Source organism: Aedes albopictus, chromosome 2, assembly GCF_035046485.1.
Source record: "Aedes albopictus strain Foshan chromosome 2, AalbF5, whole genome shotgun sequence".
In the NCBI taxonomy this organism is placed as follows: domain Eukaryota; kingdom Metazoa; phylum Arthropoda; class Insecta; order Diptera; family Culicidae; genus Aedes; species Aedes albopictus.
In genome coordinates, this window is record NC_085137.1 from 258,206,286 (window position 1) to 258,350,464 (window position 144,179).

Here is a 144,179-nt window from a genome sequence, read left to right on the forward strand (position 1 = left end):
TCCATAGTACATTGAAATCTTTAACTTATATCATGGCACAATTGTAGTAAATAGTTCAGATTAAAAATATTTTTCGCTAAATAAATGAGATTGTTACAAACAAATATTTCATCATATTTCAAACTCAAAGAAGTTTTAAAAATATAATACATACATTTTAAATTGGATTTGTAGGCTTCCCGAGTAGGTGGAAAAATCTGATGAATAGCATATTCAGTTATGATTGATTGAATTACTGAAGAGCAAAAACTGATATTGGTTTGATTGATATAAGAGGTAAAAGAACAGAAATAATAGCAAAATCTAATATAGTGAACTATTCAATAATAGCTCGTTAAGATATTACAAGATCAAAATAATAGCAGACAAGATTTGTCACTTTTTTCTAGAAAAAAAATGGCAGCATCCAGCATCGAACCTACGACCTTAGGATTCACAGACGGCTATGCTTACCACTCAACTGTGGCTCGCTGTTGTAACTGAGATGGGAATAAGAGCATGCGGTTCTTCGTATCCACAGCTCAGAAAGGGGCACATGGCATTTCACTAACAATGAGCCATCTCTATGGGTGTATGTGTTTTATTTCGTGCAGAAGAGCTAAACTTGTTCTTATGTAGACATTTTCAGCTATTTCAACTAGAACAACAACTGATACCATATCACTTTGAGCTATTCGTGAGATATTCACTAGATTTTTGAATAACTCATCAAAATCACATCGAGCTATGACAGCAAAAAGTGTTCGATTTGAGATATGATTTAGATATTCTCGTCTACCCGGGTTGCAGTTGACTTTATAAAAATGATACGTTTAAAAAAGTTTTTAAAGACATGTTCATTCTACCCGCACTGTTCTCTTGACTCTGTTTTCTTATTTTTTTTGTCATCGAAAATAATAAAAGAAAGCTGTAATTTTAAGCAATATTCATTCCAGCAGTCTTAGAATATTTTACCATCCAACATATAACGTGGTAAAAAGAATGATTTTGATATATTTCTGCGGGAAACGCTTAGAATGTTCAGTAGGCTGTCACTTATTTTGCAAAAATTGGAAATGTTATAGGTTCGTTGTTGGAAAATGGTCGTTTTAGCTGATAAATGATCCTGTCAAAATTTGAAGTCATTATCTCAAGGTTAAGTGGTCCCTCAAGGGGCCTAAAATTGTCAAAAATTGTATGGGACCAAAAAACATGTTTTTTTTTTCGACAAAATAAATACGCTTTTCTACTAAAACCGATTATTTTAGGACCCTAAAGGGCCGAAAATGTGCTTAGAAGATATCTCTACTCGTGTCTGAGTTATTGACAAAAACCAACGTAACGTAACGTAATAAACGTAACGATTCATTGATATTTGATAGTTGGCCAACTGTCCAACCGTGGTGCTCGCATCGTTTTTGCTCCAGTTTGACGTTAGCCCACTACCGCCATCTAGTTGATGGTTGGCCAAATTCATTTCTCCGTGACTATGGTTTGAATCGAAAAATGTTCGAAATGTTCTGCATGTTTGCCTGTGCATTACCCTACCCATTACGATAAACATCGTTTGCGAAGCAGTCGAAACAAGTGCAGACAATGTAGTACTAGAGCTCTCTAGATCGTTTGCTGCACTTTACACACACAATTACACAGAATAACGCCAGCAATTATGTTGTTGTCAATTGTTATTTTTTTGAAAAATTGAATACAAAAAAAATGAAAAAAAAAAATGTTGATGATATGGAAACTGGTCGGCAGTAGAAAGTAGATATCAAGCAACCTTATTTCCGCTCAATTCTTTCAATCTTTATCGAGGGGGTTAGAAGCAATGGGGTGTAAGTGAAAACCCCACTATCGAGTAAATGAGTTTTAAAGTTTTTCATCAATTTTTCATCCCATACAAAATGTATGGAGTTTCAAAATCGACCCAAATTTCTCCGATTTAATGTATTCCAATACACCAAAACCTCCATTCAGGTAACGAGTTGGGACTGCCTAAATAGAATTTTTACCTAAACGGATTCAGTTCATTACCTAAATGGATTTGAAGATCTCAAAGAAGTTTAAGAAGGGCGAGTGCCCTGGAGATTTAAAGGGGGCCATGCGGTGTTTCAGAGGGATTTCATGGGAGTTTCAGGAGGGGTGTTCAGAGTTGTTGCACCGTGGAGGGGGGCTTCAGGGGTATTTTCGAGAAGTTTTGAAAGGTCTCAGTTGCATTACATGGGATCCTATAGTGTTTTAAGGGGATTTTGAATGCATTTCAGAAACCTTCAGAGGGGTTTTTGACGAGTTTCTGAGGCGTTACTCATGCGTTACGTAGTCGTTTTGGGGGGTTTCTGAGCGTCTCACGTACATTACATGTTGTCCGAGGGGGTTTTAGGGGGATTTCGAAGGCATTTCAGACAGCTTTAGATGATTTTTGGCGAGTTTCAGAGGCGTTACTCAGACGTTACGTTGGCGTTATGGGGGGTTTTAGAGGGTATCATGTGCTATCGCCTGAATCTTAGAGATTCTTCAACAAACATTGAACTACCACTTGCACAATGCGTCATGCACAAAGTTGCATGAGGCTGTGTAAGCATGGCTTTTATTCAAGTGAGGTTTTGCATGTAGTTTAGATGACTTTGCGCTCAAGAAAGTTCTTAGAAAACCGTAAACAGTCCCAAACCAACCCCATCCTCCCTCATTGCTCCCCCCTGAGCATCCCTGAACTCCCCTTAACTCACCTTGCAACTTGTTTCCCTTTAACCAACCTTATCGCTAATCTGAAACATTCCAACTGCTCTGAACGCAATCGACTATTTAGGTAGTGTTACCTTAATGGAGGGACCTAAATAGATTTTGCCTAAATGGATTCGACCTAAATGGAGGTTTGAGTGTATGTTAGCTTGAAATTTGGGGGTTTATTTTACTCAACTCAAAATCGTGTGTTTACTTACATCCCTTTGCATCTAGGCTGTTTGGTTTTTATTTTTACCTGGTTTGTTTGTAGTTCCACACATCCACAAATTCGACGTTTTTATTATTTCTATATTTATAAAATATCTATCCTATTGGCAAATAATCGCTGCATTCTTAAAACAAACAGAAGTTGGAATTGCATTTGAGTATACTTACCTAGAAGTGCATCCAATTTGGGTGACACAATTCCGCACGGAACACCAAACAGTCCATTTCTGCAAAGTGGATTTTCAAACGCGAACGTTGTACAAACAGAGACGAACAGTTTCAATTTCTCCCAGGTTGCATTCGGATTCGAACAAAAAGCAAGACGCGTCCAGCATTGTTTTATTACAAAATTTAATTACCTTTATTGTATAACATTAAATCTTCAGTTATGCTTCTCTATTTGTGTTTTGTTCAGATCTATGCCTTCTGTTTCCTGTAGCAGAACGAAAATCGTTTATGCATGCTTTCCAGATTATCAGCAAGTAAATAGTTCAACTAACTTAATTCATTTGTTCAGCTTACAAGTTGTGTTGGCTTCTACCGATTCCCCCACTCAAACCCATCACCTCAGGTGGAACATCATAAGCAACGCGAGGAGTAAATTCAAGTCCTTGAAGTTGAGATGCGAAGTGGAGCGTGCATTCGAGTTTGTATCATTGTCAACGAATGCTTCTTTCTCCCGCTGATCTTCCAGCGTGGCGGAGTTTTCCCTGTAGCGTTCTGGGAAGAGGAAATTGGAAACAGGCAGTTAAATCAATCAAAATCTAAATACGATGGCATTTTGAAGGTGGAGAGATAACTCATCAATGTCTATTTAAAGACAAGGAAAATGACGTAGTCTCACCTTTATCTTTCGATAAATCTATGCTCCATGTGTCACCGTGTTCACTTTGCAGAATCTTACTTGATGGCGAGTATTCGTCCATTGGCCGATAGATTTTGTTTTTGTCTGGAAATAAAAAAATGCATCTGTGACATTCATGTTTCGGTATACACTCAGAGAATATTAAAAAAAAAACCTTAGACATGCTTGAGCCTGATTTCTTTTTCTAAAAATGTGTGATTTTTTTAATAAAATAAATCGAATCGGGAGCGGTCGCATCATGTACGGAGTACACGCACCACGAAAAATGCACGCTTGTTGTACAAAGCATGCGTGTGGGGTCACTGAAGGTGGTCGAAGACGCGACTGCTCGAGTGTTTAATTCTTAGGACAGTAGGGTGGCCCACAATTATTTGAAAAACATAAAATTTAAAAGATGCAAAGTCTTACCTCCTGAATAAGTTGTTTAGTATTTTGACCGTAGCTTCTGGGGGTCTAAAACTACTAAAACTACTATGCATTTTTCAAATTTTATGTTAATCGTACAAGTTTGCGCCGCCCAGTGTGGACAGATTGTGGAAAGCAGCTTAATTCACTAGTCTCAGGAAGTCGTCATTACGGAGCGGTGAATCACATTTTCAATGATTGGTCAAGAAAACCCTTTTCTACTGACCTTAATGTTACGTTTAAGGCGCTCTTCGTAACTAGGTTCTGCCGGGACATTCACTAAACGCGTCTTTCGTGTAATCGATTTGTACTTGATGTCGGTGTTGGCGACAGGATCCACCGTCCTGGATTCACGTATACTAGATCTAGACCACTACACCTCCTGAGTAATAGGTACGCTCACGTCAACTGGCTGCAGTTAATGAGCCAAAACATTAACTCATCTGGTTTCACTTCAGTCCTAAGGACTGAAGGCTTCCTAAGGCTTCCTAACATTCCATCTAACGAGTATCCAATATTAGCGTTTATTTTTTGCCGGGTCGGTTACCGGAAGTATCGTCCGTTTCTGTCCCTAATTTTTCATAGCAATTGAGAAGTTTAGCATGCTACCATCCCATCACAGCAAAAATTTCTGAAAATTACACCCGACGTAAACATATTTGACATATAAATTTCAATTCAACTTCACTGATTTTTACATCAAACAATTTCTTGTATGAAATGTTGAACGCAAGCTTCATATTGAGAGCTAGCTGTAAATTTATAAACTGATGGAAAAATGTATGAGATATGACGGAGTCCTTTTGTTACAGGTGATATGATGTAACATTTTTTAAATGTGCAGGGTTACGCTACTTACATAGCGCTGGCCGCACAGAAAAAAAAAATCAGCGAAAAATCATGCACATAAAGGGAATGTTAGAGTTAGTGCATATTCACATGAGATGTCATGTAAAATTACGTTGCGTTCGTGTTAATTTCTGCTAATAGTCGCGTAACCGGTTGGTGTCCATGATGGTTTACACGATGGTTGGCGGAAATCTACACGATGGTAATGTAATTTTACATTATATCTCATGTAAAAGTGCACTAATTCTAGCATTCCCTTTATGTGCATGATTTCTCGCTGAATTTTAATTACATATTTTTTTCTGTGCGGGGCTGTCCTAAGTGGGCAACTGACGTGATACAGAATGCCAAACTCAGCCGTTGGGTGCCATAACAGATGCTGTTTGAGCCTACCGACGCTGTTTGGTGATACGTTGCTCGGAACGTACCTTCACAATCGAGCTCACGGGTTCCCAACCGGTGGTCCGCGGCCCCCTGGGGGGCCGTGAAGCCAGTCCAGGGGGGCCGCGATGTTACCAAAAAAATGTAAAATTTTTATTCTATTTCGTGCAAGTTATACCAATTTTTAATTTTGTATACCACAATCCCCAAAAGCCAAAATTTTAGGAACAAATTTCCAGTATAAAACGCCTTCAGAAGAAAATTTTTTTCGGCTGCGCCGCTATTTTTCAGCTACGACTTAAATGTAATGTTCATGACATCAGCAATTGCGAAATGTAAGTGTCGAATAAAAAAAAACGCATCAGTAATCTTCAAAAATCCCTCCTATAGTACATTTCCGGCTACGTCACTGTACCAAAAAAAAATCGGTTTCGGTCATTTAATTCATATTTTTTTTCTAAATTTTTTTATTGGGCCCCGGATGTTTTGACAATTATTAAAGGGGGTCGCCACCTGAACAAGGTTGGGAACCCATGATCTAGCTGAAGACCCAAGCTGCACTACTAGCTTAGCACATAACTCTTGGCTGGAAGTATTTGTCATCGACTGAGCCGTGGAAACTGGAAACTAGAACTTGATACTTGGTTAAAGCGTGGTGGGAACCACTGACCTATGGCAGAGTCAATGGAACAGGGGTTGTCTACACACTTTTCACAGGGTCGTTTGCAATGCGGTTCTCCCGGACAATCTTCCCGTTAAGGCGAAGCTGGAAGCATTTCCTCACTTTTTGGTTTTTGATTTTTTATTAAATAACGAAGCAATATTTTCAAAATCGGTTTTCGTGCACATGTAGAGTATGGATCAAGGTATCTTCCGAATTTTTGTTGTAGTGGAACATGTTTTTCGTTTTTGCAGAAATCATTTTTGAACAAAATTTCACAAAAAAATGGTTTCTGCGAAAACGGAAAACATTTTCCACCTCAAAAAAATTCAGAAGATACCTTGATCTAGAATGGGTGACAAAACGTCGAATGCCAAAACGTCGAATGCCAGAACGTCGAATGCCAAAACGTCGAAAGGACAAAACGTCGAAGGGACAAAACGTCGAAAGGACAAAACGTCGAAAAGTGTGTTCAGCGTGGATATTTTTTTAATTTTGTGTGAATTTAAATCGATCCTGTTGGTAGCCTGAGAGGGGTGGTGATACGGTAGATCCACCAAGATGGCAGGATGACGAACTGATTAACGGGTACACACGAACATTGTCTCGTTATCTGGGGTCACTGCCCGAACGCTGAAGGTCAGTGGCTCATTTTGCACTCTATAATGATTCAGATGAAACCACTAGCTAAGTAAAAATTATTGCGAGGATACTTAGCATTGTTGTACTAGTACCATATTCTGTGAATACCGGATGAATTGCGGAGAAGGACAGCTAGTCAAAACCCCACTATTTCAAGTAGATCTCCGGTTCTGAATGAGGAAGACGTTCCCTCCCACCCCTTACGTTGGGATGGAAAGTACCGTCAAGTCGTGCCGTAAACCAAACCAGACGCCCGTGAAGGAACAATGCATCCGATGATCGCTATCGCCACCCTAAAGGTGCCAGAGATCCGGCAGACGATAGCTAGAGACTACCATCGAAGCTACCCTGAAGGAAGCTGTGACGTAATGCTGAAAATTTGTGGAAGGAAATTTGTGACAGTGTGCCACTCGCAGTGTTGCATTTGAACGTGATCAATTTGCGTTGAAGTTCAAAAACGGCACGCTGCGGTCAAACATATTTGAAAATTGTTCAGTTCAAAATTTGATCAAGAACTGCACCCGCAAAAACATGGCACCCTGGTACCTGGTAAACTTAAATGGTCATGTGTCTGCCATTATTTCACAAATTCTAACAAACCTGGGTTGATTAGATTCAGAAAGTCACCCTCAATTGAGAAGGAGAACCAGTTTGGTCACCGTGGATTACCGGAAAATCCGGATTATGGTGCAGAATCTTAATGCCCGATGCCAAAATGTCCCATTTCATTGTGGCGCATATCGCCCCCTTAATGCTAGAACTAGGTAACTCGTTTTGGAAAGTTCGAGTAAAAATGGCTGGTAAAACTTATCCTGCTATAAAACAAACACTTTGTTGGTCTTAAAAGAAGAATCATTATGTGTTTTTGTAGTTTCAATCGACAAACTTTTGTTTATTGTGGTGAACGTTCAGATGTAAACAAATTGCTTGCGATTTCGCAAAACCAGTTACCTAGTTCTAGCATTAAGGGGACGATATATTCGCGCAACAACGCACGCATGCATGCAAATGCGTCACAAAGTCCTAGGGCAGCGCCTTGGTCAGGACGCACATAAGATCTGATGGCACATCCAAGCTCAGTTCCTTTTTGGCTCGCATTTAGTTCAAATGCAACTTTGGGTGCCATTTTAAACTTAACGTGACGTGATGTGAGTTTTTTATATACGACAGTGCGAATATTCCCTACCCACGAAGAACTGGTCAAGGAACATGCCGACCCTGAGGTGTTGTTTCAGGGAGCCTCAGGAAGGCTTCCCTCTGAGCTAGTTGGCAGATACAAGTTAAAGAATGAGTATCCTTTAAAAGAATAAAGAACTCACTATTTGCTTAGATTACTCGTTTTCGACGTTTTCGACGTTTTGTCCTTTCGACGTTTTGTCCCTTTCGACGTTTTGGCATTCGACCTTTTGGCATTCGACGTTTTGGCATTCGACGTTTTGTCTTTCGACGTTTTGTCCCTAAGCCCTTGATCTATACTCTACATGTGCACGAAAACCGATTTTGAAAATATTGCTTCGTTATTTAATAAAAAATCAAAAACCGAAAAAATGAGAAAATGCTTCCAGTGTCGCCTTAATATTCGGTGGCAAGGCGTATTGTATTGTAATCACAAAATGGCGGAAACAAGATTTTCTTCACATAAAATAATCTAATAACACTCAGTTAAGGTTTAGCAGGCCACACAAAGTAATTTATTTAAAACTAAGAAAAAAGTTCAATAGCTTTAATGCACTCATTGTTAGGGATTTGTTTTGGCAATTCACAAATATGGGAGCTCACCGTTGCGGCCGTTCGATGTGATGGTCGACATGCTGGAACCTCGAGACCTCCTAATCCTCACGATTGTCTGATTCAATCTTCTTCTTTCACTTCCGCTTCAAATTTCTTCTCTCTTCTTCCTTCTGTTCCCACACTTGACAAGGGAATCAAAAAAAAGACGGTTTGGCCAGTGTAGCGTGGGCCACAGTTCCGAGTCCGGGGAGTGGTACCGATCGCGCGCGCACTTTCTTAGGTGGTCTTCATCAAACGAGCTTGCACCAAATCGTGAGCGGGACAGCATCAGTCCTTACGGAATACCATTGAAATCATGTTCTGTCCGCTCGACCACTTTTGTTCACTGCAGTTTCTGTTTCAATTACCTTTTTCACCACTTGCTCGTTTGATATCTTTTTCGTACGTTGGCGACCAATGTGACATTTATCGCGGATAAGATTAACTTTTAGTCGGGGCCCGTGGCGCAGTGGTCCACACGTTCGCTTCATAAGCGGATGGTCATGGGTTCGAACCCAGCCCCGGCACTTGCAATTTTTCGTCAGTTGCTCTTCCCCCGAGAGCAGCTGGCACCTGACCCTCTTCGGAGCATATAGCTCCAACGGACCCGGAATTTGGATATCGGCGAACCGCAACTTATAATGGATGACCCCCAATTGGACTGGAAAAGGAACAGCAGCCAACCACCAGCACCAACGTGCTCATCATTCTACCGTGGACAGGGTAGAAAAGTTGAAGCAGTACAAGGCACCAGTTCAATATAGTTGAATTAGAATAGAATACATGTAGGCGCTGCACAAAAGTATAAGTGCAGCGTCCAATTGGAATCGCTCACGTAGTGCCCAAGTGGACAAAAGAGCTGTAAATTAGGTTAAGTGATTAAGAATAAAAAAAAAAAAGATTAACTTTTGGTGGTGCACATTCTCAACCGTCCGTGGTGATTGTCACAATTGGTCCGTACTAATTTAATATTTTAGGTGTTTAAATTTTCGTGGTATTTTAGCTGATTTTTAATACACCATTTAGTTCGTAAGTTTTATAATAATTTTAGGATTTAGATTTAAGTTTTATCCCGTAACACTTACGCGGAACTACAACGGCTAGTTTTGGAGTGTACTAAACAGCGAACCGTCACTGTCTTCACTCCTCCGGACGTTGTACAAAAATTAGAGACCGACCCTATTTTGCCCATTCCATTTATAGGCACCATGAGTTGGCACAAAATTTTTTGGTCAGGGTCATGAGAGTCGATGAGAGAGGGAGAGGCCATGGAGATAACGACGAACGACGGTACGACGATGCACGAACGAAAACTTACACACTAACAGGGATTGGTTGATGACCTATATGTACTATTTTACAAGCTTACTCCGACAAAACTGACTGCATGCATAGCCTTTACAATTTGAATCTCCTACACTTGTATCCGCAATTTTTGCATAAATAAATTTAAATAAATTTGAAAATATGAAAATAAATATTTAAAGTAACTCTACGATAGATATGAAAAACTATTTGTAATAAATAAAAAAAAGTAAATAAATCATCTATATAAATAAAGCATCTGGACAAAAAAAAAATAAACAAATTAATAAATATGAATAAATAAATAAATAAATAAGTAAATAAATAAATAAATAAATAAATAAATAAATGATCTAAACTACAGTCGGAGTGAGCAAAACAAACAAAATAAATAATTCACATTAGGACATCAACCAGGGGCTATTAAATGCAAAATAAACGTCACTCAAACACTAATAAAAGTGGAGACAGACATTGATTTTACATTTAGACATTTACTTTCAATAAAACAATAAAAAACAAAAATGACAATAATTTTGGGCTAATCCTAACTGGCCTTCCCACCGAATATTCTTATTGTGACCCGAAGTGAACGGTCACAAACTGTGCTGGACGCTCCTTTCAAGTAGTCGATTCACCATTTTGCAGCAATAGAACCATCAGCAATAGAACACGAGATCTAACGATGCAGGCGACTTACTTCGCCGAGGCTTCACTACTCAATGGGACAGCACCAATCAATGGCGGGAACCATTCGCATATGTACATCGTCAAACGGCCGTCCATACTCATTGTTGGCAATCTCAGGATTCCCCGCCTTCTGTTGATAAATTTCAAAACTCTTTCCTTGTAACCCAAGTAACACACTTGTCACCGAAGAGTCACGGCGGCGCAGGTTTTTGTTGCGCAGAAGTCACTGTAACTTACTTCTAACAAATAAACACTTATTTGCTAGAAGTAAGTCACAGTGACTTCTGCGCAACAAAAACCTGCGCCGCCGTGACTCTTCGGTGACAAGTGTGTTACTTGGGAATTGGATGCGAGATGTAGAGCATTTATCGTGTAACTAATATAAAAAATAAGAACGATGCTATGTCAACGATTGTTTCAACAGACAGGCATCAGAACCATTTTGCGGAATACCGTTTAGTATTGATTTTTTATTATTATTATTATTTTTTTGAAATAAGCGGTTCTAAGTCCATCAACCACTACATGCTAAACGGCGTAATGCCAAGTGAAGTATTTCAGAACACACTTTATAATATAGAATGGATTAAAATTGACTGTGATGCAATACTTACAATTTTTACGATACGGAAAATCAGTTGTAGTTGGCAACGTTATTGTTGTTGGAGGACTAGTTGGAGTGGTTGTAGTCGACGGAATATCTGCAATAAAAGAGCCGTAAACAGATAATTTCATGAGTATTTGCATTCTATGTGATGGCATTTCCATTACAGGTCGGACTTGATTATCCGGAGTCGCGTTCGGATGCTTCTCAAACATATATCTGGGGAACGGAATGACCTATAAAGCTGAAATTGTGACATTTTGTCAAGACAACTATGATTAGTGATCATTCAAAATTAAAACTTCTTACAACAATCCGTTTGCTAAATACTATTTTGGGAAGCGTCAGAACCCGACACCGGCTAATCGAGTCCGACCTGTAGTTGAATTTGCCAGACAGTCATATTCTTGAACGATTTGATTTGATTTTTCACCTAATTTATATGAAAATGCAGAAAACATGCTTTGTTTGGAAAGCGCATACACTTACAGTAACTGAAGTTCTTGGATAGTTGTTATTCTCCACAATTAACAAAAAGCCGGATGTAATCATCAGATAAAAAAAAATCTGAAAATGACAACGTTCACTTTATTGCTTTGCTTGCTATATTGCACTGGCTAAATAACTCACACTTATAGGAGTTCATTTTGTCGTGTTAACCACTTAAAATTCATAAAGCCGTCTAAGCCATAGTATAAAGCTTGTCGACACTTCGAATAAGTCGAGAATAGCATATTCAGGTTCTGTTTACAGAACACGATCACTATTATGCTTTTACAAATCAAGTTTCATCCCAGGGAGGTATAAATATGAATGAAACAAGCGCAAATATAAATGTGCAAGAAAATAGTGTCATATGAATGGAAGCTTCTGCCACCAGATTGCCACTATAGTACATATATAGTTTGGGCACAGAGAAACGTTTCCTTCCTGGCTCGTTTTGTATACTTTTGCACAAACAGCGGCATCTACAGATGCGATGCAAACAGCTCTATGATATTTTCTCCTTGTATTCCCTGTTTATAGCATCTCACGCATAACCAAGGTTCAGAGTACATTACGAATACAATGTGATGCAAGTACAGTGCTATAGCACCCAAGCAGCACCGCAAACCTAGGAATGGTACATAATATTCTGTGTTACGAGGGGTCCTCCAACTGCATGTTCCTCAACAACCCTTCGGTATGTTGGCGGCTCCCTCGATTTCGATCACCAACTGAGAATAAATTACTCGAGCTGTGTTTATGATTTTATTTGATATTAAACAATTTCGAAAGCAAGCAGACCTTCCATACAACAGCAAAAGTCATGTCCCGGAGTGGTGATTCGTACCGAGCGAGAGATTTGTATGATTACTCCTGGATGCAATAGTACAATGGTGTTGTTAAAATTGTAGCTTATTTTGAAAGGCGAAATTGAAATTCTACCACAATGCCATTGCAACTGCAACCGGTAGTGTACGAATAGAAACATGAAAATGACAAAGCAAATGCAACTTCTCTGTACTTACGATATACTTTGATTGATCCGTCTGTTTCCCCGAGGGAGTTCTTGACCACACATTTGTATGTGCCAAAGTCGCCGATGTCGACTTCCTTTATCGTCAGCTTCATCACTACCTTGTAATTGCTGGCTTCGTGCGTTGTTGGCTCGAACCGTTTGCCTGGAATGGGAAACCCAACAGGGAGAGTGTTACTGAAAGGCAGTGTGCAGATGTTGTTTGTTTGCTGTTTGTCAAGCAATCGTTTCGGTTCATTTCGCAGAGGTGACATGGCTATTTCAGTACCGGTTTGAATCAACGTCTCACCACAGTGACAAGCTGTTAATACTACAGGTGGTGCAGGGCCCACGAAACGCGTACTGATTCTGTGATTGGAAGATTGAACTAATTTTCCCCTATTCTAAATCTGACTTTACATGAAACAGAGGTATGTGTTATGTTCATTATTTTGATGTAAATTTTTTTAAGCGAAAAAAGTATTCAATTTTTATTTAGTTCATTTATTTCGCTCTTGTGTTTGACAATGACTGAATAAAACATTGTACACATTAAAAAATTCTATTCTATGTTTTTTTTTTAATATTTTTTGACGGACAGGAAAAATCGCATTTTTATGAATCAATGATCTAACTCCAAGAATTTACGACATGTTTGGTCAATATACATAGATTGCCGGGCAGTACGCAAGGTATTCGTTGCAGTGCAACGCCTAAATATTCCCACGCCTTCCGATATTCTAAGTCAATTCAACTGTGAAAGAAAAAGATGCATTTCCCCCCCCACACACTCCCGTTGGAGTAGCTGCTTGGGTATGTTTTTATTTCAATTTTTCACCAATTGCTACGCTCTAGGTAGGTTCTACCCACCTCACGCGCTGGAAATTGGAAGCAACGGGAAACATACCATTCGTTACTGACTTTGTTTTTATGACCCATCATCGCACCCGGTGATGGCCGGGTGCGATCGTGTTCAAACACGGGAGTCGAGCCGGTAAATCCACAATATGCTTGGTGGGTCAATGGTCGCTGGGTTTGATTGGCGGCGACCGTTTCAAGGCTCAATTGTAAACCTGTAAAGGTTTTGTTTTTGATCTAAAATGTCGTACTGGACGTTGACCAAAACAACATCCGTACGGTGTCCTGGTTTCGCGGGGCAGCGACCGCGCAGCGATGCGTTTGTTTTGTTTTTCACGATCATACATGTTGGGTCCGGTTGGTTTGGTGCAGCTCTGATTACGCTCGGTGGGCCGTCGATAGGAATGCCATGGAACGGATACCCTATCGATCGCGCTAGAATGTTGCGAAAATCAAGGCGCCGTATTGGCCGCATATGGCTTTAGGTAGCCAAAATTGTTTTTGTTTTGAAATCAAGGCGCGGTTTCAGGTAGCCCATATTGTTTTTGTTTTGAAATCAAGGCGCAGTTTCAGGTAGCCTAGATTGTTTTGGTTTTGAAATCGAGGCACTGTATCTGCCGAGAATGGTTTCAGGTAGCCGTGATTGTTTTCACTTGGTTCGATTTTTGAACCCAGGTGAACCATAAAAGGAATGTTGAAAATCGAAATCGTACTGGCGGCATAGGGGCGCCGGAATTGTTTTGTACTCGATTTTGTTTTGACTTCGGGTAAAAGAATGTGGGGTATAATTTCAACGAACATCCGCGGCCGAGCCCGGCTAGGGGTCATTGTGCACAAGCAAGGGTACATTTGAATAACAAGGCGGTTGCTTTGTTTTGAAGAATTGGGTGCCAAGTCCGAAAGATGATGGCGCTAAGAATGATGATGATAATGATGATGATGATGACGGTGATGACGATGAGGATGATGGTGAAGATGACGATATGACACGCCCAAGCATTGAAGATGCCCAAGTGAGGCGGGGCTAGACGATGTAGGCCTTCGGGTAAAGATTTTTAGAAGGGGTTTTTGCGAACACGCCCAAGTCAGGCGTGGTTAGGAAATTAGGTTTTTTTATCAGAACTAGGATTTTTGGTAGGGCTTGGGATACGCCCAAGAGAAAAGAGATTTTTCAAGAAGAGAAAGATGTAAAACACGATGTGGACAAGTAGGAAAGGTAGAAGGTTTTGGGACGTTTTAGTATTTACATTTTTTTAGGTTTTTGGACACGCCCAAGATGGGTTGGGCAACGTTAGGAATTTTCGTGACTTCTTCGGGTATTGCTAGGAAATTTAGGCTATAAATACTGAGGCTTTGGCTTCAATCGGGGAGTTGTTGAAGAACAGAGTAATCGAGGAGAGTTCGACGTTAGAGTTGTTGAAGAACGGAGTTGTTGAGTTCAAAGACAGTCAGTGAGACAGTGGGTCAGTTTCAACGCTAGAGTGTTCAATCTTGGTTCAGAAAAGACAGTAGTTGTAAAAGTTCAGTTTTTCAACGTAAGAGTAAAAGTCCAGTTCGGTTCAGTTTTTTCAACTTCGGTGAAGAAATACAGAAAGGTGATATAAGAAAACAATTGAATCATTGTAATATAAGTTAAGTGATGGTTTGTGATATTTCAATATAGATTATTAAAAAGATATCGTCGGACTGTTATGAATTAAAAGATATCACATTCCGTGTAGTGTTTAGTTGAGCCCCTGGACGGTACAGGGCGCTTCAGCAGTGTGTGGGTAAGGACTTTGGAATTACTCTCTTCTTGCTGGCTCAGAGCTTTTGATCCATAATGACTTCGATACCTATTGTGTAACCTGAAAGATAAAAGTGTCACTGGAAGAAAAGTCAGGAATATATTAAATATCTTGCGATGGTTGCTCGGCAATCTATATTGGCCAAGCACGCCGCAAGACTAGGGCGCGTCTGAGAGAACATAAATCAGCAGTTGAAACAAACAAATTGAAAGAATCAGGAGTTGCGGCGCATGTGGGGACACCCAATTTTAATATATAAATTGGAAAAATTCGAAGCTGATTCAACCGGTTGGATAGGTTTCGCATTTAATCGCCTGAGAATCACCTGAGCACACTGAGGAACCGTTGATGAACGAAGACGATTCTCTCATCACATCGTGTCTCTTGAATCTGGTTGACACCACCATCATAGATCGATTATCTTCTCCGGACGCGATACTGATACGGCCGCTCCGAAACACCTGGAATAGGCTACGCGGGGGTCTCTCAAACACAATAATACACGAAATAATTACTTTTAGCCATTTAGCAAAACAAGCAGCCTCCCCCTACCCACTGACCCCAGTACAATCCGGAATATCTCCAGAATGATTCCGGATATTACATGGCCACTTGAGTGTAATAAACTTGGACCAATTTATGATCGAATGAGGGCGGTTTCAAAAAAAATTGGAATAAAATTGACGGGATGCCAGCATTTTGAAAATGAGGTACGTGAAGGTTAATACAGGTCAGACTCGATTGTCCAGAATTCGCTTATCTAGAATTTCAGACTCCATTGTACGTTTTTTTATAACGATATAGTTTTATATTTAAACGCAGAAATTTGAATTAATTCAGTACTATAATTAAGTGGTGTCCCGATTTTGTCTTCTCTCGATTTTGTCAGCTTTGAAAAATAGCTCTAGAAACACTCCAGAGATGTTTTTAGCGATAAATTCCTCTTCCTTGGTAATTCTCCAAGACTACACCGTCTTCAACCAAAGGTTGTACAGACTGAACAAGCACCAACATTAGACAACGGACAACACACATAACACCTAGTGACCCAGTGAAGAATTTTCCGTTTGACGAAAAATTTTCCCCGACTGGAGTGGGAATCGAGCCCACACTCCGAAGCTTACGAAACACCTAGATGACAGACGCCTCTAGCCGCACGGCCACGAAGCCCACATCCTCCTAAGATTCGTTCAGAAATACTTGCTGTGATTCTTATAATAACAATCCCTGTTTGAATTCCTCTAATTATCTCTCGAGGATTTTTTTACCGAAATTGCTCCAGGAATTCTTGTTGTGGTTCAATCACGAATTTCTACTAGTCTTCAGAGAATCTCCAAGGTTTTATCTATAAATTATTCTTGGAATTCTTGAATCAAATTCTCCAGGAATTTGACTATGCTTTGCTCCAGATTCCAGAATTTCTCATTGATGTTCCACCAGAAGCCTTTCGTGGAGTTCCTCCCGAGTTTTCTTCGCATAACTACCTAGTTGCTGTATGCATGCGCTCAAAACTTTCGACAGTGATTACCACGTGTCGAAACCGACTGAGCTGCTCAACACTGAGCAGCTGCGAAACGTACAGGGGATGGCCAAAATGTTTGGGATAGGCAACTTTTTTTCTCCCACAAAAAAATTGAACATGCTGTAACTTTTCATAGAGTGCATCAAAAAATCTCAAATTTTGACTGTTTGTCAACCTATTATATGTGCATCATTGGTACAAATTTGGGCTCAATTGATTAATTTTTCGCGAAGTTAGAACCGTTCGGGTAAAACACTATTTTTTAGTCAACTCATTTTTGAGCTGTCATATCTCGGAAACTAGTGAACCGAATTGAATGATTTTTTTAACGTTTATCAACAATATAATGATACTAAATACGACGTTATAAAATGTAATATTTTCTCGCGACGAACTAAGTTATACCGAGTTGAAATTTTTACCCATATAGAGGAAAATAAGTCATATTTACAATACCACACAAAAATTATTGAATGTGTTCTTCCATCAATCTAAATAGGCTCTAATATATCTGATTAGAAATAATTTGAGAACAGAAGTGGAAAATCTTTGGATATCATCACGAAAATTTATTGACATTGATGTAAAAAAATTACATTTTTTCGAGAAAAATCCAAAAAGTGTCAATCCATGATAACTTTTTTCATCGTTTAAAAAGTAACTAAGTTTTAATATTTCGTGAAGCATTTACATATTGATAGTTTACGTTCAAATTTTCATTCAATTTGGTTCACTGGTTTCAGAGACATGACAGCTCAAAAATGAGTTGTCTGAAAAATAGTGTTTTTCCCAAACGGTTCTAACTTTGCGAAATATTAATCAATCGAGCCCAAATTTGTACCAATGATGCACATATAGTAGGTTGACAAACAGTCATAATTTGAGATTTTTTGATGCGCTCTATAAAAAGTTATAGCATGTTGAACTTTTTTGTAAGAGAAAAAAAAGTTGCCTATCCCAAACATTTTGGCCATCCCCTGTATGTACAGTTGGCGCAAGACTTCTCGCAGCAGCTAGCAGTGGCCCTACCAACGGAAGAGCAGCTTGGCGTAGCTACACTTGAAGATGGTTGGAGGGGCATCCGATCCGCCATAGACAGTACCTCGGCTACAGCACTAGGCTTCACGACTCCAAATCACAGAAACGATTGGTACGACGGCGAATGTGAACAGTTGGAAAACGAGAAGAATGCAACATAGGCGAGAATGCTGCAACACCGTACTAGAACGAATGGGGCACATTATAGACAGGCGCAGAATAGGCAAAACTCACTCTTGCGGAGGATGAAGCGCCAGCAGAAATTCAGAAACGCATTGTGGCAAGAAATCGAGCTTAATTTAGACTCTACGATCGAACAGAGTTCGCCGTCACCCGAATCAAACTATCTACAAAACGATGATTATATCGGTAGTCCTCTATGGGCACGAAACATGGACTCTATGGGCAGAGGATCAACGCGCCCTTGGAGTTTTCGAACGGAATGTGCTGTGTACCATTTACGGCGAAGTGTATTGGAATTGATGAAGACCTTGAACCGCGAATTACATCAGTTGCTAAGAGAACCAATCATCGTCTACACCGCAAAAATTGGAAGGCTACAGTCAGTGGGCGGGTCAAAAATGGTTTTCGAGAGTCATCCGACCGGTACAAGAAGTCGTGGTGCGCAGTGAGCTAGGTGGGTCGACCAAGTGGAGGACGATCTGCGGACCTTTCGCAGAGTGCCAAACTGGAGATACGTAGCCATGGACCTAGCAGAATGGAGACTACTTTTATGTACAGCAGAGGTCACTCAGACCCAGTTCAGCTAAACTCATCATCTACTATCTGTTCAACGGGGAACAACAATTAGAAACTGCGAGAAGGCTGTTTGTAACCCGCCAGCCTTGCGAGTTTCCCGGTGACAAGTAAAAATGGCTTAAGCGCCACTCCCGAGGGAGACCACTTACCGAGATTGATGGTTGCCCGACCTTATTGAGACCCTTCAGGGTAGGGTTCAAGTTTTTCCCAAATGAATGGGCGGGAAACGAGCTGGCTGATCAGGGAAACGAAATGCCTCACGATTGCAGTCGTGCAAATAAAGAAATTGGTGTACGTGAAATTGATTTCCGCCGGCGACAAAGAAAAACTCGCGACGGTTATCATCACGGGAAAACAAGACCCAAACACCTCGAACGAATCTTCGTTCGATTGAAGAAATGTCCCTCGGTTGGATTCAGGGCCAACCTCCCCAGAAAATTATCTCAAAACCTAAAAAACGACCGGAAACGTGAAAGTGCTTCTACATCTACCTCTTCAGATTTCTCCCACTAAAAGAACGACTCAACGCCACTTATGCTCAAACTACCCATTTATTCTATCGCATCGAGAAAAAACAATTCCACATCTATTTCAATTCATTTCCATCTATATTTACACCATCTCACTTCTACTTCATCGACATAATCTTATACACTAGGCCTAGCTAATTCATTCCCTCAGACTATTCTCTCTAACCTCTCTCTTCTCTCTTTGTGCGGTTAAATGATTTACTGGGCGGTGCGACTTTCGGTGTTCATTGGGAAAAACGTGCAATTTTTATGGCAGCCAACTACTTCGCATAAGAGGGCGAACGGTAGGGCGCGGGAAAAAGGATCGGTGGGGCCACGCTAGCGGTTTGACCAGACTAGGGGCGAAAATCACCATGCGCATGGGAAAAAATGATCAGAGTACTCACGGTTCGATCTTACTTGTGTGGAGGCATCGGCGGTTGATTGTGGCTACTGCTGGCGAGTCACGTGATCGACACGCGGTGATTCCTGCTCCGGGTGTTCTCCTACCGGATCATGTGGTGGCCGTGCTCAACGGCGCCTCACACGAGGTTCGTGGTCTTCCGACGGGATACAGCCGTCGACTCGCTGGTCGTCACCAGTGCTGAAAAATTCATTTCGTCATATCTAAATTCAACCACCTACAGCTCATTTTAGAAGCTGAATCTGAGAATATGGTATATGAAAAACTTGTGCGGCTAGACCAGTTCTGCAGGAAAGTCACGGAAAAAGCGCCATTTTTCGAATATTTAAGGTAAATGTCACGGACTACGTTCGAAAAAATGCCAATGATATTCACGGTGAATATCATTTGGCATTTTTCAAAGGTAGTCCGTGACATTTACCTTAAGTTTTCGAAAAATGGCGGGTTTTCCGTGACTTTCTTGCAGAACTGGTCTAGCCGCACAAGTTTTTCATATACCATATTCTCAGATTCAGCTTCTAAAATGAGCTGTAGGTGGTTGAATTTAGATATGACGAAATGAATTTTTCAGCACTGGTCGTCACCAGCGGTGGCGTCGAGGTAGCGAGCGTGCTCCTCACGCGGGGGACTCCGGTTCGAAACCGGTTGGTGTTCACTCCAAAACTTTTTCTTCACGGAAAACTCACTCCTTCACGCTACTCACGGTTGGTTATGCCGATACGAACCCGGACTTCGATGTTGCCGCCCTGCCAAGGGCGCGGTATTGACGGACGCTGCCCTCTCCGGCCCACGTGTATCGCCGAGCCAAACTTCGAGGCTGGAAAGCGGGGTCGAAAACGGTCGCTGACTTTTGGGTGTGGTGTGACGGGCAACTTGCCACGAACCTGTTCAAAAAATGCCGTTGCACGACAATCACGACATGTGATTTATTTGCACTATTTACACATATTAATACACCTTCAATACCTGTCGCATCCAAAGTTCAACACTCGCACTCAAAAACCGCCTAATCGCGAAACGCACTAATACGGCACTTGACATTGCTTAACTTGCTATTTGAGGGAATTTGAGAGAAAATCTAAATTAGAAAATTTCAAAGTAATTTCACGTTTCACTAAGTTCACCTTGAACTTCACACCACGGCGCGGAACTTTACTGGGACCGATCTCGCCTCTTCCGCAGTCTAGAACGAAGTGGACGAGTCAAGTTCTGGGATTCTCAGAATAGGCGCGAGATATGAAAATCTTCGTCGCCGGAAATTACGCGAAATCCACGAAGTGGAATTTCGCGAAGGTCAAAAATCGCCTTCACACACACCACTTTCTCTACCCGTCCGGAGAAAGCATTCCATTTCCCTCTGAAGACCCGATCAATCAACTCGTTGCTCTCCCGAACATCAATAAAAGAATTGAGGGGTCAACGATACTTGAACCCCGGTCGATGCCCGAAGCACAGACTCAATTTTAGATTTGGTTGTCGCTTTACGCTCGGCACCAGAATTACACATGGCACTCATTTTGTCTTTGGTATGCGGAGTGGAGCAAATGAACACATGAATTCTAATTCGATTTCACTCAACTTGAGTGATCTATATACAGGGGGCAATTCAATGGACTAGTTCAAATTCTGTACAACTTTATTTATCAATTCATTTTCTATTTGAAATAATCGTGGTACCGCCACAAAGTAGGGATGAAAGTGTTCCGTTATAAACAGTAAAAGTATATTATACAACAGTTCAAAGATTCTTGAAAAGTTCACGGTTGGAAAGGAATCAAACCCGCTGACTCCGAATTGGCGACCAAACGCATTATCCATTGGACTGGAGAACCCAAAAAAGGAGCCATTCATAAACCTCGTAGACTTTTAGAGAGAAGGACGGTGGGTCTGCCTAAGGTCTACGCAAACTTACACATAATTATCCGAAGGAGGGTATGAGATGACCAAAATTTGGTCTACGTAACAACAAAAATGCGAAAATAGCTGATTTCATAGTACTTGTCTGAATTTATGACGCATTCTTTGTCATGTTTGTACCATATAAAAAGTAGTACATAATTTCTCTTCAATTATAAGAGCTTTTCGGAAGAGCAAGAAATCGATTTTGCCTTGACCTTGTGAACAAAGAGTATGTTTCAATTCCACGTTTTACTCAATCTTGACAACACAACCTATCTCAACACGATAAATTTTGCTTGTATTCCGTCCATGCATTTCAGCTATTTCTTTTCAGTTGAATAACCCCAAGATAATGTCAATCTGAGGTAATAATGGCCCAGCCGATGGAGAGCGAAGATAGTGTCCCATTGTCCTGTCCAAAATCACCGTAATATGTCAACCAGTGCTCATGATTCTCCATTTTGTGTGTCAACAAGCCACTTCTTTGTTCTGCTGGAAGAAAGCATAATAATGAATCTGTCGTAATTTGGCCTCGTTATAACCCTGTCACCGCCGAAACGGAGAAAGATTGAATAAAGGGACGAAAATGTTTCACCAAACCGCCCCGAAACACGACATGGAAAAATGTTGTGCAAAATACCTCTTGTTCTGTTTCCCCGAACAAGTCCATCGGGAGCTGGCTTTCTTCACTTTGATTGAATAACAAGATGATGATTTTGTCACAATTTCTCTTGTTATCAGATTTTTTGCCATGCTTATTATTTTCATCCGTTTGACTTTGTTTCGTTACGCTTAGTCGCCAATTTGCTATTTGGCCCTTCCCCTTCCCTATCAGCTAGCCAGTCGGTGATGTGTATTATGTTGGCACCGGCCGAAAGTAATTCTAGCGTTTCATGCTCCCACAGACGCCAATGGCGGGAAGTGAAGCCAATCTCGAGTGGGCAGCGAGCGGGAAAATATTAATGATGGATGTTGTTCATGCCGAGAGTTCAGGAGGGTGAAACAACGGACCGAAATAGTCATGCTTCGAAATCTTTGGCGCCGTCCACAAATTACGTAACACTCTAGGGGGAGGGAGGGAGTACGGCCAAGCGTTAAGGCCCATACAAAAAGTTTATGATTTTCATACAAAATAGCTTTACGGAGGGGGGAGGGAGGGTCAAAAAATCTCGATTTTAGCGTTACGTAATAAATGGATGCTGCCTTTGCAGCTCTCCCTACAGTTCTGGAGCAGGGCTGGATCAATTTTGTGGTAAAAATTGAGGTTTGAAGAGCATACATTGACTGCGATGTAAGGTCGTCGTGGGCTTCGTGGCCGTGCGGTTAGCGGCGGCAGTCGTCTAGGCGTATCGTAAGCCAGGGAGTGTGGGTTCGATTCCCGACAGGAGCTGTCGGTGGAAACTTTTCGTCAAACGAAAAATTCACCACTGGGCCACTGGGTGTTCTGTGTTGTCCGTTGTCTAGTGTAAGTAATGTGTTCAGTCTGTGCAGCCTCTGGCTGAAGACGGTGTGAATTGTCTTTTTACAGCAAACTCCACCAAAAGCCATCACACTTTATTTCACCGAGAAGTAGAAAGCTTCCAGCTCTCGTTAATTGAAGAGAGTGATTTCTCGTGATGCAGCCCAGCAATTGTTGTAACAACAAACAGTCGCTGAGTGCACACCTCAACATAAATTCATACAAAAATAACCAAAAAGTGATTGGACTTAGAAGCGATTGCTGATAAATCATAATTGACCAGACCGCATGGAATACCGAAAAAATTTCACTTCGAATGGAACACAAAAGTTAAGGCAATCCAATGTTTGCAAAGCAAAGATCGTAGTTGTTACTCCGTGATTGACCAGAACAATCGACGATGCACAGAGAACCATTGAATGGTGCTACACACTCTCAATGTGCACAATTCGAGAGTTCAATATTTAAAAGTCAATAACGGCGCCGGCCACGTCCTTACGGTCTTTGGGAGAGGGAAGGAATGTAGTTCGACAACCGTTGTTACTAGGAACCGTGGAATCCACAGCATCCCCACAGCTGTCTCGGGAAGGAGTATTTGTTAGTAGGGTAAGGTAGGGTGTGAATTTGGGATACACCTGTGGTAGGTTATGATTCACACCACTGGAAATACGCGTCGCGATAATCGTGGAACAAGCGCGATTGTGGCAAAATAAACTTTCAAAACTAACCCTGCATACCTGTTTTTTTTTTTTCACGTAGATCACCTAACTTGGCCGCCGCCGTAACGTTTTTTGGGGCTTCGGAAACAGTAGGTTGTTGGCCTAAAGTCTCCTATCCATCTAAGGCTGTCACCTTAGGTATAGCTTTTGGTGGGAGAGCATTTCATACTCAGCCGCTGGATGCCAGAACAGGCTGGTGTGAGGCAAGGATGTATACTATCACCGCTACTGTTCCTCATTGTAATCGACGAGATCCTGGTAGGTGCGATTGACCGTGAACCAAATCGTGCATTGCTGTGGCAGCTCATTACCATGGAGCACCTAAATGACTTGGAATTGGCAGATGACGTTGCTCTCCTAGCACAACGGCGCTCTGATATGCAGAGCAAGCTCGATAATCTTGCCAATCGCTCCTCAGGGGCAGATCTTACCATCAACGTCAACATTGCTGTGGCAGCTCATTACCATGGAGCACCTAAATGACTTGGAATTGGCAGATGACGTTGCTCTCCTAGCACAACGGCGCTCTGATATGCAGAGCAAGCTCGATAATCTTGCCAATCGCTCCTCAGGGGCAGATCTTACCATCAACGTCAACAAGACCAAATCGTTGGATATAAACACGATCAACTCTTCCAGGTGCACGGATCAAGAAGGCGAGGGCTACTTTTGCGAGTTTAAGAAATGTATGGAAAAACAACCAGGTCAGTCAACGCACTAAAATCCGAATTTTTAACTCGAACGTGAAATCTATACTGCTATACGCCAGTGAAACCTGGTGTGTATCAACGGAGAACACTCAACGGCTATGGGTCTTCATCAATAGATGGCCTCACAATTGGATTGGAATGGTGGTCGGCCACACTCTACGCAGGGGCGGAAACGAAATCTGCCAACAAGCGTCAGACTGGAACCCAGCAGAGGCAGACCCATAGGCAGCCTCAACAACGAAATAAAGCAAGTCTACAGAAAGTTGACCTGGCCACAGGTCAAGGCAATGTCTGGCAATCGCCTAGAATGGAAACCTTTCAATTCGGCCCTCTGCACCACCGTAGTGGGTGCCCAGGACTAAAAGTAAGTAGTAAGTACCGAATGCAGTGTACCGAAAGTGTTCCAAAAAAACTACATTTCTCATTATTTTTTTTTTTTAATTTTTGGATCGTCATAACTTTTGAACCACTTGACTGATTTGCAATCAAGTTAGTAAACTTTAATATGCTAAAATTGTCAAAATATTAGTTTTTTTTTACGATTTTTACAATGGTGACCACAACGACTATATTTTTTTTGACGAAAGTTCAACTTATATTTTCATTACATATTAACAAAATAAGAAATGTTCTTTTAGTCGTTTTTGAGCTGCTTTTTTTTTGGAAAAAAAAAACAAGTTTTGTGCTCATATACATATGGAATGACCATTGACCATGCGTCTCCATCATATTAAAATTGCCGTTTACAGCGCAACACAAAATTACTATTGGTCTGTCTCAAGAGCAAACTTATGTGTCTCTGACAGATTTTGGGCTGCTGAATCCGAATCCGGGCATGGATTTGTTCCAGCATGTCACAATTTTGAGCTCTACCTCAATTTAGAGGGCAAAATATTCGATTTTGGGCTTTTTCGATTGCAAGCCATTGAGCATGGAAATATTTGTTTCAAGCAATCAAAGGATAAATTGGCCAACTAACACCTGAATTAACGACTTATGCGAAATATTTCGTTTAACCGAATCAAGTTTGGTAGATTTAAGCGATTTATGTTAGGTACGATGTTTCCCATACATACAAGTCTGAAGTCACCCTCCAAAACTTGCATGAAAGTTTACTTACTTACATAACATGCTTAAATCTATCAAATTTGATTTTGTAAAACGAAACATTTTGCATGAATCGTTAATTTAGATGTTAATTGACCAAATTACCCTTTGATTAGTTAAAAACAATATTTCAATGCTTAGTGGCTTGCAATCGAAAAAGCCCAAAATCGCATATTTTGCCTTATAATTTGAGGTATAGCTCAAAATTATGACGTGCTGGAGCAAATCTAAGCCCGGATTCGGATTCAACGGCCCAAAATCTGTCAGAGACACATAAGTTTGCTCTTGAGACAAAAAATGTTGCAGCTGTGTTATTTTATTTTTTTTTTTTGTACATATATTTGTATACAGCCATGAGCTACTGGGTGAACTTCAGTTAGTGATGAAATTACTCCAGCAATTTCTTCCAGTGTTCCTGCGGGAATTATTTCTGGGAATCAAACAGAAGTTTCCTCTTGTATTCGTCAATAATATCCTTAGGATTTCCTTTTTTGAGAATTTCTCCAGCATTTCCTTCTCTTGATTCTTCAAAAGCTTCTTTTGTGATTTTTCAAGGAGTTCTTTCTTAGATTCCTCAAGGAGTTTCTTAGAGTCTTTCATGGATTAGACCAGCAACTTCTTCTTCTTCTTCTTCTTCTTCTGTATGGCTCTACGTTCCCACTGGAACTTGGCCTGCCTCTCTCCAACTTAGTGTTCTTTGAGCACTTCCACAGATATAAATTGGAGGGTTTTTTTGCCAGCCATTGCATTAATTAGTACATTGTAAGGCAAGCACAATGATATACTATGCCCAGGGATTCAAAAAAGTTTTCCCAACCGGAACGAGAATCAAGCCCGCCGTTTCCGGATAGGCGGTCAAAAGCCTTAACCACTAGGCTAATTGGAGACCCTCCTCCAGTAACTGCTTCAAGTATTTACTCAGGAGTTCCTTTGCGAGTACCTCCTGTATATATATATCGTCGAAGGAGCGAACTGCATAACTGAATACTTTGTAAAAATTGTTACGGAGCTCAGTTGATTTTTCATTTCATTACTGAGTGTTCGGTATATTTGATTACGGAGTTCAAGAAACGTACCGAGCATTAAGTAAAAACAAAGCTGTTCGGTAATCCGTATAACTGACATCTGTATTTTATTTTTATATTACAGTACGATTAGTAAAAGGAAAAGCGGAAGTCGGTTAAGCTGAAAATATTTAATTGATATCTCGGTGAAAAATTACTATTACAGAGCAAACTCGGTAAAATACATTGCCAAGCTGAAATTGTAGATTTTAGTGTTTTAATGTGTCGTCTCTGCTATTGAATTTTCACGTTTCCTGAATCCCGCCCTGATATGAAGGGACCGAACTGCACGCTTCATTGAAATAGCACTGAAGCCTGCGTGACATTCATTGGTGCGGCAGTGTATACATGACTACATATATGATGTGGATTGCTGTTTGTCATAGATGTGTTTGATGGTGTCCGTTGACTTACCTTGAGTTATGATTGTGTCGTTCTTCATCCAATAATTGATTGACCTGGGGAAGGCTTCCGAGTTACACTCGAGAGTTAGGCGCTGACCCAGTGCAGCTCCCACTAGCTGGTCCTGAATCCAAATCATGGGAGCGACTGTGAGAACAGGGAATAGGATACAAAACTTGTGATTAGTACGATGTTGTAGACATTAGCGTGGGACACAAAAAGACATTTTACTCCTGTACACTTTTTGAGTTCCATTTTGGTCCCATATCAACTGTGCAAAATTTCAGATCGATCGGAGAAACTATATTTTAGCGCCAGCAATTTTAAATTTGCATACGATTTAGTATGGGGAAAATCACTTTTTCAAAGAAAAATCGCCACAGGTTGCCCCTTAACCCCTAAAAATAAATCGATGAATGATTTCTGTTGAAAATTTTACGATGAATCAACCCTCCGAAGACCGCAAAGCGATCTGAGGGATGAGGAAAAAGTTGTTGACTGAAAACCGAATGGCATGCAAACGCTGTTTAACATGTAAGGAATAACAATAAATAATAAAATCTCGTTATTTTATCGATCGGGTGAGGCCTAATAACTTTTTCCACGAACGTCGCATCGGAGGTCTGATTCCTAGTAAGGCATGGTACACAAATTACGTAACGCTAAAATCAGCGATTTCAGACTCCCCCCCTCCCCCATGTAACACTTTTTGTATGAAAACCAAAAATATTTTGTATGGCTCGTAACGCTAAGCTAGACTCCCCCCTCCCCCTATAGCGTTACGTAATTTGTGTACGATGCCTAAAGTATCCTAAAGAAATCATTCGTCCACTTATTTTTAGGGATCTAGGGGTGACTCCTAGCGATTTTTCTATGCAGGAGTAAAATTTCCCCATAGTAAATCGTATGAAAAACTAAGAATGGCGGGCGCTAAAATATAGTTTTTCCGATCGATCTGAAATTTTGCACAGTTGATATGGGACCAAAGTGGCACCCAAAAAGTATACAGGAACTTGAGTTTTTTTCATTTTTTGTATTTTCCCATATAAACCGTGTACCAGGCTAATAGACATAGGGTGTGGGATCATTTCGAAGGAAGGGTCCTATTTTTGAGCACTGTTTGCTGTATTCCAGTCAATTTCATTAAAAGTTATCTTGAAATTTTATACACCACTACAGTCTGTATCTCACAATGCCCGTCGTTTTAAATTTCCGTAAGACCGAGAAAGCCAGTTAAAACAGTAAATCAATTTCCAGTCGAAATTCACATCACGATCTATAACTATAATCAACAAGGTTATGCAAATTTATTTATGTTTACACCCATCCCGAATGCACAAAACAGGCAAACCAAATGCTGATCTTAATAAGTCCACCTACAGTTGACGGATAATAAAATTGTAAGAGTAGTTGGATTCCAGAATGGGTCACGTCATTTCATTTTCGCAATTAAAATTTCAATTTGCCCATTGAACATGTATTCTGCTGTGTTGTGACGTTCATCGTCAGTTTTCAAAACATTTAATATCCACTAATATCAGTGTAGCGTGCATTTTTTTATGATAACTGCTCCCGTTTATTTTAATTATCTTAAAAGCGCTTGTTGAGTTGTTTTGCTCTCGAAAAACAAGTTCAAATAGTGGAAGTGGTTTCATATACTCACAATGTACTATCAACATCACACGTTTGCTCACTGACGGTGGTATCCCGTTGGAAGCGATACACAAATATGCCCCCATGTCCAGCCGATTGACCCGTGGAATGGAGAACGTTGATGTGTTATGACTGGAAGCTGTTGCAACGAAAAATGATGCGGAAAGGCACTGACTGAATAATGGCTCAACCATGATGGATGTGATTTTTTTTTTTTGTTTTGTTTCAAATTACCGTCTGAACTAATTGGCTCGTTACCCTCCCTGCGCCAGATGATGATGGGCTGAGGGGAGCCTGACGCAGCACATTTCAGCGTCACGTTGCTGCCTTCTCGAACCACCATGTCCGTGCTGGTGGGATAGTCCAGGATGTTTGGTGGCACTGTAAGCAAACACCCCCGTGAATGACCATGTTGTTTTTCAGTTTGGAGAGTAATATGGTACATTATTTTTGTTGCAGAATGAAACATGTGAAACAAAATGTACTTTCCCAAAAAAATGTTGTAAATAGTCAATACGATGAAATTTTCAATAGTGCACTCACCAACTACGTTCAGGAAGCCAATTTGATTCCGCATCGGGTCGGTGTTCACCTGGCACATGTACCATCCCTTGTCGGACTCTTTGACGTCCTTTATCCGGAGCACCCATTTGCGACCTTCTACGTGCGTAATCGTCATTCGGTGATTCTTGGTGATTACGTGCGTTTGTATCGTTAAAATCGTTTGGGTGTCCACCCGAAGCCAGGCGACCTGTGTGACAATCAATCGTGTTAAACAATCATCGAGCATTGATTTTCTGCTTTTAGTTCTGGTGGAAGTAGTTCTTACCTTATACGTCTGCAGATTATCAATCACGCAAATCAGCACCGCCTCTCTGCCGAGGGCTACCGTAAGGTTTTGGATTGGCTCACCGAATTTTGGCAAATCTAGGAAAGAAAGAGGAACAAAGGAAATGTTTCGATTACGTGGGGCATTGCATTTTTCAATGATAATAAGAGTTGACAGCCCATTTAACAACTGCCTAAAAGCCTAAAAGAGCCACAACGAAGAATGTTTTGAATAATGTTTTGAGCTTCACAGTTTAGAACACAAGAGGTAAATATGTTTAAAACTATGAACTGCCTATGATCGCATATCAGTCCTATATTTGCTGGGTTTCCTATTTATATGGGACTGTTACCCGAGCAGAAGAGAATAACAACAGCATAACAAAATGCGTTATTTTGGCAAAATAACTGCATAATGGAATTAGTAATTTTCATGTTATTAACATAACATGTTGAGTTATAAACTTGTCTGTCATAAGCGGCAAAATAACAAGTCACATAACAAAAACTTGTTCCTGAAAAATCAATTTAATAACATGTTTTGTTAGTGGCAATAACAACTTAATAACAGTGAATTTGGGAAATATTTCAATAACAAATTTTGATATTGAAGAGTTATTGATAACATTCCGAAAGCAAAATTAGGGTAAAAACTAACTTTTTTTACTCATTTTTGGGTAATTATTTTAAGTGTGTTATTCTATTTTTAGAAAATAATAGGTCACATAAAAAAAATTTGAATTCATTATAAAACTTACAAACATGGACGGGATTTGAACCTCCAAATCCTGCTATCGTAAATTTTCTGTCGCCTTTACCAATGAGGCTATCACAGCACTTGCAGAGAGGGACGATAGAAGCTTTACTGGTTCTACGTATTGCCAGTTTCCCTATTCCCCCATTTCATGTTTGCCAGTCGCAGGACAAAAATAAACAGAGATTTAAATGCAAGATCAAACAATGAACCTCTCTCTCTTACCAACAGCGCTATCGCGGTGCGCAGACATGTGCACTTTAACACTAATAACAGTGGTGGCGTTCGCATGGCCCGTCGTCGGCTGTTTCGGAACAAAGAGAACGACGAAAAAGTTGCTAGTCGACTATTTATGATTGAGCTTCGTCATGGGTGCATTTTGGCGGCGACAAAGATTCTTTCCAGACGGAGATGATTTTTTATTTTATTTTTTGTTTTGTTCGCGTTGTGAGAACGGCGATTATACACGTACCTACGTGAGCGAAGGTAAAAGGTAATTATATCACATGCCGATATGATTGCTTCTGCAGATGCTGTTTAGTTTTATTCTGTTTTAGATTATTTTTAGTAATGAAAAAAAATATGTATGACATAATATCAAACAATATATGATCGAATAATAATAGATCGAAAGAAAAAAGTTATAATAGACAAATGCAATCATCAATTGAGCAGAATTGTCTGTATAGTTGACATTTTTATTGATTAGAATTATTTAGTAGGTACCATATTTGCTATCTCCACTCTCACTAACATTCATTATTTCGTAATACATAGTCTGTTCGGTACTTTTTGACGTCATAATTAGAGGTTAGAATAGCAGTACTGTTAAAATGACATATAAATTCAACTAAGTTTGCAGTAATTTGCAGATGTATCACTTTTTGAAGCTAAAATTTTACTTAACCTATAAGAATTGGGAATCGTAGAAAAGTGATAGGAATGTGGCACCGTAACGGGACTGGGATATTGAAAGAAGGAAATTAATACAAAGATAAACATATCAATAGCAAAATATGATGCTATATTTATCCAAAACTCAAATTATAGCAATGAATAAAATAAAAAATACGGAAGAGTCTGATGAAATTTCTAGAAGTTGCAATGCCTTTATTTTTTACTTCATAATATGAAACAGCAGACAATAAAATAAAGAAGGTAAACTATGTAATGGTTATATCTGCGATAAATTTTCTCCGATTTTGACAATATTGATCTCATTTGATCCAGATTTATTTTTTCCATCAAAAACAAATCCGACTGAACCGATCTGGTCATCGTGAGTTAAGAAAAAACTCGAATTGCCATACACGTGAAATTTTCCATCGACCAGCTGCAAATCTTTTTGTATTATCTTTTTGTAATTGAATTTAGGTATCAAAATAAAGTTTTAAAAATCTGAAAAAAATCATACTGGCTTAAAAAAGGTGCTCTTTCGAATAAAATCAAAAAATCAATATATTATTCTTAATTTAAAAAACCCAATTGGTGATTGGTACAAATTAAGTACCTTACCAAGAAAAAAAATGTTAAATTTAAATTTATACGTTTAATATGTAGTCCGTCCAAAGGCTTACACCGTACATCAAACCGTTTTTAATTAGATTTTGTTTTAGATTTTTTAGAGGCATTTTAAAATCTTCTCCTGTGTGGTAGGGATAGGATTTTTCAAAACACCATCGTTCTTCTTCTTCTTCTTCATGCACCATCAAATCACCAATAGCATATCTGCCCAGCCTAGGCCCAAAGTATTGACTTCAAAGTAATCATTACGAAGCATAAATGTCAATTTCTTGATTTTGCTTTGGCTGACCAAGCCAAGGTTGATTTTCATAATTCAAATCTCAATTTATTCATCGAGCACATGTTCTGTTGTGCTGCACGTGGATGTCAAAGCGTTTTCAACAGTGTAATTACGAAGCATGTTTCACGAGAGACCATATCTATTCAATACGCCAACTCCAACAACGCCGATATTAGAATAGAGGAGCTTAGAAGCAAAGGGGTGTAAGTTACAAAAACCCACTTTCGAGTAAATGAGCTTTGAAGTTTTTCACCAGTTTTTCATCCCATTCAAAATGTATGGAGTTCCAATATCAGCCCAATTTTCTCTGATTGACTGTAATTTTTCTAATCATCATAAAAATAATCTTTAAAAAGTTCCTGCGAGCTTGAAATCTGAAGATTTTTTGTAATGTTCAGCTCAAACTCGACAAAACGGTCACTTACACCTCTTTGCATCTGGGCCCCTCAATAGCATAAGGATATGTTCCAGAAAATGTGGACTTTTGGGAATACCGCGTAACCCAATCGTTCTATTCGCATAACCAATCAATAAAAAAAAGATTTCTTATTAAAACGAGTCGAAGTTCACTTAAATCGGTTCAAAGTTGAAAAAATATGAGTACTTTTCAGTTTTGAGGGTAGCCGGATACGCTTCCGGCATTCTACGCAATGAAAAACAAGCAAAACTGCAGCCCCTCAACAGCAATTGATTTTTTTTTAATTTTTCAATTACATAGAATAAAGCTGTTTCCTTATAAGCATTTTCTGATCTTTTACCTGCTATCCATCGACCTTTTGCTCTACAAGCAATGAAAAAAACGAATACTTAATCAAATTTCTCATTTTTTGTAATAGAGCTAAAAATTAAAATTATTTCATATTCTGATATAATTATGTTATTTTTGCAACTGATTATTTTGTTCAGTTGCAAAAATAACAAAGTTATAACAGAGTTTGTTCTGACTTATTTGTAGCAAAACTAGTTACAAAAGATTATAATATATTTTGTTATAATTTAGTTTGAAAAAATTTGAAACAGTCCATGTCATAACAAAATTATAACATAATTTGTTAGTTATATCACATTAAGATATAATTATGATATATTCTTGTTATGTTCATCTAGTCGGGTATGGCCTCCACTTTAGCATCCTATTCTACATCATATATGACTTCGTGATGGCTGAGAATTCTATATATTTAGACCAACATGTGAGGATGCGAACTTCAGTTTCTCTCTTCCCTAATAGGTGTATTTTCAACTATTCATGTACCTATCTTTCAAATAGGTAGATCCGACTTCATCCTCTGGAACGACAGGGAAAACATGTGAAATACAAAATATTTCTGAAAAATCCCATTCAAAACCATCTACAATTTTGGATTCAGCTGTCTGTATTAGCTTCGTTCAAACAAGTTTACTCCATAAGTTTGACATTTTTATCATTGAAATTCACATGTCAAAGGCGGAATCTGGAACGCCCCTTTGAAAACCTTAAAAACCTTCAATATCGTCTGCTATGTTTTCGTTTAGATGTATGCAGGGTGCAGCGCCACTTGGGCAGTGGCTGGTATTTTGGGTACTTTTCAGCTACAACTCAGTCAATTTCAGAAATTTAGCAAAACCTCGCGCCGCACACATTACAGCACCTCCATGTCACGTAATATACCACACCTCTTATCAAATGTGATACCGTAAGCGTACCATACTTTGCGCACCTAGGGCCTAACTTTGCGCACTTTTCAAAAAATCGTTAAACAGTTTTTCTGGTGCATTATGCAAACTTTTTCTTACGGAATACTAGCTAGTGATATGGGGCATGCACTTTGTCTCAGTTTGGATGTAATGATAAATGGAAGAGGAAGACAAATTGATGAGTGAATATGCAGTTGCTTTCCCTCAAATGCTGTAAATAACGTTGTAGAATGACGTAGGTTTTGTTTCAAAATTTGTTTTAGTTTAGATAGCAATACCATAAAGTATTTGTGCACTCTCAATAATACAATAATAACCAAACTTGTTCCACAACAGAATGTAATATTGAAATGTTATTTAAGGGCTGCATACCAATTGCTTGGTCATAACAAAATAAGATTGTCCAACAAAACATGTTATGGAAACGTAATGCCTTGATAATTCAATAATAACAAAACAAGATATAAAAAAAAGGTTTTGTGATTTCGTAGTTATTAATTTGATATTTCCCTCTGCTCGGGTACACGAGCAGAGGAAAAAAGCTAAATAATAGTATATTTCGATACGGAGATCGAAAAGTGATATTTGATTGTTTGAGATAAGATATATAAGTACAGAAAATAATATGTTAAATTTACCCCTGGAACATCGTCTTCATAGCACATTCAGGTCTTGGTAAAAACTAACTAATAACAGTAAGTCATTTGATTGATCTTCAAATATCAAATTTTGCCATTAATTATATGGCTCAAGAACACATTTTTGCTATCATTTTCAGTACTTTTACCTCTTATCTCAATCAAACCAATATCACATTTCGATCGTCAGTACTTGATCTCTACCCGGGTAATCGTCATTGAACGACCTTGCTTAAATCAATCTAGCCATTTCCACTGCACTTGACTAGCCAACTCAATCTAGCCATTTCCACTGCACTTGAAGAATATAACAGAAAAACCGAAAATGAAATAAAATCGTGCCCCAAAAATTTCTTTATTTATGCTAAAACTAAGTTAAAGTCAAGCAATTTTCCATCAAAAATTTCATTCGATGATGAAGTAGGAGAAAATCCCGATGAAATTTTCAATCTTTTTGCGGCCTATTTCCAAGAAACTTATAGTACATTTTTGGATTCTGATCGTGACTATGAATACTTCTCTCATTTTCCTGATTTTACCAACAATATTGGAATCAATCAAATCATGTTACAGGACATTTTAAGTGGTCTAAAAGGCTTAGATCCAAACAAAGGTCCAGGACCAGATGGTATTCCACCGGTTCTTTTGAAGAACTTGGCAACTGAATTTGCGGCACCACTATTTTGGCTTTACAATATGTCGCTTGAAAGTGGAAAGTTTCCGCCATCTATAAATCTGGTAAAAAATCTAACGTTCGTAATTATCGTGGAATTGCTATTATCTCATGCATACCAAAACTATTCGAATCTATTATAAACAAAAGTGCGTTTAATCAAATTAAACAAAGAATAACTAATGCGCAACATGGATTTTTCAAAGGTCGTTCAACTACGACAAACTTGTTAGAATTTGTTAATTACACCTTATGTGCAATGGACGGAGGTAACTATGTTGAATCACTTTACACCGATTTTAGTAAAGCGTTCGACAAACTAGACATTCCAATGTTGATTTTCAAGCTTGATAAAATGGGAATCGAGTCAAAATTTCTGAAATGGATCGAATCGTATTTAACTGACCGTTTACAGATTGTAAGATTTGATGGAAAAAATTCAAAACCTATCAAAGTATCATCGGGAGTTCCTCAAGGCTCACATTTAGGACCTTTGCTTTTTATATTGTTTGTAAACGATATCACGTATATTCTTAAGCACATCAAGATCCTCATATATACTGCAGTTAAACGTGGAAAAATGTAATTCAATATCGTTCAGCAGAAAACATAGCACACCACCAATTACTATATTTTTAGGAAATCAAGAAGTTGTAAAATGTAATAGAATTAGAGATTTAGGAGTTATCTTAGATTCAAAGTTAACTTTCACTGATCATTATAACGCAATCACTCACAAAGCAACTAATGTACTAGGCTTCATTAAGCGTTTTGGCTACAACTTTCAGGACCCATACACAATAAAAACATTATACGTTGCTTATGTAAGATCAGTTCTAGAATACTGTAGCATTGTATGGTCTCCCTACATGATAACTCACGAGGATCGAATCGAATCAATACAAAAACAGTTCCTCCTATATGCTTTGCGAAAGTTATGTTGGACCACTTTTCCACTGCCTTCTTATGAGGCTCGATGCATGATCATAGATATCCAAACTTTGAAAGAGCGTCGCGAATTATCCATGGTATCATTTCTAAATGATTTGGTATCTCATCGCATTGACTCTGCTAATCTATTATCAAACATCAATTTCTATACTCCAGTTAGACCATTAAGAGGTCGTAATCTATTTGCTCTTAACAGTCATCGAACAGATTATGCGAAATTTGGTCCTTTAAATCGAATGATGAATCTTTATAATCAGCACTGCGCATGTATAGATATAACCATGTCTCGAACAAATATTAAAAAATACTTTAATTCCTTGAGAAACCATAGAATATAGCTATAAGTGAAAATGTAGTCTACGTTATTGTTTGACGAAATAAATAAATAAAGTTTTTGGAAAGTCAATTCAAGTCATATCATCCACAGTTTAAATCACCAATCATTCTGAGAGTTGTGCCACCGTGCGAACTATGTATGTATGTATATCATCACGACAGGCACATCGTAGAACAGTTTATTACAAAAAGAAAAAAAAAACATATCAAAAGTGGGATGTCCTGTTCAGTTCAATATCGCGCAATTATGAATGTGGAAATCATTGAAATGACCTGGAATCAAATGAACTTTTTTAAAGACATTTAGAATATCTTTCAAATAAACAACTGTTTTCAAAGGATCACGTGAGATCTAGGAGTACGTACTCAGGACGAAATACTATTGGCCCCTAACCTCCAAGAGATTGAGGAACTAGCTAACAAGCTTCTAAAATGCGGTGGAGACGCATGGGTGAAAGCACTACACTGGATAATTACCAAAATTTGGGAGGAGGGAGTATTACCGAAGGAATAGATGGAAGGTATCGTGTGTCCCATCTACATAAAAGGCGACAAGTTCGATTGGGAGAACTGTCGCGGAACCGCCGTCTATCACCGATTGCAACACTGTTTGTGGAGTAATACCAGGCTGGATTCTTGGTGAACGCGCTACAACAGACCAGGTGTTCGCTATCCGCCAGGTGTTGCAGAAATGCCGCGAATACGTCGTGCCCAACGTTCATCGATTTTAAATCGGCGTGGGTCAATCAAGTGAAGGACGATTTGCAGACCCTTCGCAGGGTGCGGAACTGGAGACGCACAGCCATGGACCGAGTAGAATGAAGACGATTCCTACTTACAGCAAAAGACACTCAGGCCTTAGTCTGACTGATAAGGCAATTATGACCCAAGCAGGCATGTTGAACGAGAATTACGCCAGCGTGGTGCGATAGTCCTGGAGGGTTAAGGGACGGAAAATTGTAAGAGTTTTTATCTGGAGGTATCAAGTGTAAAAGTGATAAACACTGAATGCTATTGGAACAATATTTTAGGCTTCATAAACTACCAAAGATGGAAATCTAGTGATCATGATCAGATCTCAAATGTGTCGCGGTTGAAAGGCATCGCGCGATCATAGCAACAACGATAACATTTTGTCGTCAAGCATCCTAACAAACGACGGTCCGAGAAGAATGATTCGCGCAGCATGTGCGAGCGCGATGCGATCGTTATCATGAAGTCGAAATGATAAATTCGTGATTTCATTCACTTTTTGAGCATTCTTGCTGCTTTAACTTCCAGATATGCTTATGAATGCATTATTTCTAATCATGAATGCGGTTTACGGTCGAATAAGTGGCATAAATTCTGATGAATAAAATTTATCACGAGTTGTAACATGATCCGATAACGGGTCATCACGCGATCAAGCGTGCATCAGATGCTTTGATTGTCCCTGTGATACAAGCACGGTGTGAGGCATCGGGATCATGCTACTGCAAGAACAAGGCTATCTTGGATTATTCGTATCCTGCATCATTTATCGCTTGAAGTGATTTTCTTCTATAATTGTAAACTACCGATAGCAAACTGAAGGATTACTAAGACCTGAAGTACACAGGGTTAATTTTTGACAAGGAAAGAACCCAACAAACAACATCAGTTTGAAAATTTGATCGGGTCAAACAAAATGTTTGGACATTAGTTTTTTTTTGGACAAATATCCGACCCTGTCTGTGTACTAACGAATCAGTTAGTGAAGCTCTAAGAATCAGTTATCTTAGAAATGCCCGTGTCGGTAAGCTTAATAATTTTCCAAGATGCTTCACTTGAAAAAAAAATATTAAGCTAACTGACGACATAGAAATTTTTGATTGAAATGTTTGGTAACATATTAGCAAAATTTCTTGCGAAATGATGGAATTTTCAGGTATCTACCGGAGAAAACTGAGAGAAATTCAGCATTTCAAGTTTCAAGTTTCAAGCTGATGTGGTTTCAAAGGTTTTTTCGAAGTTGAAAATGTCGTGACTCTACACTTGGTAAACACTTTCGGTTAACCCTCAGAAGCATTGGCGTAGCCAAGATTTTTTTCTGGAGGGGGCCCAGGGGAGCCTGTTTTGAGATGACTTTGTAATGACATGGGCGCCAAATACGTAAATACCCAAGAAATAGGATGCCTGGCCATTTGGCCGAATTACGTTCTAAAGAATTTAAAGGCTCAAACACACTCTGGATTACAGTTGCCAGTATAATTATCAGAAATTTCTTAATCATAGGCTATTCTTTCTAGTTTGACCATTAAGGGATTAGTTGGCGTTGAAACTGCGAATATTTTTGTCAGATTTTTCCTTCTTTGAATCATGGGTTGTTCTCTCGAGTTATATAATAAATAAATATATAAATAAAGAATACCTCCAGGAAGTCCTCTGGAATTCTTTCCAGAAATTCATTCAAAAATTCATTCGGAAATTCATCAAGATTCTCCCGGGAATTCTCCAGAAGTTCCTCCGGGAATTCCTCAAAAAACTCATCTGATAATTCCTTTAAGAATTCTGCCACAAAATTCTCTGGAAAAACTTACAGAACTCATCTTGTAATTTATCCAGAATTTTTTTCGAGAAGTCCTCAATAAATTCTTTTGTGAATTACTCCACAAATTACTCTGGGAAATCTTAAAGAAATTACTATAGGAATTTCTCCAGAAATTCCGCTCCGAATATCCCCAGAAGAAAATCAGTAAATTCCTGCAGAAAGTTCACCGGGAATTCCATCAAAAAATCCTCCAGGAAATTTCTCCAGAAATTTCTTCGTGAATTGTTCTAAAAAATCCTCTAGGAAATTTCGGAAATTCCTTTAAAAAATATTCATGAATCTCCTTGGGAATTTCATGAAAATATTTGATAATTCTTCAAGAAATTCCTCCGCGAGTTCCCCCTAATCCTTCAGAACACCTTCTGCAGAAGTTATTCCGGAAATTTCTTCAGAAATTCCTCCAGGAACTCCTCCAGAAATTCGTTAATAAATTCCTTCGGAAACTCCTTCGAAAACATCTCCAAAAATTCCTCTGGGAATTCCTCCAGAAACCTCTCCGGAAACAACCGCAGAGAATCCCCAGTTAATTTCTCCAGAAATTCTTCCAAAATTTCTTCTGAGAATCGCTCCAGAAATCCCTCAAGGAATTTCTCCAGAAATTGCTCCGGAAATTGCTTCAGAAATTCGTACAAAAATTTTTCTAGAAGTTTTTCCTTAAACTCCTCCAAACATTATTCAAAGATTTCCTCCGAGAATTATTCCAGACACAGGAAACTCCCTTTGAAATTTTTCCGAAATAACTCCGAGAATTCCTATGGAAATTCCTTTTGAAATTTGGTAGAAATGTCTCCGGGAATTCCTCAAGAAAATTCTTTGGGAAATGCATCCAGAAATTCCTAAGGAAATTCATCCAGAAATTCGCCCGCGAATTCTTTAAGAAATTCCTCCAAAAAGGCCTCCACAAATTCCTCAAAAAATTTCCATAGGAACAAATCAAAATTTTTTTCCGGTTATACCTCCAGAAAGTTCTCTGGGAGTATATCCAAAAATTCATGTGGAAATTCTTCAAGAAATCCTTCCACAAATTTCTCCGGAAATTCATCTAGAAATTTGAGAATTCATCCAGATATTCCTCCGGGAACTCCCTAAGAAGTCCCCAGCGAAATTTCTTCCGAGAATCCTCAAGGAATTCCTTCAGGGAAACCTCAAAAAAATCATCAAGACATATCCACGCAGAATCTTTAAGAAACTTTCTCAGTGATCCCTCAATAAATATCCCTAGAGAATCCGTCAAAGAATTCCCACATAGAGTACTCAAGAAATTAGCTCAGCGATTTCTCAAAGAATTTTCTCAGAGAATACTCAAAGAGTTCCTTCAGGGGATCCTTAAGAAATTTTCTCAGAGAATTTTCAAGTAATTTCGTTAGAGATTACTTATGAAATTTCGGCAGAGATCCTGGGTAGACGGGAATATCGAAATCATATCTCAAATCGAACATTTTTGCTGTCATTGTTCGATGTGATTTTGATGTGTTATTCAAAAATCTAATGAATACCGCACGAATAGCTCAAAGTGATATGGTATCAGTTTTTGTTCTTGTCGAAATAGCTGAAAATTTCAACATAAGAACAAGTTTAGCTCTTCTGCCCCAAATGGAACACATACACCCATAGAGATGGCTCAATGTTAGTGAAATGCCATGTGCCCCTTTGTGAGTTGTGCAAATGAAGGGCCGCATGCTCTTCTTCTCATGTTATTCACAACAGTGAGCCACAGGTGAGTGGTAAGCATCGCAGCCTGTGAATCCTAAGGTCGTAGATTCAATGCTGGATGCTGACGTTTTTTTTTTTATTTTTTTTTTCCTAAAAAATTACAAATCTTGTCTGCTATTAATTTGATCTTATAATATCTTAATGAGCTATTATTGAGTAGTTCATCACATTAGAATTTGCTATTATTTCTGATCTTTTACCTCTTATATCAATCAAACCAATATCAGTTTTTACTCTCCAGTAATTCAATCAATAATAACTAAATATACTATTCATCAGATTTTTCCGCCTACTCGGGATCCGCAAGAAAATTCATCTGGTATTTCTTAAGAAATTTCCGCACTGATTTTTTAAGGAATTTCCTTAGGGATTCGTCGAGAAATTGCTTCAGAGCAAGGAAATCCCTACGGGATAACTCAAGAAAATTCCCCACGGATTACTTAAAAATTTTTCAGAGATTACTTATGAAATTTCTTCAGGGATTCCTCAAGAAATTACCTCAGAGCATCCTGAAGGAATTCCATCAGAGATTACTCATAAAATTTCCGCAGTGGTCACTTAAGGAATTTCATCGAATATATCTCAAGATACCCGTTCAGAAAATCTTTAACCTTCCGTAACTCGCGCGGTTGGTCACCTCCGCCAGCACCCCGCTAATGCTGAGTATACTGTATACAAAAAGCGAGATTTTTTCAACGTGTTGTACAAAATACTCATAGGGATGGCTCCTGGAGTAATCATCAAAGAAATTCTTGGAGGAATCCTCAAAGAAATTCTTGAAAGAATCCTCCTGGAATTCCTTCGATGATTCCTCCAGGAGCCATCCCTGAGGGAATTTCTTGAGTATTCCCTGAGTGAATTCACTCAGAATCGTCAAAGGAATTTTCTGAAGAAATACTGAAAAGAATTTCAAGAAGTATTTCCGAACGTATTTCCAGGAAGGTATTTCTGGGGGATTTCCCAAAGGCATTTCTGGAAGAATTCCTGTATGAATCTCCAAAGGAATTCCTGGAGCAATCCCTAAAGGAATTCCTGGAGAAATCCCCACAAGAAATAAGTGTAGAATTAGCAATGGCTTAAAAACACAGAAATAAAAATTAAAAAAAAAACAAAGGAAATCCTGGAGGAATCCCCAAAGGAAACCCTGGAGGAATCCCTGGATGAATCTTCAAAGGAATTTCCGGAAGAATCCCTGAAGGAATCTCTGGAGGAAATCCCGACAGAATTCTTGGAGCAATCCCCGAAAGTAGTCCTGGATAAACCTCCAAAGGAATTCCTGAATGAATCTGCAAAGGAATTCCTGGAGAAATCCCCGAATGACTAGGTACAGTCATCTTTTGAATTTCTTCAGGATCTTGCTGCGTTTGGTTCAATAGTTCTTTATCCATAGTTCCAGGAGTTTTTTTTTTTTAATTTTCTCGGACTGCTTTCTGAGAATGCTCCAATGGTTCCTTCTAGGAATATTCCAGGAGTTGCTCTTATAGGAGTACCTGATTTTTAGGGTATTCGTTTACCGAGCACTTTTGTTTCAAGGGGCCGTACATAAATTACGTCACGCTTTTAGGGGGAGGGGGGGTTTTGCAGAACGTGACGACCCTTACAAAAAATATTAAGGTCCCATACAAAAAGTGTGACATAGGGGGGAGGGGGGGTTGAAAAAGGTCGATTTTTGCGTGACATAATTTGTGTATCACCCCCAATTAAAAAGGGGGATTGATTGTATTTTCAGATAAACACCCCAAATACCGTGATAAAAAAAACTCACGCGGAATACCGAGATCAGAAAAAAGTTGGAACTTTTACTTTGAGCAGCTCGTTCTCAGCCGTCTGTGGTCCGATTCAAAAAAATTTCTCATGGACCTTCTACCCACCTCTTCTATTTTTGTGTGCTGTAAAAAATATGTTTCTAGGGATGCTCATTTTCCCCCAGACTTGCGTGAGTAAGGAACATTTGTAAAAACCTTGCTATTTTTGATTAGCGTTCCAAATTTTAAAAGTGATCACGAAAAATGACTAGAAATCGGTATACTTGGCAAAAAGCCATGATATAGAGGTAGTAAACTATTTGCGTAGCTCTCTTGAACATCCCTAGCTACAAATGATCACGGCTCCCGACCGGCAAGTATTCTAGTGCTCTTGATTAGCATCCTAGAAGGTTCGAGTCTTCAACAAAGTGTTTTATATTGATTGGTACTACACTTTCACGTATTCTATATTGGTAACTGCTGTAACTGATCTAGATAAGTTTAATTATTTATATGGCTATCTAGAATACTCGATATGCATTCTGGAAGGTTGCAGTCTTCGGCAAAGTTCTTTGGAATGGTTAGTACTTCATTTTGAAGTCTTCCGTTTTGATCTAGATCTGCTGTAATTGATCTAGATAAGTTTTATTTTTCTATATGATTCTCTAGAATCCTCGATAGGCATCCTATAGAGTTGCAGTCTTCGGCAAAGTTCTTTCACAGTTAAAAAATGTTACATCATATCACCTGTAACAAAAGGACCCCGTTTTATCACACACATTTTTCCATCAGTTTTCAAATTTACAGGTCGCTCTCAATATGAAGCTTGTGTTCAACATTCCATACAAGAAAATGTTTCATGTAAAATTAAGTGTGATGGAACAGAAACTTATGAGTCAAATTTGTTTACGTCGGGTGTAAATTTCAGAAATTTTTGCTGTGTTGGTTTGGTTATTACTTCACGTTTTCATCTGTGGTATTGACCTAGATCTGCTATAATTTATCTAGATAAGTTTTAGTTTTCTACATGGCTTTCTGGAGTTCTAGCTATGCATCGTAGAGGGTTGCAGTCTTCGGCAAAGTTCTTTGCGTTGGTTAGCACTTCAATTTTACCTTATCGGTTTTGATCTAGATCTGCTGTAATTTATCTTGATAAATATTGTTTTTCTAAATTAGTATCCAGAATTCTCTACATGGGTGAAAATAATTTACCACCGGGTGATTTTTTTTCCGCGATCAAGCAACGAGTTTTTATTTCAAATTAATTTTTGCAGAATTTCCTTAGTCAAAAAAAGATAAAAACTTTTTTTTTTGTCATGAATTTCAAAAATTGGTATTTTGGCGTTGCATACTATATGGATGAAAACCTGGAGGCTGCTGCACTAGGAAGGTTGTTGCAAAGAAATCTTTCAGAAAACATATCCGGAGCCGTAGTGGACACTAGAGCACTAGAGAAACAATCAGAAAGAAAAAAATGAATTAGAGCTAATCTAGATCAAAAGATTTACACATGTTGGTAACATGTGTAAATCTTTTGATCTAGATTAGTTCTAATTCAATTAGTCAATCCTAGCAATTTCGTCCAAAACTATAAAACCTACAAGAGCATTGGAAAGACATTTCAAATTATGAAACCCTTCTAGATCAGTGCCATCAGAACAATATCACAGTCCAAGAAGTTAGAGTGTAGTACCATGTGTTCATCTAACAGGGATGCATATTCAAAACAGTGAAGTTTCTAGTTAAGGCTAGTCTAGTCTACACATACACACATTGAAAGAATCTTGAATTGCCTACTTTTATCATCTTTATTGTCATTGTCAACCCTTGAAGTGCATCGGTGATGCATTACAAGCATGTCCGCCATTGAAGGACCAATGTACGAAAAACGCAACCCATCCGCAGAATTTTCACTATGATCACACAATCATTTATTATACTGAACATGTTCTTGTCGGGTGCCGTAGTTCCACCGATCAAATTAAATTTTACAGGACAACATCGAAAAGACGCAACTCAAAAAGTGCTAGCTATCAACCACGTGTGCGCATCCTGCAATGATTCTCTGACACTTCTCTGCACTTCTCTGAAGACTCCGAACTTCCAGGATGCATGTTTAGAGCCTCACAGTATCGTATTGAAAGATAAAATTTATCTAGATCAAATACTTCAGATCTATATTAAAACTGGAGACATAGAAGTATGGTACCAACCAATTTAGTTCTAAATTTGTGCAAGATTGCAACCCTTTGCATATAAAGAATTCTAGAAAATCATACAGAAAAATAATTTATTTTCTTCAATTATAGCAGATCTAGATCAAAATCGAAAGCGTCAAATTTTTGTACCAACCAATCCAGTGAACTTTTTCGATTGGATGGTTCATTCAGTTGATTGAATTCGATTTAACCATTCTAAAATGGGTATCCTATGAATTAGAATTTTACCAAAATCACTAAAACTCAAACAACAGCCTAATCTAGCCCAAATTTCGACCATTCATTAATGTACAACTGGTAGATTTAGCTAACAGAGAAAACTTGAGATTTTCCAATGCACTTTTCAATCACTCCATGAAAAATCAAATTTTTGCCTATCCCGATTATCCCTGTTTTCCTGTCCACCAACACTATCACAGCAAGTTCTGTCAACCCGTCATAGTTCTTTATCTTTATAATGAGGCTGCAAGTTTCAATTTTGAATGGACATACAATTAAATTATTTTGATCATACGGTAGTGATCCAAAAATATCTTATATCCCTTTCGTGACGAACTAGCACAATTGTGCTGTTGAGCGGTAACAGTTTGCATTATTTTCCTCTCGGTTTAGACTTTGTTTTCTGTGATGTAAACTGTCTTAATAATTCAGCCGTTACTTATACTTGTTTGTGTGTAAACAAACTTTTGTTTACGTTGCCTGGGAGATTTACCACAAGAAGGTAAACAAAAAGTGGTCAAAAACCGTAAAATATGAAAAAGTTTTATCTGTCGAATATTTTTTTTTATTTACGATTTTTCTGGGTAGTCAAAGGTAGAAATCGAAAGATAAAGTGTAGTTCTTTCAAATGAGGAAAAATAATTGTTGTTTTGTTGGGAAATCTAAGAGTTTTGGAGAGCCAAAGTTGAGCCATTTGTATGGAGATTTCACTTTTTTGTGCTCCGTCACGAAAGGGATATATGTATTATTACCACAGTATACAAGGGGATGTTCATTTATTAGCTAAGACAATTATTGGACGCCCCCTCCCCCACTTGTAAGATTTTTTGTTGGAGTATCCAAATAATGTTGTTTGGTGCGTAATATTTCTCAGAAAACCACCCTTCTCCCCACATAAACCATTCGTAATCGATGGACGAACTCAAATTTTCATTCAGCAGGTAATTTACTCCTCGGATTCATAATGTTAGCAAATTTACACTAGATTGAAAACGTGGTTCAAGTTTCAGATCTCTTCCGTGGATTGCTAAGAACTTCAAACCGATGGCATAAGATTGAAAAGTTTTTCTTCTTGGTTCCGTTCCACAGAGTCAGAAGTCTGCATACGCCGCCACCAGAGGAATGTTAAATAGACCGTCTAAGTGCATTCATCTCTGACTTCCTGCCGACGATGATGGCGGTGTTTTTATCAGACGAACGAAAAGACCCGCGTGTACTGTTACCCGCATGTACATGCTCTTCTGGTCTTTCGCTCCGCACCACGTTAGTTGTAGTTTGTGATTCAAGTAAGTAGCTCTTCGTCAGCTCGCAAAAATGAGAACCCTTCTTCCTCTACGAGAGCACTGCGAAACTGCGCCGGAACGTACGAAAGAACGAGAGCAATTAAGTTTTTAACCTAGATTTTCGTAAACTAAGCACGTAATCTGTTGAAAGTTATGCAAATTAACGTTATAGAGAAAGTTTTGTTCCATCGTCTCCGGGATAGTGATTCTATCTAGGGTGTATTTGGTATTGGCTTTTTCCGCATCGGTTTGGTTGCAGATGGGGAATGATGAAAGAGTTACATGAACTTCACCCCTGCAGTTTTAACATGGGTGAAACTGGTCGAGTTCTTTTATTCTGTGCCGCTTACCGTGCCAAAGAGAGGATGTCTGAACATTGGAGTTTTCGTTCTGGTACTTGTTCTTTATTTTTCCTATCAAGCTCGGGAAAAGTTATAACGAGGTATTGAAGATAAAAATCAGCATACGGTTAGAGTTTTTTTTTTGTTCAACCGATTGAATGAAGATTGATTCCGTTTCAGAAGGGTTTGCATGTCGAGATTTGGAAGCAAACTATATGAACTTTGATAGTTTATTTTATGGTCTGAAAAGGTGTAGCGAATTTAATTAAAATAAACACTGCAAGAGCAGAATGCCACATCAAAAAGTCAAATAGGTACCGTAAGATGGGGTAACTTTGATAGTTTTTCAGCGAATTTTCTCAATATTTTTACATGTAACAGTATTTCCCCGCGCCAAACAAGTACTGGGGTATCAGTTATCAATTGCAATTAAAAGATTCGATAATCTGAAATATTTTGTATAACTTTTAGTTTTTCATGTAACCGAAAATCAGATTTTTATTTTGGGGTAACTTTGATAATGCCTTAAAAACACATCAAATCTCAAAAAATAATCACAGATTGAAATCTTAGGAGTATGCAAATGATGAGAGAAGGCTTGAGGAATATATTAGATAGAATTTTCATATCACAACATTGTTTTATTACTAAATTCTACATATAAAAATGAGTTTGTAGAGTATTGAGTGCAAAACACAATAAATTTAGCTATCAAAAATCATTATCTTTGGAGTAATAAAGGCTTAACGGTACATCAACATTTGATTACATGCTATTCATGATTAGTTTTCTTATTTTGGGTAGTGTTTTAATGTTTTATTAACAAATTTTGAACAACACATATTTATCTACATGAATTTACAAGGGCATTGCATACTTTTAGGCGTTTATCGATGTATGGAGATTTATGTCTCGATTTACAAAATTGCTTCCATTTCGTAAAAACACTCTTCGTTAAGAGATTCAAGGCCAGATTTGGTATCTACTATGATGAGTCTATTGAGAATAAGAGTCCATTCATTGAAAAAATAGTTTTAACGAAGTCGTATAGCAGATTGTTTGAAGGGGTTGATAAATGAAATATCAACCATTTTTATTTTTTGCCTAAAAAGTTGTATATAAACTAGATTTTAATAAAAAATCGTCGAAGATGAACTTTCATATGTATAGAATTGATTTACGTTTACCTTTTTCTTAACTGGTTGAAGGAATCATAGTTATAAGATAAATTACACAATGCCTGCCGCACTATCAAAGTTACCCGCATTATCAAAGATACCCCGTTTTACGGTACCCTTGTTTTACTTTTTAGTGGTGTGGCTATATGAAGGCCAAAAGCGCTGGGAATCTTATCGCTACATGTGATTCTGGTGAGAGATTTTTTTAACCTTCCAAGGTTTACAAGGTTGTGAAGAAGAAAAAACTTCCATGCTTAATGGCTTGCCATCAAAAAAGTCCAAAATCACACATTTTGCTCTATAAATTGAGCTCAAAATTGAGACGCTGGAGCAAATCTGAGACCGAATTTGGATTCAGCGACCAAAAGTTTGTCAGAGACGCATAAGTTTTCTTTTGAGTAAGACCAAAAGTTATTTTTTGTTACGCTGCAGCGTGCTGTGTTGTTGTTCATACCCTTTCAAATTGGTAAGTAGTGTAATTGCCATAAATGTGAATTATTTTTAATATAGTAGACCTAGGAAAATTATCGTACATACTTACCCTTGTCTACTAAATAGGAGTTATTATCCTGAATTGGTTCTTCTGCAAAAAAACAGAGAAAAGGTAAAGTTAATGTATGAGCTTACTGTTATAAAAACGATTTCAAAAAAAAAAAATCTCTAAATATGTCAGTTGGAATAGATCACTTATAATAGTTTTTAAGTCTTATACGTTTAAATGTAGTGCACTGCAGTGGCCGTAAAGCTAAATGGGGTTTACTCAGGCATTCAGCAAAAATATAGTTCTTAGTACCTTTTCACTTCCGAAAGAACAAACTGTCTTTCTCAAATGCTTAACCTAATTACCGAAGTTCATATGTGAATCCCGGAAGAATTCTGTGAAGAAATCTCAGGAGGAATCCCAATAGTAGAAATAATAAGTAGAATAAGTAGAATTTATTAACGGAATTGCCGAAAGAATTACTGGAGAATGCCTTGACAAAGTAATAATTCAAGAAAATCGAGGATCAAAAAAACTCGGGAAGCATCAATGATGGAATCCCGGAGAGCATCTCGAAAGAAATGCCGAGAATAAATGTCGTGAGAAATTAATCAAAAAAAAAAAAACCTCGGATAAATCTAGGAATCATACATACATACATTTATTTGTTCAATATCACATTTAAGACAAGATATAATCAACAATAATTTGCCACAATACTCGGTTTGTGGCTGCCGCTCTCCATCCTCGGTCGCGCCCAATGCTCGTCAGGTCGCGCTCCACTTGGTCCACCCATCGTGCTCTCTGTGGTTCACGCCTTCTTGTGCTAACCGGATTAGTAGCAAACACCAGCTTTGCAGGGTTGCTGTCCGACATTCATGCAACATGCCTTGCCCACCGTGGTTCTATAACATTTACCCGAAAACCATTTACCCGAAAGACATTTACCCGAAAACCATTTACCCGAATGTAACATATACCCGAATGCCAAATACCCGAATGTGACATTTACCCGAACGCGACATTTACCCGAATGCGACACTTACCCGAATGCGACACTTTACCCGAATGCGACATTTACCCGAATAGTTTATTACTATGCCCAAATTATGATTTTGTGAATAAAGTTCACTTATTTTGTTCAATTTAAAAAGTGCATGTATTATTTTGTTTTGAGGATCACAAAAGCATTTTGCATATCAAGTTCCTCAAGAACCCATTTTATCAAATTTTCCCTTAAATGATCCGCGATAGGAATTCACAGGGCATATGCTTGAATAAAACTCATAACTGCAGCTGTTAAAGCTGTTAGTGTTCACTCTAGATATTTACCCTTATTTGATTCATATGCTGTTCTTTTGATAAGCAAAGAACAGTTTATGATTTAAAGAAGGGGAAATCTCTGTTCGTAGGCCAAATGGTCATTAGTTCGAAACGATTAGAAAACAGCCCTCGGAAAATCAACATATCATTAGAAAATAATATTTGACAGATTGTTCACCAAACAGAACATCCCATTATTAAAAGAAGGAAAAAATCTTAGATGTAGACTTGGAATGCATCACTCAATCATGTAAGAGTGTAATTTAAAAGAACATCATATAATCGAAACAAGGACAAAATTATATGCATCCCAACTAACAATGGTAGTTGAATAACAGCTTATTCAATCAAAATTTCAAAAATTAAGCTTTTTAATGGCTTATTCTTCTATTGTACAGCAACAATGTTTGTTGTGCAGTTAGTAGTGCGAACCCAAACAAAATATGCAGCAGTGCAACTCGAAAGAACAGCCTTTGAAGAGAAGAAGGGAAAATCTCCGAAAAATAGGTAATAGTTTGGCCACCAAGCAACACAGTGATACTATGTCTGTTAAAGAAACTCTACCCTCTTACCCCGAATGCCGTCATAACCTCGAATAGGACATTATTCCAAAAGCCATTTCCCCGAATGGGTCATCACCCCGATAGTAAGTATAATAGTTCCCTAAAGGATATAGGTAGAAAGATAGATTCACGGGTCTCCTATGGAGTTAGTAGTTCGTCCGCAACAAATTAAATAACATTTCAACTCCAACTCGAAAAAGTAGCCTCTTATGAAAAGAATGAATATATTCTATGGAGAAATTACCAGTTTAGTCCGTACCAGCTGGAGCCGCAAAAGAACAGAATATCAACAAAAATGTTTTGATTAAAATAGCATTGTGACAGCCAGTTAGTCCTGTACCAGAGTGCTTGATGATCACTCAGTCTGATGATTATTAGGTCTAATCAAAGCCTGCTATATGATACCGGGCCATAATATATTTATTATTGACAAATCATATGGGGATCAAGTACACATTTTTTTTTAATTTTTCGGGTAAGTGTCGCATTCGGGTAAATGTCGCATTCGGGTATTAGTCGCATTCGGGTATTTGTTGCATTCGGGTAAATGACGTTCGGGTAAATGTCATTCGGGTAAATGTCTTTCGGGTAAATGGTTTTCGGGTAAATATTATAGAACCTCGCCGCCACACACCGTTCTCCTGCATACCACCGAAGATCGCCCTTAGCACGCGTTGCTCGAAAACTGCGAGTGCTTGCAGGTTCTCTCGAGCATGATCCATGCCTCGTGTCCGTGGAGGACCACCGGTCTTATTAGCGTTTTGTACATGGTGCATTTGGTGCATGGGTGAATCTTTTTCGACCGCAGTTTCTTCTGGAGCGTTCGAATTCCACGACTCACATTGTTGTCAGTTGTCAGTAAGGAACCGAGGTAGACGGATCAGGTCGTGTTCGGTTCCGCCTGCCAGCATGTACCGTAAACCGGGGTCAAATTGATCAGCGGGGTGAAATTGATCATTCAGGTACTACATTGTACATTACAATGATTGTAATTCCATACTAGGAACTCTTAATGGAACTCGTAATGATCTTGAAATTTTTATGTCATCTGATTCGTAGATGTCTAGAGATCAGTGTAGACTTCTTTTTTTAGAAAAAAAAAAGTTAGTTTTGCCTTATTTTTGTTTAGGAATTTGCAATGTATTCCTCATTAGGCTGAAATCATTGCTACTAAACAACCGATTGCAAATAAGACTTCCCGTAAATTCTCTGTTTTAACATTTTTGTGGATCCTTGGTGGGGAAGTTGTGTAGCTATTCTGAACATGAAATAGTTTAAAAAAAGTTAATTTTATGATGAAATAGTCTTTTATTGTGATAGTAATCACTTATTTCAAATGAAATTGCCTACCTTTAGGCGTTGAAGGGGAAATTTTCAAATTTTATTTTGCATTTTAAGTATTAAATTTACTAGTTATAAGATTTTAAATGCTTTATTCGACTTTAGAAGAGCAAAATTAAGCGCCGAAGGAAATTTTCCTTTTCAACCGATGCTTAATTGTATACTGATCAATTTCGCCCCAAAGTGGCATTTCCTTTTTTTTATTTTTTGAGTTATTTAACTCAAAGTTTAAATTTGTTGAACAAAATTTTAACACATGGTTCCATGGACATCCACTGGGTACTGGTTTTACAGAAATTCTTTTGGCAATATTTGAATTACCACTGATGTTATGCGCAAAAGTTGTTTTAAAGTGATCAATTTGACCCCGGATTACGGTACTTTGTTTTTGAGGCCAGTCCGACCTTTGCTACTTCGCGTTTCAGGTGGGTGTTGTACAGCTCTGCCACCGTTCCAAATGTTCTGGCGATAATGTCCATGTCGTCCGCAAAGCACACAAATTGCCGTTCCGCGGCTGTTGAGTCTGGCTCGTCGCATCACACTTTCCAGAGCGATGTTGAAGAGTAGGCATGAAAGTTCGTCACCTTGTCGCAGTCGCCGGCGAGATTCGAATAAACTAGATAGTTCACCCAAAACCCTTACGCAGTTTGGCACACCGTCCATCGTTGCTTTAATCAGTCTCTAGTCAGCTTCCCAGGAAAGCCGTTTTCGTCCATGATTCTCCATAACTCTGCGCGTTCGATACTGCCGTATTCCTGCTTTGAAGTCGAAGAACAAGTGATGCGTTGGGACCTGGTATAAATCTAGGAAGCAATCGCTGGTGGAAACTCCGAAAAATGCTTGACGGAAACCTGGGAGACAGTGTTGAGAATACTCACTTGCAAGAGTGATACTCACTGGCTTCTATCTCAGTCCAGAAGCACGCTATCAAAACATGATGTTTGAAGGGCTTTTCGATTGTGGTTTAATCTAAAAGTTTGCCAAATAATGTAAAGGTCGCAGACGCATACCAAAGTTGTGAGAGAGCTGTGAGTACGAGGTGAGTAAAATTCGTGTAATTTATACTCACCGTGTGCTCACGGCTCTTTCACTGTTTTGGTATGCGTCTGCGACCTTTACTTTATTCGGCAAACTTGTAGGTTAAATTACAATCTAAAAGCCCTTCAAACATCATTTTTTGATAGTATGCTTCTGGACTGAGATAGAAGCAAGTGAGTATAACTTTTCCCTAGTGAGTATTCTCAACACTGCTGGGAGATACTTCGGAATAAATACTGGGAGAGACGGCTTAAACCCACGAGCAGTGAATCAAAATTCGACCATCGCGCAACAATAACGACAATGTCGCAACCTGAATTTGTTGCGACATTCTACCCAATGCGACATAGGTTTGTCCCAACTTGAACAGAATAGGACAAAGATCTTGCACCACAAGTTTGAAGATTTTTAAGGCTTGCATTGTGATTTTCGAGCGGTAACTTCGAGTCGGTGAACACTGCAACGCTGCTGAAGATGTATCATCAAAAAGTTTGGGTTTTGGATTGGTAATAATTGATTATTCACGAGTTGAAAAGTACGCAACAAATTCAGGTTCCGTTTTGTCTGCAACAAAAATTTTCGAGATCATGTCATTATCTGTTACCAGTTGGGATAAATAGTAATCACCGCGTCTTCTTTGTTGCATGTTTTGTGCCTCTTTTGTCTGACAATTCTCTTCACTGCCCACGAGTGATCGCGTGGGGAGCTGAGTACATGCACCACGAAAAATACAGCGTGAGTGTTGAGGGGGTTGAAGACATGACTGATCGAGGGTTAAGGAATCCTGTGACAAATCAATGAAAAAAATGTCGTATCCCGGGAGAAATCTTTAAAGGAATCCAGGAAAAAATCCTTGAAAGAATCTCTGAATGAATATTGAGACAAATCCCCGAAAGAAACCCTGGGAATATCACTAAAGAAATATCAGGAGGTATCAATGAAGGATTTCTGTGAGAAATCCTGTAGGAATCCTTGAAGGTAGCCGGAACGAAATGCATGACGGGAAACCTAGAGAAAACCCAAGAAGAAACCTTGAGAAATTCCTGATGGAATCTCTATAATGGAGAGTCGGTATTCTAACGAAATCTCTGAAAATAAATAGAATCATTAAAAGGATTCCGAGAGGGCCAATGGAGGAGTCCTACAAAGAATCTTGAAAGGAAACCCGAGGAAATCCTTCTTTTCCCTGGGAAAAAATCAAGAGAAATCCCTGAAAGCAACCCATGAGAAATCAATGAATGAATCTCGGGATGAATCCATAGAAAGAATCTCTGGAAGAATAGAATACTTCAAGAGACCATGGGACGAATCGCTTCAGTATTCTAGGGAAGGATTACAAGATGTAACCCAGTAGCGATTCTAGAAAACAAAAAGCCATTGAGAATTACTGGCAAAAATTGCTGAATATGTTTAAAGATTTGCCCTGCTTCAGGCCTTTTATGTAGCACGCTATGTCCGAACTAACAGATTATAAAAATTGAATGTTCATCGTGTTTCTTTCCACAGAATATCAAAATTCATGCTATATTATCCTTTACAGAAAACTTCAAATATTTCATCGGGAATATTTTGATTTTTTCATGTTTTAAGCTGTTTTTCTTACGAAAAAGCATGAAACGGCCAATTTCTCTCCCATACAAAGTGTTTAGAAAAAATTTCCCCAATAGAATATGTTAAAACCTTCTGCAAATGAAAATATAGCTTGAATACTGATGTTTGGTGGAAAGAAACCCGATGTACAGGGGGTGGCCAAAATGTTTAGGATAGGCAACTTTTTTTCCCTCACAAAAAAGTTCAACATGCTGTAACTTTTCATAGAGTTCATCAAAATTTCTTAAATTTTGACTGTATATCAACCTATGCACATACAAATTATTGGTACAAATTTGAGCTCGATTGGTTAATCTTAATCTCAATCTAAACCTAGAACCGTTCTGATAAAACACTACTTTTTAGCAGAGTTGATGTACACGTACTGTAGTCCCATGTACGGGAGCCACATTGCAAGCGAGCTCCCGGGAGCACTGTACATTTTGAGACTGAAAGTTGTGTGCCTCATTTTTCTCAAGTTGTGTCTCATGAGCTACGTCTCATGCGCTGATTGAATTAGAAAATTTCATGACAAAAACTTCCTAAACGAACGATAATTGAAATCCTAACCTTAGCATTGAGAGTCTCTAGTCGTATCGCATAGACCAACCAGACACTTGAGTTGTGTACGGAAAAAAGTTGTTGAGGTTCTTCGTTACTAAGAAGTTGTTTTTCACCTTAGATACCAACAGCTCACGCAGCGCATGAGACGAGCTCCCCGGGAGCTATGCACCAAGCTCGCACCCACCAGATTTTCGTGAGCCTCCTAGCAGCGCAGCAGACTGCGATTTTGAAGAGCTGGGAGACAATTTGGTGGGAGGCTCGCTGTCACATTTATGTACACATGAGCAACGGGTAACTCTGCTTTTTAGACAACTTATTTTTGAACTGTCATATCTCAGAAACAGAAACCATTGAACCAAATTGAATGGAATTTTGAACGTGTATCAACAATATATTGATACTTGATACGACGCTATAAAATATAAAACAATTTCACGACGAATAAAGATATACCGGTTGGGCATTTTCACCCATATACAGAAAAATGAGTAAAATTTACAATACCATACTAAAATTACTAAATGTGTTTTTCCGGTAATCAAAATAGGCTCTAATATATCTTATAAGAGATATTATGAGAATAGAAGTAGAAAATCTTATGATATGAAAACTATTTTTTTTTTTTTATCTGTATTAACGAGATTTTTAGCCCTAGGCTAGTTCATCTCGGGACCCACTCTTTAGTTCCCTTCCGAAGGGGAATGGGAGATATGACATTTCAATAATAATATTGTCTAAAATAGTATTTTACGAGAACTGCTCCAGGTTCTCGAAATTTTAACCAATCGAGAGAGAGAGAGAGAGAGAGAGAGAGAGAGAGAGAGAGAGAGAGAGAGAGAGAGAGAGAGAGAGAGAGAGAGAGAGAGAGAGATTTGTACCAATATTGCACATATAATAGGTTAACAAACAGTCAAAATTTGAGAATTGTTTTGCACTCTGTGAAAAGTTATAGCATTTTGAACTTTTTTGTAGAAAAAAAAAGTTGCCTATCCCAAACATTTGGGCCACCCCCTGTACATTCAATTTTTATGATCTGCTGGTTTAGATATAGCGTGTGTAGTAGATTAAAACATATGTGATATAAATTGCACCATTGCCAGTATAGTTTGTCGGTTGCGAACCACTCCAGCCAGCCAACACCCCCCCCCCCCCCCCCCCCCTTATGTCGAAATATATTTTCTTATACAGTTCGCAACAAAATCTAAGACTAATCTCCCCCCTTCCCCCCAATTAATTTATGGGTAAATACTCACAAAACTCTAACAAGATATCATTGGAATATAAGATTTACATCAGTATGATCAACTTTGCCGAAGAAAACAACTTCAAATTTCAAACCAAATACCAGACAAAGCAATTTACTTCATATTTGAAATGGGGCTCATAAAACACGGCCATATGTAATCATTGCAATTATGTTTGCCCATTAGGTTATTTTTTTTTAAGTGTCGTGTTCTCCATATACGAAGTCACAGATAAATATAATGATATTTACAAATCATGTAAACATCATTTAAGTCATAAGTTTAATGTTATAATGGTTTACATGAACACCTTCTACTAAGATGACAGTAAAACGAGATATTGCGTCATTCTCAAGATATTCACTTTAAAGGACCTTGGGCGGATGTGGTTTAAGCTGGTTATAACCATCGTCATGTACTGTAATCGGCATGGAGCTTCCGCAGATTGCAGTGAAACTTTATTTATTATTTATTTATGCATATAAAGCCAACAGGTAAAATTTCACCCCAATGAAGCAAGAAAAATATAATAGGAAAGTTTTTACATCATATTATGGTTTTAACATAATTAGCTAACACGTTCCTGATGCTTCTTTTCCAGTCCTGTGCTCCTATGGCCGAAGTGAAAGATGTGTATACATGGTAATTGCACGTCATTGTCTGACTCGTTGCATAGTCAAATCACCATCGACTTCAGACGTTTTGAGCCTGCCTCTGTTGCAAAGTCAGCAGTTGATTACGATAAGAAATAAAGTAGATTTTTTAACCAGGAACAGTAATTAAGTATATCATACGTAGCTTTTACTACAGCAATATTATCAAAATCGATTAAGTGTGAATTGGCGGAGATATAAAATTGAGGCAACAGGAATGATTTTTGGAAATCTTGCGTACGGGCACATGTTCTAGAAACAGATGTTTTGGCTATAGATTTCTTGGGGAAAACAAAAGCAGTTTCATTCTCCTCCCCATTCCTTCTCCCACTATTCGTTGACACAGGTTGGCACCAACCGATTATGATCCATAAGAAACGTCAAAATCCGAACTGATCAGTTGTGCTCGTTGCCGCCATTACAGCTCTCGAATAAGTGGAAGTGAATAATCTTGAATAACCATGCATCTCCATCAGTCATCGTATGTTGGAGATAGGGGTTGGATTTTAATTCGTTGGGTTTGGTTTCGAAATGATTTTGCGATGATTAAAAATAACAACCCTGCCTTTAGAATAGAAGCTTTGGCTTGATCTTTTGTCAGACACAAACGGTAAATGCTGTTTAATTGAAGGTGGTGCTCAAGAGAACAATTTGTACCACAAATTTCTACTCCATTAATGTTTTGATTCGTTCTTTAAATGCAGTTTCGTTTCGCTAACTTTAGGCAAATATTCGACTCAGTATCTTCTGCTTCTACGAACTACTGTTAGTTAAGTGGAAAACAAATCCGGGAGTCAGGCGCACGCTTTACTCGCCGAGATAGCAATCTATCCGCTGTCGTCGCTATTTCCTGCGAAAAGATGAAACATCTCTCAACCAGATATCGCTTTATATCACGACTCACGATTGCTTCAAAAAGTTTGTTCCTAACCAGTTGGTGACAGCAGCCGAGACATCATTCCAGTAGTTGTCCGTTCCGGTACTGAGCAAAGCATCCAAACAGAATCTTTAGCTGCTTTTTTCGCTCTGCTGAATGGCACCCATTTTGTCATGGTAGTTTTTTTTACCGATGGAATTCAGCTGAGGTCGAGCAAACCAGGGCGAGGAAGGAGTCTATTATGAATATTATTCAATAAATTCAGACCATAAAATACGACGAGCGTAAAAAGTCCAACTGAGTGGAGAAAGTCGTTGAATAAGTGAATGAAAAATATCTTTATCTTTTTTTATGCTAGTGGGATGCTGTCGTCCTTCAGCTAGCCGTGTAGAAAAAGAGCTTTGCGGATCAAGATATTTTGCAAATAAGGCGATATCAGACCTCCTATTTATGTTGAATCTTTTTGGTGAGTTTCGCACATCTACCATTGATTCGTTTACGCTAAGTGTGAAAGGAAGCAGCCAAAATCGAGAGTACAAATCTTCTTTCAAATCTGTGCTGCACGGCAAAGGTTTCTTCTTTCACCCACCGCAAAGTGAACCGAACGCCTCTCTTTCCAAGCGTGGGAGGCTCGCCAATACTTCCTTTTGTGGGGCACCCTTTGTTGGTTACGAGATGGAGTCTCTTACTGCTTGATCCTTTGACTCGGAGTGAAAGCGTTTTCTCCCAGCAACTGGTTTGGAGGGGAAAGGTGGAAGGGGTGTGGTGTATGACTCAATTCACCACTTATTGCTACGACATAAAATTACGTTACGGGAAATTCGCTTATGGCGAGGAGATTGTTTCTCGCTTTGCGGTCGACAGGGCCGCAAAGTAGCGATAAAATTTACGATATTTTGTGGCTACGGGAGACTGTATATTGAGTGAGATCATTTGTTGAACATGCTTGTTAAATGGTTGTTATTGTGTTGGTAATCGGATGCTGGTTGGTAATTCCATCAATCTAGATTCTAGGACAATATAAAAATTCCAAACATGACTTGAAAGTTTTGATGATTTCTCAGCGACCTATTTAATTAACTATTATGCGTAATACGCTATGGACCAATAATACTCTTGGAAAATTTCAGGCGATGGCGACATCTTTTTAGAAAACTTTAGAGTACTTTGCAAAATCCTCGAACCATCCGGTTAAAGAAACCCGACATCTCCTGCATATCTTGCTTAAAACTCGCGTGTTCACCGCTTCTATGTGGGTCTTTGAAACACCATTTCATTTATTAGGAATTACGATAGATAAGGCTGAGTTCAGCTTATTGGACGTAGTTGCTATATTTCCTCTAGCACCGGGGAGGACAAAAAAAACTGCAGTTCAGATTGCTACTGCACTGCCCATGATCGCAAAGCTAACGTAACCGCCATTGACAATGTCAGCATTCACAAGCTAATATCTATCGTATGTGCATAATTATGGCCAGTTTTATTCAATAGAGCACAAGATCTAATCACTGGCTTGATGCCAACGTGAAAAAAGTCTTTTTTTATCGCAGTTTTTTTTTATTACTACCTTTTACTTTATCTTATCCTAGTAATCCTAATAATAATAAAACGATCCTGGTAGTGGAATTTTCCTTTGAATCCTTTCTCTCTTTTCCCCTGAAAACTACATCTCTTAAAAAAGTGCGTGAATACAATTTACTTAAAATATTAAAATTCATTTTACAATTACTAAGTATTTGGTGAGGTGTGGTGAGGTGAAGATGACTGATGAGAACAATAGTCATTTAGTGAAGAAAGACAGTTGACTAGATTTACAATCTCTTCCGCTGAAAGAAGACCCCGTTGAACGCTCGTATGGTCTGGAATAATTAGTATATTTAAATTGGCTCACGGTATTACTAACTATGCTAGCGGGGATTCTCGGCTTCCAGTCTCTATGTAATCATAAAGGGATATTGGCTCAACACCTGACGTTTCGGTCACATATATTGTGCCTTTTTCAAAGGATCTGCAAATTGGACAGGTTTTAACATAGGTTTAAGCACAATTCTATATAATCTTACAGATACAGTCCCTCCGTTTACTCGTGAGATTATGTATGTATTAAACATAGTCGCACGTCTTCACTTCACTATAACGAGAAAACAGAATTATTCGGGTATCAGTTTCCGAAAGAGGTATCTAAACACCCACGTGGTTGTGTTCGTTGGTTGGCGCACTTTTTCAAATCTATCAGTATCGATCTATTTTACCTCCTACGATCTACCTCTAACCGGCGGCGTCACTTTCGCGCCAGATTTCGATTCTGTCTGTTTCTCGTTATAGTGATGATCGTTATTGTGCGCCTATTCCTCTGTTCTTCTATGTGTTGTGTGCTGTGTCGTTTTGACTGTGTGTAATAGCCCAGCGTACGTGCCGCTCAGGTTTTCGGTGTCAGTTCGTTTGTTAACAGTGTTTGGTGTGTTCAAGATGTGGCATGACTCTAATATGGCTAAATTCTGTTTTTTGTTGCTTGAGTCTAATACTTCTACCTTATCTAATAGAAAATTGTGGTTGTTGGTGATAGAGTGATCTAGTAGCGCTGTTTCTCTCTCAGTCTTGTCATCTGACTCTGATCCTCTTTGCAATCTATAGTAACAATAGTCAAACATAAACATCCCGTGTTCATCATTCTACCGTGTTTAGAGTAGAAAAGTGAAAGCATAGCATAACATAGCATAGCATAGCATGAATACTTGCACAAATCTTGGATCTTGGACCACTCAGCTCCACACAACTGGCCAAGTCATTGCAAGCATTTTTATGTCATTAGTCCAATCATCAACATAGAAAGCACCCCGAACTGAGGCAGCTTCAAATAAATGAAAGAATGTTGAAAAAATAGCGAATTTTCAACTAATATGTAGTTAAAAAACAATATAGAGTACATAGAGAGTAATCAGAAAGACCTCACCTAGTTCCAGCGTAGCGTAGTCCACTAACTCTGAACCAAAAACTCATACAAACACGCATAACTGGAGATAGGAAAAGCTATGCGACAAACAACTGTTATATTGCTTTTCAATTTTAGTACTTTAGATCATTAACATGGAATTAAAATGTCACTTTGTTTAGCTTTTCTAGACGCCATGATTCTTCTGCTTAGTGGGTAGTCTATACACATGATCATAAAAGGCATGATTCTGGAACACTTCGAATTGACTTTGCGATAACTGAACATTTGATGCGACGGTCAATTTCGACTCACGGCGTGATTTTGTTGCGGCAGTTTCTGGTAAAAGCTTCCGTGTTTCCTGAGAACGTCATAACAGTTACACGTTCTCGTACTCCGCTTCTTTCAGATGGCGTTTCTTCTCCCGTAAGATGCTGCTTCCGTTTCCGTTTGTGCTGTTGCACGGTCAACGGGGTCCTATGCTGCAGCCGCTTTTCGTCACTCTTCGTCAAACCATTTGTTCCATCGATTCCCTGTACCCGATGTACTCTCGGCTGCATTGTTGAAGGGCTTTCTTTGCCTGTCCTTGCATGAATTTGTATATTGTGAGGAAAGCACAATGATACATTATGCCCAGGGAGTCGAGAAAACTTTCCCAACCGGAACGGGAATCGAACCCGCCGTCTCCGGATTGGCGATCCATAGCCTTAACCACTAGGCTAACTGGAGGGAGACCCATGATGGCTTCTTCAACTGTATTCTAACAGTCCTCAACAGATGCCCTCGTTCGGCAACGCTGTCTCGATATTCTACATGTATGCTGAAGCGACATCTGGTTGCTTCAGTCGCCCGAGGCGGCCGTCGTCGGTAACGTACCTTGTCGATTACGGAGAGATTTCGGCCCAGTTTTACCATCACCAGGTAGTGGTGAAAGTCGATGTAATGGCCATGATAGCTCCTGACATTGATACTCAGAACACCCTGTGTAGCGCTAAGGTAGTCTGTGTTGAAAGAAGGTGCTACGAAAGGCTATAAACTTGGAGGCGATGTAATCGATCATCAGCTGGTGGATGTTAAGCTTTCCAATCGTTGGTCTGAGATTCATCTTCTGCCCTACCTGAATGTTTAGGTCTCCTGATGACATAAACGTCCTGGGTTGGGTCGTATTCGCGGTCTAGATGCACGTATAATGTGTCCTGGTCATCATCAGTGCTTACGGAGCGTGGGTTCGCTGTTTATTGCTTTTACGGATGGCAAACAGGCCCTGGTGCCAACCTCTTAACTTCCCGGAAAACTATATATAGTACAAAGTAGTTTCGAAAGACGGGGGCACTCTAGGGGGCACTTTCGAGGTGGTGGAGGACTTCGTCTACCTCGGGTCCTTATGAACGCCAGACAACAACGGTAGCCGCGAAATACGAAGGCGCATCATCAGTTCTATGGGCTCCACAAAAATTTGCGGTCGAAAAAGATTCGCCCTCGCACCAAATGTCCTCTCCTCTTCTTGGCGGAACGTCCACACTGGGACAAAGCCTGCTTCTCAGCTTCAATGAGCACTTCCACAGTTTTTAACTGAGAGCTTCCTCTGCCAATGACCATTTTGCATGTGTATATCGTGTGGCAGGCACGATGATACTCTATGCCCAAGGAAGTCAAGGAAATTTCCTTTACGAAAAGATCCTGGACCGACCGGGAATCGAACCCGTCACCCTCAGCATGGTCATGCACCAAATGTACCATGTACAAAATGCTGAGTGACTCAACTACATATCTTCATTAACAGATGACTTCTGTGTCCTCACCATAACCGCACAATTTCAGTCTTGTGTTCAGTTTACACATTCTTGATGATAAGCTTATCCTAAGCATCACCTGTTGGTTAAAGGTGATTAATAATAAAAAATCAATTTGCTATTTCCTCAATACGCGATTCTGTAATATCTTGCTTCTTTCACACACTGATCCACCAAAATTATGCCAAATCAACAACCTTGCCACAATTTTGGTTTCATCATAAATAATTACCCGTTTCGTTATAATTCCTTCTAAAAACCGCAACCCTTTAGCTGCCGATGTATACGGTGTGTGTGTGTGTGGCACATCGGGAAACTCAAACGCGGTTACCACATCAGGGGCTAAGTATAGGTAAATACGCCGTCAGCTTTGGTTACGTTAGGGCTGATGGTGTGCCTTTTCTTTGGCGCAGCCACTTGAAACCCCGCCAACCACTGAGCAGTGCGGCGCCATCACCGCACCGCCACCAAGTCGACCTCTTCCTCCTTGACCTACCCACCTCCTTCACAATCCTTGTGGCTGTCATCGGTTGAACTCAGGTGACGTCGTCGCTGGGCGAAGTTCACTGCCTCGCACGAAGGAGATGATGCTGATGACTATGATGAAAGGATGTTTTGCCATGGCGGTGTACGGCAGCTGCTAATTAAATGGAATAAGGGATTTTGGTTTGCCTTTTCCATAGCTCTCTTGTATATTTCATGATTTCCTTTTGATGCGGTCTAGGTTAACTTTTCCTTCAGATTCGTTCGTGTGTTCTCTCGAGTGGAAAATGAGCCACTAATAATTAAATTCCGCTGTGATTCGAATTAATGTTGTTCCGAATAGGAAATACTTTTATTCGTTTGAGTGATAAATGTTGCTGAATTGCAGAAAAGAATATGGGTCGGCTTTTCTATATTTACTAAAAATAATATCAGAGCCTTAAGTTAAAAACAAACCGTTTTGGACATAAATGCAGTCACTAGTAGTGGGTGCATTCCGGTGCACAATTTCTTAGAAGTGAAATTTTATTCCGTTGCCCACCAGCAAGATATGTTTTCTCTTCGAAGAAATTATGCGCCGGAATTTCCCTACAGCTCATTTATTATTTGGTACAGAAAAAAATGTTTTAGCTGTAGGTCATCACACCGAACATACAAAGCACGTGTCGTTACTAACATTCTAAATATGTTGTTATCTGATTGAAAATGGTTCCGATTTCAAAGCATTTGTTGGAATGCGATCTATTGCATTGAGTTTTTTGTTTAGCAATTGCACGCGTGTTTATGTTTTAATCTCCTTTTACTTAAAGCAAAGCCAATATGCAAGATGTTAGACTAGGTCAACATGTTTGATTTTTTTTCGGCTCAAAATCCAGTATTCTCTCGCGAATAATTTCAAAGCAAAAAAACAACAATGCATTATAAGTCATTTTTATTGGTTAACCACTTTGTGTAAAAAAGTGGTATTTTTGTCGGTTTTTGAGTGAATCAAAATTTGAGTGTAATGTAAACATCACTATTATTCTTCAGATAAGTCCCACAAACTGCAACGAATAATTCAAAACTAAAAAAACTACAAGTCATCGATTTAACTTTGGATTTGTAAACTATTTTGTGTAAAAAATATGGTTTTCGTAGTTATTCGGGTAAAACAAAATAAAAGTGTAATAAGAACATTTTTATCGTTCATCAAAAATGTTCAGTACAATTATACGAACAATTTAAGACTTAAGAAACTGTATGTCATCGCTTTGCATTTTGATTTATTGCTTGTTTTATATGAAGAATAGAGTATTTTAGTAGTTTTTTCAGTAAGTTGAAATATCGGTGTACAGGAAAATCACTTATTTTGCATAAACATGTTCACTTCAGCTAATACACATAATTTAAAGTCGAAAAAAAAAACATATACGATTTAAATTTTATTTAATTGATCGAAGGGTGCAAAAAAGCGATCTCAAAAAAAAAACCCAGATTAATCCACCTAGTGGTGATAGTGCCTTTCTCGTTGAATATATACTCATGATCATTCCGTCGACGCAATCAATCTTTAAGGCAAGATCAGGCAAGAATCAGTGATCAGCCCCAAAGCTCTGTGCTTTGATAACGGATAAGGAAATTCTCATAACAGCGATCTGGGACTGTACCACCTACGAATTCCTGAATCCTTAGAATACATTATTTAGAAAAGTGAGAATTTTATCAAAATCATCATCGAATTAGGGCACTTATTCCAACGTTATGTTCAACGTATAGACAGAGCTGAAAATATCAGTTCTCTAAGTTGACTGCTTGACAAGCATGGATATAACTTTTTTCACAGGTCATTTTGAGGTCTTCGACAAAGTTTTTTCTGCACACTTTAGGTTATATTTTATTATCATTGGTTACGAGATTCATGTAAAATTTGTAATGTAGTAATTTGGATTGCCAATTTTAAATTTTATTCAAATTTTAAACGCATTACAGAGCTCGCCCTCCAGTCGCAGCAAAAATTTTGCTCAGTAATTTTAGACGCAAAAGGGGATTTTTGAAAAATGTTCGGGGCTGATGCGCTAAAATTTTAATTCCATACAACGTTGACCCATCCTACTGTATGTTAAAATCTCAGGAATCTAAAATGGAGTGGTTTGATGAGATCGCTCTAGTATTTTTTAGGTTTTTGGTTCTCTTACACATATCTGTCGCTTGCATTGAATTTGTTCACATTCGAAATTCCTCTGAAGCACCCAACGCTGCTTCTGCAACACCACCGCTAGCCTCTTATGTAGTCTGAGCCTATTGTCTTGCTAACCGTTCATCAGGTAATCGAAATGTCACGATTTGATGTATGCCATGCATGAGTTTGGTATACTTTATACTAGACCACTTACGACGGGTCACCCGTAAATGATTCCGGAACACTACCGGTAGTGTGGTCTGAGCTTATGTAAATACTAACTATTATCAGATACAGATTACCCAGAACTAATAATACTACCGGTCAAGCTACCGGTAGCAACTTCTGTGGACTGTGCCTATTTGCTTATTATCCATGAATCAGGTTACTGACAAAAAAGCGATTTGATGTACCGAAAGCATGGGTTTGGTTCATTTTTATATTGGTCCCCTTCCGGTGGGACACTCTAAACCGGTTCATTTTTAAGTTCGACCAATTACGGCGGGACACACGGAACCGGTCGTGGAACACTACCGGTAATACCTAACGTAATCTAAGGCTTTTTTTGAAAATCGTTCATCAGGATATCGAAAAAGCTGCGATTTGATGTGTCGCATGCATGGGTTCGGTTTCCTTCCACATTTGACCACTTCCGGAGGAACACCCGGAACCGATTCCGGGACACTACTAGTTTTCCCAATTATGATCTGAAATATTTTTTCTAGTTATTCGTTCATCAGGATACCTAAAAAGCCAATTGATGTGTCGTGAATATTGGTTTGGTTCTTTTTTACATTCGGCCACTTTCCGCGAGACAGGTGTACAAGTAGTTTCTAATGTGGGCTTAATCTATTTTCTTGCTAACAGCACAACTAGGTTATTGAAAAGGCCACGATTTGATGTGTCGCATGCTTTACTTTCATATTTGGCCACTTCCGGTGGACACTCGGAACCGATTCCGGAATGCAACCGGTTCAGTGAGGCTACTTTCCTGTTTACCGTTCATCAGGTCATAGGAAAAGCGGTGATTTGATGTGTCGCATGCAAGGGTTTGGTTCACTTTTATGTATGGCCACTTCCGGCGGGACACCCGGAGCCGGTTCCGGAATGCTACCGGTTCAGTGAGACTATTTTCCTGTTTACCGTTCATCAGGTCATAGAAAAAGCGGCGATTTGATGTGTCGCATGCATAGGATTGGTTCACTTTTATATTTGGCCACTTCCGGCGGGACACCCGGAGCCGGTTCCGGAATGCTACCGGTTCAGTGAGACTATTTTCCTGTTTACCGTCCATCAGGTCATAGAAAAAGCGGCGATTTGATGTGTCGCATGCATAGGTTTGGTTCACTTTTATATTTGGTAACTTCCGGCGGGACACTCGGAGCCGGTTCCGGAATGCTACCGGTTCAGTGAGACTATTTTCTAGTTTACCGTTCATCAGGCCATAGAAAAAGCGTCGATTTGATGTGTCGCATGCATAAGTTTGGTTCACTTTTATATTTGGCCACTTCCGGCGGGACACCCGGAACCGGTTCCGGAATGCAATCGGTTCAGTGAGACTATTTTCCTGTTTACCGTTCAGCAGGTCATAGAAAAAGCGGCGATTTGATGTGTCGCATGCATAAGTTTGGTTCACTTTTATATTTGGCCACTTCCGGCGGGTCACCCGGAACCGGTTCCGGAATGCAATCGGTTCAGTGAGACTATTTTCCTGTTTACCGTTCATCAGGCCATAGAAAAAGCGGCGATTTGATGTGTCGCATGCATAAGTTTGGTTCACTTTTATATTTGGCCACTTCCGGCGGGACACCCGGAACCGGTTCCGGAATGCAATCGGTTCAGTGAGACTATTTTCCTGTTTACCGTTCAGCAGGTCATAGAAAAAGCGGCGATTTGATGTGTCGCATGCATAAGTTTGGTTCACTTTTATATTTGGCCACTTCCGGCGGGACACCCGGAACCGGTTCCGGAATGCAATCGGTTCAGTGAGACTATTTTCCTGTTTACCGTTCAGCAGGTCATAGAAAAAGCGGCGATTTGATGTGTCGCATGCATAAGTTTGGTTCACTTTTATATTTGGCCACTTCCGGCGGGACACCCGGAACCGGTTCCGGAACAATTCCGGTTCAAATATAGTCTGAGGCTATTTTCCTACTTCCCATTCATCAGATAACCGAAAATGCCGTGGTTTGATGGGTCGCATGCATGGGTTTGTTACAATTTCATATCTGGCCCCTTCCTGGGGTACCGGTCTGGAACACCTAAATGGCCATAACTCCGGAACGGCTGGACCGATCTGAACCATTTTCAATAGGAAACAATGGGACCATATGCCACGTCGAATGAACCATCGGTCGTTGAAATCGGTTCATATTTACTATCTAAAAATGAGGTGACCTTTTTTGTACACATACACACACACACACATACATACACACACACACACATACATACACACAGACATCATCTCAACTCGTCGAGCTGAGTCGATTGGTATATAAGACTTGACCTCTCCGGGGGCTCTATCAAATATTCGTTTTTGGAGTGAACATATAGCCTTTCGGTACACCTTGGTGTACGAGAAAGGCAAAAACTAGGAAGTGCCTTTTGCTTTAAAACGGCCGAGAAATGCCTTCCCGGATAAAAACTAATCAGTGGTTAGTACAGGTGTTAGGTGCAAACCATTCGTTTACCATACAGTGTACCATCTACAATATAGTGAATTGTAATGGAATGGCGGGCATGAATGTAGAGTGCGATGAGAGGAATACGAATGTAGGACAACCCGAAAAAACGCAGGTCAGATTATCGTAAATCAGTGGATGAGTTCAATATTATTTTTTCTGCATTTGCATTTGCATTTGCCTTCGACCACAACCGAATCAAAAGCGATTGACGAAATTTTTCTTTTTGCCTTTCTCGTACACCAAGGTGTACCGAAAGGCTATATGTTCACTCCAAAAACGAAAATTTGATAGAGCCCCCGGAGGGGTCAAGTGTTATATACCAATCGACTCAGCTCGACGAGTTGAGATGATGTCTGTGTGTATGTATGTGTGTGTGTGTGTGTGTGTGTGTGTGTGTGTGTGTGTGTGTGTATGTATGTGTGTGAGTGTGTATGTGTACAAAAAAGGTCACCTCATTTTTAGATAGTAAACATCAACCGATTTTAACGACCGACGGTTCATTCGACGCGGAATCTGGTCCCATTGTTTCCTATTGAAAATGGTTCGGATCGGTCCAGCCGTTCCGGAGTTATGGCCATTCAGGTGTTCCGGATCGGTACTCCAGGAAGGGGCCAGATATGAAAGTGAAACAAACCCATGCATGCGACCCATCAAACCACGGCATTTTCGATAACCTGATGAGCGGTAAGCAGAAAAATAGTCTAAGACCATATCTGAACCGGTAGTGTTCCCGAACCGGTTCTGGTCGTCCCGCTGGAAGTGGCCAAATATACAATTGTACCAAACCCATGCAAGCAACACATCAAACCACGGCATTTTAGATGACCTGATGGACAATGAGCAGGAAAATCATCTCAGACCATATCTGAACCGGTAGTGTTCCGGAACCGATTCTAGTCATCCCGCTGGAAGTGGCCAAATATACAATTGAACCAAACCCATGCATGCGGCACATCAAACCACGGCATTTTCGATGACCTGATGGGCAATGAGCAGGAAAACCATCTCAGACCATATCTGAACCGGTTCTAGGCGTCCCGCTGGAAGTGGCCAGATATACAATTGAACCAAATCAATGCATGCGGCACATCAAACCACGGCATTTTCGATGACCTGATGGATAATGAGCAGGAAAATCATCTCAGACCATATATGAACCGGTAGTGTTCCGGAACCGGTTCTAGGCATCCCGCTGGAAGTGGCCAAATATACAATTGAACCAAACCCATGCATGCGGCACATCAAACCACGGCATTATCGATGACCTGATGGACAATGAGCAGGAAAACCATCTCAGACCATATCTGAACCAGGCATGTGACACATCAAATCGTGTCTTTTGCGATAGCCTGATGAACAGATAGCTATAAAATAGCCTTACGTCACACTAAAGACAACTGGTAGTGTTCCGGAATTGGTTCCGAGAGTCCCGTAGAAATTGTCAAACCCTGCATGTGACACCTTCAATTTGCAGCGTTTTTGGTTAACCGATGAGCAGTTAACAAGACAATAATGTTAGACCATATTTGGTTCAGCCGGTAGTTACCCGGAATCAGATCCGGGTAGTAAAATGTAAAATTTAACCAAACCCATGGATGCGGTACATCAAATCACGACCAGTCTTGTAAACATTCGACACTTTTTACTACCTTCATTTCGTTGCCGCAGTCGGGTGTCAGTCGGCTTTGTTACATTCGTGCGCTATCTTTACCTCTTATCTACACACAACACGAGCAGTAGAACGAAGATCAATAAACATAAAAAAAGGGTCAAATCAATGTCATCTGACACGATTACATGTGTCTAATACTAGCTTTACGCATAGATTTTCAGCCAATTCTGATTATGAATGTTAATATTAGTTTATTATTGCATGTTGCATTGAATACGACACACATGGGCAACATAGCTCTTATTATGGAAGAAGACAGAAATAACAAAAGCCGAACCGTCTCCCGAAGCCGCTATCGTGGTGAAGTGCATTCGTTTGACATTTTTGTTTCGAACAGTAGTTTGATTGCTTGTGTTGCGAATGTCGGAGACAAAGGAGGCCGAATATCGACGAAAAGGTCCAAATGACTGTGATCTCTAACAAGACTGATCACGACTTATCGACAACCTGATGGAAAAATAGGGTCCGACCACATTAGATTCCCGGTAGTGTTGCGGGTTCAGCTGTGGCTTCGAAAGTGGTTAGAAGTAAAAGTGAAGCAAACCCATTCATGCGATATATCAAATCGCGGTGATTAGGTAAAGGTGAATAAATAGAAATAAAATATTCTCAGACCATAATTGGGACAACCGGTAGTGTCATGGTCCATGACTCATGGAATCAGATCCGGCTATCCCATCGGAAATTACCAAATATAAAAATGAACCAAACCCATACATACGACACATCAGATCGCAGATTTTTTGATAATCTAATGAACGGTTAGCAAGAAAATAGCCTTAGATTACATTAGAGACTAGCTGTTGTGTAACAGAACCAACGTTCATGTGAAAAATTAAATCGTGGCTTTGTTTAATGGCCTGATAAACATTAGGTATGAACAACAGTGACGAATAGGTCTAAGTTCTCATATATGAGATCAAAATATAGACAAAACTAAAGCGATCTCATCAAATCGTACCATTTCAGACTCCTAAGGTGTAAATTTATAGCAGGATGGGTCAACGTTGAATGGAAAAATAAGAATTTGATCGCGTCAACAGAAGATGGTGGCTGTTTTATGGAATTTTGAGCTCTAAAACTATGTAAAATAAGTGTATTTGGTATGGGAAATATTTTCGGAGTCCACCAGAGTATCCAAGATAGCGGTCCAAAGTCCAAGATAATGGCCCAGTATTCAAGTTAGTGCCTATTTTGTAGGATTTTTTATTCTTGCATTATGGGCATATTTTGTATGAAAATATGTCCAGAATTCAAAATTTGTAATCAGAAAACCCATGTTGTGCGCTGTTTCACAAGATCTGCAATTTGACTATAGTTCGTCCAAAACTGGTAACCAGAAAATCATAAACGACATGCCAATATTTAAAACGGCGACTATTTTATGTAATTTTAGGTGCAGAGTCCAAAAATGAATACCAGAACATCCAGGATGGTGTCTCAATGTTCAAGATGGCGGTTAGTTTAGTTGGGGTAGATATCCGGAGTCATAAAATGATGACCGGAAAATCTAAAATGACGTTTCAAAATTTTGCGGCTTCATGACACTTGTTTGGTTTGAGTTTTGGATCGTTGTCTTATATTTTCTGAATATTGGATGTTATGCTAATATAAAATGTATCCATATTGAATAGATTTAGCAAGCAGTTTTCATTTTGTATTTATGTCAATGTCATCAACATGTCGCACGAGTTTTGTTGAAAGGATATTTTAAAGCACGAGAAAGGCGCCATCAGTAGTGTTCGCATATACCAATCAACTCAGCTCAACGAATTGAGATTATGGGCATATATGTATGTGCGCAAAATAAGTTCACTCACTTTTAAGGCACTTCTCATTGGCCGATTTTTTGGATTATAGCTTGAATCAAACCGGAATTGTTTGCTATCAAAAATGGTCCAGATCGGCCAAGACGTTCCGGAATTATGGCCATTTCAGTGATCCGGACCAGCACCGGTTGAACAGGCCGTATATAAAACTGAACTAGCCCCATCATACGATACATCAAACTGCAGTGATTTTTGTAACCTTTGGCGAGTTTTGTGCGGAAATCCACACTGGAGAACAGAAGCTCCACGATGTCGGCCCAAAATTCAACATGGCAGCCAAATGTTCAAGGTGTCGGCTCAAAATTGAATATGGCGGCTGTTTAATAGAGATTTAGGGTCTTAAAGCATGCTATATGGGAATATTTGATATGGGGAAGATGTCCGGAGTTAAAAAATGTACAAGAAAATTAAAGAATGTACAAGATGGCGATCTACAATCCAAGAGGACGGCTTCAGTTTCAAGATGGCGGCTGTTTAATGAAGTTTTAGGCTCTAAAACCATGCATTATTGGTATATTTGGTATGGGGAAGACTTCCAGAGTCCAAAATGGCGTTCAGGATATCCAAGATGGTGATCAAAAATTTAAGATGACAGCTCCGAATTAAAAATCGCGGCTGTTTATTTGAGTTTTAGGGCCTGAAACAATGTATTATTGGTATATTTGGTTTTGGTATGGGGATGATGTCTGGATTCCAAAAATGGCGAATAGAATAGCCAAGATGCTGGTTCAAAATCCAAAATTGTGGCTCCAAATTCAAGATGGCGGCTGTTTAATGAAGTATATTTTTCGTAGGGAAGATGCCTGGACATCCAAGATGGCAATCTTAAATCCTAAATGGCGGCTTCAAATTCAAGATAGCGTCTTTTTCTTAAGAGTTTGAGGCTCAAACATTAAAAGCTAGATAAACGATATGATTTCTGGTATCATGAAATGGATTTCTGTAAATTGTATGAAAGTGCGATATATATCAACATTTCGCTTGAGTTTTATTGAAATGGGGTTTCGAAGGCACGAGAAAGGCGCCATCACCGCTAGGTGGATTAATTAGGGTTTTTTTTTTATTATCTTTATTAACGAGATTTTCAGCCCAGGGCTGGTTTATCTCGGTGAAATTTATCTTTGACGTAGAGCCATCTTTAACATATGGACTGGACACTGAAACGACTTCTAATATAGGTTCGTCTGCATTCAAATTGTACTTGTATTTGAATTGTACTTGACAGTTTTCTCATGAGTTGTTATGCATTTCAAACTTTGGTCAAACTGGAGTCCCAATATTGTAATAACGGTTAAGCACGCTGTAATGATACTTATATACCTCGTCACCCACTTCACACAACTACATTAGTGGTCTAATAACACTTAGCGCGCTCGGCATAGTTCCATCATGCCGCTCAAAGTGGTGCCACAAATAATACTTAGTTTGCAAAACCCGGTTATCTGGCTGGTGGGGCATGGGAACCTAAACTTCATCTGTTAATGCAATTAGAGACTACTCAGACTTAGACGTGGGCGATCCTATATATGAAGGGTTGTCCAAGACGCTCTAGAGAATTCCCAAAACGCATTCTAATAATGTTAAACTTAATATATTCTAATCCGCACTATCAAAGATAGTTCTTTTTAACCTTATTTTCAGGTTAGTTGGGCTAGAAAGCCTAAGATGCCATTAACAGGAAGGAAACTACAAGATAATACAACATGAGATGGTATATGTAATGTAAAACAATACAACATAATAAAAGAGAACCATTCCAAAACCATTTGATTACCCGTGTAGCTGCCAGTTTAGAATAGCACTACGGACCCCCTGTTCCGGGGGTAAAAGTCCACCAAACAGGGAACCCCAATCCAATTCAAAGATGCTCGATCGTTAACGGAGCCCGTAACGTGGGTAGATCACCTTTTCGTGTTGCGTTACGGAGTAAAATCTACCGAAACCTAGTGTCGTCCTACTTTTCCAATTTTGGAATATGCGTTCTGGCAATTCAAGAAATCATAGTATTTAGTCCTTGTCATCGTGCTGGTATCGTGGTGGTCTACGGTCTCTGAATAAAACTAAGTTACCCATTTTTACTTTGCAGATAGTTAAAAACCTCGCCATTCGAGGCTAAACTTGATGCAAAGGACATCAAATCGAGTTAGGGATCCATTTATGTACTAACTCTTCAAAGACTGGTAAGTGCTGGTATGCAAGGAATATACTAGAATCCTTATTACTGAACATATGTTCCATTATTGAAATGGTATTGCAGCTAATGTTAAAACCCGGGTTCTGAACTTCTTACTGGGGAGAATTTAGCAGTAAAACAAAGGTGATGCTAGGTTTCCGATGCATGGTCAATTATCAGTTCTCTTGTTTTGTTTTCTATATTGCTCCTGAAGCACATAAGAAAACAAAACAAAAACTGTATCAAAATCGATACTTTGTTGCCCTTCAATGGCAATTGAGTAATGCGACATGCACTACACTAAGGATACGGGTAATGTCACAATAGATCTAAAAACTGGTCGCAGTGAAAGACCCGAACAGGAATAAAAAAAACATTTGATTGAATGTATAGCCAGTAGTGAAATTACAATTAAAACAATATATTTACGGTACATTTTATTGTTTGAAACCATACATGTACCATACAATGTACGATATATGGAAACCCACGTATCAGTATTTAGAACAATTCATTTACAATAAAATGTATGGTTTTGCAAAAATATATATATATGGAGAAAAATATTTTTTTATGTTTTTACGATACTTAACAACCTGTATAATATATTGTAAAAATCCTATTTACAATTCACTGTGTTACTGTGTCTACATTACATCTTATTGTAGGGGAGACTGGGGAGACTTGATCCCTTTTTCTTAATTTACCTGAAACTTTAAGAAAAACACAAAACTAGATCCGATTTCCGTACAAAATGGCAGGTAAACATTTATTGCAAGTTTATACATAACAGAAGGCCTTTAAATTATTGTTAAAGTTTTCAAAACTGTGTTTTATTAAGGCATGTTATATGACGCATTTTTCAAAAATGGGTGACACTTGATCCCCCTTTGAGCACATGGTTTATTTAAAGGGAAAATAATCCCAGAGTCTTCCTATACATTTTCTTTTCGAGTTTTCTTGTATTTTCGATGAATATGGAGTGTTTGAAATTGTAAGATTTCCTTAATTTTTTAAGGATATGCCGTATTTTCAAAATGGGGAGACTTGATCCCCCTTTTCTTGGTTTGTACTAAAGTTATAATTATCTGACACATTTTATCGTTGAATAGACTAGAATTCCAAGTAAATAGAGGCTTCCGAATAGAATTTTATTTTTCACATGTATAATGTGTGTGTAATCCTCGAGGGATCAAGTCTCCCCATATCACTGTTGTGTATACTAAGCTGAATGAATTAAAATGTGTTAACAACAGCCTTATTTGGATAAATAAGTTTGAAAGTATTTTATTCAAACTATGTACTGTAAAATTTTGACACGATTTGGTTCAATTTTCACAAAGTTATTGAGATTTTTCGGAATCGCCTAAAAGATTTCTGAAGGACTGAAAACAAACCATCAGCCGTTAAAAAATAATGCAATGTACAATCGAAATCACTTATAGCCAAAACATAGTCGTTTGTCTAGGAGTAGTTTTGGAAAAATTATGCTAGAAGAAAAATGTTTTTGATTCCGAGCAAATATGGGGGGAACAAGTCTCCCCAGGGATCAAGTCTCCTCAGTCTCCCCTATTTGTATTTTTATTTTTACAGTGGTGTCAATTGTAAAAATATGGTTCTAAATAGAACTGTAACAATACAACGTTCAGTTTTTCTATTGTATTTTTTATTCGGGTTGTCAAATTTGGACTTCCGACTTTTTTTACCCTTGGTAGTTCTAGGGAGTTTTTATCCCGTCTGTAGTTTAAGTGGTAATATTTAGGTATTTCAATATCAGATGTTATCATTGAAGTGGTATGCATAGACTTCACATCAGTTATTAGACTTGAGGACAGAATGTCGAAGGACAAATGCACATTGGTCGGGCTCCATACAAAGGGGCGGCCAAAACTCCCAAAAAACGAAATTGATTATTTTAAACTTTATTTCACCTTTTAACAAAGTTAATGTACTGTACTTTTATGATTATTAATTAAAAGAATACTAGCTTTTGTATTTCAATGACATTTTTACTGCCAAAGTGGCCTAAGTCATAAAATTGAAAAATGAATTATTCGAAAAAAGTAAAATAATAATATTTTGAGAATGGAATATATGTTTTAAGTTATCCAGCATATGAAAGCTTGTTATTGGACTGTTTGAATGCACGTATGATGCAAAATTAATATGTCACAAAACTTTTCAAATTTTCATATATTGTACCTTAGAAATTTTGGGAATTTTTAAGTTAAAAAACGGTTCGTGTCGTCACGTGTCGCCGCAATTTCGAATAGTACATCTTAAACATCATGCTTAGAGCTGCCTAAAAACGTTTAAATATTTTGCAGAAATTTGCAGTTTTTCAAATTAGAGCTTTTTAAAAAAGTCATGTTTTTTCATATATTTTACGTTATTTTTCCATTTTTTACTGAAATAAAATTTATCTTTCCACATTTTTCACACGTTTTGAACAAAATTGATTGGATTTGATCGAAAGATGATCATTTATTTAAATCCGAATTGATTTTCTAACAAAAAACGCAAAAAATATGGAGTTTACTGATTTTCACTGTTTTTGAAATTATTGAAATTACGTAATTTTTGAATACCCCTTTTTAAACACTAAAAACACTATATACCATATCTGGGCAACCTATAACTTCGATTAAACACATAAAAAGAGTTTTGGCCGAACTTTATCTTTTTCCGACCATTGTGAAATGGTCAAAGGACAAATGGTCGAAGGACAAAAGGTCGAATGGAACAAAAGGAAAGGAAAGGACACAGTATATGTAAATAATTTCGTGTTTTTTGCTCATTAAATACCTAGAGATTTGTCCTTCTCCTATTCACAGACTAGTTGTTTTTTTTTTTTCAAATCGCTGTAATGATTGGAGTTTCAAATGACAATAGGGGGATTCACTTAACAGCGTAAACTGATTAAACTGATTAAACGTCGCGATCACCAAGGCAATCTTTGATTATTTCATTCGCAATATCATGAAACATTTCAAATAAGCAGAAAATCATGGCTTACGCAGCAATTTAATCTGTTTAGTGAGTACCCCTAATATTTCAATCAATGATTGTTTTCCACATTCAACTTTAATGAATAAGATTACTTTTTATCATTTATGGGCAACTTTTTCGATTTGCAATGTGGTAATAAATTGCTGCATTTAAACTATTGCAAGTTTAAGTTGACACTTTCCTGTCTTTCAATTAAGTTTTTTGAAGTTGTTGAATAATTTTGGTATCACTACTGGTTCTATTATTTTTATCGGAATTTTAATTGTTTTGTCCTGTTAAATTCTGGTCACTTTTTCATGTCTTCAAATTTGCCTTTTGTCATTTTGACCTTTTGTCCATTCGACCTTTTGTCATAGATTCATCTCTAATAGGACAGAAGGTCGAAGGACAAATGGCCGAAGGACAAAAGGTCGAAAAGGTTAAATAGACAAATGTCATTGTCTTGGATTGATAAGTAGTTCTTACGAATTACACTGTATTGGTAAATAATTTCGTTTTTTCTTGCACATATAATACCCAGAGGTTTGTCTTTCTCTATCTAATTCATAGACTGTTAATGTACAAAAAATGACACTGGCTAACAAAAGCTTGCAATTAATAAGTATTTATCTATTAAAGTGGAAAGTAATAATTGTGCAATGAGTGTATCTATTTCAAATTGAAATGCGGTGATGAATTGCTGTTTAAGATATTTTCTTATCTTTTAATTGCCGGTGAAGTACGAGCAAGTTCCTGTTGGTGCATGTTTCGATTACCGTCGTGCTGATTATGAAATGCTCACCAACGAACTCTTATCTGTTGATTGGCGGTTTTTGGACTCAGACTGTGACCTGGATGACATGGTGGAATTGTTCGGCAGTGGAGTTCGTCGGATTATTGAGCTGCGTGTACCACTTCAGCGTCCTCCGTTGAAACCACCCTGGACGAATCGACATCTCCGCAAATTAAAGAGGCGAAGATGGTCAGCTCTTCGGAAATATAGGCGTTACCGTTCTCCACAGCTGAAACGTTGCTTCGTGTTTGCCAGTAACAAGTACACTAGCTACAATCGTCTTTCATACGCTCGATATGTTGACCGAGTTCAGAGGAATCTCCGGCTTCATCCAAAACGGTTGTGGTCCTTTGTGAAGTCTAAGCGGAAGGAAGATGGACTACCGACTGTCATGCGTTATGGGGATTCATCTGGGGAGACTGCTGCTGGAAAATGCAACCTTTTTGCGCGACACTTCAAGGCTGCCTTCTCGAGCGTTGATGTTACGCCCACACAAGTCGCTGAGGCAATCCGTGATACGCCATCGGATGTAATCGATTTCGGTGTATTTGATGTTACTGAAGAACACGTTCTTGGTGCATTCCGAAAGTTGAAATATTCCACATCACCCGGACCAGATGGCATCCCGTCATCGCTATTGAAAAGGTGTTCCGCTGCTTTTATGATGCCGCTGATGAAGCTGTTTAATCGCTCGCTACAACAAGGAACCTTTCCGGCTGGTTGGAAAACCTCCTTTCTTTCACCTGTTTTCAAGAAGGGCGACAAGCGTGATATTGCCAACTACAGAGGTATAACATCTTTAGCCGCATGCTCGAAACTATTTGAGATTATAGTGAAAAACGTTCTTTTTGAATCATGTAAGAACTACATATCTACGGCACAACATGGTTTTTTTCCCGAAACGGTCAGTAGCTACTAATCTCGTCGAATTCACTTCACTTTGTATTCGTTCAATGGATGCTGGAAAACAAGTGGACGCGATTTATACGGATTTCAAGTCGGCGTTTGATCGCGAGAACCATAGCATGCTGCTCAATAAGCTAGGAAACTGGGAATGTCAGATGGAATTGTCAGATGGTTTGACTCGTATTTATCTGGCCGGTCTATGAAAGTGCGTATCGGGTTGACTCATTCGGATTCTATTTCCATTCCCTCTGCAGTGCCCCAAGGAAGCAATCTTGGACCACTATTATTTTCGCTTTTTATCAACGACGTAGCATTTGTACTGCCCCGCGACGAACGTATTTTCTATGCGGACGACGTGAAGATTTTCATCGTGATCACCTGTATTGAAGACTGCGTTAGACTACAGGAAGCGTTAAGCTCTTTTGATTGCTGCAGTAATCGAAATGGTTTAGAACTTTGCGTGGAAAATGCTTTGCAATTACTTTTTGCAGGAAACGGAATCCTATCCATTTTGACTATTCATTATCAGGTGAAACGCTGGAACGCAAAAAGGAAATCAAGGATCTTGGAGTGATACTGGATACAGAGATGACTTTCAGGCCGCATTACGATGATGTGTTTTCTAGAGCGAATAAACAGCTGGGCTTCATTTTCAAGATTGCTGATGGGTTTTGAGATCCTTTGTGCCTTAAATCTCTATACTGTGCTTTAGTTCGCTCCATCTTGGAATCGGCAGTAGTAGTTTGGTGCCCGTATAGTCAGAATTGGATTGACCGTTTTGAAGCTGTGCAACGTAAATTTTTGCGATTAGCTCTTCGGAGCCTGCCCTGGCATGACGCTGTTCATCTTCCGCCGTATGAGCACCGGTGTATGCTTTTGAGGCTGGATACTTTAGCGAAAAGGAGGTCGTCAATGCAATCCAGCTTCATAGGAAAGCTTTTGAATGGCGAGATTGATGCTCCATCTTTACTGTCCGAGCTTCCAATATATGTTCCAGAAAGACCTCTACGACGCCGCAATTTTCTCTACTTGGATCCTCGTAACAGCCGATATGGACAGCATGATCCCATTAGGTTTATGATTGTAAACTTTAATAATGTATTTGAACAATTTGATTTTAATTGATGTGCTTCGTACGATTTTTTGTTTTATAATGTTAGCTTTAATTAATTTGTATTTGGAGGAGGTATACGACTGGGAGGAAATGTTGAACTTTGTGGCTTTCTCAGTCTAAGAGCATTGAAACAGCTAGTTTGGCATAGCCCGACGTTTCGGTCCCGTGTATTGGACCTTTTTCAAGGGATAACTAAAAATGATATGCAACATTAGAACAGAGACACATTACAAACATACACTAAACATACGCAGTCAACCGTCTCTCGTTATGCGGTTTCTGAATGCAGTTTGAGAGTTGGAGCTTCTTGTAATGCCCTAATTTGTACAAAGAAATGTTATTAAAAATGCTTAAATTATCAAACTGACTATCTACATGGTAACAATTATCATCGACTCACATTTAACATAAAACACATAAATTTTTCTTTGATCTTTTTGAGACAACTTGCACTGCACACTACAGATAACAGCGAGCGACATACATCTATCTAACATTAACTGTAGGTTTGAATCATGGCGGTTATCATTTGATCGGCTATTCGGTATGATTGGTAGAGTCGACTGCTAAATGCTGTGTATTACGGCGGGATTGTTTTCGGCCAGTGAGTGTGCTTTTCACTGTGTGTAGAATCCCTGCGTAAGTAGTGTGCAAGCTATCTACATCTGTACGGAAATTTACTGTGTGTGGTGTGTTCTGGATATGACACATTTCTAACATTGGTAAGGCTGTGGATCGGAATGTACGATCGACTATTTTCGTGCCTTCCAAGTTAAAAGTGTGTTGTTCCTCAATCATGTGTTTGATCAATACAGTTTTTGCTTGTTCTACATCAATGTTGGTTTGTGTTAGTTTGTTTATATTGGATCTATGACCACTTAATCGCTTTTTGAGCTGGTTGGTGGTCATGCCAATATAAACCCTATCGCAGTCTGTACAGGGAATGCTGTAAACAATGTTATTTTGATCTAGCTGAGGGACTGGGTCTTTGACTGGTCTTAGAAAAGTTTTGACACTCTTTTCTGTTTTAGTGGCGATTTTAACTAACGAGTACCGTAATCCGGGGTAACATTGATCAGAATTTTCCATCTTTCTTGAATAATTCTCTTGTTAAAGCAAACGTTACATGTTTTATATTTTTAAAACAAATACTGGCCCTCTGAGTATGTGTTAAGCTACTCGAAAAAGTATTGTAAAACTTTAAAACATGTTTAGGCTCAGTGTACCAGTTATGGCTATAGTACCTCAAATTCGCCATAGTTGATTTTCAACCTTTAAAGATACAAATCAAAAAGAAAAAAAAATCGTGAACAACAGATCACGATCACAAAAGATGATTGCAATCATTCAAACTTCACAATTTGCTCAAATTAGGGTAGAAATAAATCATTTTCCTTAACTTTTCGGCCACCTTGCACCCTATTTCGCCATAGTGTACCAGTTATGACAACTCCCATAAGGAATGCATGTAAATAGTGCGAAGTGGAACCCAAATTAACAAATTTGTCCATAACTGGTACAGGGTTCCTATCATTGGCACACGCCGTAATAAATACTAAAAGTAGTTTTGGCTCCGTTTTTATATTTTTCCTGTAAAGTATGGAAACTAATCAATCATTTGGCTTGTTGTTTACATTCGTCGGTCTTCTTCTTATTTTTGTAGAAATAGTTTTTCTTAGGTGGTGCGATAACTGGTACAGGCACCCTAAATAAGTTTTTTAATCTAATTTTTTATTCTGTTGATTTGGGGTAACATTGATCATGTCAGTGATCAATGTTCATTTGTGTTGAAAATACGCTTACTTCCTAAATTCAGGGTCGCTGATTTCGAATATGTTGTCCAAACTCTTACAAATTATGTACTTTTTAAGTTATTTTAGGATTAAAATCCTCTAAACCACGAATAACGCCTAAAGGTAGGCAATGGCTTAAGGAATTGGTAGCCGACTTTTAATAAATCGTATATTTTACTGAAAAATAGCATTTTCATAAAAATTTCGTTTATTAAATCCAACTCTAGAATATAATATTGAAGTAATACAGTGATTTCGAACCACATATTGTATCAAGTATTCACGCCAAGCATGAATGTTTGACAATGTATCTCATTGCGCTACGAAACACAGTTATGGAAAAATCAATTTAATTCAATGTTTATGAAATTCAAATTCAATTTTCATAAATTGCATGTCATTTAATAGCTAAATGATAGCAGATTACGATATATCATTCCATAGCAAAAACTGATTCAATGTAAAATGCTTGTTTGAACATTTCATGAGGTGGGTCAAGCCGATCAATGTTACCCCGCTGATCAATGATACCCCGGATTACGGTAATCGTTTTTCAGGATTCCGATGATCGACGGTGTTAGTGTTGGGATGTTTGGAAGCGATTTGTATGTTGCGGCGGTTGCTTGGACTTCGGTTGGAGGAACTTCTGATGTGTTTATGTTGGCTGGTGGCGGTGGAATTGGAGGCGGTGGCGGTGGTTGCGGTTCGAGCGTTGGGTGGTGGTTGGCAGGTGGCTGAGGGGATTGTTGTGGTTCTGCTTCGGCGTGAAATGAGCTGTGAGCTGTGTTTGGTGTTACTGCAATTCGTGTACGATTCATCAATCGGTTTATGAGGGAAGATGGGTAGTTATTTTGCCGCAGATTCTGGAAGATGATGTGTTTCTACTGTTCAATGGGCATGCTGGTAGTCAGTTGTGTTACACGTTTGATGAAGTTGGTGGCTACGTTCAGCTTCATGTTTGTTGGATGGTATGAATGGTAGTTCAGCAGGCGACCAGACGAAATTGCCTTCGAATACCACCTGGTTTGGAGCGTGTGATCATCGGTGTTGTGGATGACTAGCGTGTCGAGGAAAGGGAGGGCGCCTTCCTTCTCCAATTCCATGGTAAACTGTAGGTGTGGGTCGTATTGGTTGAAGATTCCCAGGATGTGCTCGACCTGGGATTCGTGTAGGACGAGGAACAGGTCGTCTACGTACTTTTTTATCACCGGAGGGGTGAATCCTATTCTATTGATGACCGTCCCGAGCACATCCTCCATAACGTAGTCTGCAAGTATCGGCGACAGGGGACTACCCATGGCAGTTCCAAACGTCTGCTGGTAGTATTTGTCTCTGAACTTAAAGTAGATGTTGTCCAGACATAGTTCAATCATTTCTAAAACGGATCCAAATTGATATCTGTTCCCTTTTTTATATCTGTCCATCGAAAAATGATACTGCGAATGATGAGGTTCTTTGGAATGTTGGTGAAAAGGGAGACCACGTCAAAAGAGACGAAGACATGCTCTGTGATAATATTTTATTGTACTTGTTTTAACGTGTTATTTGTGTGAAAAGATGCGGGTTTTTATGCCTGATCGAGGCTTTTCCCAGCCACACTTCATTAAGACCCGAGTAGGTCAGATGAAGATATATAATAAATAAATAAATATAAATATAATAATTTCTGTTTTTTTTTAAGTTGTTCAATAGTTTTGGTATTATTGGTTTTATAATTTTTATCGGAATTCAAAATATCGTTTTTCTGTCAATTTCTGATCACTTTTTCTGTCTTCCAATTACACTTTTGTCTATTAATTCTTTTGCCCTATTCGACCTTTTGTCCACTCGACCTTTTGTCCATTCGACCTTCTGTCCAATTTGACCTTTTGTCCTTCGACATCCTAACTAACACCCAAAAGCTGGTCTCCGGGATTGGAGTCTGATACGTGGATACTCTGCGGTCGAGCTCAACTTTTAAATGGGGCAGTTGTTTGCGCGGAATTATATCTAGGGTGACTGTAAGTGATCGGCCCTGGCCCGGGTCCAGTGAAAAAGGCCTCTTGATTCGCTAGCGAGTTGTAGGTTGTAACCCACCCGATCAGAAAAGCATAGCAAAAACATGACATAATAACATCAACCGTTACTATCTATATTAACTTTTGTTAGAATTAGACATGTATATTTGTTGGAATCGGTCTGAAAACGAGTTTGTTATATATCATATTTATAACAAAATCAGTTACAACAATTTGAAATGAAGACCAACAATTGAAAAGGCCGCATCAACATTTTGTAAACAAACTTGTTTCTGTCAACCTAGGGCCTTGTAAACTCCACCCACACACCTCACCTCCACTAACAGAAAGCGTAAACATCAAGCTTTTTGTTAGTGGTGGTGAGACGTGCGGGTGGATCTTAGAAGGCCCTAAGTCGACTGAAACGTGTTTGTTTACGCAATGTTTATGAGGCCTTTCCAATTGTTGGTCTTGAAATGTGTTTTGAATACCTTTATATCAGCTTTATAACATATAATATTTTTGAGTTTAGCTAGTAAGTTAATCTGCTGTTAAGAAAATACACAGTTTTTGGCATGCTTTAACATATAAACTACAATGCCCCGTGGATTTGTTGAAAAAATATGTGTTGTACATTTACCTCTCGAGAATTCCTCCAGAGATTCGAAAACGGATTTCTTTATGGAATTCTGTACAAATTTCTCCAACAAAAGCATCAGGAATTCCTTCAAAGATTCTTTCTTGTATATTTGCAACTGTTACATCACGATATTTTGTGAAAAAAACTCCTAATTACTTATTTAGGTATACGTTCATGGATTCTACGGGTTTCTCCAAGTATTCAATCAAATATTATTCCATGAATCTCTTCAAAAATTGCTCACAGCCCATCATCAGAAATTTCTCAAAGGTTTCTGCAGAAATTCTTCCTGGACTTCCTTGTACATTTACGTGCCTGACGATATACAAATGCAAAATGGTCATTGGAAGAGAAAGCTCGTGATTTTAACTGTGGAATTCATAATAAAACACGAAGCTGGCACGTTATACCAGTTTCTTTAGAAATTCTTGCAGCCAATTTCTATGGAAACTTTAGAAACTCCCCCAAGGATTCTTTCTGGAAATTTCTTCCAGGTATTCTTCCAGTTGTTCCTCCAAAGTTTACTTTAGAAACGCCTACTGTGGCAACTTCTTCAAGTATTATTACAGGAACTCTTCCAAGGAATTCCTGAGGAATACCTCTACCTCTACGGATTCCTTTAGGAACTCTTCCAAGAATTCATTCACAAATTCTTCAAAAAAAAATCCTTCAGGTATTGCTCCAGGCCTTCTTCCGGGATTCTTCCAAGGTTTCTTTTATATAAACCCTAATGGATTGTTTTGGAATTTTTTTTTTTCAAGGATTTCATAGGAAATATCTTCAAATATTTCTTCAAAAATTCCGTCAGCAGGATTGCAGCAGTAATTCCTCTAAGTTATCCTCCAGAAACTCTTCAAAGGCTTCTCTCAAAGATTCTTACAAGGGTTTTGTGTGAGCCAGTAGTAAATAATTTATTTGAGGGTAACTCTAGCATTTTCTGTTGCATATATCACTATAACCTAAGTAAAGCTTTTTGTCGCAAAGATTATCTGTGTATGCCCATCGAAGTGGCTATCTTAAATAGTAACTAGGTCGGTAGTACACTACTGCTGCTACCAGTACTGCTCCGTTCGACCAAAAGAAATGCAGTTTTTCTGTTCGAGTAAGTAAATAAAGTGTTTATTTCATCCACGAAACGAAGTGTTTTTATATAGCGACCGACTTCCGGAACGTGAAAATAGATTTCTTCAACGATTGCTCCAAATATTAGGGGAATGTGGGGAAATATGCACCTCTAAGCATACGTGGCCCTACAACCAAAATTAAGATGATGTTATGAAGAGACGAACCAGCCAAAGGCTGAAAGTCTCTGAAACAAAGACAAATCAATCAATCAATGATTTTATGGGTGTCTTGCGGTTTTGAAAGTTAGTTTACTTATTTCACTAAAAGACGCAAACTTTTGGTCCGCGTAGGGGAACTGGGGGTAAGACGCCCACGTTAAGGAAGAGTCCAATTTTAATCACGAAACACTTTATAATACACATTTTTTTTGGCACTAACATGAAGCACCAACATGTTTCCTTCCAAATGGAAGAAACCATAAACCAGTTTTATGTTTTACCACTGAAAAATTCAAATTTGAAAAAAAGTTTGATTTTAAGAATTTTAGTTTTAATGCGGGGTAAAACGCGCCATTAGCCACAGCTAACGCCAGGATGCCAAATTGTGTACATATACTTGCGCGCCTGGTTTATTGTCAACTGTTATTGTTCGTGAAGGGTATTCAGTCATTACATAATTAATTATGGATCACCTGTAATTATGGGTCAATTCCATGTAAACGTCATAGTGAGCTATTTTATCAATAATTACCGTAAAACGGGGTATCTTTGATAATGCGGGTAACTTTGATAGTTCGGCAGGCATTGTGTAATTTATCTTATAACTATGATTTCTTCAACCAGTTAAGAAAAAGGTAAATGTAAATCAATTCTGTACATATGAAAGTTCATCTTAGACGTATTTTCATTAAAATCTAGTTTATATACAACTTTTTGGACAAAAAATAAAAATTGTCGATGTTTTTGTCATTTATCAACCCCTTCAAACAATCTGCTAGACGACTTCGTTACAACTATTTTTTCTATGAATGGACTCTTATTCTCGATAGATTTATCATAGTAGATTCCAAATCAGGCCTTGAATCTCTTAACGAAGTGTGTTTTTACGAATTGGAAGCAATTTTGTAATTTGGGATATTAATTTCCATACATTGATAAACGCCTAAAAGTATGCAATGTCCTTGTAATTTCATGTAGATAAATCTGTGTTGCTCAAAATTTATTAATAAAACATTTAAAAACTACCAAAAAAAAAGAAAACTAACCATGGATAGCATGTAATCATATGTTGATGTACCGTTAAGCATTTATTATTATAAAGATAATGATTTTTGATAGCTAAATTTATTGTGTTTTGCAATCAATACTCCACAAACTCATTTTTATATGTAGAATTTAGTAAAAAATCAATGTTTTGATATAAAAATTCTATCTAATATATTCCACATGCCTTCTCTCATCATGTTCATACTCCTAAGATTTCAATCTGTGATTATTTTTTGAGATTTGATGTGTTTTTAGGGCATTATCAAAGTAACCCCAAAATGAAAATCTGATTTTCGGTTATATGAAAAACTAAAAGTTATCCAAAATATTTCAGATTGTCGAATCTTTTAATTGCAATTGATAACTGATACCCCAGTACAGTGGTTTTTCGGTTTTATCACGGTCAAAAAAAATTTTACCGTGATATAAACGAAACCGTGAATTTGGTGAAACGAGAAAAAAATGTAATTTTTTCATTCAAAATCGTTCAGCTGTAATATATATGAGTCGTAGTTTACATTTTTTAACAGTTTTGGTGGACTGGGCAATGCAGTATTGATTTTATTTTGATTTCGGAATGTTTTAGAACAAGTGTGATAAAAACGAAACGGAAATCGTGATAAAATCGAATAGAAAAGCGTGAATTCGGGCGAGTAGTGATTAAAACGACTAGTGATAAAACCGAAACGCCACTGTACTTGTTTTAAAAATATAAAACTCGGGGAAATGCTGTTGCATGTAAAAATATTGAGAAAATTCGCTGAAAAACTATCAAAGTTACCCCATTTTACGGTACTACAAAATGACGCATGGCTGTGTGATTAGTGAACTTATTAATAGCAAAAATGTGCTGTTGATTGGTTCCAACTTGTGTTCTACATAATTTGTGCCAGAATTTGGATCTAAATGGCTATTTAATGTAAATAACTAGGGGTGGGCATTTTACCTCACACAAACCTCAGAAGTTTGGACCCTTGTAAAGAAGTTGTAAGGGTCAAATTCGATACTTTTTCCGCTTGGTACACAAACAATGGGAGTGTGCAAAACAGTTTGTGGGGATAGCGAGAAAAAATTCTTTTAAATGATGTAAAAAAGTGCAAACATTTGGCAGGCTAAAATTACATGAAAAGTAACCAAAATCTTTTTTCGAAGTTTTTGTACAATTTTTGTAGTAAAAATATGTAAACTCAAATATCAAAAAGCATTTTTATTCTTATTTTAGCGTTTGCAATAGAAAAAAGTACTGAAACTAACGTGGTTTGCCTAAAACAAGGGTGGCGCAACTTGCCCCCTATGGGCGTTATGGCCGCAGTTCCCCTAATATCAATTTACCGAATCAAATTAACAATTTAAAAATGATTTAAAGAAAAACTGTTGGGGGCAAAACGCACCTTGAGATCTGAGGTGTGCGGACTCAACTATTTTGGTCATTCAATTTGAGCACGTACGTTTTCTTCCAGTGCTCCCGGTTATTGAGTTGCTTATCTCTATGGAGATTTATTTCAAAGTGCACGCATAAACTACTCCACACAAAGTTTTAAACAGATAAATAACAGCAAAAGTTACAATCAAACAGAATCAAACGTATATATTCAGCTGATTTGGTCCTATATGGGCTTGGAAGAATTATTTGCAAACATTGGACAAGTTTTACACATTTTTTTTCAAATAAATAAACGTTAGAAGAACATTTTCGTATCCGGCAAAGTTTGTTTCATTTAACGTTTCACTTGTTTTAGCGTGACTAAGCAAACCGAACTTGTATCCAGGCACACTCTGATCATTTTGGAGGTTTGGCAGCAGCCTGGCTGCTGTCAAATTTCAGTCCGCAATCCTCAGCTTGAGATCAGAGTTGATGTACACGTTCTGTAGTCCGGTGTACGGGAGCCACATGGCAAGCGAGCTCCCAGGAGCTCAGTACATTTTGAGACTGAAAGTTGTGTGCCTCATTTTTCTCAAGGTGTGTCTCATGCGCTGATTAAATTAGAAAATTTCACGACAAAAACTTCCTAAAGCATTGAGAATTGAAACCTTAACCTTTGCATTGAGAGTCCCTAGTCGTATCGAATAGACCAACCAGACACTTTTGAGCTGTGTACGGAAAAAAGTTGTTGAGGTTCTTCGTTACCAAGAAGTTGTTTTACACCTTAGATACCAACAGCTCACGCAGCGCATGAGACGAGCTCCCCGGGAGCTAGGCGCTTAGTTCGCACCGACCAAATTTTCGTGAGCCTCCTAGCAGCGCAGCACACTGCGATTTTGAAGAGCTGGGAGACAATTTGGTAGGAGGCTCGCTGTCACATTTATGTACACATGAGCAATGAGAAACTCTGCTTGAGATAGGGCAATACGATCTCTGGCATTTCCCGCTTTGAATTCTAATAAAATACCACGCGGCTCCATCTTACCATTTACGGCAGCAAATGGAAGGTGTAGGAGATGGATGGTAGTTAATGGGTTGATTCCATATAGGGTAAACAGGTATAATATGCCCCCTCCCAAAGGAAAAATGGAAATATCTCTGCACTCGTCACCGTAGTATACTCAACCAATGCATTTATTAATTGAGTAAAATGTTAGCTTTTATCCGATAATAACCTTTTGCACGAAATAACAGCTTTTATTCCATAATAACGTGTTTTCTAAAATCAACAAAATCATAAACTCACAAAAACGTCGAGACTAAACGGTATAATATACTCCGCAACAACGGACTAGTATGCCCCTCTGCAGCGGGGAATCACGCTCCAAAACAACGGGGTTATATGCCCCGTACTACATATAACATGATTTAAAGATTAAACTTGGATTTAGATACTTGGACACCATTCTGATATTTCTTTTTTCAATTTTCTGGGAAGATTTCCATCAATGCTCCGTTAATAACAACACGTGTGCATGCATTGAGTACAGTGTCTACTATAATGTCTCTCCCACAAATGAAAAGATGAATAAAGTTAACAGAATAGAAAATCATTCGCCAAAATCACAACGATTTAAGGATGAATTCATCTCAATTTTGCCTCCCGTTTGTATCTATTGCTTTTTTTGTAACATTCCCGCACAAAACATCGTGACCTGGAAGGTTTCTCATTTTCCAAGATGCACAGCAGCACGCGATTCGACAATTTCATTGAATACAAAAGCACATTTCATGGAGCTCCCGAAAAAATCTAATCCATTTCATTCGTGCTCTCTGCAGGGAAGAAAATTACCACACAGAAAAAAGAGGAAAATACGAGATCGTGCTTATGAAATGTTTGGAGGGTTTCGTGCTTCTGCCGTTTCGATTAAATTGTATCTTTGCTCGCAAGCGTTGTTTCTTTTTTTGAAGGCGAAGTGGCGTGCTCTTCGAAGTAAGGGAAAAACTCCATTATCACACATCAAAACATGTGAAATTTCCAGCGATAACACGAACTAGAAGAAAGCTTTGTCAGAGAGACCAAGCAGTTGAAATTATGGTACACAATAAATCACGGTAGCAGAGCACATTCATCTCTTCGCCACGCGTACTAATTTGGGGGAGTGGGTATCCCTTCGGAACGGTCTTTATGGATTCCATCGGTCTTTATGGATTCCATCGGGTTGGTTTCAGATTTATTGCAACCTCGAATTTGTCTCGTTGCTTGCATGTTTTGCGTATATGACGGCCTTTTGATGAACCGATACATATTGATTTTCTTGTGGTTGTGGTGAAGGAGAAACAGGAACATTTATGGATGTGATTTATTTTGTTTCTATGTAAAATGAATGTGAAAGTTGGTTTGTTAAATTAATGATCGATTGTACAGGAAAATAGATTGGAGAATAAGGAATAAAAGGTGCAATATAGGAAAAAATGTTGGAGAAAAATGAAGATGCGTCTCTGATCACTTCTATTCAACGCTAGCTTTAAAACTATGAAAAAGAGAAAAAATTTTAAAAGATACGGTAGCGAAATATCATTAATATTCGGCCTTCGGCGCCCACTGTGAAGCGACATGGCTTTCCTTTTCGTGGAAAGTCGTCGCCCGGAAAGCGGTTGAAAGGAAATTTTCAATCTTCCATTCTTGCTGGGGAACGCCTTTCTGTTCAAGAGCACTGTATCGTTGCATGGTATCTACCTTCATAACTAGGACTGCACTGTGCCCACAGAATTCAGCACAGTATGGATGATGTCCTATTGTTTTCCTAGTGGAAATTTATTACCGTTTCCAGCGTCTTACCAGACTTCTTCTAGCGAAACGCATGTTCCAGAGTAAAGAAGAAGAAAAAGCAGTCCGACCAGCGCGGCAGGTATTTCCATTGTCTGCTAAACATGGATATTAATTTTACTACTGGGACCGATAATGAAATTTTTCAACCTTAAGCTATGGCAAAAGTGAAATTCAATAAAAGCACAGTTTCGACAATGCACAGTGTGTATGAAAATATGAAATAGAGAACATCCTGGATTGGAAATTATCTTGCTGTAAAAATACCCTCCATTATGAACTTATTTATTTGTCCAACAAGGATCGAGCCCGCTTCTTGGTTCGTATTCTAAGTAATTCCACATTTATTAACAGAGAGCTTTCTTTTAAAATTGATTATAATGAATATAGGTACCTAAGGAAGACAAGAATATTTCCTTCGCAAACGAATCCCGAATCGACCAGTTATCGAATTTTTCATACCCAGCATAATCTTGCTGATTGTAGACTGTTGTAGAAATTTTAAATACCTACGCTAAAGATTGACTGCAATTTCAATTTTAAAACAATATCCAAAAAAGTTTCTTCTAGCTGTTATAGCAAACTATCTAACGAAGCATATAATACCAACTGTGTTTATGTTAAAAGTTAAGTGTCCGTGAAAAGAACAGTAGATGTTTTACTCGGATTAACCGAAAGACCCTATTTGCGACACCACCCCTCAACTATTTGAAGAGCGGTGTGCATCAGGTCGAAAGGGTGCTGATGTACATATACCAACTAACAATGTTAGGTAGCCTTTGGCAAAACCATAAGGTGGAAAACCGCTGTTAATGTTACGTTGTCCAAAGCAACCTCGATAACTAAAAACACATCCAAAACAAGATTGTTTTTATGTAAATGCTTTCTCGATATCATAAACAACTTTGTGTAAAAAAATTCCAAAGAAATTTCCATATTGGTAACCATGTTGGTTAACATGAAGAGGCACGTTGGCCATATGAGCACCACGGATGTGATGATCCACAAGCTCAGATCAGAGTTCCACCAAGGGGTTCAGAGACCACAGAAGGCAAGCTCTCATGATGAAGCCGTTGTAGTATCAACGGCATCATCTAGATCACTTGGAGTGTCAATGTATGGTGAGTATCCATGACATTCGGCCGCAATCTAATTAGTCATGAGATCCCAGTTGGTTGACCGGGGATTTCTAAAACGCAATGTTTGCGAACTAACATTCACATGATCAAAAAAGATGTAGCGATGGTCAGATAAAGATTCTTCATCTGACACATGCCAATTCGTCAACTCTTGACTAATTCTGGTAGAGCACAGCATTATATCCAACAATTTCTCTCTGGCAGATACCATGAAGGTTGGGCGCTGGCCTATGTAAACAGGTTGAGGTTTCCTCAATTGAAATAGTACCTACATCTCTAGTAGCTATTTCAGAGATAAGTGTAGCAACGATTGCGTTGTTGACAAGCACACACGTTCGAGGCATAACACGCGAGTTTTCCATTTAACTTTACTGAACACCGGATTCATGAAGTTTCCAATACAGAAATTCGCCTTACGAAAGTAAGGTTCTTGGACTAAAATTACTTGGGATGCACCATTTTGAAAAACACTACACGCCGTCTTCAGCCAGAGACTGTACAGACAGAACATATCTTAAACTAGACAACGGACAGGGATAACATATATGATACTCAGTAGTGGTCCAAAGAATACTTTTTCGTTTGGCGATAAGTTTTCTCCGACTGGAATGGGAATCGAACCCACACACAGATTGCAATTAGCTTATACGATTGGCACCGCTTACTATACGGCTACGAAGCCCACATGACTCATGTGACATGAGCCTTTAGGCTAAGACTGATTGCTGCTATTCTTTTATGCTAATGATTGATCTAAGCTATCCTAATAGTAGTAATTATCCAAACTAGGCAAAATTAAACTCCTTTTAATTAAATACAGCACAAAAAAATAACAGCAGTATAAAATCAGATCGATATCAATTGGAAAAGTCAAAGGCTAGGATACATAGAATACACTGTGTACATTTCATAATGATATCTCAATACTTTGAAGCAGTACCAAAAACAATAATCATCGATTAAAATCTGTTTCCATGCCTTCATATTATTAAGAGGATGTTATCTGCGTAATATGTGAATTATATAGGTAATAACATCTGCATAGGATAATGTGACAAACGTAAATCAAGAAGCTGGGTTACTCAATCATTGAATCAATCAGGGAATCCCGCATAGTTAAAAATTGTTATATCCAGGTCGCTGTAACAAAATGACCTCCATCGCTTTCAACACAATTCTCCATGGGATTGTAAAATTACAGGTTGTCTGCAGTATGGAGCTTGCTTACAACTGTGTGTACAATAAATCCTGTTATGTAAAATCAAACGAAAGGAAATGGAAATTTAAATGTTCTAATATTTACGTCACGTGTAGTTTTCAGAATTTCTCTCTGTGCAGGAAATTTCATTTCCCGGGAAATCCATCCCGGGATTGGAAGCCCTAGTCGGATTGCAACCTTAAAAAGTTTACGTTCGCAAAATGCAGTGAACAATGTGGGCTGATCTGGTCGAGAGTGAACTACATAATTAAAAAATGTTACATCGAGTAAACTGTAACAAAATAACCTTCATTGCTTTCAACACAATTCTCCATCGGAATGTAATATTATAGGTGTCCTACAGTATGGATCTTGGTTACAACTTTGTGTGCAATAAATTCTTTCATGTAAATTTAAACGTTCTATTATTTACGTCAATTGTACTTTTCAAAATTTCTTTCTGCGTAGCGAACCAATTTTAGCTTTGTAACGATTTAATTATTACTTTATATAAAAGAATGATTCTGTAACAGTTAAATAATGAGGTTTACACGTCATGTAAACTTCATTTTAGTCATGTCAATTTCGTGTTTTGATGGTTAACATGATATATCATGTAAATTTGCGTTATATGTCATGTAAACAGTCTGAGTCATGCTGAATTACATGAAATATAATGAAAGATTACATGATATTTTATGTCATTTACATGATATGTCTTGTGAATTTCTGTGATATCCCACGCTTCAATCATGTGCATCACATGTCACAGAATTTTACACTCTTTTTTTATCTACACAGTAAAAAAATGTTACAGCATATCACCTGTAACAAAAGGACCCCGTCATTACGCACACATTTTTTCCATCTGTTTATAAATTTACAGCTTGCTCTCAGTATGAAGCTTGTATTCATCATTCCATACAAGAAATTCTTTGATGTAAAATTCAGTGAAATAAAATAGAAGTTTATATGCAATTTTTTTACATCGAGTGTAATTTTCAGAAATTTTTGCTGTGTATGTACCATGGAAATTCTGAAAATATGTAATAGCAAACAATGAAATTATGTTGTTTCGAGGGAAATTCGAATACGTGAAATAAGTTTAACATGTAAGCTGAGCACTGAAGTTTCGAAACAGAATAAGATCGTATGCAACCTATCAAAGAAATTAAATCAAAGTTGAAATTTACAGAGTCATTAGTGAACGCCGTTCTCATAATGGCGTTTATCTTGTCGGATTTGTCTGCCTGGAACGGCTCGGCACTACTAATTTGATGATGAAAAGTAACCGTGTTTTATTTGTTCACTCTGAGAAATGTTTTTATTGGTCGGCAGAATGAATGCTGTATTGCTTACTAGTACCTTTCCCTTTCCTCTTTCAAGCAATTATAAGTACAAGTACGCACGACCTCAAAGAAAGTATGAATTATTTTGAATTGAAAAAGACCATTGCAAAATACAGAGTTTCCTTGGATAGTTAATAGCTTTGCAGCTGGCTCACAAAGACGATCGGGCTCCATTTACAAATAGACCTGTTCGCAGTCTGTCACTAGGACTCCTCCGTTGAGCTGATTGTAAAATAACTCATTTTGTAAATTCCATTTGAATTTGCAAATCTGCAGATTATTATCATCATCATCATCATCATAGTCTTTCTCGTCATCAAAGCAAGTGAATCACATTTTCAAATTACGATTAGAATGCAAACACACACAAAGTTTCAATCCCCTTTCCATCACCAACCTAGGGCACCTCGATGAGCCGGGCCTAAGCTAAGCACCCCGTTGCGTTGTTGGTTGGTGATCTATATCTGCACGGGCGTCGTGTCGGTTTGTATGTTTGCATCAACGTAAATGTCGGTACTTTGCATGTTCAAGTGTCGGTATGTAGTGAAAATGGTTCTTACCTTCCTCGCTGTGCGTGCTTGTGATGAGAAATCCATTTAAAATCAGTAAAACACTTGCAAGCAGCATTGCACTCGATGTTAATGCTTTCATACCAGCAACGTTCCAGCAGACCCCCGCTTTCCGGGTGGGGTTGTTTCTTCTTTTCCTGTTCTGGTGCCGGGAGCGCGGAGCGGTAGAATTTCTAAGCTGTTGAGTACGTACTTAAGTGGGACCGGGTTTGTGTGTTTGTATGTGCACGTATGGGTATGAGTTTGATCGTACTTAAGCAGAGGTAGTAGTTATTCGAATTCATTCCTTCTGCAACTAGGGTGTCTCAAAATTAAGCCAAATTCCACACAGTATTTCTAAATGAGAGATATTATCATATTTGCACTAAAAGCTAATGCACTTATTGAAAGTTATGGCTCAGAAAAAAATAGCTTCATGTCAACCCTGAGTTGGTTTAAGTGCCAGTATAGGGAATACCTTGGGGAATACGCAATCGTGGGTTTGATTTTCACAGAACGCAATTTTTTCACAAATTCAGCTCAAAATTTATCAATTAGCATCATTCTGTGCCTTCTAACTACAATATTTTTAGTAGGTAAGTTTTTAAAATTAAGGAATTCCTTATTACTAAAATTTACGAAAATAAGTGATCATACGACAATTCTCTACGGATGACTGCTTTATGGGCTTCTGGTTGTAGGTTATTTCCCAGAAAATTAAATCACATATTATGCCGTTCACCAACGACACCAGCAAAGAAATTCAGAGGCGCATTGTGGCAGGAAATACTTACTTTGGACTCCGCAAAACTCTACGATCGAATAAAGTTCTCCGTAACACGAAGTTAACTATCTACAAAACGCTGATTAGACCGGTCGTCCTCTATGGGCACGAAACATGGGCCCTACGTGCAGAGGACCAACGCGCCCTTGGAGTTTTCGAACGGAAGGTGTTGCGTACCATCTACGGCGGAGTGCAGATGGGACTTGGAGAAGGCGAATGGACCACGAGCTGCATCAGCTGCTGAGAGATCCAACCATCGTCCATACCGCGAAAATCGGGAGGCTACGGTGGGCGGGTCACGTCATCAGGATGTCGGATAGCAACCCGACTAAAATGGTTCTCGAGAGTCATCCGACCGGTACAAAAGACGTGGAGAGCAGCGAGCTAGGTGGGTCGACCAAGTGAAGGACAATCTGCGGACCCTATGCAGAGTGCGGAACTGGAGACAAACTGCCATGGACCGAGTGGAATGGAGACGGCTACTATGTACAGCAGAGGCCACCCCGGCCTTAGCCTGATTGGTAAGTAAGCCGTTCACCAAAATGGTTTTCCTCGGAGTCCCAATCCCCAGAAACAAAATCATCAGAATGACCCATTCCCTAGAAAGCCGTTTCCTAGAATAGAACATTTACCAGAATTGTTTCTGATTTTTTTTCCTCTTCTCGATGGCAACAATTTTAAGACTAGTGAATTTAATTCTGCAGTGCAATCTCAACGGATACAGAACTCGCCTTATTGATTTTGTGTTAATAATTAACAACAGCCGTGCCTGGATGTTAGCACTCCAGGAAACGAACAACATCTCAGATGCCGAATTGAATCGCATTCTACGCGATCAATATAAGGGAACAGAGTCCAAAATGCCAAGATGGGGTAAAATGGCCCAACTCATAAAATCATTCCTGAATTGGACTTGACCACTACTATAGGTGATTGGTGTCAAGATATGTTTGCATTATCATTCTTCTAGAAGCTAGGACGCCAAACCCACGGAAAATCTTTTGATTTCTCAATTATTATTATTATTATTTCTTTATTATAGAGATTTTCAGCCCTAGGCTGGTTCATCTCTTTAAAAATATGACGGGGGCTGAGAAGGGAAAGAGGAGAACCCTGGCAGAGTCAGGGAGGGGAAAAGGGTTTAACAGAGTTTTTGTGCGTAGTATGAACGCGAAAATAACTGGCAACTGGTGGGGTTGTCTGGTCCGGGTCTAGCTGGGTCTGTCATAATCAAGCTTGGTAGGTCTTGTAATAATCCATCGGGGTCCGTTTTCGTTGCAGGTCAGTCTTCTTGGTTTGTAGTTCCATTCATGTTCCAAATACAGTTCCTGTGGTGCGGTCTGCCTCAGAATCTCACTCCGTGCCAGTTCGGGTTTGGAATCCACATGAAACCGGGATGAGTGAGTCGCAGGTTAGTTTTGTTGTTGCCCGTGTCAGGCTGGGTCTTTCATTGGCTTGAGGGAGTGAATGTTTGGTTCCTTAGAAGTGTCCGTTGTTTGAGCTGGGTCGTTATCGGGGTTTGTGGTTACAAGTTCAATTTCAAAGAGAGTGCCCTTGATGTGCTCAGGGCTCCACCATGTGCGAGTCCTGGCTTGGAACCCACAGGGGGCAGAGATGACGAGCCACGGACAGTGGGATGTTTTAAATTTGGTCGTACAGCCCTGCGTCTTTTAGAAATAGAAGCAACGTTGTTTGCCGGACCTCATCTGGAGATAGAGCGCTTTGTATGTCCGTGATATTGTACTGAGTACGTAGATCCTCCAGGGTTCTGCAGTTTGCGATAATATGTTCCACTGAATTTGGTTCTGAGCAGGTATCGCAACGAAGTCGGAAATTTCCGGCGCCGCCCATACTATGGGAAAGTCTAGTATGCCCTGTTCGCAGTCTAGACAGAACAACTTGATCTCTTCGAGATGTCAGGTCCGGCCAACGCTGCGGGCTCGGTTTGATCTTCCGGATAAAAAGTGTTTGCCTCGACCAGAGAGAGTCCCACGCTTCTCTGACCCTGTGTCTAAGCCACATCTTGACATCGTCCCCCGGTATCTTCGGGGTGAGGAGTGCTCCTTCACGACCGAGAGAAGCCAGGCTGTCAGCTTCTTCGTTCCCCTTGATACCGCAGTGGCCCGGCACCCACATGAAGGTGACCTCATTTTGGCATTCGTTCAGCAACTCCTGAATCTCCTGGACGAAAGGATGTTTATTACTAGGGCTCTGCAGAGCATCGAGTACGCTGGCCGAATCCGACACGATTAGCAGTGGGGCAGAGCGGGGGTGAGCAATGGCTCGCGATATCGCTGCCGCCTCGGCTGAGAACACCGAGCAGAGGCTTCCTAGTCGGTGAAACTCGTTGTAGTCTTTACTATGAATGCCGATGCCAACCAACTCATCCTTTTTAGAGCCGTCAGTGTAGATAATTTCCGTTTCTCGGTACTTCTCACAGACTCTTCTTGCAAAGCTGGCCTTGACGCTTTTAGGGTTTGCGCCTTTGCGGAAATGCCTCTTGATGGTTACGTCCACCATTGGCTTCTCTGCCGCCCAGCTTCTAGGGCCGATCCGGTGGAGACCAGCCACCGGGGGAAGCCGAGGGATGGCCATATCCGTTAGGGCTCGGTTGGCTTGGTTGCCGAGGAAGCCAACGGACCCATCGTCAATTGTGCTCTGTAGGTATCCGACGGCTCGGCAGCTAATCGTCAAAGTTAGCTTATGTTGAAACGGCAGTGCACCTATCTCGGCACAAGCTGCCAGGGCAGGTGTTGACGGTAATAAACCTGATATTGTGCGGATTGCACCGTTGTAAACTGGTCCTAGGGTATTCAGTAACTGCTCCGTCGCCCGGCAGGTGATTTCGACCCCGTAAAAAATTCGGCTGGTGATAATAGCATCGGCTACTCGAAGACGGGACTGTCGGTCACTACGCGTGCGTTTCCCAGATATCGCTCTGAGCAGATTTAATCGGGTCTTGCATCGGTCCTTGACCTTGCCAAAATGGTTGCGAAATGAAAGCGTTCGATCCAGTGTGATTCCAAGCACTTCTAAGGTTTTTTGATTAGGGATCGGAACACCTTTGACTTTCAGCTGTGCTGAGGGAGGCGTGTGACGATGTTCACAGATATGCAGCCGGGCACATTTTTTAGCTGCAAGCTCAAAACCATTTTTGTCCGCCCATCCAGCGACCGCAGTGACTGCGGCTTGCAGCTTCCTCCGTGTGACCTTTGGGTGTTTACCGGTGACTAGCAACAGAATGTCATCTGCGTATACTAGGATGTATACTCCTGCTGGCAAGATGTTGAAAACACCATTCATTGCTACCAGGAACAGGGTTACCGCAATTACCGAGCCCTGGGGGACTCCAGTTTCCTCTCGAGTTGGCTTGGATAAATGGTTGCCTATGGCAACTTGGAAAGTGCGGTTGGTAAGGTAGTGCTTAATGAAGTGCAAACAGTGACCTGTTACGCCCCAATCGGCGAGCTGCTGCATGACTCCCGGCATCCAGGCTCTGTTATACGCTTTAGCCAAGTCTAGTGACGCTACCTCAATGTGGTCTCCTCTCTCCAACGCTTCGTCTAAAATTTGGCCCAGGGCGGCCAGGTATGACCCCGTGCCGTGGCCAGCTCTGAAGGCGTGCTGCCTGTGATCCAGACGGCCTTCGGTTTCGAGGTGATGCACAAGCCGTCTGTTTACCAGTCGTCCATCACTTTGGCAATGCAGCTGGTAAGTGTGATTGGGCGAAAGTTGTCCACAGTGTTTGTGTTTTTCTTTAAGTCTGGCACCTTTCCATTTGGCAGGTATAACGACACGACGGATAGTGGGAAAGGCCATGTGATCCGTGCTGCGATTATTGGTAGGTCGCTGTTCAGATCTATCAACTCCGAGGATAGTTCGGTGGCTATTCCCAATGCAACCGAGTGGTAGATGTTCTGCTCGGTTCTGATATACCATCGATGGCTACTTCTAAGAGTTCGGTTCATTTGTTCTGTTGTTGCTTGGTGGACCTCTTGCAGGGCAATCACTGCTGGAGCGTGCATATCTTGGAGGATCTCCAGGTCTGGGAGATTATGGAAGAAGCCGTTAATGTTCCATTGCAGGGCTAAAACCTGGCGAGGGCTTCGGGCTGGAAAATGGGTCTTACAACCCGGGTTGGGGTTCCCGGGATGCCCAGGTTCCTCGCTTGGAGGACGAACCCGGTTTTTGTAGGACTTACAGCCCGGGTGTGGGTTCCCGGGATGCCCACCCGGCCGACGTCTTGTAACGTCGTGATTGGCAGTGGTATTGGGGGATCGGTGCTGGAATGTACGGCTCTTGCTGAGGTTTCCGGATTCTGGTATGGCACGATAGGTGTAACATTCGGTTATTGGCTCTGGGTTGTGGGTTCTATCTGCATCTATAACAACGTGGAGTCTCTGCACGGATGAACTACAGCTTGGGTTGATGTTCCCAGGAAGCACATGCGACCTGCCTGCTTTGATCACGGCGTAGGGCCCGTAGCGAGCGCTGTGCAACTGGTCGTAAAGCTGAGAGTTCCAGGCGGCTGGCCCAAGTGGGCCTAACGGCGCAGTTTCGTCGGAGGGTTGGTGGCGGGACTTACAGCCCGGGTTGAGGTGCCCGGGATGCCCAGACGTCTCACAGAGAGAGTCATTCGGTCTGGAATTCGATTTACTGCGCATCTGGTTCAATCGAACAGCTGAGTTTGAGATACGACAGTATCTGAAGGGGTTTCGTCTTGGGTTGGTGTTCGCTCCCACGACGTCCTTCCGAGGATTGGGCGATCCGATTTTTTCCAACAGAGTAGTTGCTTGGCTATTGTTAACTTTTTTTGGGTTGAGGTTCCCAGGAAGCACGTGTGACCTGCCTGCTTTGATCACGGCGTGAGGCCCATAGCGAGCGCGGTGCAATTGGTCGTAAAGCAGAGAGTTCCAGGCGGCTGGCCCAAGTGGACCTAACGGCGCGGTCTCGTCGGAGAGCTGTTGGCGGGACTTACAACCCGGGTTGAGGTGCCCGGGATGCCCAGACGTCTCGCAGAGAGAGTCATTCGGTCTGAAATTTGATTTACAGCGCATCTGGTTTAACCCAAAGGGAGAGTTTGAGACACGACAGGATCTGCGGAGGTTCCGTCTTGGATTGGTCTTCGCTCCCACGTCGTCCTTCGGAGGATTGGGCGTTCCGATCTTCTCCAACTTCGCAGTTACTTCGTTACTCTGAACTTTTCTAGTTGTGTTTGTTTTCTTGGCTCCCTCGTAGTCCTCAGGGGAACAGGACCGAAGTCCTTTGTGCGTCCCTCTTCCAGACCACTTCGAACGCCAGGGGTTGTCCGCCGGTTCCGGTACTGCCAGGACTTCCGCACCGGCGGGGCCCTGACTGCCCGGGTGGTATTCTGGGATAATCGGGGAACGGGCGGTTAGTCCCTTGTGCGTCCCGGAGACGACAGTTTCGCTAGGTTGCCAGAGGTTGTCCACCAGTTCCGGTTGGGGTGTAGCGTCCGCACTGGAGGGGCCCTGGCTGTCCTTGGCCCCTGTCGTCTTTCTTCTTTCTTCCAATTTGCAGGTGGTGTATGTCGTTTCGGGTTGGTTGTTACCACACTCAGTCAGATTTTCGTTAAACTCACCCTCTACAGAGGGGTTCGGAGGGAAAATGTTCGCGGGAGAGAGTTGAACATAGTGAATAGGCCGTTGAGATGACTGAGTGTAGGTTAATTATTGAAGTGGTTCTAATTACGGTTGCCACTCTTGCCTTTGCGGGGTTTAGGGTTCCGCTTGGCATCTGAAGGCCCAGATGAAGAATCCGTTGTGGATCCTGTTTTTTCAAGTGATCGTTTTCCGTAGTTGGACAGATCGGTTACTGAAGAGGGAAGCGTGTTCCGGCTTTCGCAGGAATTGATGCCCGCTCCATCCATTTCGAGGTCGCTGTCTTCACCGTTTGTGTTCTGTGTATCCTTTACTCCGGTGGTTTCGCACCAGTCTACCCTTTGTTCGATTATCTTGGAATCGAGAGAAAGCTGGAGTATGCGTTCGTCAGAGGAGGATTCGTCGATGAGTGAAATCGGACTATCGATTCTTTTGGGTCGGGTTCCACGTAGCTTAGCCAGTTCGGCGTCCTTCTCGGCGATTACCACGTCCTTGTTGGCTAGAGCCTTCTCCAAGCGCTCGACGGTAGCCGTGAGTTTGGTAACTTGTCTGATGAGGTCCTCAATCGTACCGTGATTGCGAGCTACTTCCAGCCGTTGTTGGTTCGCATGGCCTGTATTCAACGCCTTCTCCATCTCCTGAAGGCGTTTCTCCATAGCTTTGGAATTGGCCTCGAGTCGAGCATTGTCTCTCTTCAGCGCAGTAATTTCGTCGTCTTTGCTGGCGTTTACGGTACCTGAGTAAGCTGCCCGGCTACTTGCCGCGTTCGTCCGAGCCTCAAAGATTCGGCGGGCTTGGGGATACGACACTCCTTCATCAACACGGATTCTTTGGACGTCCACCTCTCGGAGGTAGAGCGGGCACTTTCGGCTTGAAACTTGATGATCGTTTGCCTTGCAATGTTTACAGAAAGGTGCGTCAGTACATTGTAGATTTTGTTCGGCAGTTTGATTTAGCGTGTCCGTTTTGCTCGCGCTGTCGCCTTCCACGGGGATGTCATCAGGGTTGTTGGATTTGGTGGCGTGTGTCTTCGAACATTTCCCACAAATACGAGTAGGCTGTTGGCATCTTTTTCCGGTGTGGCCATACTCCCAGCAGTGGAAGCACAGCATCGGAGACGGGTAGTAGTTGCGTGTCCTGCAACGTGACCAACCGAAGTCGACATGCGGAGGGATTACCGTACCAGAAACAGTCAAAATTATCGTTGGTGTGTTCTCCCAGTCACCAGTGGCGTTCTTCCTACGAATTCGCCGGACTGCTTTGATACCTTGTGGAGCCAACTGTGCAGCTAAGTAATCGTCCGAAAGGTCCGTGACATCAGCGTTAGAAACGACGCACAAACGCTGGTTCATCGTCGGGTGCTCAGCGATTTTGATTTCCGTTCCGTCGGCCAGTTTGTTCATCGAGAGAAGACGTCTGAACTGGTCCGGGCTCCTCACTTTGAGAACGTAGGCCATACCCTTGTTCTCCTTAAACGCCCCTTCGATTTTTCCGCCAATTGCACTCTCTATTGACGTTCGGAGTAGAAAAGGGTCTTGCGGCATATTTCCGAAGACAGCAGCCATTCGTAGATATTGCAGTGGTCCTCCAGCGCCTGTGGGGTCCATAAAAGGTGGGTATCTAGCGCCAGCGTACTCACCGTTCATCATATTCGAAGGTCCTCCACCTCCTCCGGGGCCCCCTGGGTCCCCAATGAGGAGCGGAAAGTTGGCCGCCAGCGCCATGCCGGCGGGAGGCCCTAAAGCCCGATATAAGGAATCTCAGTAGAAATTCCAGGAGCAAAAACGGGATCACAAGAAACAGATATTTCACTCACAGCAGGATCTGACGACGAAACGGTTTATCACACTCGATTGATGAGTTAGATACTCAAAAACGGATACACACCGACACAAATAACGTGCCCTTTTCTCCCTAAAGAAACCGCTCAAGACGGCGATTGGGCAAAAGTAACTTGTCTTCACGTTTCACGGTTATTCCTCCCTACAAAGGTTCACTTTGTGGGAATGGGTCACTGCGCGAGTAATATGAAAATAAGCGATCGTTTTTAACACTCGAAGAGCGATAGTTTGTTGTTGTCGCAACTGCTCACATCCCTTTTTTCACCCAAAAGGGTGAGCACCCAGGGAGCCCCACACAATGGAGCGCAGTGGTTTCTCTGTTTACCACTAAAAAGCAATATCTACCACAAAATCAATCCTTGTCCGTTGGCGGCGGCCTCGGGGTAATCAATGACCTTCCTGTGTCTACGGATAGAACAACAAATGTTCCGTCGATCTCACGCGAAAAATTCACGGGTAAACACTACGTAAGCGTTTAGAAAGCGTTGATAAGAGTAGGAGCGTGATCAAAACACGACCTATCGCGCCCGGTATTCACTGTCAACTGTGATTTCTCAATGAAAATCGGAAACTTCCGGTTTTTCGAGCTTGCAATTAAGGTTTTCGGGGGATTTTATTACCAGCCATATGTTTCCATGGTAAATTGAGGCACACATGGAGGCGCATGGTTGTTGATGTCTACGCTATCAATGTGGGGGGTCATTCAAATATGACGACCATCGTTTAACGGGGTGGGTATGTATTGAGTATACGAAAGTAAAGTGATTATCGTACCAGTGACACTCCGCTACTTAAGACACTATATGCAAAGACATGAAATGTTTCAATTAGAATTCCAAATTTACTGTCAATGTCATTCTATTCGAGCAAGAGACCTGTCAAACACGCTTTAAAGGTATTGCTCGGCAGCATCGTCGTCATGATGCGGGAGTCATAATCATCAGCAACAACCATCAGATTTCGTGTCTTTATCGTATAGTGTTTTTATTCGCTACAATTGGTATCCGTCAAAAGATCTCTCATCGAGTCCTTAACATTCCTACTTATTTGCCCATCATAACTATGCAACTGCTTGGTTCTACTACTGTATCGGCAGCTTCAGCCTACCTGCCAGGTAAATAAACAATAAACTTTACGATCTAATTCTCGCGTTTAGTATCATACAGGCGTAACTGCAATGATCGACTTCTCTTCATCGATTTTCTCTTTGGTTAATAACTTAGCAGGCAAAACAGTTTCGGTTGTCTTTATTGTTCTAGATGCTAGTCCTAGTTGTCCTTCACCGAAACGTACCAAGAGATCATCTGAACATTGGACGAATTTCCCGGAATAATCCGAAGAGAAAATCGATGAAGAGAAATCGATCATTGTAGATACGCCCGTATGATACTCAGCGCGAGAATTCAAAGCTACATCGAGCACTCCTAGAGCCCTGGATATTTTCTGGAGATCTTAATGGTCACCATCCGATCTGGGGCTTCACCCGACCGGTTGCGCGCGAAACTAATACTACCCAGAGAAATGCCCAGCTAACACGAAGTCTTATGTATGATGTCGAATATGATGCTAAAGTGGAGGCAATATGCGTACACTTTACACGCGGTTTAATAGAGATAAAGTGACATTTCAACACACGAATACTAGCGTAAATTTTTCCATACACAAAAATGTACGCTAATTCAAAGGCTATTCAGATTGCATATGCAAATATTACTCAATTGATTTGGGTGAAACGGCTACAAAAGAGACACGCACACATTTGAACGTGATTACCACTATAGGAGCATGTTCGAATATGGCCTCCACTTTAAGCTATGTTTCCAGATCCCAAGGAGAGCGCTCAAGTAAAATTCCACCTTTTTCCGCAAGTAATTTTGACAACTGATCCAGTATGGGGAGAAACGTTACTTATCCTTACGGAATAATAGCGCGGACTATTTTTCTGCAAGGAAAAGTGACAGCTCCATTTGATTCGCACGGGAAGCGTTACAAGTGTTACACTTTTTTCCTTACTTGCCATCTGCGAACTGCACAAGTAATTTTGAAGCGGAATCATTACTTGACCATTACTTGTCCTATCTTTTTGCACGGTACGTACGAAGTGGAAACTAACCATTAGCGAAGACCACTTTATCAAGAAGACTTGCAGCACTGCTGGAAATCGGGGTCAGAACAGCACTTCCCACGGATCAAGGTGGAACTATTCATGATAGTGAGAGTAAGTCTTCATTCTAGCACCAACACACTCTTACACTTTTATACAAAAGTACCACCTTATCTCAACAGGCGGCGGTGCCGTCGATGACGCTAGCTGTTATTATGGGAAAACAGCAGAGTTCCATGTCTTCTTGATAAAGTAGTCTTCGACTTCAGCATCCTATTCAACATCATATGTGGTCGTGTGTTGACTGGGTGGCCTTTGGACGCAGTAGCGGCAAATCAGCCGATGACGTAGGATATCCTCTATTGAAAACCCCACCGAGCGTGGGTAAGCTCGTCCTTCTTAACCTGTATAACAATATCTGGCTCAACGACAAGTATCTGGGGGGTTTATGGCCGAGAGTTACAGTCTATACAAAAATTTCCGGGTTTCGGGAGGGGGGTTGAAAAATGTCGATTTTTGCGTTACGTTATAAATGGACACGAGACATGGACCATGCTCGAGAAGGACCAATAAGCAAGCACTTGGAGCTTCCGAGCGACGGACGCGGTACTAAGGACGATCTTCGGCGGTGTGCAGAAGAATGGATTGTTGTGGGGAACGATGAAACACCATCTCGTTGCACTTTACACTACAGCCAGTTCTTTTTTTCTTACGCGGTTGCGTAAATGAAAACCGAATATTGTGGCGTACTATTCTTAATTATGACTTTTGAGCAAATAAATGTGTACAGCGGGTGGCCAAAATGCGTGGGGTAGGCATGTTTTTTCTCTCACAAAAAATCAACAAGCTGTAACTTTCCATAAAGTGCATCAAAAAATCTGAAATTTTGAATGTTTGTGAACCTATTATATGCGCATCATTGGTACAACTTTGAGCTCGATTGATTAATCTTTCGCGAAGCTAGACCCGTTCTGGCAACACACAATTTTCAGACAAATAGGATAAGGGAGGTATTTTGGACCCCTTTAGGAAGTGGTTGAACAATTCAGCGAAAAAAAAAGGTTTTCACTATAGAACACGTATAATTTCAGTAGGCATTACTTAGAGCAACATGTGTTCTGTCGAAAATCCCAACCAGAACACAAAATTGTTGTAGTGAATATAAGAAATATCAAATCTCTTGAAGGATCTCGGGCTTCTATTCTGGACCACCTGATTTTATTTTGGCCCACCTCATTAAATTTTAATTGCATGATGAAATGAAGGCACCTCAGCAAAACTTTACACATAGTTAAAACTACGTGAGTATTGCAACTTTTTTTCGCTTATTGAGGCAGGGAGTGTTTATAAATTACATAATGTTAAAAAATTAAGAAATTTTGTTGCAATCGCCAGTTTTTACACATTGTAGTATGATGTTTCATAAAAAAAAAATTACGCAAAACATGAATTCATTAACAATTGCATGACGTCAGTCACCATGCTTCAAAGGAAGTGTGAAATTCTAATGATTTTGATAAATATAAGGGCATTCCACACATATTGTAATGAGTGAGAAGGCCATCAAAATTAAATTAATTTCATTGGTACGTAATTTGTCAAACATGCATTACATAACACATTGTCTCAGTCATCAACTAATTTCCGTGAAGGATATCCGTTCTAAACTGGATGACTGAATAACTGAAATTTTTAACTTGGCGAAAAGTTGTTAGAACAAAACAAATCCATAACAATCTCATTGTAAAAGAAACGTATAACAACCTAGAGCACGGGAGGTCCCACCTTATTCTATTTATCTGTTTTCAGAGTAAATTACATTGACATGAGTGTTTTCTCCCTTTAGAACGAACTGGAGAGATGTATCTGACAGGTGGTCAAAAATATGTCAACATCTGTTTATGTTGAACATATTTTGGCCATACCTCAAACCACCATTTTAGTAAATACTAGCTGTACCCGGCAAACTCTGTCTTGCCTACTGCGTTTTTTGACGTTTCATATTTCTAGCCAAGACCAAATCCCCGGTCAAAATGTATGAAAAATCGATTTTCAAAACCTTTCAATTTTTCCATGTATTTTGCCTCATAAACCTTCCTTGGGTGAAAACTAACAGAACAAAACTTAGACGACCAAAATCGGACCTCCCGCTCTCAAGTTATGCGCGGTCCCACGTATGCCACTGCATTTTTATATATATAGATAGATAGATATAGATAGATTATCGCTCCACCGAGCTTAAGAACAGTTTATTTTGAGTTTTTACAAGGCCTTAACTACATTCACACGAAAAAAACATTTATTTGTAAAATTTAATACCTCTTCGAAGCTGACTACAAACTTGTCACTTTCTTTGTATTTGGTGCTTTTCCGTGCGTTTCATTGGAAGTGAATACATTTTCTCTATTTTTGATACTGAACAGCATATTTAACTGACATCCAAAATGAAGGTCATCACATAGTTGAATACTGTTCGTGTTCCAATAAAAAAATTACCTAGATTCAGTAGAGATTATGTGATAAATATCGTAAAACTCCCTAGGGGGGCCAAAATACCTGCCCGGTCCAAAATACCTCCACTACCCTATTTGAACTGCTTCATTCACAAGAAAGGCGACCATTTGGAATGTGAGAACTTCAGAGCGATCACTATTTTGAATGCTGCCTACAAAGTGCTATCCCAGATCATCTTCCGTCGTCTGTCACCTAAAACGAATGAGTTCGTGGGAAGTTATCAAGCCGGCTTCATCGACGGCCGGTCGACAACGGACCAGACCTTACCGTACGGCAAATCCTCCAGAAATGTCGTGAATACCAGGCCCCAACGCATCACTTGTTCATCAACTTCAAAGCGGCATACGACAGTATCGACCGCGCAGAGCTATGGAGAATCATGGACGAAAACGGTTTCCTGGGAAGCTGACTAGACTGATTAAAGCAACGATGGACGGTGTGCAAAACTGTGTAAGGGTTTGGGTGAACTACCCATTTGATTCGAATCTCGCCGGGGACTGCGACAAGGTGATGGACTCTCATGCCTACTCTTCAACATCGCTCTGGAAGGTGTGATGCGACGAGCCGGGCTCAACAGCCGGGGAAAGATTTTCACAAAATCCGGTCAATTTGTGTGCTTTGCGGACGACATGGACATTATTGCTAGAACATTTGGAACGGTGACAGAGCTGTACACCCGCCTGAAACGCGAAGCAGCAAAGGTCGGACTGGTGGTGAATGCCTCAAAAACAAAGTACATACTGGTAGGCGGCACCGAACACGACCGGATCCGTCTAGGTAGTAATGTTACGATAGACGGTGATACTTTCGAGGTGGTGGGGGAATTCGTCTACCTCGGATCCTTACTGACGGCTGACAACAACGTGAGCCGTGAAATTCAGAGGCGCATCATCAGCGGAAGTCGGGCCTACTACGGGCTCCAGAAGAAACTGCGGTCGAAAAAGATTCACCCACGCACCAAATGCACCATGTACAAAACGCTTATAAGGCCGGTGGTCCTCTACAGGTACGAGACATGGACCATGCTCGAGGAGGACCTGCAAGCACTCGGAGTTTTCGAGCGACGCGTGCTAAGGACGATCTTTGGCGGTGTGCAGGAGAACGGTGTGTGGCTCACTGCACTTTACGGCGAACCCAGCATCCAGAAGGTGGCCAAAGCCGGAAGGATACGGTGGGCAGGGCATGTTGCAAGAATGCCGGACAACAACCCTGTAAATCTGGTGTTTGCAACTGATCCGGTTGGCACAAAAAGGCGTGGAGCGCAGAGAGCACGATGGGCGGACCAGGTGGAGCGTGACTTGGCGAGCATTGGGCGCGACCGAGGATGGAGAGCGGCAGCCACAAACCGAGTATTGTGGCGTACTATTGTTGATTACGTCTTGTCTTGAATGTGATGTTGAACAAATAAATGTATGTATGTACCCTATTTGAACTGTAATATCTCGGAAATCAGTGAACCGAATTGTATGAAATTTTTAACGTTTATCAACAATATATTGGTTCTTCATTCGAGGTATGTATTTATATAAATATTGTAAGGTATGTATTAAAATGTATTTTTTTTCACGACGAATAAAGTTATACCCGTTTGACATTTTCACCCATATAGAGGAAATTAAGTCAAATTTACAATTCCAGACAAAAATTACTAAATGTATTCTTCCATCAATCCAAATAGGCTCTTATATATCGTATTGATGTCTTGAGAACAAAAGTAGAACATATTTGGATATCAAAACTGAAATTTAATGACATTGATGAAAAAATGAATGCATGTTTTCGAAAAAAAAAACTCAAAAAGTGTCAATCCATTACAACATTTTTCAACGTTCAAAAGCTTGTTATATTTTAAAGAGTTATAAAGCAATTATATATTATTGATCATCGTCCATAACTTCATTCATTTCGGTTCACTAGTTCCGAATTTTGACAGTAAAAAAAAAAGTTGTTTCAAACATAGCGTTTTACGAAAACGGTTCTAGCTTCGCGAAAAATTTGCCAATCGACCCCAAGTTTATACCAATGATGCACATATAGAAGGCTGACAAACAGTCAAAATTTGAAAAATTTTGAAGCACCCTATGAAAAGATACAGCAAGTTTAACGTTTCTGAGAAAGAAACAAAAGTTGCCTATCTCAAACATTTTGGCCACCCCCTGTATTTATCAAATTTCAAATTAAATTAGAGCTAAAATATTGTTAAAACGACTTACAAAGGGACGTTGTCTGCCATTTTGGCCCTACGACATCCCTACTGAAAGTCGATTGAATATTTCTTTATAGTTTAACTTTTTTACTCGTAATTTCTTGAACGAGACTTAAAATGTTGTAATCAGACGCAAATTGGCATAGACATGGACTAATATGATTTGCTCCATTGTTCCAAGCATTGGACACAAAAACGTAAATAAATGTGGAAATAACTTGCTTATTCTATACTGGAAGGTAAAGTTCCCTGTGTACTGAACTCAGTGTGTTGAAAATTAGACCAATGCAAATGCAAATAATCACTATCTCTCGTCTGAAAGACAGACCACTAGGTATCAGGAAAGAGCTTAATTATTGGACACCCTATCAAGGATCGTGTGGTTTAGTTTCCAGTATTTGCACGTCTCGTGCAGCGAACCTAGTGAGTAGTGCTGGCGGTTCCTCTAATGATGGCGATGATGGCGGTGGTCTTGCTGCCGATGATGGTTGCGCCACAACGAAGGATAAGCGCCGGTACTATCCATATTGTGTGTGTAGCAAATGTTTCACAAATTCTGTGCACCAATCCAAGGCGAAGTAAAACAGAACCGGTGCCAGATTTGAGACCGGGAGTGTGAACGAGTGCAGGAAAAATAAAACACTTTGGGTTTTCTCACTTCACTTTATCCTTGCATAATAAATATTTCTCTCTCACACTTCCCGAGACGGTTTCTGGCGGCGTGGTTGGAGCCAACACCGTCTGGTCTGAGGGCAACGTGGACAGGAGGGTGCTTCCGGCTCTCATTCAAAGAGGGAGCAGCGCAGGGCGGAGATATTTCCTTTCCGTTTTCGCTTCTGTTCTACCGGTTTTTACACTTTTGGTTTTCTTTGTTTGAAATGTTTTTATTGCCGATTGTCACGAAATTGTACTTTCCACAAAAATTTATTACATTATTACCCTCTTCGTCGGATCTTCTTCGGGTTGGTGGTTGCCACAACAAGTAGACCGACTCCCCGCACTCCAAACATGGCACACACAAACACACTCCGCTCCGCATGCATGCACGACGAAAACGAATCCACGCGCGATGAGCAATGGGGATTGCGGGAAGGAAATGTTACATCTAGATGACGCTAAGCTCCACGTTTCTGGCACCCTTCATTCCGTAGCTAATGGCCACCCATAGAGGGTGACGACGAGCGGTTGATATTCATTCATCCACTTAGCAAATTCGTCATCTACTTTGTGAGACGATGGCTGATATGGGACTGTTCGGCTTCCTTTCCTTTTGATTACCGACCGGCGTCAACGGGTGAAGGCAAATTCATTATTTAGATTCGATTATAATTAATTCCTTCCTTCAATTTCCACCACAAACTTATCAAAATTACCATAATCGCACACTGAAATCAATTTCCCCGATAACGAACGGGTCAATTTATTTTTCCTTGGTTCACTTTCCTTGTTGGTTTTCCTCCCTCTCGAAATATTCCGAATAGAGGTTACGCCAACTAAGTCACACTATATAAGCTGCACTAGTTTCTCTTTGTTATTATTTGACATTTTTTTCTTCCGATTAGATTTAGGCATTCCACACTAGGTCGCGTTTTGGGCGCAATTTCACAATCCACCGCACGTTATCTCGTCGGTCGTATGCGAGACTGTTCATGCTATCGATGGGAACGATCCCAACCGAACGCCAGCTGGTAAAATAAACAAACATAAAATCATTCCGCCCTTGTCCGCGTCAAAATACTGCTTTCACTCATTTTTTATGACCCCAGTGCGCGCGAAGCACGAGGAACCTAAAAGTGCAGCCACTAGGTCTCGCAGCAGTAGAGCAAATGTCACCGCACCGGAATATCCACCACCTAAGCGCGACCGCGTTTTGAAAGCCAAGCTAAATGTGACTTGCAATCGAACTGACTCAAACGATGCCTTGCGAAAGGACTAAGCGAAAGTAGTCTAATGCAAGCGCTTTTGTAACGAAACGACGGAACACATGATTTTCGAATGCCAAATCGTCGGCTCGTAACCGAAGATGGGTGTTTTCGGTAAAAGTTCATCAGGAGGGGTAAATGAAAAGCATGCGCAATGTGTGTATTCATTTCGCACAATTTATTTTCTCGATCGCAAGCTGCAATTTGAACCTCTACTTTTGAACAGCACTTGCGAAGGGTAAACGTCAACGTATAACTTCAACGAACTTTCCTTACCAAAATCCATATACTAGTCAGTAGTAGGTTTATTGAAAATCTGCACTTAAATGGGCGAATCAAAATAAAATTAACAGGTTCTACCAGGGTATATTCCAGTGGCCACTTGTTGGACAGAGAGGTTACCGGTCCTTCTTGTACATACTGTACAACATTTTTGATGTCAAGAATACTCAATTTCGACCCCAGCTTCTGAAAGTAACTATAAAAACTTGCAAAACAGTTTTGATGTTTTGCTAGTTCACATTGAGATTATGTTATTGCTGACTGCACCCCAAATTGGACTGACACAATAGTGTGCACACACCTGTGATTGTGGCGTAGAACCACGTCAGATCGAGTTGGGGTCTTCGGTGCACTTATTCCTTGTAAATAAAATGCACCGAAGACGTCGAGATGATCCGAGGTAAAAGTGCACTTTTATCACATTTTTAGGCGTCTCAATAAAAGTGTGATAGTCCAATTTGGGGTTAAAGCTGCAAAATATGTTTTTTTTATTACCGTACGGGTTTGGACCGAAGGGTCTCAGTCTCAGATTTTCATGAAACTTTTTCCACAAGCTGGGCACATGGATATATGAACAAAAAAATGAGAAAAATTCAGGGTTAGGGTTCAGAGCCTCGTAGAAGTAAAGTTTTTTTTAGACAAGGAAAATTTTCTCAGAAATCAAAAAAAAAATATATGAACTACCGTCAAGGCGCCGTTCACCGTGGGGGCTCCATTCACCGTGTGCCTTCGAATATTTTTTCATTATTTCCATATTATGATTGAATGATATGACAATTTCCCTTCAATTTCACCAATACAATGTTGTTTTGGTGAAATTGAAGGGAAATTGTCATGCCATTCAACCATAATATGGAAATAATGAAAAAATATTCGAAGGCACACGGTGAATGGCGCCTTGACGGTAGAAAGTTTTTCCATTACTCAAAAACGAAAAAAAAAGTGCATTCCAAAAATTTCATCGATTGAAGCTTATGACATAACCTTCTCAAAACTATTTTTTTAAAGTTTTACACGAGTTTGGGCATAGTTTTTCTGACTTTTCCATACAAATTTTCTCAACTGTGGAAAACTTTGTGGAAAACTTTTTCAATTTATGATATTTTATTTTATTATGATATGGTATACCGAAGACTTTACCTTTAAGGGACTTTTTCAAGATCATATTTTTTTTTTGATTTCTGAGAAAATTTAATATCATTTTCTAAAACAAACTTTGTTTCTGCGATGCTTCGTTCTTGTGTTATGATATTTCAAAGTTTTTTATTGGTGTCAGGGGAAAACAAAAAAAATCCACCTGAGCTTTCCGGGAAAGTAGGCGACCCTGAATTTTTCTATTTTTTTTGTTCATATATCCAAGAGCCCTAACTGTGGAAAAAGTTACATGAAAATCTGAGACCCTTCGGCCGAATTTGTACGATAATAAAAAAATCCCCCATATGTCACTATTAAGTTTTTGGCTGAAAATTTGTGTAATATAATCATATCTTGCAAATTATTTGGAATTTCTCAATGCCTCAGAGAAAATGTTAGGAACACCAAAATACACAACTATTGCGAACATGTCGTGAGCAGATTTTTGATTTAGTATAATGTTTTTGATTTAGAAAAAAACAATGTCAATAGGTTTGGTCGTAGTTCTCGAATGATGTACATTTTAGTATGTTTATATTTGACACAAATCATCACTGCTCCTCTACACAAGTAAGTTGGCTGAACATTACAATTAATTATTGATGTCTCATTTTCCGGCTTGAAGAGGTTTCCATCGAATAGAATAACCCATTTCAAAATATCGGCTTTTCCTTTTCGAATGTTCTGAAAACTGTTTATTACTAAAAGTTATTGAATGGTGCACGCTTTGTCCAAAGGGAAGTATTATAAAAAGTGGTTGTACCTCAAAGTTTATTTGCTAGAACCGTATTTCGGACCTCTAGATTCAGAGACCGGAGAGGTTTCACACCAAGCCAAGCCGGTTCAGTAGTTTCCGAATTCATAAGGGTCAGACAGACAGACAGACAAACAGAAATTCATCTTCTATAGGGTAAATCGCCAAATATTGCACACCTTAAAAACTCGCCAATTGTTGCACACTCCATGCTTTTCTTATGAGGCGTGCAACAATTGGTGATTTACCCTATAGAGTAAAGTGGGGCAAGAGTTTCTTTTGAAGTTTATGAGCTTAATCCAAATTATATCTTTCGGGTGTCAAGGTTGTTCGAAGCCTTTTTGAAAAAGAGTTTTTCACTCCAAAAATTATGGAAATTGGTCAATATTTCGAAAAGCTATGACAAAATGTTGGTTTTTGATAGAAAAATTGTAATATGCGATGGTCCTTCCAACACATGGAATGGAATTGTAATGAAATCGAATTCGATATTTTATTCTGGGGCGTAGCTGGGTATATTTTGAAGATGCTTTAGCATTTATAACTTTTTGCAAACAAGATTTGGAAATAATATTTTACATATAGTGGGGCAAAAGTTCGAATTGTGGGGCAAGATTTCGAGTCATGTGGCAACTTTAAGTAAAACCCTAAGATCCTGCAAAATGTACATATTATCTCTAAAAATGATGAAATTAGTGAGAAAAATCGATCAAAGTTGGAAAAAATGTTGTTATATCTGAATTTGGCGGAAAACTACTAATTTTTGGTGAAGTAAATTTAACCCTGATTTGGGTAAAGTCCAGATCGAACTTTAAAGTGTATTCCAGTTTCAACATCAAATCTTAATTGGTTTTAGGTATTTAAATTACCAAAGTGTAGAAATAGTGTGCTACGGTTAGCGAAATACCACAAACACTAGATTCGAACTTTTGCCCCAGTGGTGGGGCAAGAGTTCGAATAAGACGCACACATACAAAAGGTGTTTTAACTCAAAATTGAAAAGACATTAGGCGTAACTCTATTCAGCAAAATTTTAGCTCATTGATGGTAGAATCACCACACGGTATTCATTTATTTTTATCTGCTTCAATTTTTTGAGAAAAATTGATTTTTCAACTAAGGTCGAACTTTTGCCCCACCTTACTCTATTTTCATTTGCCGAAATTTTTGGCAGTTTGTTAGAACAAACACAGATTTGGTAGTTTCAACATAAAACACCGGATTGTTTTAAACGACTGCACTTTTGCCTCTAACAAAGCCGGAATGTGATTGTATTGGTGATGACTGCTCCTGCGGCAGCTAGAAAATCTATTTTTAGACACTCGTTGAGCGGATGGAAGCGAGAACTAATAAAAAAAAAGACAAAAAGGCGAATCCGGCCAACTTTTTGTGGATGTTGTTTTGAGTGCTTGCGCGTTATCCATCACGGCCAAAACTGCACTTGGAAGTTGGAGTGATAGATTTGCTCAACTTTCTTCGTTGTGGCGATGTTGGGGTAAGAATTTTAAAGATGTGTGAGTGCTTCCGGGCCATGTTTGTGATCCTCATTTTGTTGATACAAATGAAGTTTTTAACGTTATATGAATTGAAGGGAATTGGTTGTTTTGATCGATAAACTCTACGTAAGAACAAATAAATATAACTTTGGAATAAGTAAATGGTCAGTTTGAAAATCAACCATGTGTTTTATTGTTTTAAACAAGCCTCATTTTTCTGCGTGTGTTATTCTTAGCCAGTTGGACACTATACAACTATCTAGGCTGATCGAGAAAAGAAAATAATATTGATAATTAGCTTCATACAGGCTCGAACAGCCCTCGAACCCCTTAAACGGATACTTGAGCCATTAGCGCCTTTTGTTTTGCTTCTTATTTTTGTATTTATTATTAAGAGTGTGCTCACATGAAAAGTGTAGCAAAAAGTACGGGAATAGCAGGGGCCTAAATCATCGGTTTCCAAACAGGATGTATTTAGAGAATAGAAATACACGATTGGACTTCTGTGGCTAGTAATTCTACTATTTAGAGAAAAAGACTAAGAAGTGAACTAATACCATGATAAGAGATTTGCCATCATAGTAGGTGAATGATATAAGCGTGGTTCACATGCCACCTCCCTTTCGCCCAAAGTCATCCATGCAGAAACAAGTGAAATCCTCACAACGAGCTTCACAAGTTGGATAGGAAATTCCGCAAGGGCGATAGTAAAAATCGCTCTAAAATTTCATCATCCTTCTACCTTCAAGCACCAAGTACTTACAACAGCTTTCAAAGAACGAAACACTAACTCGAAAGAGTCTGATAAAAGTTGAATGAAGGACCATGCTGCATACCTCTATCTGTTTACTGTTTGGCCACTATCACAAAGTGATGGAATTTGCTATTCCATTCCCACGGGTCACCCGCCAGCCGTCAGGACCAATCCAGGAAGTGAGGCAAAATTCCGGACATAACGTGCTCTGATCATGAAACAAGCAAAGCAAATCGAGCGAAAATGCCAACGAGGGGGTAATTTTCCACCACATATGTGAACTATCGTCTATGTCGAGTACCTACCTAGAGGAACCAAGCTGGCGTCGGTCGTGTCATGCAGCGGATACATCATCGTGCCAAGCATGAAAGCTAATGCTCGCCTACATGAACATGATCGCTATTTATCATGTTAGGGGGGACGTTTTGTGCGCTCCATCGCGAGAAACGGGCACCATTCCCATATGTGGGCCTCATCGATTAAACAAAAGTGTTGAAATTAAATAAATTAGCATCAGCACCCGCGACGAGCCCAGCCGAGCCGAGCTGAGCCATGTCCTTCTGAAACATGTTTACACTGAGCGGATGGATGCACGAGAAAGTGATTTCTGCTGTTTGTGTTGGCAATTTGACAATTTTCGTCGGCATGCAAATATTGACTGGGTAAGGAAGATATTTGGAAATGTGCTAAGCAAACTCCACTTCAAGAGATTTTGATGCTGGGAAAATGTTTGAGGTACGATTTTAGCGAATCGAATTATTTTACGTGACGCGAAATTTTGGAACACCACACATCTGTCCTGATGGAGAGTATACATCGTTGAACATTCAGAAAGTGGAATGAAACGGTGACCGTAATTCTAAAGTAGAAACATGCGCCAGAGCATCTCATTTGGCTTCAGAAAAGCATTTTTTTAATCAGTCCTTAATAGCATGAAAATGAACGTGTTCACCAAATTACAAATTGATTGACAAAGGGAAGGACTACATTACAGACCCCGAATGTGCGTATTGTTGTAAGGTGTCGTTTATAAAATTATTAGGTTATTAATTCCGGGAAGCTGGCTTTCTCAGTCTTGTAATTGCCATATTCATATATATGGAGATTTCAATCAAAATTCAGTTGATTTCATGGTCGATGTAGATAATGAATCATTGTTGCTTCCTATCATCGGTGATAACGAAACATTGCAGCTCATTTTTGACAAAACCAGTCTACTTGGGTTAAATCAAGTTAATCACGTGTGTAATGAACTTAATGTTTACTTAGATCTATTATTTACCAGCTGCACAGAGAACTTTCATGTAGACAAAGCCCTTTATACCTTATGGAAAAATGAGAAACACCATATCGCTATAGAATATTCATTGTTGAATCATTAAAAATTGTGGCTTCAATAGCATTCAAAATAAACTCAATGAAACGGATTGGCAAACTTTATTAAAAAACAATATGAATATGAGTTGTAGTGTGAACATATTTAACGAAAAGTTATTCGCCATATTGGATGGAATAGTACCGAAGAAACGTAAAAAGATGACGATAAACTCTAAAAACCCCGTTTGGTTCACGAGAGACATAAAAAAGTTAAGAAACCGAAAACAAAAAAATGCGCAAAGCTTATAAAAGAAATCGTTCCGCGGAGAATCTAGAGCAATATATTAACATTTGTGAGTTGCTTGATACTGAAATTAAAAACGCATACGAGAGTTACAATACGAAAATCGAAAATGACGTGAAGAATGACCCAAAAGCTTTTTTTAGTTATGCCAATAGTAAAATGAAAACTAATAACTTTCCGTCGTGCATGGTGTTTGAAGAGGTTGTTAGTAGTGATAGTCAAGAAATCTGCAATAATCTTGCCAAGTTTTTTCAAGGTAACTATATCGCATTTAATGATTCTGTCGATCGAGAATACTTCGAGTATTTGCCAGAAGATACAAGTAATATTTCAGTTAGCTCTATCACAGTGCAAGAGATCTTAACTGCATTAGAAGGGTTGGATTCTTCAAAAGGTCCAGGGCCGGATGGAATTCTTTATTCTTTATTATAAGGCTGATACAAATTTTATTTTCACTTTTTGTCCCCCCCCCCCCCCCCCTTCAAAAATTTTTGGCTTGATTTTGCCTTTTGAGGGGGCAGATAAATAAATATTTATCAAAATATCGGGTTTTGGCAAAAATTCTTTAACAAATCCGAGGAGTTTTTAATATTTTTCAAAATAAATACTTTATTATTTTTATCCCCCCCTCGACCAACCAATGAGTGGTAGGACAAAAAGTGAATTAAATATTTGTAACGGCCTAATTATTCAACTGACAATTACAGTCTTATTGAATATCTTAAAACTATTTCAACATATTGATCAAATTATTCATGACAAAAGGATTCAACAACATATGAACAATATTCAACAATTACTTAACAAACTACATCACAAAAGCATCTGATGAAAACTTCTAACACATCATCATCATAAACATAACATTTACATAGAACACGCATTAAAAAGACAAGAAGATAAATATTCAAGTGGACGGTCGCCAAGTGTCATTGTGCCTATTTACGAACTCTCTGAACCTAATATTTACGGGCCACGTTGATTTATCAAGTGCTTGATTTTTCCATTTTACATTCATTGTCACTTTAAATGAGACGAAGTCTAATGTTCTCATAGGGCTCCAATACTTTGTTAATTTTGTAACATCCCAGCGTTCGGATTCGTGAGCGCCAAGAGAACGAGATACCATTCGATGAATATCCCATTCGGTAACACATGGATCGATGTTCGACAAATACAAAGAGAAGGTATCGCCGTTTGTAGTATCTCTCAATCGTTGCACACACTCATCATTGGTTACACCAGCAACACATCCAATCGGTCCATTGGAGGGGCTGTACGACGAGTTCGGTGTTGAATGCACTAGTTTAGCGCCGTCCGTAGAAGTCGCTGTTGCCATAATTTTTGAAAGAGAATCTAATATGCCAGACACAGTACTTTTTAGCTCTCTAACGTCATCTTCAATTGTGTTCGCATCCGTCGTATCCATAACAGGTTCGTGCCAAATGCCTTCTCTCTTCTTACGGAACTTATCCATGCAAACATCACACATCCAGATAGTATTTAGTGTTCGCGTGAGAAAGTCTATATCATCCTCTTTCAAACCAACGCACTTAGCATGGAAGAGGCCCGCACAATCGCCTTCGCACACAGTGAACAGATCGGTGAGCCCATCAACACAACGAGAACATTTTCTGCATTCCTTGTTGTTCTCCATTAAAAACTCGCACTGACTTTACGATTTTTCAATCAAATTAAATTTGATTTCCTGGAGTTTCAACGGGACTGACGCGAATTTCACAACGGGTGAAGGAGAGATTGATTCAACTGTCTTTTATAGAAGTGAGCTGACTATTTATCGCGATCAATGAACGATCAATACCTCCTTTTCTTTTGAAAAAGCTCGCTACCTCTTTTGTTAAGCCCTTGTTTTGGCTTTTCAATAACTCTCTTGCTAGTGGTGTATTTCCATCGCAATGGAAGCAATCGTTTCTAATACCAATCTTTAAATCCGGTAAGCGTTCCGAAATCAAAAATTATCGTGGAATTGCAATTATTTCATGCATTCCAAAGTTATTCGAAGCCATTGTAAATAAAAAAATATTTAATCAGGTCAAAAATGGTATTACAAATAGTCAGCATGGCTTCTTTAAATCTAGATCCACAATTACTAATTTGCTTGAGTTCGGAAACTATGTCGAGGCGTTATACACTGATTTTACCAAAGCATTCGATAGGGTTGACATCAAACTATTGCATTTCAAACTATAACGCGCGGGATTTTCAAGTGAACTTCTGACATGGATTGAATCATATTTATCAAACAGAATACAGTCAGTTCAGTTTAAAGGAAAGATATCTAATCACGTCCATGCTACATCTGGTGTTCCACAAGGCTCACATTTAGGGCCTTTACTTTTCATTTTATTTGTTAATGATGTAACTCTCGTATTAAAACGACTAAGAGTTCTGATTTATGCTGACGATATGAAGTTATATATGGAAATAATGAACAAGGCAGATTTAGTAGAATTTCAACGCGAGGTTGATGTTTTTCATAATTGGTGTCTAAAAAGTCTCCTTGATATAAATGTCAAAAAGCGTTACATAATATCCTTTACAAGGAAGCGCGAGCCATCCAATTTCAACTGCTTGCTGGGCAATGAACAAGTGGTAAGACAAACCAAAGCAAGAGATTTAGGTGTATTACTAGACTCTAAGCTTTCCTTTGTTGATCATTACAATTCAGTTATTCATAAATCTCAAAGTACAGTATGACCCATAAAAAAATGCGACATTCCATTTTTTGCGGTATTTGATAATTTTTAATGAAATAATCCTAATAAATTAAACTTTTTTGGATTAGGATACAATAAAGAGGTCATTGTCATACAGGATCTCTAAAATGTTTGTCAAAATATTCGTTGGTTACGTATATGGGATACCTTATAATTGTTAACAATTTCTAAATAAAATCAAGTTTTCCTCTAATTTTCAGAGCAACATGAACTAAGACAAAAACATTTAAACACATGGAAACCATGAAGAAACATGTACTCTTTAAAACGACCATGTTTGGAAAATATTTTAAAAATAATTTCAAACGTTTAGGAAACAAAAACTAAAACAGGTGCTACATATTAAAAACCGTATTTGAGATAAATTAATAAAAAACTTAACACTGTTTGAACATTTTTCAAAATATTTTTTTGTCGATGAAAGCATATAAACCTGCATTTATGATAGGTACAAATACTAAGTACTTAATAACAATTTCATGCTTAAAACATAATATTTTCTAAAAATTATCATTTGTCAAACAATTTAATTTTCAGAAAATGTCTCTTAATTTATAAGGTAATATTTTTTTCGTTCTTGTCCGACGAACCAACGAACTCCTGAAGACCTTAAGCAGCTATAAAAGTACTATTTTGAAAATAAAATTTGATTGAATGTGATTGAAAGCAATTGAAAGAAAATTATATCTTTAAAAAACGGCCTCTGGCGCGTGAACCATTTCGACATCCATATGTTCAACATTATATTTCCAAAGGTATGTGCATGAAATCAGTCTATGTTCCTTTGCCAGTATCAGATTAGTGGCTCTACTATACTATCCAATAGATGCATGCAAGGTTAATTAGTTCGAAGTAGGGGAACGATGACTTTGAAAACTGTCGCATTTTTTTATGGGTCATACTGTATGCTTGGCTTTATTAAAAGATTCAGCTATCATTTCAAAGATCCTTACACAATAAAGACTCTATATGTGTCATATGTGAGATCAATACTAGAATATTGTAGCGTTGTTTGGTCTCCATATCAAGATGTTCATGCAAATCGTATTGAGTCTGTACAAAAACAATTTTTACTCTTTGCTCTAAGAAAACTAGGATGGGCATCCTATCCTCTTCCGTCGTATGAGTCCCGGTGCTTGCTTATCAATTTAGAAACTCTCAAGAAAAGAAGGGAAATTGCATGTATATCTTTTATAAACGATCTCATCTCACAACGCACTCAATCGGAAGATTTATTAGCGAGCCTAAATTTTTATGCTCCATTTCGCTCTTTAAGATCACGTAACATATTTCAGCTCAAATCGCTACGAACTTCATATGCAATAAACGGACCAATGAGCTCATTAATGAAAATCTATAACAAATACTGCAAAATAATCGATTTAACTATGTCAAGACCACTGACTGCTAAGGAAAGTCCTAAATGGTAGATCTAATGACACATAAAATGTTATATAAGTATCAATATCTGTAAATTTATACATTAAGCTTGTAGTCTACAATGATTGACGAAATAAATAAACTAAATTGCCATCTTTTTCGTGCTTTTCCACATGTGGGTATTTCAGTAGCGATAATGTGCCAGCAGCAGCCGGGGCCCGTGGCGTAGTTGGTCACACGTTCGCTTCATATGCAGATGGTCATGGGTTTGATTCCTAGCCCCGGCACTTGCAATTTTTCGTCAGTTGCTTTTCCCCCGAGAGCAACTGACACTGACCCTCTTCTGAGCCCCATGGCTCAAACGGACCCGGATACCTGGACATCGGCAAACTGCTACTCATAATGGACCCCCAATCGGACTGGAAAGGAACAACGGCCATCCATCATTCTACTGTTGTGCTCATCATTCTACTAGGTATAAAGCAGAAAAAGTGAAAGCAGCAGAAAGTAGAATAGAATCTAGGCGCTGTACAAAATGGAAGTGCAGCTGTCAATTGAAATTGCTCACGTAGTGCCCAAGTGGACAATAGAGCTGTTAATTAGGTTAAGTGATTAAGAATAAAAAAAAAATATGTGCCAGCACCAGTGGAAGATATAGAACCGGAGCCAGAATCAGCGGTAGCGATACAAATAGACCAGCCATCACAGTGCGGAGACCCCTCGGCTACTTGATACGCAAACAGCAGTTTTGAATCGTTAGAATTCAGTCCAAAAGAGGCCATATGAAAAGTAAATCTACCTTAAAGTTTAAATTGCGGATTGATTTCCGTTCTGGTTAATATGCAAGAGAAAAATTGATTTTCGAGGAGAAAAAATGAGAGAGATAAATGGAAATGGAAGGTGAAATTGAAATTAAAATTCGAAGCAGAAGAAAGAATTAGGAAATATGAATTATACTTGAGAGTGAAATAATTGATTTCCTAACACATAGTAGAATAAGATAAAATGTAATTGACATTTTCTTTTATTATTTCACGGCGCTTAACCACTCCTTCCTAATTCTTCATTGTTGCTTAAAATATTTAGTTCAAAAATGTCGTTTTCATCTTTCTGCGCTGTGATAATGTTATATAGAATAGAGCAAAACAATATCCAACGACAGGCAAATCTTACGAAACGGTCCCCTGAAATAAGGCCGATGTCTATATTATTTTTCTTTTATGTCCGAGACTATTGAAAAATTGTTGCTTGAAAACATATTTTCTATTAAAAATAGAGTCATTGGCAGCCATGTTTTTTGACCCTCCTATATTTTGGAATTTTTGAAATTTTTGCATCGGCGTTCTGTACCCCACGATCCTTTGGTGTCCACTTTTGAATAAGGCAATCCATGAGACAGATGCGGTCAGCTGATTTTCTTTGTTTACCACACACTATCTTTTTTTTACCGAACTCAGCTATATTTTTGACGAGATTATAACAGCTGAGCGCTCGGTGATCAGTTCGCTAAAAAAACAACTACTGAGCGCTCAGTAGTCGCGGCACTTCACCGAACTGTCAAAAATAACTGAAGTGATTGCTATGAGTATGACGACAGCCCAGCATTTTTTTTGAAAGACGTTCGGTAAAACCATAGGCATTTTTTCAGGTAGATAGCTGGCCAGCCCAGTACTTTTTTGACGAAGTTCGGTTACAATGAGACTGTTTTTGCTCCACAAACGACGTGCTTCCAGCAATCATAGCATATTTTGATGCGTTTAATACTTAATTCAGCGTTTTATTTATAATTCAATAGAATCACGCTACAGAAATATATTACTCAAGCAACACACATGTTATAATAGAGTTACGACAGCGCAAGTTTTAATTGTATGGAAGTTTATTTTACGTAATTCTAACATTGTGTTGAAATAACGTAAAATAAACTTCTATACAACCAAAACTTGCGCTGTCGTAACTTATATAAATATAACATGTGTGTTACTTGGGTATTCATGATTCTTGTAAAACCCCAGCGGTCGTCATCTTGTTGCAGAATCTTGCACTGAGTCCGGATGGTGATGTCCTAAGCCACGTTGTTAGCAAAAAAAAAATATTCGGTTCGGTGGGCAAAAATCCGGTGGGATTTTCTATAAAGAAAATAAAACAACATGAAAATCGAAGTACTTACACAGTATATCATTTGCGCTTACATCACACTGTTTGATTCACTTGCAAATCCTGACCATTTTTGCTTACACAGCCGTGAAACTTCCGAACACTTTCCAAAATATTGAATTTCTTCGGTTACTAATACTGAGCATGGAAATAAAAAAGATGGCGTACGATTTGACAGCTCTGCTCGCGGAACTAACAGTTCATTCAGCACTTTTTTTTACAGTCGTACGGTAATCAAATGACGACTATTCAGTAAAAAGTTCAAAATTGCTGATTAATCAGCAAACAGTAACAATTTTTACTGAACTTTTTTACTGCAAGGGAAATGTCGGGTGTGCTGAACATATCAGCAAAAATATTTGCCATACACAGCATATTATCTTGAAAAAATGCTGTCTTCAGTAGTGTATATTATAGTGTTCAGTAAAGACTTGAAAATAATACCGAGTGTTCAGTAATTTCGCTCTTTTGACGAATGTAGGGGGATTAGGGGCATAATGGACACCCGGGGCGAAATGGACACCCCTATTTTTGCGGAAACCGTTGACTTTTATGTAAAACTTTTAATGCATAAGTGTAAAGGAACAAGTCTTTGTTATATTTTTCAAAAGTACCATTCATATTCCTTCAAAATAACCAAAATATCATTGAAATTGAAGTAAGCCAACTAATGGATAGGAGTGGATTTCAACTGTTGCTTAGACCTGTGCGCCGACTATATTTTGCTCGGCGGCGGCGTGAGGGCCATTTTTGGCCGGCGGCGGCGGCGTCATCGGCGTCACGCCGGTGGCAGCTTTCGGCGGCGGCGGCGGCGGCGTGAATCGGCGTGACCAAAATTTGACCATATTTCAACATAGGCAAAGCAAAGACGTTAGAATGAATACATTTTTTCATTTCTGTTCGGGTCCATCACTGCCATTAGACCTACTGAGACACTTTTTTTTACTCATTCGTTTATTTGGAAGGCTCGGCCACCACATGGACATAACAGAGCCGAAATTATTTATACATTTTTGTTTTTACGTTGATTACATTTTTCAAATTGTCAACAGCCATAATACTAATAGTTTGAGGAGCCGAAGTACTCGCGGCTGTTTCGAGATTAGGGATAACAAATATTTATAATTGGAAAGGAATATTGAAACATTTTTTTTTCCCTGTAGGGGTACACAACCATTGCGACCATTAATTGATCTATTGTGGTAAGACCCAGTTGCTTTATGCAGTACATTAGTACACTCACTAGTTTTAAGAACTAGCGATTGTTTTTTTTTTAGGCCTGCATTATACCCCAGTCTGGAATAGCTTCCAAAATGAAAGCCACTACCTTCTTGGGATTTATATTCCACCAGATATCTCGGGGATGCATGATACATCCACCGAAATAACGTTCTCTCTTCTTAAAGAGAAAACTACACTCACAAAGTAGATGTTCCGAGGTTTCAGAGTTGAAACCACAGAACCGACATTCTTCTGATTCAATCTTCTTGAGCTTCAATAGAAAGTGTCGAGATGGGCAGTGCCCAGTTAACAATCCTGTGTACACACTTAATTCGCGTTTACTAAGTTTCAGTAGTGTGTTCGTGTTTTTCACGCTTGGCACGATGAATCTCTTTGACTGGGATATTCCAGGTGCAGTATGCCAGTTTGCTCCTACGCTCTGTTTCTCCCGATTTTTTAGCTCCATCGATAGAGCACTTGATGATACTCCACAGAAGGGTTCCGGTCCATACAAGGCACCCAGAGATCCCTCCCTAGCTAGCTGGTTCGCAATTTCGTTGCCTGCAATTCCACAATGACCTGGTACCCAGAATAATTTTACAGTATTCCTTCCAGCCAGTTCCTTCAGTAGTGTAATGCACTCCCATACTAGCTTCCCGAGCAGAGGAGAATAGCAAGTTAATAACTACGAAATCACATAACCTGTTTTTATATCTTGTTTTGTTATTATTAAATTATCAAGGCATAGCTTTGCCATAACAAATTTTGTTGGACAATCTCATTTTGTTATATTCAAGCTATTGATATACATTAACTAAATTACATTTAAATAGCATGTTTTGTCGAAGTACAAGTTTAGTTATTGTTGTACTATTGATCAACTTATCAGCAATAGCTTAACAGTAACAAGTTTTGAAATCACAGCAACAATTCGACAATTATGACCTGTCCCTTTGTGTTGATCCTTTTTTGTATTCAGTTAAAAAGGAAATTCCTTAACGACTCCTTTTAAGAACTCCCTAAATAATTTTCAGATAAGCACTTGGAAGTTCTGGAGGAACCTTTCGATAAATCCCTGGAGAAGTCTTCAAGAGAACTACTGGCGCAATTTTCTTAGAAATTCCGAAGTTCATTCTTCTGAGCAATTATTAGGATTCTTGGCAGAATCTTTTGAAAAAACTCCTGGAGAATCCTCCGGATAAACTCATGGTGAAATTCTTAATGAAATTTTCAGAGAAATCTTAAGATGAACTTCAGGACTAATGATCACAGGAAATTTTGAAGAAACCTTTGAAGGGATTCTATGCAGGATTCTGGAGGAATTTCCAGAGGAGTCTTTGAAAATCTATGAAAGATTCCGTCAAAGAACTCTCGGAGAAATTTCTGGAAGATTTTTAAAGTCAAAAAAGGTGTTTTTGACGAAATCCTTAGAGAAATAAATAGATGAATTTTAGAAAAACAAAATATTGCAAAAAATTTTGATGAAAGTCCTGTAGGAATCATCAGAGGAAGTTCAGGAGAAATTACAGAAAAAAATTTGGAGGAATTCTTGTAGAATCCAGGAGGAATATTCGACATAATTCTTGAATCCAGGAAAAAATCGGAGGAATTGAAACAATCTTTCCAGGAAAATTGTAATAATCTGTACAATATTTCCAATATCCCAATTCTCTGCAAAACTGTTGAGCTTTCTAAAAATTCTTCAGTTTCTATGCTGAAAAAAAACAAAGGTTACACGTGCTCCGAAAACAATTAAAGTATCGTAAAGTAGCTCGTCGTATTTGATAATATAGAAATTACTAAAATTCGATTATCTTGCGACTACAAATCTCTGAGAATGAACTAAAAGCAGAATATAGTATTCTCGATCATTTGAAAATATTTTTACGTCAGAGTGATGAACCTCATGTTATTAGCGGGTTTGTGAGACAAAGCAAATAATTTTATATAATATGTATTACAACTTATTTAGTAACGCGTTTGATATCATAGCAAATTCTGCTCTCCGATAATTATCAATAACATATTAATATCAAAGTTTGTTATTGAAATATTTTCCGAATTCACTGTTATTAAGTTGTTATTGAAACTAACAAAACAAGTTATTGAAATGGTTTTCCAGGAACATTTTTTTGTTATGAAATATGTTACTTTGCCGCTTATGACAGACAAGTTTATATCACAATATGTTATGGTAATAACTTAAAAATAATCGATTTTATTATTCAGTTATTTTGCCCAAATAACACAGCTGCTTATGCTGTTGTTATTCCCTTCTGCTCGGGTTAGAATAACATTCAAATGTGCAGACTGCCTTTAAAGCTGCCTGACTGTCTAAAAAGATATAGATATTCGCATGTCTATATTTTCTTTTAAGAAGATGGCAGCGCATTCCAAAATAGCTTGAATTTCAGCTTGGAACACCGTTGGCCATTTACCCATTGGTATGGCGAGTTTAGTCCTGGGTCCATATACTCCAGCCCCAGTTCTATCACTCATTTTCGATCCATCCGTATAGAATACAATAGATCCTGGTCGAACCGTTGGTCCTCCTGATTCCCATACGCTCCGATCATCAATCGAAACTTTGTATGGTATATCTAAGATGAATTTTGGTTCCATCCAGTCTCATTTTGTATTACTAGTGGATTTACAGTAACATTGGTTAAGATTTCCAAATGTCCTGTTAGATCGCCTTCTAAGATGTTCTTATATCTTTTTAACTTCAAGGCACTTTTCTTCGCCTCTAGTTGCACAAATTGGTGCAAGGGTAGCAGATGCATTAAGGCATCTAGTGTTGAACCAGGAGTACTTCGAATAGCTCCTGTTATTGACACTGTTGCTAAACGTTGAAGTTTAGCCAGCACTCGTTGGGCTGTTTTGGTTTTGGTTTTAGGCTACCAGACTAGAGAGGCATAAGAGACTTTGGGTCTAACAACTGCCAGGTAGATCCAATGAACTATCCTGGGTTTTAGCCCCCACTTTCCCCCGATCACTCTCCGACAGGCCCAAAGAGCAGTTGTTGCCTTATTTACTACATGCTCTAGATGTTCACTCCAGTTCAGTTTTTTATCTAGTATGACTCCTAAATATTTCACCCTGGAGGAGAATGTCAACTGTACCCCATCCAAGGACGGTGCCTTTATATTGACATTTCTTTTTCTTGTAAAAATTACAAGAGTAGTTTTTGAGGGATTTACGTTTAGTCCCTCTCCTTTACACCAGGCAAGAGTGTAGTTTAACGCTATTTGCATTCTGTTTGATAGCGTTTCATCATGCTTCCCTCTTACCACTATCACGATATAATCTGCATAACTAATGACTTCGAATCCCATTGCCACTAAACTATTAAGCAAGTCATTAACAACTAAAGACCACAGCAATGGTGAAAGTACACCTCCTTGGGGACAGCCCTTAGACGTACTTACTTTAATGGTTGATTCGCCCAGTCTGGAGACAATACATCGATTTCTCAGCGCTGCAGTGATCCAGTCAACGATTGAGCCATGAAAGCCCCGTTTATACATAGCTGATCTGATGGAAGCATGTGAAGCGTTATCAAACGCACCTTCAATATCAAGAAATGCACAGTACGCTACTTCCTTGTATTTGATGCTTTTTTCTATTTTTTGTGTCAACGTGTGAAGGGCTGTTACCGTCGACTTGCCTTTGCAATAGGCAAACTGTAATTTATTTAGCTTGTGAGCTTTTAAAAACGAGCCTTTGATATGCTCATCCAGAATCTTCTCCATTATTTTGAGTATAATTGAGGTTAGGCTTATTGGCCTGTATGCTTTAGGCTGTGTTTTGTCCCGTTTGCCGTTTTTTGGTATGAATATCACTCTTACCTTATTCCACCAACTGGGAATGTAGCACAGTGTCATGCTACTAATAAACATCTCAACTAAAGCAGGGATGATTATGTCCCTACCGTGCTGTATTAGCGCCGGAAAAATGCCGTCTTCTCCAGCAGATTTGAAAGGGTCGAAGGAATTTATTGCCCAGTCCACCATTGCCACTGTGAAAATTTTTCGGGATTCCATGAGTGCATCTTTTCTGTTCATATTGCGTCCAGAATTTGTCCTCAATTGTCCCGATGAATTTTCATCAACAGCAAATGAGCCTGGGAAATGTTTTTCCATCAGTACTTCCAATGTTTCTGAAGGACTTCTGGTGAATGTGCCATTACACAGCGCAACATTTTTTTGTCTCAAGAGCAAACTTATGTGTCTCCGAAGGTTTTTGGGCCGCTGAATCCGAATCCGGGCTCAGATTTGCTCCAACACGTCACAATTTTGAGCTATACCTCAATTTATAGGGCAAAATATGCGATTTTGGGGTTTTTTGACTGCCAGCCATTAAGCATGGAAATATTTTTTTTGAGCGATCAAAAGGTTAATTGGTCAACTAACATCTAAATTATCGACTCATGCAAAATATTTCGTTTTACTTAATCAAATTTGATAGATTTAAGCATTTTATGTAAGTATGAAAACTTGCATGCAACTTTTGGAGGGTGACTTGTATGGGAAACATCGTACCTAACATAAATCGCTTAAAACTATCAAATTCGATTTGGTAAAACGAAATATTTTGCATGAGTTGTTAATTTAGATGTTAATTGACCAATTAACCTTTTGATTGCTTAAAAAAATATTTCCATGCTTAATGGCTGGCAGTCAAAAAACCCCAAAATCGCATATTTTGCCCTATAAATTGAGGTATAGCTCAAAATTGTGACGTGTTGGAGCAAATCTGAGCCCGGATTCGGATTCAGTGGCCCAAAAACCTTCGGAGACACATAAGTTTGCTCTTGAGACAGACCAAAAGTTAATTTTTGTTACGCTGTGTTATCCTTCTTAACGTTGCCTAGGCCATTTGAGTGTTCCTTAGAAAGGACTTTTTGAAGCCTGGCCGCTTCTGAAGTGTATTGGATGTTTTCACACATGAATCTCCAATGTCTTCGTTTGCTTTTCCTTATTTCAGTGCTATATTCGGTTAGAGCCTTTCTATATTGGCCCCAATCCGAAGTTGCTTTTGCTCTGTTGAAGAGTTTTCTTACTTTCCTCCTCATTTTTTGTAGAGCGTTGTTCCACCAAGGGACTTTCCTGTTTGAACTCCTTTCCCTTTGTGGACAACTTTCGTAGTATGCTTGTATAATTTTGTTAGTGACCATCCTAGAAGCTTCTTCTAGTTGCTCTGCTGTTCTTATTTTTTCGTCCAGCAGAGGTTGCTTGGTCGCAAGAATTTGCTTGTAGAGATCCCAGTTGGTGTTCCTGGGGTCTCGATAGAATTCCCTCACGGTCTCTCCCCTCTCTATTGAGAAGGTGATATGCTTATGATCTGAGAGAGATACCTCGTCAGATACTTCCCAAGGGGTAATTCTATCTGTTAGAATTTGGCTACAAAGTGTTAAATCAAGTACTTCATGTCGCCTTGAGTTAACATATGTGGGTTTGTCCCCTCTGTTACATATATCAATGTTATTAGCAGAAATATATTCTAAAAGGGACTCACCTCGTTTGTTGATGTCACTGCTTCCCCATACAGTGTGGTGAGCGTTGGCATCGCAGCAGATAATAAATTGCTGGTTTTGTTGTCTGCAGCTGGTGACAAATTCGCAGATTGAGGACGTCGGAGCTTCTTCTTCATCACCAGGAAAGTAAGCTGATGCTATATTAACGATAGACTTACCCCTGGTTGTTGAAACCTCCACCCTGATGGCTACGATGTCTCGTTTGATAAATTCTGTAATGGGAGTAAAATTAATCCTTCCATTTACTAAGATAGCTGTCCTTGGAGAAGGATGGCTATCATCATAGAGTAACTTACATTTTGGTGTAGTAAGGCCCATCACCCTATGATTGTTGACCCACGGTTCCTGTACTAACGCCAGGTCGAGGTCTTCTTTGGCAAACCTTTGCAAAAGTACGCCTGATGCCCCTCTTGCATGCTGTAGGTTTGCCTGAACCAATTTTATGTTGGTCATTGCGTTGACGATCCGCTTTTTTGTGACTGGCGGATCGTCGGCTTAGTTTTTGTGCCTTTTGTGGTGGACTCTTTGGAGATTTCTGGGACCTTCTTTTGCATTCCCAGTGAACTACTGTTGTTCTCACCACGGTTATTATCCTTTTTCGGATTCGTTTTAGCAGTTCCTTCTTGGGATTCAGTTTTAGACGAACTTTCACATTCATCACCAGTAGTATTTACCGGACTTGGCCCAGGAATTTGTTGCTGCTGGTCCACTTGAGGGCCCGGCAGCGTGTTCCCTAGGTCTTTGCCCTGTATCATACTGGCGACTTCCGTTTCCATTGCCATATCCTGAACCTCTATACAGTCAGTGTTACTGTCCTGCTTGTCGATCCTGCTTTTCTTGACCCGACGTAGTTTTGCAGTGTGATACAAGTAGTTGATTTGAAATCCCCATCTTGTCAATTTCTGCATTGAGTCCTCGTTCACTGTGAGAACCAGCTCAACATCATTCCCGTTAGGGGAAGATCTTTGCAGAATTCTCCAGGAATCCGTGTCCAAGTCATTCTGTGACTCGATGAATGCCATTATTTGCTCGTTGCTTTTAGTGGCGCTTTTTGGCAGGTAGGCTACCAAGATTTCCGATCTAGGAATGTTCTTTTCGTCGACCGCTATCAACTCAACTCCCTCGCATACAAGTAGGCTCGGAGTTATCCTTTTTAACCAGTCCGCTGTAGCCTGGTCGTGGCAGTTGATAACAAGGAAGCCTGTTTTTATGGTGCAGCCTCTGAAAATCGGTTTTACATCTGTTCCCCGATTTTCCACTACTTTGTTAATAATGGTGTCTTGTACCAATATTAGCTGTTGTGTTGTTAGAGCTGTAGTCGGATAGTCCTTTGGTATTATTCCTATGCGTACTTGGCTCACAACCTCCGTGTATAGCGGATTTTGAGTAGCAGTGGGCTTAGTTTTCCTATCTGGGACTTTTAGATTCCTTGATAGACGACTCTCAGCTACTGCCAATGCCCCCTTACCAGGGACTTTAATATTCCCGGGTAGAGTATGAGCAGTTTTTGCTTTTTGCTTCGTGCCTGGGACTTTCGGTTTCCCGGGTTGACTTCGCCCTGCTGCTGCCTCTGTTTTCCTATCTGGGACCTTCGTATTCCCGAGTTGACTGCAACTTCCAGCTTTAGCCTGTTTACCTGGGACTTTCAGTTTCCCGGGTTTGGAGCGTTCAGCGTCTTCGTTTGTCTTATTCGCAACTTTAGAGGTACCGGGTTGCATGTGGACAGCATCTGCCTCTGCACTTCCATCTTGGAAGTTTGGATCTCTTTGCCGTTGCAGCCGGATGTTCACCGATGATGTGGCTAGGGATTTCCGAGAATGGTCTTTGTGCGGCCTTCCCGTTGGTGTTGATGTCCCTTTTGTCTTTTTGGGTTGTGGCTTCTCACCACTCGATAGGTCATCTCTAGGCCTTTTCGATGGCTCTGACTGCACGTTTGGCCTGTAGGCAAGGCGATAGGCCTCGTCTTTGTCATAGCCCTGATCTAGCAGTTTTTTCAGTCGTTTTTTACCGGCACCACTTAGCTTGATTCGGTCCATTTGCTGAGATTGTTCCGGATTTGCAACGGTTGATCCCCTTGATGTCTTGATAGTGACACTTACTCGATCGTCCTCGTCGCTGTCTTCTATCTCGGAGTTCTTTGGAGTGTCCAAGTTGATCGATGGACAACTGGACAGATTTTCCAGTGATTTACTATCTAACTGTGCTTCGAGCTGCTCCAGCGAATCTCCCTGGTCAGTGTCCATTTTTTCCAGCTGAGAGAGGCAGTTGGCACCTGTTGTTTTATTTTGTTTGTTGTTGTTGCTCATTGTTGTTCCCACGAGTCGCACGGGAAGTAAAGGTCGACTACGCCAGAGCCCTGCATTAACGCAGCAAGGGATGAATACTGTGGGGTTCTCCCTGGTACCCCACAGGCTCCGTTCGCGACTGAGTATTTGTTTCACCCCCCCCCCCCCCCCCCCAGCCATGCATCCATAGGCACGGGTCGCATTACACCGTAGATTCGGGGTTAGACCGTATTAGGCATTCGTGTGGCTACGGTCATCACCACATATATCCTCCTCCTTTACCCGGGCTTGGAACCGGCAACAATGATTCTTGTTAATTCTGAACATACACAAGTGTATCTCCAGAATAAAAGAATCATCCTTGGCGGAGTTATATTGAAACATTACCGGTATCCTTAATGTAATGCATGTTGCATTACTCCAATTCTAATGAAGAGCAATAAAATTTTGATTTTGCTACAGTTTTTTTTGTTTGGTTGTCTCAGAACCTTCAGAAGCAATCAAGCTTGATAAGGGCCTGTCCATAAACTACGTAGACTCCTAGGGGGGGACGGGGGGTCTGGCCAAAGTCTACGCTCCATACAAATTTCGAAAATTTTATATGAACAAAAGTCTACGAGGGGGGAGGGGGGGTTTCTGAGATGCACAAAAAAAGTCTACGTAGTTTATGGACAGCGCCTAATAGGGTCACACTATTTACACTAAGGAATCCCCCAATGATTTCAGGGAGGAATCTCAGATGGAATCCTAGGAGGAGCCTGAAAGAAAAACTGTGCAAACCTACTATTGCTGAACAGAACAACTGTACTGCTTCGTCACGAAAGGGATATACCTAAGTCCAAATAGCGGAACCTTATTATCAAATTTGATAGCTTCTGAAGTTTCTAAGAAAACAAAACAAAAACGGTATCAGAATCAAAACTTTAAACTTTGGCAATGGATTAATGTGACATGCATTACACCTGAGGATACGGATAAAGCATATCACGATAGGTAAAATTTTACAAAAAAATTGGTCCAAACTTGGTAATGAAAAAGTTTACACCACAAATTCTAGAGCGTACTGACAAGATCTGTGCTTTGCCAATGTTGACTTCATGGACAAATTTCGTTCACGCCACCACCGCCATGAAGAAAATTCTGAACTAATCTCTGCAGAAACTGCTGTTTGAAACCCCGAAGAAACTTCTGCAGGAATCTCTGGCGGTTCAAGAATCTCTTTTAGAGATTCCTGCAGAAAATTCTGAACAAATCCCTGATTGAAGTATTCAATGAACTTTATGAGGAAATTCAGGAAGATTCCCCAAATTAATTCAAGCAGGAATCCCAAGGGAATTACAGCAGGAATTTCCAAAGGAATCCCAAGAGTAATCTCCGACGGAATCCCAGCGGAAATTTTAAAAGAAATTCGAGAGGAATCCCCAACGGATTTCTAGGAGGAATCAACGAAAAATAGCGAGAAGGAATTCCAGGAGAAATTCCTAAGAGAATACTAAGAGGAATTTCCGAATGAATTCCATAAGGAAACCTCAAAGGAATTCCAGGAGGAAGCCCATAAGGTATTCCAGCAGGAAACTCCGAAGGAATTTTAGGAAGAATCTTCGGAGGCATTCTAAGAGGAATTCCCGGAGAAAATCCGTGAAGGATCCCCGAAAGAATTCTAGGAGGAAACTCCGAAGAAATTCAAAGATGAATTACTAAAGGAATCCCAAGAGGGAATTCCTAAGGAATTTTAAGAAGAATCCTCGAAGGAAGGACCTCTCAAGAGAAACCCCAGAAGAAATTCTAAGAGGAATCCCCGAAATTACTATAGGAGAAATCTCCAAAGAAATTCCAAGAGAAATCCCCGATAGAATTTCAGGAGAACTTCTCGAAGGAATTCTAGGAAGAATCACCGAAGGAATTCCAGGAGGAAACCTTAAAATAAATTTTAGGAGGAACCCTCGAAGGAAGTTTAGAAAGAATCCCCGAAGAAATTACAGGAGAAATCCTTGCAGGAATCCGAGAGGGCACCTCCGAAGTAATTCCGGGAGGAATCTTCGGATGAATTACAAGCAGATTCTTCAAAGTGGATCCCCGAAAGAATTATAAGAAGAATCCCCATAGGAATTCTAGAAGAAATCTCCAAAGAAATTCAAGAAGGAAAAATCGTCGAATTCCAGGAAAAATTTCCGAAGGAATTCTAGGAGAAATCACCGGAGAAATTAAAGAAGGAAATACCCATAGAATTCCGTGAGGAATCCTGGAGTAATTCCATGAGGAATTTTTGAAGGAATTTCAGGAAGAATCTCCGAAGGAAAACTAAGAGGAATCACCAAAGGAATTCTGGAAGGAAACCCCGGAGGAATTCAGGGAGGAATCCACGACGGAATATCAAGATGAATCCCCGAAAAATCCCACAAGGATTTGATGAAGGAAGTCCCGGAGGACTTCCAGATTAAAAAAAAATCTGGGAGGAATTTCCGAAGCATTTCCAAGCGGAATACTCGAAGGATTTTCAGGAGGAATCCCCATAGGAAGTCCAGATAAAATATCCAAAGGAATTCCAGGAGGAAACCCCGAAGGAATTCTAGGAGAAAACGATGAAGCAATTCCAGAAGAAAACCCCAAAGGAATTTCAGAAAGGCTCCTGAAATTCCATGAGGAATACCTGAACCAATCCAGAAGGAATCTCCGAAGGAATTCTAAGAGAAACCATCAAAGAAATTCCAGGAGGAAACCCCGAAGAAATTTCAGGAGGAATCCATGAAGGATATCCAGGAGGAATACCCGAAGGAATTCCAGAAGACATTCCAGAATATATTCTAGGAGGAATCCCCGAAAGAAGCCCAAGAGGAATCCCCAAATGAAATGCAGGAAAAATCCCTGGAGGAACTCCACAAGGAATCCAGGTGGAATCTCCGATAGAATTCTAAGAGGAATCACCAAAGAAATTTGACGGAATATTAGAAGGAATCCCCGAAGGAAGTCTAAAAGGAAACTCCGAAAGAAAATCTAGGAAGAATCTCCGGAGGAATTCCAAGAGGAATCCCCGAGAGAATTCCAGGAAAAAGGCCAGGTGGAATCCTCGAAGGAAGTCCAGGGGAACCACTGAAGGAAGTCTAGGAGGAATCCCCGAAAAAATTGCAGGAGAAATCCTTGCAGGGATACCAGGAGAATGCTCAAAAGTATTCCGGTAGGAGAACCCAAAGAATTTACAGGCGGAATCCTCGAAGGATTTTCAGCGGATCTTTCCGGGTAGGGAAAAATTTACAGGAGGTATTCTCTAAAGAATTCCTCTAAAGATTTCCAGAAGAAAATCCTTGAGGAATTCTTGTCGAAACTCCATGAAAGATCCCTCAAGAATATCCTGAAAATATGCCTAGTTATAATCCTAAGGGAATAATTGAAGAAACTCCTACAAGATTCCCTAAGACAACTCCTGTAGGAATTTCTGATTGAGCTTCAGGAGAAATCTCTGATGTAACTCCTGGGGGCATCCGTGAGTCTTCCTGGAAAAATCTCAATCTCAACCTACAATCTGAAGGAGCCCCAGAAGCGATCCCTGGAAGAATTCCTAAAGGAACTTCTCGTGAAATCCCCTAAGGAATCCTGAAGGAATCTTGGAAGAAACTCTTATATAGGAATTCCTGAATAAACTTCTGGGGATATCCCTGAATTCTTCTGGAGGTATTCTTGGATCTTCGTATAAGATTCTCTGAAGGAACTTCTGTAGGAATCCCTGCAGAAATTCATGAGGGATCACCGAAGAAACATCTGCAAGAATCCCTGAAACTCCTGATGAAATCTCTGATGAAATTTCTGGAAAAAACTCCTGTTGGTATTTCTAAAGGTACATACTTCAGAAGGAATCCCTGCAGGAACTCCTAGACTAATTTCTAAAGACCTCCTGCAGGAACTAATGAAGAAACTTCTCACGGGAATTTTGATGGATCTCCAGGTGGCATTTATGAATCCTCCCAAAAGAATCTTTAAAGGGACTTCTCGAAGGATACATGAACGAACCCCCGTTGAAATAGCTTAGGGAACTTCTGAAGTAATTCCTAATAAACACCTGGAGGCATCTCTGAATCCTCCTGGAGCTATTAGGGAGATCCCTGAGAGATCACCGAAGGAACTTGTAGAGTAATGCTTAAAAGAACTCCTGAAAGAATCTATGAAAAAAAAAATCTGTAGGCATCCCGAAGTTTTTCCAAGAGGAATCTCCGAAGAAATTCCAGGAGGGATTCCTGAACAAATTCCAGGAATTTTTGAAGGATCTCCTGGAGGAATCTCTGAGGAAACTTCTAGACTAGTTCCCAAAGAAACTCCTGTAGGAACTCCTGAAGGAACTTCTGAAGGAATCCTTGAAGGAACTCTCAGACTAGTCTCTGAAGGACCTCCTATGAGAATCCCTGAAGGATCTTCTTCTGGATGAATCTCTGATGTATCTCTAGGAGGCATCTTTGAATTCTTTAAATGAATTTCTGAAGTTACTTCTGTCGAAATCTTCTTGAGAGATCTTTTAAAAAAATCATCCTGGAGGCATCCCTGTAGAATTTTCTGGAGGAATCCTATGAGGATCTCCTGGAGGCATCACTGAATCCTTCTGGAAGAAAAAACTTCTGGAGAGATGTGAATGTGTGTTCTAAGAGTTGAGAAATCAGTTATTGTAATCAAACTTTTATGATAGTGATCGTGATATTTTTTTATCTCAACTTTATGTAAACTTAATTTTGTTCGTGCACTGATCACCGGCGTGAAAAATGAAAATCGGCGGCGTGACAAACAGCGGCGTATGGCGCGCCGCCGATACCTCGGTCGGCGTCGGCGTGGAACAAAAAGTGTCGGCGGCGGCGGCGTGGCGCGGCGGCGCACAGGTCTAAGCTAGGTAAGTAAAACGATGGACATGCCAGGAATATTACGATATTTCTAATGAACTAATTTCACATTCAACGAAAATGTTCAATTTGCAGATGCGGCGGAACTTCTTAACACCACGGAGAATAACCGGGTACCGTGATTTCGGGTGAAATTGATCAGTGGGGTGAAATTGATCGACGTGAGGACATTTTTGTTTGTCAAAAATAGAGCTTTGATCTTGAAACAATTTGTAAAAAATGACCATCATCTGGCTCAAGGGTTATAGAATGATGGGTTTACATGTTTTACAGCTAATCAGTCACATGTTTCTGTATTAAATTTATTTTTTTCCGAAACTGCGTGTTTGGCGAATTTCAAAGACACTTTCAAACTTTTGTTACCGTAGCTGTATCGCACATGGAACAAATATTCGAATGAATGTTTTTAACTGCCAAGTGTTCGCTAAATCCGATTTCGTCATCAAAACTTCTATAAATGTTGATACTTATGCATAAAATTGTACTTTTACTAAAGTAATGACTTATTTAGTATGAAAATTGCATACTTTTAGGCGTTTTCTTTAGATCTATTAAACTTTAAATTTAAACAATTTAAAATTTAATAAATTTGTATAAGTTTTACAAAGCATTTCGCGTTCGGGGATGGTTGATTTAGATGGAAAATTTATTTTCAGCACTTACAAAGACATTTCACTGACTGATCAATTTCACCCCGAAACTAAAATTTCTGAGTTTTTATTTTAAATGATATTTATTGCAATAACATGATTTTCAGTAAAAGTTTCAACCTCGTTGACTGATGAAACCCGTGATCGTACTTGTTTTAAGGCATTAAGTTTGACCATATCGGTAACTTTTCAAAAATTAGAAGCGAAAAACTGTGAAAAGTGATCAATTTCACCCGAAATCACGGTACCAGCACTAAACGTATCGCTGTTCGAGTATACCGTCAGTGAGGATGAGCAGAAACATCATCTTGAGGAGAGCAACCCAGCCAAGATGATGCGGTTGGACAGAACTCCCATGTAAACAATTCGTGGTTCCAAACCTTTTCATGCCAGCTCAATCCCATCTGCACGTCGACCCCGTTCGTAGCTCGAGGTGCCAATAACCCGGATGAAATGACTGATGACGAGTATGGATATCAAGGTGGAGATGCTAAAAACCCGGATTTGAAGAACTGTCGAGGAAAGAATGTTATGAATGCGGAAAATGAAGGACCACTTACTTCTCGTGACCTCTCAAGTGTATCAGTATCACTGGATGCATCTGAGAACGATGGAGAAGGTTAAGAGTCAGTTGAGGACGGTGACTTCAATTTGACAAGCTTAAGCATCTTTGAATATTTTGAAAGCTTTCGATTGAGAGTTTATGATACCGACGAAGATGATTCAGATCTTGATACTTCCGGTAAGTTTGCGGAACTAAACTAATGTACTTTGTCGAATGCATAATAAACCAATCCTAATTACTATATCCATGTAGGTATTGGTATTTTAAGGTGATTCCAAGCTCTTTCGTAATAGCGGACCTTGTGTAGACGTTCTTGATAAAGAGGATCGTATTTCAACAACCAAGAATACTCAGCATAAAGAGAATAAGAACCGCAAGCAACATGGCAAAAGCTACACTCGCTGAAATATGGAACAGTTGCTCCGAAACGAAGTAGAAAGAAACCTTGCAATTGCCGCTTGAAATGCTATGAGATCTTGAGCCGAACTGCTAGAACACTTTTTGGAGCTATTCACATCTGGACAGAATCAATTTCTATCCAGCCATCTTACAATTACTAAAACTGCTCATCTCAAGGTATGTACAAGTATTTCCGCTTGTTCTTAATGAATCGTACGTAACATAAAGGGTCTGTGTCAATTGGCGAATTAAAATTAATTTTCACTTAAACTTGACAGTTCGATAATTATTTCCTTAGGAAAACTGTCAAGTTTAAGTGTTGAACTGTCAAATTTAAGTAAAAATTAATTTTAATTCGTCAATTGACGCATACCCTAAATATTTCTTTTTGGTCGTTAGCTCAAGACGGACGTATAGCCGCTTCTATAGAATGCCTGGAGTCAACGGCACAATCAAAGTAGGTATGCAAGAAGATGTTTTTGGCTACTTTTGATGTCGGCGAGCGGAAGATACAAACACTCGCCGAGAAGAAAATTGGAAAGGCGTTTCAGCGGAAGACGGCAGAGTGTTCACTAAGAATCAGAAAATCGTTCCACCGGAGCACATTGAATATATAAAAGCGCATATTCTGCCATTCCCCGCCTATGCTAGCCACTATTCGCGAGAAAAGCTGTACTTGTCCAGTGATTTGAACATTTCCAAAATGATTGAATTGTATCAAATAAAGTGCAAGTAGGATAACATACTGGATACTGTTCACTACAACACTTACCGTGTACTATTCAGGAACATGAAATTGTCGTTCCGAAAACCCAAAGTTGACACCTGTGGAGAATGTGACCGTTTGCGAGTACAGATCAAACTGGCTTCGGATGAAATCGAAAAAGAGAAGCTGGATAAAAAGCTATTCGAGCATCAGAGTAAGGCAAAAGTTGTTTTTGGATTAGGGGCATAATGGACACCCTAAGCAAATGAGTACGTTAGGACTGTATTACAGAGAAAAATATTATCAGTTGTCTTACAACTTCGGCTTGTTTCTTACGTATTTCAATCATTTACAGTAGGAAGAAATAATGAATTGTAAACCATGTGGATTTTAGGGCTGACAGGAACGGTACGTGGCGAAATGGGCAAACAACGGGGCATAATGGACACCCCTGAATATTTTATGCTAATTCTTTGATTACATCGACCAGTTAAGTAATTTGCCTACGGATCTTCTTCTTCTTTATGGCTCTGGCTTTATGGTGAGGCAAGCACAATGATACTCTATACCCAGGGAGTCGAGAGATTTTTTTCGACCGGCACAGGAATCGAACCCGCCGTCTCCGGATTGGCGATCCTTAGCCTTAACCACTAGGCTAACTGGAGTCCCCCATATCAATACCATAGATATAATACTTCATCTTAGACAAGTTTACATAACATCTAAGTTAATTAACAATGCGCGTACATGCATTCGAAATTGCCAGTTTTCATTTCGTCCCGAATCGACTACAACATTTGTGTGCTTTTCTACGAAAGCGGTACATTTGGAGCTAGTTTGCGAGCTTTCCACTTCCGCTTTCTTGGCCGCCCTTCGTCGCTTTATTTCCCGTCGTGGCCGACCGAGTCACATCAACTCGGACAACGGCAAAAATTTCGAAGGAGCTAAAAACGAACTTGCCCAACTATTTGCGCTGCTGTCTGATGCCCATCAAGCCAACGAAATCTGCTCTTTCGGTGCGACCAGCACAAGAAAAATTGGGAAAATCTTTTCAAACCTATTTCAAGATGCCACTGATCGATCAGACGCGAGCAACGTCACCACGTACCATGCGGAGGCAAATCCGGTTCGGGGCCGTCGCGACAACTCGAGCTGTCCAATAGCGACCCGCTTTGGGATACATCTACGCCGACCTTCCTCTTCAGAATGCGTTTCTTGTCACGAATCGCGCGGAATATCGGGTGACTGACCTGGCTGCTTGCCTACTCGCAGACCATTATTCCGACGTGCTCCTCGCGCGCAATGGGGAGGCTAACACCGAGCGCATAAAGGCTACGCGAGTAGCGGTTGCTGCCTTGAGTTGGCTGCAGCAGCCCATCCTCCTCTTCTTGGCGTAACGTCCTCACTGGGACAAAGCCTGCTTCTCAGCTTAGTGTTCTTTATGAGCACTTCCACAGTTATTAACTGTGAGCTTCCTCAGCCAATGACCATTTTGCATATGTATATCCGTGTGGCAGGCACGAAGATACTCTATGCCCAAGGAAGTCAAGGAAATTTCCTTTACGAAAAGATCCTGGACCGACCGGGAATCGAACCCGTCACCCTCAGCATGGTCATGCTGAATACCCGTGCGTTTACCGCCTCGGCTATATGGGCAGCAGCCCATACAGCGGCTCGATGATGCGGATTACTAAAACATCAATCGAACACTGGGAGAGATACCACCAACCTACGCGGGATACCAGTCGACTATAAACGCGTACCAAGTGCAGGTCAGAGCCCTCCGGCCTCAAGCGCACCAAGTCCAACCACTTCGACTGGCTTACCACCTCAGTAAATTGCACTACATCCGTCCCGAATTTGTCTTCGGACAGGCCTCGCAGGACCTGGTGATCAGGTTTTGTGACATGGATCAACCGGTCGACATCCTGATCGGTAACAATTTTGCTGTAGAAGAGATTCCGGAAGAAGAGTGGCCAGCCATTTGGGAAGGTTTGCCATTTTAGTACAAGATCAGGTGGTTTGAATTTAAAGCTGCCGTCGAGACTGCTGCCACTCAGAGCCGACAGATTACCTACCTCTATTGCGCTATCGCGGCAATTTGCAAGGCAGGCACTGCTACCCAGCAGTGGTGCGAAACGCGCACACGGCAGTTGGAAGACCTGCATGGAATTGCACTGGAGAAGTCGCTTTCTCTCCGGCGATTTTGAATGTTGTGTTCAGGGAGTTCGTCATCTAGACGAACATTTCGACAGAAGCGATTTACAACATGCTACTTGCATGGAATGCTGTAGCGGAGTCCCGAGGCGTTACCGTCCTGATGTGAGCCATCCAGCAGATGGCCGGCACCGGGGCGGCAACGGCCTTGATGATCGCGGATGTGACAACCGGACTCGGGATCAGATACGAAGTGCTACGGCAGGCCGGAGTTCCGGAGGCGGAAATCGAGGCCTTCGTGACGGCGGCTCTCGATGTAATTTGGGACCGTCTGTCATATGTCGTCCGCCCTACAGTAGACAGCGAAAAATACGCCCAATTAAGCGTGTTGTGCCGGGGCGCTGATCAGGCCGCCGGCGGGGCTTACGAGAATTTACAAACGTCTCGTGTGGGGGACAAGCTGCTGAACGCCAAACAAAAAATGATGCTCGCAGCTACTCGGGCATCGACAAAGACCAGAACGCGTCAACTACTAGACCCCGCGGTCATCTTGAGGAATAGGTATAACTTCACCGTAACCGTCCAAGATGGAGAGGTTGTTGCGGTTGATCGCGATGCGGCACCTGAAGGTCAGGTTGACCGATACATCGGTCCAACAGCAGACGATGTGCTTGCTCAGGTGCCGCCATCGGACCTAGATGTTGCATGGACAACAGGATGTGATGCCTTGAAATCTTGCGGGCTGCAACAGCCGTGGCCGTTGCTGGGGCAAGATGGAAATCTCACTCCGTATCGTGAGCCCAGCGCAGCCGTAGTCCGGGCGGCTGCCCTCCTCGGCGTCAACTGGCAAGCTCGGCCAGGTCCATATGTCGTACCGCCCCTGCTGCAGTGTGCGATAGCGAGGGCCCCATGGGACTTGGGGTGTCTAGATCAGGATGCCATTCCTGACCCCTACGAGGGACTACCCTGGGACCAGGACGACGACGACGATAACGGCCCACCAAGACCACGCCGACTGGCTCCACGCGTCGATATTGATTACCACGAGCTTCGAGAGGTATATCTGGGAAACCAGGATCTTTCTCGGTTTGTCCGCCATCATCTTCGAAACGAGGTGGCCCGCGAGCTGCAAGCGCAAGGAAGAGCAGCTGCGCCACCGGTTCCGGCTCTACCACGAGCAGCCCCGAACCCACCGAATCGGGCACCCCAAGTTGCCCCGATTCCCCCGCCTGAACCAATCGCCGGACCAGCTCCACGACCGATTTTGCCCGTGGTCCCTGAACAACCAGAAGGCCGCGATGACGACGAGGATCGAGGCGACGATCCGCCACCGCCACCAGCAGGAGGCGCAGTCCTGGCAGCAGCACCCGTTGCCCCAGCTCCCGAGATCGCCCAAGCAGCTCCCGCACCACTGGCTCCACTAGCCTCTGCCCCCGTAGCACAAGCGCAAGCCCCAAGTGTCGCCGGCCCCTCCGGCTCAGCAAGCGCAACCCAGCGGACCGTTCGTGCGATGCGCCAACACCAAGCTTATAATCGCACCATGCTATGGGGTGAGGGTTCGATTCCCGCTTCGGGCGTTGAAACTTTTCGTGAGAATAGTTTCTTCCCCGTTTCCACTGGTGCATGCTCCGTTGTCCGTTGTCTAATGTTAAGTTTAAAACAGTCTGTACATTCGAAAGCTGAAGACGTTGTTCGTGTCTTTTTTTTAAATAAAAAATAGAAATTTTAGTTTCGGGGTGAAATTGATTAGTCACTGAAATGTCTTTGTAAGTGTTGAAAATAAATTTTCCATCTAAATTATTCACCTCAGAATGCAAAAAGCTTTGTAAAACTTATACAAGTTTAGTAAATTCTTAATTATTTAAATTTTATGTTTAATAAATCTAAAGAAAACGCCTAAAAGTATGCAATTTCCATACTAAACAAGTCATTACTTTAGAATAAGTACAAATTTATGCATAAATATCAATATTTATAGAATTTTTGGTGACGAAATCGAGTTTAGCGAACACTTGGCAGCTATAAACATTCATTCGAATATTTATTCCATGTGCAATACAGCTACGATAACAAAAGTTTGAAAGTGTCTTTGAAATTCGCCAAACACACAGTTTCGGAAAATGTTAAATTCAATACGGAAATATGTGACTTATTAGCTGTAAAACATGAAAACTCATAATTTAATAACCCTTGAGCCAGATTATGGTCATTTTCTACAAATTATTTTCAATTCAAAGCTTTATTTTTGACTAATAAAAATTGCTTTCACCCGAAATCACGGTACTTTTGAAAAATAGAACAATTACATGTTTGTTTACACTTATGCATTGAAAATTTAACATAAAAGTCAACGGTTTCGAAGAAAACAGGGGTGTCCATTGTGCATATAACTTAGAAACTGCAAGTTATGGAGTTCCTATGGCATTTCAGTCCATTATTCCCTATATTTCTCACTTTTCCTGCAATGGCGCATAAGGTTAATCACTGCAGCAGCCTTCCTACTCGTGATACGCACAGTAACGAAACAAAATATTACGTGCGGTAAATACATTTGCAATCTTTCTGCTCGATGACGTTATGATTAACGGCTAAGCCAGAATTCGTAGCACACCAAGTTCCCAACTAGAAGAAAGATAAATCCACG

At 39.8% G+C, this 144,179-nt stretch overlaps 1 protein-coding gene across 11 annotated transcripts; it reads right to left on the reverse strand.

Moving 5' to 3' along the window:
- Positions 1-3,262: 3,262 nt before the first annotated feature.
- On the reverse strand, positions 3,263-110,859 carry LOC109428281 (lachesin). 11 transcript variants are annotated; one of them, XM_029872617.2, is made up of 13 exons: positions 110,737-110,859; positions 109,838-110,583; positions 93,841-94,022; positions 47,981-48,022; positions 29,338-29,435; positions 29,052-29,259; positions 28,743-28,889; positions 28,519-28,647; positions 26,868-27,002; positions 12,612-12,764; positions 11,111-11,197; positions 3,773-3,877; positions 3,263-3,648 (listed from the first exon to the last, which is right to left on the reverse strand). In XM_029872617.2, exons 2-13 carry the CDS (start codon positions 109,939-109,941, stop codon positions 3,491-3,493), a joined length of 1,548 nt encoding a protein of 515 aa, XP_029728477.1. In that variant the 5' UTR covers positions 109,942-110,583; positions 110,737-110,859; the 3' UTR covers positions 3,263-3,490. The 11 variants fall into 11 exon arrangements, with proteins under 11 accessions (XP_029728477.1, XP_062707588.1, XP_029728483.1 ...); XM_062851604.1 differs by having other exon boundaries at positions 93,841-93,991; positions 110,272-110,846; XM_029872623.2 differs by having other exon boundaries at positions 110,272-110,846.
- Positions 110,860-144,179: the final 33,320 nt, after the last annotated feature.

Coding starts and splice junctions, on each gene's coding strand:
- LOC109428281 (XM_029872617.2), bottom strand. CDS start 109,941: ATGCATGCGGAGCGGAGTGTGTTTGTGTGTGCCATGTTTGGAGTGCGG. Junction 29,436..47,980: donor CTCCTATTTAGTAGACAAGG/GTAAGTATGTAC, acceptor TTTCTTTCCTAG/ATTTGCCAAAATTCGGTGAG. Junction 12,765..26,867: donor CGACACAATCATAACTCAAG/GTAAGTCAACGG, acceptor TTCCCATTCCAG/GCAAACGGTTCGAGCCAACA.